The following is a 144,179-nucleotide window of genomic DNA, read 5'->3' on the forward strand; positions in this document are numbered from 1 at the left end:
ACCTTATCGATAATGCAATGAATATAGAATATTACATAAGTATTCCACAAAAACATATAAAAAACCCAATATAAGGACATTTTAACATATACATGGCATGGCAGACTTATGATTTTTATGAAGTAAGCAATATTTAACATTCTAATACAAAACGGAATACCATACTTTAAAAATCCCATGGGAATGCAGATGCTCATTGGGGAATTGAGATTTAATTTTATTACTACATGGTTTAACATCAAGTAATTGGTACAGGTGTACCACTCATCATGAAGATAAGAAATACACATATTGGACTTGAGAAAGATGCTCAGGAGCAAAATTTCCCTACTTCTTCAAATACTCGCACTCTTGAAGCTGAGACTGAGATGTTTATTCTGACATTGCTCGGTAAATAAAACTGCCTGCTCTGGGCAATACTTAAAACTATTGTTACATTACAGAAATTCATTAGATTTGTCAAAGGACCAATGCTTGGAAAATACTACTTGATACTGCTTCCTCTTAGCTTTGAAATAATGAAGAGAGGTGATCAAAAAGACCTTGAGTAAGGCATTTTGCAATTTGTCACGAGCTAAATTTTAATCTTCCATGAACTAAAGTGCATGTAAACTAAAACTCAAGGGTTTTTTTAGTAAAATGATGACTAGCAAAATATGTATCACAATGACCCCGCATTTATGTTTAAATAAATACATAGTATTCATGTAAGAATATTTAAATCAATTAATTCATTCCAACTAATTGGCATCTCTCATTATTCACCACCACTGAAAGATGCGAGAAAAAATGTCACCTATTATCAGGTAAGTATAGAATTAGAGATTGATTGCAAATGGAAACTCGAGGATTTCTTTTCCCATTTTTCCTCAATTAACTAAATTTTTGAAAGAAATCTGTGGTTTCTGCAGCATTCATCTGCAATAGTTGAGACTTTCATGCCTTCCTCCACATTAGGGAGTCTCTTGGTGACAACAGTTTCTTCAGCCATGCTGCTGGCATCTTGATACCACTTCTGGCAGACTGGAAATATTGTTGTCGCCAAGAGAGACTCTGAGGCAGAGGAATGACCGAAAGCCTTAACCAACTAAATATTAATTTATTATTGTAGAGTGCTTAATTTCTCCTAATCAGTCCAAATGAAGAATTATTTAAAAATCAGAATTGAAAATCAATAACCTGAGAGTATTTTTACAGTGATCCTAAATTAGAATCAATGACTTCAACCACTAAAGGTAAGGTATACTTTACACTCATTTACATTTTGCTTATTTCATTGCTGTGTTCCTCATTACTAACTAACACAAATTTGTTGCCCTACCAGATTACCAATTGAAGCTCCATCGGAGTGTCAACATTAATTTACCCTAGAAAGTTTATGTAATTTAATGTGAATTTATTATCTCCTGCCAATCATTTCCCTATGAACCTGAACAGATTTTAAGATTACTGTATAGATAGGCAAAATTTATTAATTTAGCATACCACACATAAAATATCAAACACTTAAAAATCCAATGACATCATTTCAAGGAAAGAGTGCAGATTGGAGCCAAATATGTAAAAAAATATTTAAATAATTCATTTACTGCATAGAGATATAGGAAGTAAATACAACCAACTTAAAATCAATTAGATAAAACATTAATGCCTACCTAAATGTGATGACATAGGAAGCATGCATGCTCAAGCCAAATTTCAGTGAAGCATTTAGCATACAAATTCCCGATGGTCACGGCAGATCTGCACTCCGAATCAGTTCTCAAAATGGAATATTAAATAAAAGTTTGTCCTTTCTCTCTCTTCATGGTATGCCTATATTTCAAAGTAAAGTGGGCATTGCAAACTAGAAATTTTGTGAATTACTGACAATCCACCCAGATTATACTGTTCTTTCTCAAAACATAAACCATTAATAAATAAAGACAAAATATATATGATTACCATATACCTTCCTGATTATTTTAATGAGATTAACAATCAATTTCTAATAAATTAAGTACTCTCACAACATTTTTGCATGAATTAATTTGTCTTCTTTAAAGAATAGGCAATTCAACAGAATAAAGCCAAATGAATCATCAAAGCAATATTTTCACCCTATGAAGAATACCTGTCTCCACACACTTATCCACAGCTATAACTTGTAAAAACTAAAGCCTTCCCAAAACACTTTAATTGCTTTTTTAAAGTTGAAAAATCTTAACCCAGCAGCATGACTTATTCCGCTAAATCATAGATGCCATCAAATGGACACTAATCAATTAAAGACTTTACAACTGCACATGTACAAATTTAAACAGTCCTATCAAAAAATGAGCATTACTTTGTGATCATCTATCAAAGATTGATGTTATATAGATATATTCCATGTGAATCAACCTTCTGATGAGTACCGCCACTTCTGCCACATGCCCCACGGGTCTCAAATATAAATAAAATATCACTATGGCAACTATCTTCCATTTGTTGGCTACCCTATTAAATCCTTTTCATATTGAGAAATAAAATAGTAATGGCACAACACCAAGTAAAAATCAAACAAATTATAGCATATGGAAGGAAAGCGTATGAATAGAATATAGATCAAACTGAGAGAAAAACCATCCATAAACATTGAATTTCATTTAAGTACTTTCAGAATACAGTTGAATGGGATTAAATGGTCCATTGACAAAAAATTGGTGAGAAATTCTATGGAACATTAGGCCAGAGTAAATTGGTTGCAAAATGATACTCCAGTTTTCAATTTTAGTTTGCCCTCTCATTTTTAGTTAATGAAGAGAAAATTGTTACCTAGGCAGGTTAGTGTAAGTTCCCTAGTGACGTAGAACTATTTCACTACTACTGAGTACCTATAAGGTCACTGGGCAGTATAACATTTCCTGTTACAGTATTCACAAAGTTGACAGAAATCTTCTATAAGAAGAATCATCCTCAGAAATCATTTTTAGAGCAACCCGTTTATACCACCCCATAACAAAATAACAGCTCCTGCAGTAGCTAAATAGTCTTACTAGTGAAATTGGCTGTATAGCTTTGTATGCCTCTTAAACTGCTAATAAAACTAACACCATGATACTACGTTGTGGCGTATGATTTTATTTAAATTGTACGAACTAATGTTTTAACCAACGTCAACTTATATCCAACACACAGAAATGAAAACATTTACACAAACAGTGCAGCAAACCTTCCCAAACCATAAACTGAAATTCCCAGAGGAGGCATCAAGAAATAATTTTAGACAAGTCCTAAAAATTCTAATTTTATATTATGCATTACATTCCAATGACACTTAACAGCATCGGTATTTCCTTTGTATACTTTACTCCAATATTTAAAAATAGTGTGTGGAGTAACAATGTGTAAATACTTGTTGATGGCACAAATGGCGAAGAGATGTGTACAAAATAAGAATTTACAGATGAGGAAGTGAAGTCAGCTCCTGTGGATTCCCCCTCTGCTCTACTTAACATCTGACTGCAGCCCCCTTCAATCATTAAAGAATCAATGAGGCTGCCTTCACTTCCTAAGACTTCGTCATCCATAAGGATTTTATTTTATGCCTTTCTCTAAAACTTCTGTACCACCAACACTGATTGTCTGCGGCCATTATGGTGAACTCTTTTCCAAGCCATGAAATTTCACTTTTTCTTTAATTTTTCTTGTCTCAATGACTATTCTAAAACAAAGTGTCTGGCTGTAATGATGAAGTTTTTACTTGTATGTATATCCTTTTTCCTACTATGAGCCCCATCCTTCCACCTTTCCCACTAACAACGTTTGTGCTTCATAAGTTCAAAATCCTTTTCCTTATATTCACACCCAAATACCTGAGTACATGGTTAACATTGGGTGGATTTTCATGTATGGCTGAGTGTCTATTTATATTTACCTCATTGTTGAGTACAGTATTTCAGGTTTGCGATTCCATATTTACTCCTGCCAGCTAACACTTTATTAAAATGGTTTCAGGTAGCACCTTGAAGTTTCTCAAAGCTACAGGTAACTTTAAAACTCTTCGAAAACCATTACAAATGTAATAAGAAGCATCGTTGAGCACACATTCTATGAAAACTAACCTTGATGAGTGCTGGAACATATTTATTGACACCAGAAAGTCCTAACTCCAGCAGGGGTTGACTATAAAAACTTGTAAATTGACTTTGAGGAACTAAATTAGCTCCAAGGAGGAACTAAATGAAAAATATTCAAGACTATGGAACCATAAATTTAAAATGTTTGGGAAATCCTCTCAACTACAATAAATTTTAAATGTCTAAACAATGGTCATAATTAATGCTCATGCATGGAAGAAACACAAGTGGCCACAACATATGGCATTCATGGAAAATATTTATGGAGTACTCGCTCACTCTTCTGATAACTGAATTTTTCCTTTGTCAGAAGTCTCCAGGTAGGTGTCTGCTATAGAACCTATATAACAATTATTAATGATTGAATGCAATTGGTGGACTTTGATTTTCAGACAAATTTAAATCGGGCAGTTCTAAAATGGTTGGGTTCTTCAGTAAAATATTATGTAACCAAGGAATGATCTCATTTGCATACACAGAAACATAATACTTATTTTATGCTACCTCTTGTAATATCCATGCCCAGTTATAAACTTTTTCCAGCCACACTTACTCCAGGGGATGGATCAGAAAAACTATTTCCACAGTATGTATATTGTATATACCTTCTAAATCATAAACTCTTCCAGAAAACAAGATAAATGTCAGCAAAATAGAACAAACTATTTTAAAGCATTAAAAGATGTATTTTCAATTAATATTTGTTTTATTGTGAAAAAATACCAAACAAATATTTTTATTCCGCTCATTTCCCTGCAATAACACTTTGAATCTTTTCAGATCATCTGGTAATTCATTCAACCAATCGCGGGCCTAGTCATGCAGAAATGAAGGAAATGGGTCTTTTGCACACGGACAGACCATGATAAATGATAAAAGTAAATCAGGAAAAATGAATGATTATCATTGATGGTTATTACTTATTCACTTAAGGAGCAAATTAGGATGAGTTTTTGACGATCTATTCTTTTTAAAATTATTAAATTATAAAATACATAATTTATAAAAAGTTTAAAAAAGTGGCCACAAGAAATTTATGGATGACAGAATACAAATGCCCCAGAACTGAAGGAACTGAGCAAATGTGAATTTCAGAAGATAGCTAATGTGGTAGACCCCTCGACTATGCAACATGAAATTTAATTCTCAAAACACTGAGTCACATCACAAGATCATACACTGAAAACAACAGTCATAATGACCAGAGCAAGATAGCATTATCCATACGACAGCCTTTTTTACACTAGCTTACTTGACAGTTTGTCCCTTCAATTTTAAAGTATATTGCATTGATTAACCATCAGGGAATGAGGAAAGTAAGGCAAGTTCTTTTGTTATAAAACAACCATTCACATTATTTCTTGTTAATTAAAAGACATGCATATTCAAGTAAGTCACCTAAAACATTCAGTATAAATACATGTTACAAAGCAGATTTGGATCACAATGCATTGTTTATAGGACTGCAATGCTAGAGGATGAATGCATTTTCATTGTAAATCGAAAGGCAGACTGACAAACTCATTTTGCTAATAGGCTAGAGCAATATTCCCACAGTTGGACTTGTCAGGGCTTATTATGGATGTTAAAATGAGAGTAAATATAAACTATTATCTTATTCTCGACTTGAGCAGAAAATTAAAGACAGGTAGTTGCACTTAAAATATAAAAAATAATTTACTTTTTTTAAAAAGTCTCAGCATGCCGTTTTGAACTACCTCATGCCCAGAGTTACACGAATGTTATCACCTTATAATCATTGAGTTTTAACCCAGCTGTGTGATTTTTTGGGGATCAGATCTTAATGGGAAACCACAGGTGGCATAGGGAAAGGAATTGACCCTTTCCCATAACCCTGTTGCATGAATTTTAAGTACTTTTAAGGCTTAGAATGAGGCGAGCTCAATGGCTGATTAATTGATTAAAAATTTGAGGATGTAAAAAAAGAGAAACATTGCACAGATTTTTGTGGACATATGCTATTCAGCAAAATTTTGAATTCATATTCTACTCTGTAATTTCACTGGATTTTCTCACATCCACAATTTTGTGGGGAGAAAAAAAATTTTTTCGCCTCAGTTTTTCAATTTATAATTTAAAATGTGTGTGGGGGGGGGGCAATTATTTTTAGTTTTAAAAAGGTCTCTGTGAGAAGATACACTTTGGCCAGTGAGCAAATGCTTAGTTCTGCTCAGTGAGAGTTCAATATACTCTTTCTCCAAGAGTCTTTGGAGGTACCAAACTCTTCCTTTACCTCCTTTACACCTCTCCAAATATTCACTTAGGCCTAAGCAGGAGAAGGGATAAATCAAGTGATGTAACGGCATGGAGGGCCAAAACATCAAGGAACTATCAATTTTTTTTCAACATGGAGCCAGTATAACACTTATACCTCCTTTAAAAAATACTCAATTTAACTTAATGCCACAACTTTTGCATCTACGACCTAAGAATATTAGCTCCTGCACCTTATGAAGAATTTAATACCTCTTTACTCATTCCAAATAGACACCTAAATCACAAAATATTTTTGCCAAGACATAGATGAAAATGAGTGTCAAATTAAAATCCTATCAGTAAAATCAATATTTAGTCACCTGTGCACTTGCATGAGATCAATAAGAAAAATATCCACTTGCTGATCTGAGATGATGAATGTTACCAATCATTTTAGTTTTATGATCTATTTAAAGACAACACTTAATTTCCTGACTTGAATTAAGGTACAAAGCAGTTTTGTGTATATATATTATCTAAGGAGCTATTGTTTGATGATTTTTTCCATCTGAATAATTTTAAAAAACTCACAGGACTCCCTCAATATGGTATTGTACAAAGAAGTGTGTCAGAGTTAACCGATAAGATACATTGTGAGAGCTTTACCCTCAGACACCCCACTGCATGCTTCCTAGGCTGATTTGTGAATAGTATTAATCTTAGATATATTTATTGGACAAAGCTGCAGGACCGCATCACTACACTTAAAAAAACATTAAATAAATTCCTCAACATTACGTGCAAACATGCACACATCTTCTGCACCAATGAAAAGACATGAATCAATATGAAACACAATTATTACAAATGTTGCACTGAGCATCAACATACTCACAATACTTTGAGAAAAAAACCACCATTTAATGTGCAAATGAAAACAAGCCAACTCAATTACCAAAAGTTAGCAGCAGCCTTTCACATACCTCAAGCAATATAATATTCCGTATTAAGCAGTAATAATCAAACATACAAGAGTGCTTTGAAGGCAAGTATTAATTCAGCCCATACGTCTTAAGTATTACAGACAAAATCTAACTTCAGAGGTACACATACAGCAAATAAATGTTTTCATTTAGCATTCGGAAACTTTTTACCATTCCAAATTCGAGATAATGGCTGAGATGAAACCTCAGAGCATTTCACTCAATAAATGAATTTAAATGGCAAATGAAGGTTTATCAATAACATCCAATCACAAAATTGCCTACGCATTACAGGTTTGCCCAAAATATTCCCCCAACTACACAAACTGTCACAGTGTAATTGCGATGAAACTTGTATTTCCAATGGGATTTGAAATTCACACTAGAGGGTAAGGGGGCCAGATCCCTTCCCTGTGCCGCCTAGGGTTTCCCAGGAAGATCTGGTACCCACAAAATCACACGGCTAGGGTGAAGCTGAGCTGGTACCCACGAGTGCCTTGCTTACACACACACGCATACATATATACATATTTACACATATATATATATACATACATATATTCATTTAAATGGTCATAGGCATAAGGAAAAGGGTAGGAACACATATAAAGGACAAACACCACAGGAATGGTGGAGATGGTGAAATCAAGCAGATCACAAGTATAGATAAGTTTCCTTGAGTGGGACTTTAACTGATCTCACAACTTTCAGGACCGATGCTCTTAACCTCTTGATTCCACCTTCCCCACCATTCCTCTGATTGCCTTTTATATGTGTTGCGTTCCTATCACTTTTACTTATATTAATTTTCATGCAAATGTATATGTGCTTGCCATTTGGCAGGTTTTCATTTATATATACACATATATATACACATATATATATATACATATATATATACATATACTTATATATATACATATATATATACATATATACATATACTTATATATATACATATATACATATACTTATATATATACATACATATATATATATATATATATATATATATATATATATATATATATACATACATATATATATATACATACATACATATATATATATACATATACATACATATATATATATATACATATATATATACATATACATACATATATATATATATATATACATACATATATATATATATATATATATATATATATATATATATATATATATACATATATATATACATATACATACATACACACACACATATATATATATATACACATACATATATATATATATATACACACACATATATATATACATACACACACACACACACACACACACACACACACACACACACACACACACACACACACACACACATATATATATATATATATATATAATTTGCGTGAAAGTCTAGACTATGGTAGCACTGGCAAACAAAAACAGAAACACACAAAAAGAGAACACAACTGACACATTCCAAATTTTCAGTGGCACTGCCACCTTCTCAAGGGAGAGAACTCCTTTCTCACCTTTGCGAAAGGTTTTTTGTTTGCCAGGGCTATCTTGGTGTACATGTGATACATATATATATATATATATGCATATACACTCCCACATGCCAACAAAGGTTAGTGAAATAAATGTGTGTAGAATTCTAATGAAGATAAATACTACAGAGTGCTTCCACTACATATTGTTATCATAATTATAAAATTAAATTACATTTATGGGCTGCATAAGGCCATATTCCCATAATTATCATCATTTGAAATGAATTTTAAAATTAATTTTTATGACACTAAAAAAATCCAAGCTCTGTGACATTTCCAGACTTTTTCCAGTTTCCCCTGCTGCTGGCCACCCTGTAAGTATAAAGCTGTTATCATCTAACTATCAGCTCTCGTTCATCTCAATGCCTTGTACTTAAGTTAACAAGTAATGAAGAACTTCCAATATTTCCTTGCTCTTTGACGTTTTCCCTGGCACACCATCCGTTTAACTGCATCACCCTAGCCTCAACTTGAATCAGAATCATTCAATCTATACTATTATAGAAAATCAGGCTCAACCACAATGATATGCGATGAATTCATCAGAAAGAACCTGGTGAACCCCCTTTCCTCACACACATTAGCAATTTAGTACGAGGGATCTACAACTCATAAGCAATTTGTCTTTAAAAATGAATGGAATGTCACTTAGGCTTCTGCTGGATGCTATTGTTGGCAAAGACCAATGCCAACACCAGTATCGAATGCAGTGGTTACCGATAAAACTTTTTTTTTCCATCCTGAGGGCCGTGCCACTGAGTCCACCCACACCCAATGTGAGCGAAATTCCATCAAAAAAAGTACTTCAGTGGGACCCAAACCTATGACCTCTGAGTGAGTGATAAGGCAGGAGTACATATTTCCCCAGTAACTACACGGACTGGCATCCAATGACACTCAACTGCTTATTTGTTCAATACCTGAACTTCTACAATGAGTTCCCAAATCCATTCACAATCCCAGAAATTCCTTGATCTAAATGGTAACAGTCAAGGTGATAGCCTTTAGCATCACCTTGCATTACACAGGAATTTCAATCCTCAACTGGATCAAAGGCTGCCTGCTTCTTAAAAGAGAAGGGTTGGGTGCTAATATCAAACTAATGTCAAATCGCCACTAAAAATTAAATTTTCCAGTACTTATTCCCCAAAGATGACTCATATAAGCGTATGATGAACATCAAAACATATTTAATATAATTTTGGCATTTTATCAAAATTCCATGGGAGATTATCATTTCCTGACTGGAGTAAACACTTTTGTGTAGACAGTGAGCATTATACTTATGACAATGTTGCATTAAGTAGCATTTTTGCTATACCATATCTGTATTTTTATGTTGCCATACATTACATTCAGTTTTGAACTTTAGTTCTGAACCATCTTATTTGTTTAAGGACCCTTGCATAAAACACAACACATCTGAAAAACAACTGTGTCAAAATCACACAGTCATTATGATAACATTTTTGTCATCAAATCAGATAGGCATGAATACTTCTACGTCATTCAAGTCTAATTATGCCACTGGTTTCCACTTCAAACAGAGAATTCAATTTAAGACAAAAGGCTGGCCTCTCTATAGTATGGTTTCTTTATGAAACAAAGGAGAGAATATGAAGAATTAAAATGACCGCATAACAATGGAAATTAATTACTTGAATTCAATTAAATAAAGATAACACAAGACTACTTGGAAATCTATCACTAACTTCTGGCAAAATATTTGAGCTCTCATACTGGGTCAAATAAAAGCTTCCATTCTTTATAGCTCTTAATAACAATTAGATTAAAGCAGAACTATTCGACATAGATTCTGGCATAACCTTATGCCTAAATTTAAGTTGCTGGGTTTCTCACACAAATTTTTTCCTAGCTACAAAATTAAATTTCCTTCCAAATTTTCTTAAGTATAAAACTTTGCATGCACTAAAATTCATATAAAATAATGTTTGATTCATCACCATGTACACAAAAATGAAAATAAGTTATTAAATACAATTACACTTACTCTGTACTGATGCGAGCATGGAAGTTATAAGATGCACCATTAATAAAAATACATCAATACACCCCATAGCTAAGTTAATTCAAAAAAGGGCAACAAACAATGCAGGCATGATACCTGAAATTTGCATACACACAACAGTATAAACAGCAGACCATATTTATATACATTATCATTTGATCATTAATTCATCAATTATTTCACTTGACAGCAAAGATATTTTCCATGGCCCTCCTTAAAATGATTCCTTTTTTCCCAATAGAAGCGGTCTCATAATCAATATGATTTAAGGATATTCCTTCTCATACATAAAATCATTCATGTAATCAAAACAATCAAGCATACATTCGATTGAGAAATATTACCTAAACCAATGCAACTTACATAACTTCCTTATTTTACATTCATGTATTCTGAGAAAGCACTGACATTTTAGTCAAATTACAATGATATGTACAATGCATGAAATTTAACTAAATTTTGCCGTGTCACAAGAACTAAAGGAATGGGAGTATCAATACATTCTACTGATCATGAAATAGGTGCATCTTATAATGGAAACTCTCAGTAAATTTAATATTTAATAATGCTTACATTTAATATAAACATATCTCTACTCAGTCTTATTACCCTTTGACAGGTATTACAATTCATAGTAGGTATCAAGTTCTAGCACTTTTTATCCTTCATCTTGAGAACACAGTTTCACATACACAACCACTCGTTAACTCACACAGGATAAAAAAAATATCAAACACACCTCAATTTGCCCAACCTCAGGAGAAGGATCCAAAAATGAATTTCATTCACAACACAACACTGCTCACTGCCTGTAGCCTTGAGTTGGTGTTATTCCTTGGGTTGACAGCATAACCCCAGCTGGAGTAACATAGTCACCAATCATTAGACTGTTGTTCACGGGATAGTGTGAAGTATTGCCCAATACTAGTTGCTGAGTTTGCTGAAAAACATCAAATAATTCAAATAAATTATAATGAACCAAATATCTTAAAACATTGCTCAATGGGCAGGTGCAATGGCTTCAACTAGCAATAACAAGGTTGAGCCACTGGCCAGCAAGTGTATCTTGAGCTGCACTGAAAAGGTATACCAAAAGAAACCATACAATAGCATGTAATATACCCTAAGGTTGTAGACAAACTAAAAACAATTACACAGGAACTAACCCTCCACAATGGTTAAACAATAAATGTACATACAAAACCTGTCCCTAAATTAGTAGGACTGAGTCGATTAAAAAAATGTATTGCCAGAATTGATAAATTCATTCACAAATCTGTGAAACAGCACCCCTATGCATCCATACACCGCTGCCAGCAGGTTTTCCACGCCTTGTAAGCCTTCTGGAAGGCGGCGGCATTGCTTAAAAATGTGGATCCTTGCTCAAATGGTCAAGAAGCCGTGAGGGGTAGATTCAAGGGCAAGTTTCCTTTTGTCCATCTAGGAGCACTCGCGGCACCAATGCCGTGCACACATTTCTCATGCCCACGTTTTCCATCACAGGTCGATGCACATCACTTTTTGGGATGCCAAGCTCATTAGAAACCATGTAAACACTTAATCTGCAATCCCTTAGCAACAAAGCCTTCACTCTTGCAAGATTTTCGTACCTTTTTGAGGTCAAACGACACCTTGAACGTTCGACTTCTTCTCTACCCTCCCGAAACAACTTGTGCCGCTCAAAATCACCCGATCTACCCATAGCATTATCACTATAAGCAGCCAAGAGCATGCCATTAGTCTCTTTCCTGCTTATAACCAGTTTCATGCAAAATTTGATGGCGTAGCGCTGTTCCAATACCCAACTCGTGATGGAGCATAATGAGGTCACGCTATAGAGGTTACCTGGTAAATTACCATTAATAATAAAACCGAACAATGATGAATGTTAATGTATGATAAAAGTGAAAAAGCCGTGAAATACGCAACTAAGGTATCTATAAATATTTGTTTTTCAATAAAAGTTACAGAAGAAAGAATAATATCGCAGAAATATTTTAAGCCAGCAATGAAATGATAAGTTCTCAGACCAACAGAATGATTTGTTGAAACTTCTTCCTCTTGCTCATATCTTTCCTTTGTCCATTACTGGTCTCGTTGCCCTTTATTTCTTTTAGAATAAATTTCCCACAGCGAAACAAAGAACATCTTATCCACATTTTTGGGTGAGTTCACAGAAATTTTGGTATGAGACACTGACCACTGTGGGCTCCAACTATTTATTCATGAATCTAAATCTGATGTTTATCCTCCAATGTACTTTTATTTCCCACCAGGAGGAATGGAATGTTTTCATCATTTCTTACGCCATTTGTTCCCATTATTCTGGAGTCACAAGGCAACCATCACCTTCAGTTACTGAAAAACACAAAGAAACCCTTCTGTACTCCCAAAATGCCAGGACAAATTGATTTAAATCCTTGAAAGGTCACAAAATTTCAAAATGGTGTTCCACTGTCCCGATAGTAAACAATAAGGATAGCCATGGAGATCTAAGTCTTCCAGGATTTAATTCGCTTTGGTCCATATTTCATTTGTCCTCATTAAAACAGTTTCCCTGGCATTGCAGTCAGCGCCTTCTGGTTAGAAGTGAGGTAAACGTGGAGTAAATACCGGAGGACTTAGATCTTCAACATCTGCACACCGCAGAATCCTTCAAAATGAAGTGATAGCCATGGTTTGCTGATATCCCATAGTTGGCACCATGATGACTTAAAGCAACATTAGTGTAATGACTTGATATATCTGCCCATAACTCAGCTATAATATGTCATTATTTATGAAGATTTCCTCTCCAACAAATTTTTAAATCAAATATTCTACTTTGCGTTAGTGTGCAAAAACTTGATAAATTGCATGTAGTTAATTCATTTTTCAGATTTAGTGAGGATGGCGATGATTTGTGGGCAATGAATTTAAAATGCTACGTACATACATTTCCTAAAGACTATAATTGATGTCATCTGTGTTTTTTTATTTGATCAAATATCTTACCCTTCCGTCAATGAGATTTCATTTTTCCTGTATCACAAACTAAAATGTTAATGACATTACTACGACTGAAGCATTAATATTTTTCAAGATATAATTGAATATCTAATGTTTTCATTAATGATATTTTAATTTTTACGGTCACACAGCTTATATCCTTGATGGCTTTCTTATGGACAATACAGGAAACGTTTTGAATTTGCTAAATCTTCTTACTTAATGTCATAAATCATTTTCCATTGCTAGTTATTTATTTGTCAGTTCACTCCAATGACACACCTATTTTGTCTATCAACAAAAGTAATTTCCCAAACCTGCTTGCTATACAGGGTGCATTCTGAAAGTAATCCAATAATTTTTTCAAAGTGATTTATTGAACAGATTTGCACCAACACTTCCAATCTTCAAAGTACTGCCCTTGACCTTCTCCAAATTTTTCCAGTGACTCAGCCATGATCGGTATGTGCCCTGGAAGGCATCTTCGGGGACCTCTTGCAAGGTCTTCGTCACGGCTGATTGGATCTCTTCTATAGACAAAAAACAGGTTCATTTCAGGGTTGCCTTAATCCAAGGGAACATAACGTCTGCTGGGGGGATGTCAGACTATAAGAGGGGTTTGGCCAGCATTGGCACCCAGTGTGTGGCCAGGAACTTGCTGACTCGTAGTGCATTGTTGTGATGGATTTACTAGGTAGCGGAGATGTCTTTTCTCATCCTGATGACCCCTTTTCAAAGTCTTTCCAGCACATCCACGTAGGAGGCAGCATTAACTGCCAGTAATTCAGGAACAAACTCCTTATGGACCACTCCTTTACTGTCGAAAAAGACAATGAGCATTGTTTTCACTCTTGATTTGCTCATTCTTGCCTCACTAGACTTGGGAGGACTGAACGGTGTGCCTCTAAAAGCTTTGGCGTTTTGTTTCTGGGTCATATTAAAAAACCCAGGTTTCATCACCAGTGATGATGTGGTCCAAATAAATAATCAGGTTAATTTTCAATACATTGCAAAAGTTCAATTGAAATTTCTACATGGTTGGTCTTTTGGTCGTCTGATAACACCTTGGGAAAGAGCTTGGTGCATGCTTTCCTCATTTCTATATCTTCAGTAGCAATGCAAAACACAACATTAGACAACAAGTTCAGTTCATTGGCAACCATCTTGATACACAATCGCCAGTCATGCAGTCCAACAATTGTCGAACACAAACCACATTGCTGTCTTTTTTGCTAGTTGACGACCCTGGAGCATCGTAAACCTCTTCCTGGCCCTCCATAAAGGCCTTGTTAGTCTCCTAATAAGTTTTTTACAGTTTAGCACAAAACTTAGTCGCATTAAGTTGCTCAATCGTCTTTTCTATTTTTTCCGTGACAATGTCGGCATGCAGAGGTTCACAATAACTAATGTGCCGCCGCTTCGACAGCTAATGGAGCACTGAGACTGGTTTTGTGGCAATGCTTAGAGCCCTCCCCACCTACTCCAAGTGGTTTGATTCCACTCCGACCAATAGGAATGGCACAGGAAATTATTTCTTCCGGAAAACACCCAGTATTAGGAAATCCGTAGTCAATTAGTATAAGTAAAACTGACCTTTCATTAATCAATACACATATGCACTATTCATAGAATACAGTGCAAATTTCTAAGACAAAAAAGCTGCAGTTCCTCAATTCAATCATTAAACGTACATACACCTACCATATTGCCTTAAATCCCACAATCGCATGCACATGATACAAATATCGGTCTAAGTCAAATGGCGATTTGATAAAATACTTTCAAACATTGATTTCATTGAAGCACTAAATCGCGTTGATAAGTCCTCGACAAAGGAAATTATAATTCTCAACAGAGCCATCATTTTCTCTCTAATGTGTCTATAAAATGCTGTCATATTTTGAAACTACCATTCCAGAGCCAAAATCAGAATGCACTTAGTTTTTTAAAATCAAATTTTAATGTCTATTCAGGCCATCTCACCACGATTCGTGCTGGTTTAACTTCAACTACATTAAATATCTCAGTATTACTTCAAGAGGGACCAATAATACATTGCCTGCATTTCATCAATGGTAAATTGATGGATTATAATATTACTGAGTGGGTAAATTCAGTGACTAAATTTTCATAGAAAATTAAAATTTGGGAGGTGCTATTCCTCCATTCTACACTACAAACAGCTGATGGGATGAGCTTGGTACAGTTTTGATGAAAGTTTTTTATCTACAAATTTTCCTTATATTGCTTTCTAGGATTACCATCGCTAACTTTTAGCTGAGCAGTTAATGCTGGGAATGCATTCAAATGTCGTGTGAAGATTTATATGATTGTGTAAGTATGAAATAACCTATTATCCACTTAAAAAATAATCACGTTGATACTAATCTACCAGTGATATTTTTTAGGAATTCATCTTCCTATCAATGCATACATCCCTGCAGATTGTTGCAGTAGCATCCTCAACAAATTTATTCATCAAAATATTTAATAAATATGAAGTTATAAACGATACAAACTCTTTCATGCACCGTAATATCCTTGTCTGCACATTATGAATTCAGGTGACATAATATGAAACCCAATAGTATTTAAACATTTCATTGGCTCACGAAGCACTTCCCACAAGAACTTCTCATCTTCCATAGATTACTTTAAGTCCAGACTTTTCTACCTTGCGGTTGGCACAGCTATCTAGCTAAGTTACAGACATGCATTTGGATACTCGAGAGGAAAACATTTCATCTATTCTACCGGAAAGAAAAGTTAGAGATTTGGGCCCCAGAAGTTATGTAACATTAGTATTTTTTCTTAAATGTAATTAAAGATGTTTTCTTTGAGAGGGAGAGAACCTATATTAAATGTTAAAATTGGAAGGCAAAAATTAAGAACAGGTGGAGCAGTTCCCTATCTTGGAAGTGTCAACCAAAATAGCCAAATTAGAGGGGACCTTAGGAGAGGAATAGTGTTAGGCAAAGATACTTTCACAAAGATGAGGAGGTGCCTTTTCTTAATTTCCTTACTTTAAAGTCTGTCATCCACACAACTCCCTGTTGATAATGAACTTTGAAGAAGGATATTAACAAGAGGCTCGCCATATCCTTGATATGGAGCGTAGTTTTGCACGGTGAAGAAAACATGGGTCAGTGAAGAAGGCGTTCATTGGAGGCTTTTGAAAGGTGGGTGTGGAAGATGGTTGTATTCCGATTGGTGATGGGATATTGAAGACTGATAGAGGAGAGATGGTTCGGCAAGACAGGTAGGAGCAGAAATAGGATACAGATGTTGCACAGAATGAAGGGAGGAATGTTGAACTGAAGAGTGGTTTACTGTAAGGTCGCATTTTGTGTTGTAATTTTTTCAGAAAGACAAGGGAATCGTGTGGCTGGTGTTTGTCAAAAACCTACCTTAACCGGTAGATTATCAATAGTAATAATTATTTTTGTTCTGATATGAAAATTTCCCTTTTTGAGATACACACGCTGGTCGAAATATGAGGGGTTGGCCAAAAATATCCAAATTATTTTTTTAAAGCTTTGTATTTAATTTTTTTACAAAACAACTTTCTCACTTTCAAACAGACTGTCCATTACACTTCGCACGTAAGCTCAATCTGCGATTCCATTCCTGGAAACATTTTTCCAACTCAATTGTTCGGATACCTGCTCCAATCAACCGCAGCACTATTCCGGTTATTTATGGTTCCCTTTCGCATGTTTAAATAGCATTTTCTCCAGCAACTCTCCGAAATGGTTATTCTGTAATTATAAAGAGGCCCGATGGTTTTTTTTCCAAAGACGTCGACACTTAATCAGTAAAAGCGGCCGGCATCAGCAACGACTGATGCCATCTCTGATACAACGTAAATATTAGGGAAGAGAAAATTTAATGCCTTACGCATGACGTATTAAGTGGAATTTTTCTTCTCTAGCTGATGTGACATCACAGACGCGACGAATTCCCGTTTGCAAGTGCAGGATTAGTAAAGACCTGGAAAATCAAATACGACCCATTGATATTATTTTAGGAAACTTAAAAGTGAACCTCTTTTGAAATTAGATCTGTATTATGCCGTACATATTTGCCAATAGATGAGCAAGAAAATAACTCTCATTTCACATTTGTTTGTACATCAGTAGCACAAATTTTGACAATCGCGGTTATATTAATATCATTTGGAGACTTTTACATCGTTTTGGTTCTATTTTTTAAAAATATTTCAAGTTCGGGAGTTATACTGCGTTAGAATTTAGCTCTTCTATGTAAATTTCCCTTTAGAAGTGCGTGTGTTAGTGGATTTACGTTTAAATTGCATTTTTGAAACTCTCCATGCTAGTTATTCCGTAATTCGTCCGATGCCATTCTTCCAACGGCTTCCGAAAACACTATCGGTACTTATTCCGCAAAAGCGGCCGGCACCAGCATCAGTGACGGCCGATGTCACAGAAATTTTACGGAAGAGCGTAGTTTATAACCTAAAATAAGACGATTCATGTTGATAGAAGGTTAACAAAAGGAAACATTTTCTTTCGACCAATAAAATTGGTTGAAATGATGAATTGAAAAACAGCAGGCGCAAGTTATTTCTGTTCACTGATAAAATAGTTTTAGCTACCTATCCATGGGTTCATTTTATAAGCCGTATGCCTCATCGGTGAATTGTACCTTTACTGTATACTTTTCTTTTACTACACTCTTATCTACATGATATGTATGGTAACTGGACAATAAAAATATTATTTCTGCGGTGTTAACAGTTAACGCCTAGCTTCCTGGCACGGCATAGACCAGCCAATCGCTGATAGCTTTCCTCGGGCATGAAGTTAGGTATGAGCAGAGGTAGCTTTTGCGCAAAATGCCTTTTCGTTACATTTACCAAACAATAATAAAATTCAAAATCCATTCCGCAAAAATATGAAATAATAACATAAAGCCGCTATTTTTAACAAAATCAATACAAACGTCAAATAATACCAAATAATTTTGTTTAATTACGGTTGGCCAAATAAAAATCTTATGCAGTGATTACTTTGCAAGTCGGCATGTGTTCTGGAATTTCTTCATCGGGCGTATTTACGAGTTAGAATGCTGCGGATTAGTGAAATCCACAGTATGCCTCAAAATACTGACCCAGGTACGTATTTATACGTACAGTAACACGATAGTTGTTATTAATGATAATCCAACGGGAGATGTAGTGTTTGAGATGGACACAGCCTAGATAACGGTACAATGTTATGCATTTACTTGCCTCTTCTACCAAAACAACCTGACATCAGACACTACAATAAGACCCTCTTCAATAACGCATACTTCCGCCATTTCGTCCAATATCCCAATACTTTTCTTTCCCTTTCCTCGCTTTCCTAACGTATTCCCCTCTACCACAGTCTTCAATATTAGCATAGAACTCAAAAGCAACAGACCAAATCTTCGTCGAACATTCCGAAATATTTTGATTGATCCTGTAGGCTTCTTTTCAGAATTATCAAAACTCATATGTCACGGTCTGTAGCAAGGGAATAAAACTCAGCCGCATTAACGCCCTGAATTCTCTTCAAATTTCATGTTTACATTGAATTTAAAACGACGATTTTGACAAATGACTATCACAAATCAATGCATTTCTCGGCTTTCAACAATGTTATTAGGTCACTGGCCTCGGCAGTCCTACACTACAACGGAATTCAGAACTCGGCGCCATCGATTGGGAATAACCAGCAAAGATGCATAATGAAATCACTTTAAAACAAGTTTTTAAAGTAATTTCAAAGTCGGTGTGTGACGTCACACACATCAGTCTGATGTAACTTTTCTGCGGTGCCACCGCCTGATGTAAACAGGCGGACGACTTGCGAGTTACGGAATTCCTCCTTTATGGAACTCCTTGAAAAACGCATTTGTTTTGGTGACGTTTCTCGTCACTATGATAGTTCCAACGAAAATTAAAAACATCAAAAGAGCCTAGAAAATGTTTTTAAGTATTGGACATGTTCTTTCGTAATTAAATATATGACAACCGACATTTCGTACATGTATTTGTTGTCGAATTAGCAATTAAGTGTACATATACAGTAATTCAATGGACCAAGACAAATCAACTCATTCCACTACTGCTCGAAAATTTCCAATCACGTTTTAAGAGTAGAACCATAAAAATAATAAACGTTTTTGAAGAAGAAAAATTATTTCTGAACACGGTAAGTGCTGGAGAAAAGTTATAAGAAAAACTAATAAGAGCGTCACGTTGACTCTTGATATGTGAGTGACTCTCCCCATCGCCTTGCCATAGGAAAACTGTTACCATTTGGTTGATTGTTGTGAAATTGTTCTGAAGAATCTGAGCGACCCAAGACGGTACTTCACTTTTTAATTTAAGTTTTGTAACCTAGAAAAGTTTCCAAATAAATACCACAATATTTAGTGAGGCTGAGAGCGGAAATTCATCACACAGTAAGCATTTTCTGAAAATTCCCAAAGAAATGGGAAGGGCTTGATTTTGTCGTAGCGCCCAGTTACCAATGTGCGCAATTCTGTACTATTTTCCCCCGAAAAAGGCACTACAGAATCTCCCAACCGAAGTCTGTGCCTTGTTCCTCCCGAGAAAGTAAAAGTATGAATCTCCTGTAGAATATGAGCCTTCCACCCCAAATCCTTAACTCATGAAGCAACATCTGGGAGAATCGATGACGTCAATCCAGGAGACCGCCCTCGCATTCGGTCGAGAGAAGAAATCGTATATTACGAGAGTGATTTGTTTACTCTTTCGGAAATTACGTGGTCCGTTTTAGCAGCCAATATATGATGAAAAGCAATAATTCGCGATTCAGCGGTGAGGTTTAATTTATATCTCAAATATTTTTTCCTTGAGTGCCAAATTCTAGCTTGCCCGTCACTACATAGCAGTGTTTTGGTTTTGTCCCTATTTCCAGCCTGATAGTAAGGCAAAATAGATTTTACATAACATGTCAATTATAATTAATGTTCCAAATGGATTGTGGTGGATGGATATGATTAATTGTTGCAATTCAACAAAAATAATAATACCTACAGTGCAATAGAGGAAGATTGAAGTCAACGAGCACTTTAAGTGCACTTTTTGGCATATTCCTGTTTCTTTGTCTATTGTGAAATATTTATCTGATTCCTTTGAAAACAATTTTCCAATGTATCATTGAATTTTGAAAATTATTTTTGAGAAATTTCCAGAAGGCACTGTTCCACGGTGTAAACTATGCCCGACACTCTTGTGAGTGAATATTAGTTAACGATCAAGATTTGATATCAGCGATTTACATTTTTCTCGGTAATTATTTTTTTGAGTAATTTGATATTTTCTGCCATTGATTTGTTTTTTGTAAGTGTTCATCTTGTCGGCCATTTCCAAGCTAGTCATTTTTTCTTATAAAGCCATTTGAATTCAACTAGTTTGTAAATGTCTTATGCTCTTCCTGATGTGTAAATATTTTAATATTCCATTTTTTCTAAAAAAAAACATCTCCCTTATCTTTGCCCATTTCCATTATAATTCAATTTAACAGTATGAACATTATATTATAAGAATTATTACATTATGGAACATATGTAGCCAACCCAAAGGAAAATAATATCAGTATATTATCCTTTTATAACTCTTTTTTGACAACATCTATAGTGCAAGCATTGTATTTTGAGTTGATATATATTTTCTTTCAATTTAATATTAATGTGTCCCATGTACAGGATTAAATGGTTTTTTACTTTTTCAATTAAGACGCATTGGCTTAGTTTCTCAATTTGAATATTGTTTAAATGAATGTCATATCGTCATCCAGTAGGTGATAGAAATGTTCACCATTACCCTACCAAAAATTTTGACCTTAACCATGAACAAGTGCCCATGGCCAAGCAGCAAGAAGTGGAAATAGGGGAAGGGTCTGTTGAGTGCTCTTGGCCAAGATCATGCTGCAGAAATTGACTATGAGTAACACAACCAGTATTAAGGCTATATTACAAAAAAGGGGAAAACAATGGCCATAAGACGAATTCCCCTCTCATCCTTCCACTTCTAAAGACTTCAAGCGGTGCTTGATCCCTTTCCTAGGAGTAATCTCCCATAAAATCTCAAATCACCTTACAACTACACTCAAAGCGACCTTTGACACACCTCTGACTCCCTCCAAACTCTTTGCTAATGGCAAGGACAAACAGGATACTTTTAATAAACCAAGCACCTACAAACTTATATGCGATAATTGGAACACATGTCGATCAAACTGGGAGGAATTTCAAAAACCAAGCCCAGGTGTCACAAAAAGCAAACCCCATTCCCGCAAAACACCTTTTAGATTGTAAACATAATAACAATTTCGTCCCGGAAATACTACATATCCTCCCGAAAGGATAGAAAATGGATACTCCGGAGCTAACTGAGATTCAAAGGCAGACCCCAATACAATACTTTGTATGGAGCAATTATATCTCCCTCCTTTCCGAAAAACTGACGTCAGGGGTAAGCAAATCCAATGGTTCAACGTACTCAGTTGCATCTACACCATAACCAGAGCCTATGAAACTTCATAACCCAGACTACCATTTTTTTGGTTTTGTATTCTCTTACCTCGACCACAGATTTTAACTTCCAAAAAATTCTCCAACCCTACACATCCACCCCTCTTCCAGAGGATAAACGAATCCAACCGTTCAAAGTAGCTGTCCACTCCTAGCCCCCCAACCCCAATAAAGCCGGGGCAGACCCAATGCTTAGTCATAACAAAGGCGCCACCACCTTTTCTTTCTTCAACCAAAAAAGCCACGACCACAGACTTTGAAATCTCAGAAAACCCACCCCCCCTTACCTTCAACCTCCCCCTCTCCTCTGTCCGATGGGTATATATTCAACAGCTGTGTGTGTCACTTGTACCTGATGATGGCAAAAGTTGGTGAAACACGCTTACATATATATACACATATGTGTAGATGTATGTATATCATCATCAGTATTTCAATCTTAAGATTGTTTTACTGCAGCTCTCCATTCTTCCCTACTTAGTATTAATTCCCTCACCCTCTGATAGGTTCCCTGTTTTACGTCCTTTTTAATTTGCCCTATGAATGTCTCTTGGCCTTCCTTGCAGGATCTTTCTTTCAATTATGTTTAGACTAATCCATTGTCTCTCAAGGTATGGCCAATCCATCTAGTTCTTCTTTGCCGTAAAGCTCTCCATATGGTCTTTTCCTCTTCCACTCTTCTATAAACTTCATCGTTCCTCGCTTTGTCTGTCCATTTAATCTTCAGTGTTCTCCTCCAGCACCATGTTTCAAATGCTTCTATTCTTCATTGGTACACTTTTCCAATATTCCATGTCTCTAGCCTTTAATCGACCATGAATCTCAGTAGGAGTCACTTTTTCAGCAGTTAAAAATTCGATAACAGCATGCTGTTTATCTTGTGTTGACATAGTACAAGCACATGTCTCCATACTTCCGCTTCTCGAAAAACACTGGATGAATGAATCGACCTCTAACCAGTGCATGCATGCTGAGAGGGAATGTACTTCTACATGCCACCAGGAGTGCTTCTGAAAGTCATTTTGTTTGTAGTATACAAGCCTGTGTGCATTAGTTTTCAGCCTACCCTCATATATATACCTTCTTTAGCATTTTGAATCAACTTCATCTTCTTTTGCAGAATCAATCAACCTGGAATGCAAATTTGATTTGCAGAAAACAAGGCACATTTAGCCTGCTCTTCTAGACTCAACACACCAGTGACGGCTAAGGGAGGGTCTGAATGAACAAGCAAGGGTTTAGTCTTCAAATCACTGCTTGCATTGGTACAAAATAGTCTTTCATTGGTCAGGCAATGCATTCTCCTCAGCTGTTATATAAGTTTGATTCATCTTTTTCCAGAAGAGACTCATTTTGTCACATTGATAAATCTGTGGCACTAAGAATTTACAAGCTTCTCTAAGTCTCTGATGAAGTTCTCGGCTACCTTTGGGCATGAATTTGCTGCTTCACTGTAGCTCACAATGCTGTAGATGTTAGTTCTTCATTTGAACGTCTCTAACCAACCAGAGCTTCACTCAAAGTCTTCTTCTTTGGATGTTGTTGATACTAGCATCTTCTTGGGGAGTTCTGCGAAAATCAAGTTTGCCATCTCACAAATGACTTTCTCATTAATAGTGTCAAATTGCAATTGCTTTTTCTTTATCCACATGAGAAGCAACCTTTCAACATCATTGAGAAACCTTTGCCATTGAGAATATTCTTGTCACTCCATTTGAAGTATCAATCTCTTTAATCTTGTTCTTGTTCTTGAGAATACTGTAAATGGTTGATACAAACCCACTGTATCTGCAGGCTAGATCAGTCATGCTCACATTTCTTTCTCACTTTTCAATGATTTCTCTTTTCATTTCTACAGTTTTTTGCATTATCTTTTAGCTGTCTCCTTGAGGATTATCCTTTAGGGGCATTTTGGCAAGGGTTATTATTATTAAGTAATTTACCGGTTTAGGTAGGTTTTGGATAGACACAACTACCAAATAAATATTTTCTGACTCATAACAAAACACAATCCAGCAACCTACTTAACATAGAGTCCCTCTTTATCTCTGTGTACTTCCTCCCTTCATCCCGTCCAACATGCCTATACTGCTTCTGCCCTGTCCTTGTTTGCCGAATATTCTCCCCTCTATTACAGCCTTCAACAGCCCACTGCCTTCATCCATTTTTCCTGCCTCCTTAGTATTTCTTCTAACAAACCCCTCTCCTCAGCCACCATACCTAGTACTTCCTCATTTGTTTTTCTTTTGGTCCATTTTACCTCCTCCATACCCATATTTCAAAATCCTCCAATCTACGTCTATCCTCCTGCTTCAGGGACCACATTTCCACGACATACATAACTATTCTCCAAATCAAAGTTTACACAAGCCTTTTCTTAACATCCTTCCTTAACGCCTCTGTCATCAACTACCCCATCCTTGGAAAAGCTTTCTTTCCCAAGTGCAATTCTTCTCCTTACGACCCTACTATTTTGACCAAGTTGGCCTAAAACACTTCCAAGATACGTAAACTGTTCTAATGGCTATATTTTTTGCCCTCCTATTTTAATGTTTTGCTTAGCCTTATTCTCTCTGGAAATTTGCATAACCTTTGCTTTATTTATATTGATTTTCATCCCATATCTATCAGACTGAATTTCCAATTTACTCACCAATACTTGCAACCCCTTGGCTGACTGACAAACTAAAGCTTGGTTATCTGCAAACCTCACTGATTTTACAAATTACCCTCTGACTTTCATTCCTATGTCTAGTTCTTCCTATGTCTCTTTATTCATATTCTCCACATATACATTGAACAGCACCGGTGACAATGGACTAACCTGCCTTACACCTCTTCCTAACACTGCCCATCAGGGCTATCTGTCCACCACTCACACCTGAACGGTCTGAGACATGTATTGCTTGCTGATAAGCCTCCTGTCCCACCAAAGTATTCCTATTTCCTTAAGTATACTCATTAGTTTTCCCCAATTCACTCAATCGAATACCTTTTCAAAATCTACGAAACAAGCAAATAGGTCCTGACTGTATTCTATATTCCTCTTGATATGTGATCTCATTACTGCAATGGCATCACACGTGCCTCTCCCTTTCCTGAGCCCAAACTGATCATGCCCCTAGTTATCATTTGCCCTACTCTCTATCCTTATGTTGATGATCCTGAGAACAACTTTAGCTGTGTGGGATATCAATCTTATTGTTCTGTAGTCCTCACATGATGTAACCTTTACCTTTTTTGGACTAAGCACTAACACTGATCTCACTAAGTCTTCCGACCAGATTCCTTTCTCATAGATGCTATGAATCAGTCCATATAGTCTCTTCCTACCACATTTTCGTTAACCTTTTAGTAGTTTTAAGGGTTATTAAACTTTGTAAACAAACCACAAATAGTACATCAAAACACAAGTTTGCTAAAATATGAGAGCAATAGCATCACTAATAGGCTAGTGGAATGAGTTCTCAACCAAGACTGAAGCAGCAATTAATCTGTCTTCCCCCCTCCTTATCCATTATGTGAAATGTCGCTTGATAAGCAAGTCATTTATTGAAAATATTATTTTTCCAGTCATGCCAATTAGTTGCTACGTGAGATGGTTATTAAGATAGGTTCCACAGTACTTCCTTGAGCTCTCATGAACCCTTTTCACCAAATTAAAATGTGGTTTATTGATTACACTTTAGTGTGCATCTGATGTTTTTTGTAGTGGTTTCCATGTGATGACATGGGCTGGTGAAAACGAAGGAGCAGATGAGAAGGCATGTTTTACAATGAGGCTGAAGACTGGGATAAGGTTATTAAATTATCTTACTCAGTAAGTTGGAGTAGTCTGCAACACTTTATCTCTTACGCTAAATTTATGCATAACACCGTAAAAATAAATCACATTAGTCCTTATTTATGACTAATAGGGTAACTTATATTATCTTTAAGATGGAGGTACTTTTCGTATCATTAGTGGCTAAAATGCTTACTTGAGAACAGTCATGTGACTTACTTGATACCTCTGTAACTTCCGCTTATAAATGACTGCCACCCAAATGGTAATTTCTGCCAACCCATTGCTTATCTATACTAGATTTTCAGTGCTATGAAATGATTATGCATGTACTCTTTTTTAGTGTTTATGCTTCATGCTCCACCAAATATTTTCAAAATTTAATTCCCTTAATATTTATTGTTTAAAGAATCTATGAAGCGTAGATAGTGGTAAACGTATCAATCGCTGTGGGCAATCATTAGTCAACAATCATGAAATATCTTTCTTTGCTCAAACACAAGGCAACTGAATGTCTTATGTTAATTCAGAATATGGACAATGAGATACAGGAAGACCAGTTCTTAGCAGCAGCATGAAGAAACAACCACCACTTCAATTGTCAAAATGGCTTCAGTCACTTCAAATAACAAGATATGTAAATTAGTCCCAATACTGCATATACTGTTATGAACTGCCTACTACCAAAACTTTTATTACAGAACAAATTCTACTTTATGAAATAGTGTACATTGAACACCTGAAATAGACAAAATTAGATACTAACCTCTGTGTAATGGACCTCCATGTGTATGTAACTCCCATTAGACTAAGCCTAAGTCCATCCCTAAGTTTAATTACCTCAAATGAAAAAAAAGTATCTGGTGAGGATAAACCATTGCCTGGTGACTGACATGTGAGGAGACAATAGTATTAAATAAATATATACATAAAATATAAAATTAAGTAGGTAAGACTTTATACTTCTCTGAAAGGCTCAGTATAGAGAAAACTTCCTAATGGTCCAGGTCCCAGAGGTAGATTTACCCTACAAATTTTCATGGTCATGCTCCCATTTAATTGATTCCAAGTTTTTTTGACAGTTTATATGATGGAAAAGGTATAATAATAATAAGTGATGAAAAAACAAATGATTTTATTTTACCCCTGTTGCCAGAGCTAAGCGCAAGTCTACTCACTCTAGCTAAGAATGTCTATTTGTTTTATACAATTATAAACTGCACCCGATAATAATGAAGGTGAAAATTATGCATGAGAACATCATGGTATTTTATGCCAAAATTTGAAATGAACAATCTATTATCTCAATGGCATATATTAGCCATAAATAAAATGAGGGATGTGGGAAATAAAACAATAACCTATACTATATTCATTGGCTTTCTTGATGCTAAGTTTGTCAATTAAAAACAAGCCAGGATATGCCCACAGCAAAATGTGTTTTAATTTTAGAGCAATTAAGAGGTGCACACAATAAAAATTGTATAGTCACATGATACTATATATTCCATTCATAATTTTATGAGCACAGAAAAAATTTTAAACGTGGTTCCTGAGTAAACTATTTACTTTGGAGTACATGTAGTCCATACCAGGCTATTATTATTTAAATTTACCATTTCACCTGCAAGGCAGTCAGTTTCTGGTTCCAGTCTTCTGCCAGATAATTATTTTTGTCAACAATAATTTTTTGGCCATCAGGATGTGTTAATGTACAGAGTAAGTAGTTCTTAGTTTGGGTTAGAAAACATGCAGACACATTGCTGTTAGTTTTGTTAGTAGCTTAAATTTAATGTTATTGACAACATTACATACACACTCCATAACACATGCATACAAAAATCTTGTTTAACAACAAAAAAAGAAAAAGTTAAATGATACAATTTTCCTCATCCACTGGATTATCACCTCCTATTGTTGAACATTATCTTAGAGGTGATCACAGATAACATGTATTATCAATTATACTCTTAAAAAGATTTGTTTAAAACAAAGTGGCATCACCACTTAAAAATCCTATAAAAGACATCACAGCACTTACTTTGATCAATGCACAATTAACATGAACACGACATTCACAGGAGAATGTCTTTGACTAAGCACAGTCGTCCTGTGTCTTACATAGGAACTGATTATTGGCAAGAACATTTACAGAAACACTGAAGCACCAGGTTACATCAGTACGAGGGCAGTTCAACAAGTACCCGTGTTTGACGACAAAGGGCGTTCCTGAGGAAAGTTTATGTTATCATCATGTGCTGCCATCTATCAAACAACAGTGAAACAAATTTCAGACTGATTTAAAAGTTAGTTTGGGTTTGGCAGCCATTCCAGCAAGACCTCTTTCGTGATTTTCGCAAAGATGGAAAAAGAGCAGTATCGTTCCGTAATTCGCTTTTTGTTTTTAGATGGGAAGAAATGCAAGGAGAGCAAAGTTGGATGCTGTTTATGGGGACACTTCGCCATCTATGACCACAGTTCGATATTGGTTCAACTAATTTAAACTTGGGCGAACATCTGTTTTTGATGAGGAGTGACCAGGATGCCCGGCAGACGTGGTTACCGAGGAAATCATTCATTAAGTTCACGCCATGATTCTCACTGAGCGACGAACAAATGTGCGCGAAGTAGCAGAGACCGTGGGTGTGTCGACCGGAACGGCAATTAATATTTTACATGATAAGTTGGCGATGAAAAAATTGTCGGCCCGATGGGTGGCGCGATTGCTCACGGTGGACAACAAGCTGATCCGGCTGTCAACTTCATGAACTGCATGAACTACGTTATCAATTGTTGCTGCAACCCCCGTATTCACCCATTCTGGCTCCCTGAGACTTTTTCTCATTCCTTAACAAGAAGAAATGGCTCGTGGGAAAAAAATTTAGCTCAAACGAGGAAGTTATCGCCGAGACAGAGGCGTATTTTGGAGAGTTCGACTCATATTTTTGGGAGGGGTCAAAAAAATGGCCGGAACATTGGATGAAGTGTATCTTTCTAAAAGGGGACTATGTTGAAAAATAAAAAAAAAAGTTGAACATTAAAAATGGCCGATCGTTTTGGCATAAGTGAGAGACATAAGTTTCAACATAACGTCACAAAAAAATCAAAAATCAAATACGCGTTACCGAATTTCAAAATTTGCAATACTTTTTGAACAGACCTCGTATACTGAAACCCTCATTCTTTAACTTCATCTATTAATTCGAGTTCTCTAGCAATGAAAAGGACATTTTTTTGTTGCCAAGTCATTTTGTGAAAGTTGAATACTAGAGAAGTAGTAGTAGTATTAGTTTTTATGGGAGGCGACCAACAGCCAAGGTCATTTGCACTATCAGGGATGAATGGGAAAGGAAAGGCGGAGAGAAAACTGGCATCGGCATTAGCCTACTCTTAGCGAAAAGCGACTAGGGGCCCGCAGTTGAACATCCCATTTGACGGATGGCATACTCACTATAAGTGCTCTCTCCACAAAGCACCTCAAGTAGGGATTGGGATACCAGAAAAATATTTGTTGTCTCAAGGATTAGAACCTGGGCTCCCTCGGTGGGAAGCCTGTACGTTAGCCATCGCAAAATCCTGAACACCAAATAATATTAAATTTACAGGAATATAGAACTGTCATAAGTGAATATTACAACAATTTCCTCAGAAGGCTCAATCAATCACGTAGCCCAGGAAAAAAAATGACTAGACTAACTGGGGTAGAAATTTAAAAAAATTATGGAACAGACCAAAAAAAACAGAAATCTTACATTAAAAATATTAGAGACTATTAAGATTCATTTGTCGTAAAATCCCATAAACTCATCACCACTGTTAATGGACTGAGACCTACAGTATCATTTTCACCTAACAAGATCCAAATATTACTTACACTGCATGTCAGTAAGGACAGTAAGAATGAAACTCAGAAAGCGATGGACATACAGCAGTATAAAAATCTTCTAAGGGAACTTCTACACTGTGAGAATATTTATTCTCCTAAGGCCAAATTGGAGAGCATATTTATCGAAAAATGTATTATTCTGTTGATGAATTTATGGGTGACAAATCCTTTATTTGTACTAAGTGAATTATCTGAGCATGAATGCTCTTGATTTTTATGACTTCGATTCTGTGGACATTCTTTGCGTGCTTCACTTTTCTAATATTTCTGATTAAAAAATGACAATTTTCCAGATTAGAATTCATGAAAAATGCATGGGTCAAAGCTAAAGGTATATTAATCAAAAATATATGATTCTGTTGGTGAATTTATGGGTGACAAGTCCTTGAATCATACTAAGTGAATTATCAGAGTAGGAATGTACTTTGTTTCCTAAAAACTTAATTACATTGCAAATTTTATATGTGCTAAAATTTTTCCAAAATTCTTATGTTTATCAAAAAAATTATCATTTTTAAAGTCATAATTTATGAAAATTTCATAGATCAGCCTAAAGGGTATATTCATCAAAAATATAATATTCTGTTACTGAATTTAGGGGTCGGAAGACTTAAAGTCAAACTATGTGAATTTTTTTTAGCATGAATGTGCTTTTTCACACTTCTACTAATTATCAATTAATGTGAGCTTCATTAAGGCTTCATTTTAGAAGATTTCTGCTTGAAAGATTGCCATAAGCAGCAATCTTTGGCTTTATCACCTTGTTTTGTTTTTTTCAAGTATCTCTTTCAACTTTTTATCGAATCCTTTCACTTAATTCAGTGTTTCTGTGAATAGATACATCAATCAACATGCTCATGCCAACCTCCAGATGAGCATTACATAGTAGATGAGCCTGGGAAATTCCTGGTGATACTCCTGGAATCTTTCCGAGTACTCTCCTGGATGATGTTTTGAAAAATGGTGGCTATTTGACTATTATCTAGCTCATTCAAGGTCATGCCACGTAAGTTCCTTTTACCCCATCGCACAAGATATTCAATATGGACCCAATATGTCCGTTCCTCATTGTTTGAGTAATAAGCAGAACAATTGGGCCTCATGAATACTGCATCTTGAGCTTTACACAAATTACGGGGTAGAGGGGCAGGTCTCTTTGCCCTATTTACCATGCTGGGTTCAGTTGGTAATCTTATCTCTTCCTGCAGGTAATTTTGGTTAAAAAACAAAAGCATGAGAAGGCAACATAAATAAATAAAGAAAACAGAATCAAAACAAAATTAAACAGACACACAAACATGGAAAATTTTATGATTTAAACCCAACTTCATCAATCCAAGCTTTCAACACAATAGAGCATAGCTAATATGTCCTTCAAAGAGTAATAATACTGATGGGACTCTCCACATCCACAAAACCATGGATGATTAATAGATGAAGAGTCAGGGAAGTGGCATGATAGGAAGATGGGGGGATGAGCAAGCGGGATTACTACATTCACATGAGAAATTGTTGTGGTGGCTATTTTATTGTGGCTGGCTCTGAAAGTGGAACTTCATGAAAGTAAATTGGATTTATTCTTTTTCACAATACATTTATTACAATGAGTGTTCTCATCTTTCTATGTCACCTTCCAGTATATGCAATCAAGCGTTTGGGTGATAATTATGTACAGGGAAATAGATGGAGGGAGAAAATTTGGCAATGGAACCTTATCATCTTATCTAAAAGTGGGGACGTCAATCAGTTTAGGGAGATCTCATAAGCATTCTCCATCTCAAGCCTTGCCATTATGGTGGAAGGATCCATTGCTCTGGCATGCTCCATTTGTTTGCTTTTAAAACTCCTTCATGTTTGGCCAATGTACAATTATCACGTGTGATGCACTTCACCCTCAACACTCCACTTTTATTTAACACCCCCATTATATCGTTCCTATTACCTAATATTAGGGTAGCTCAATAAATAACCCGCTAAAATGATTAGGGACAATAATAACCGAAGTAACTTCCTGAAATTTATTTCACTTTTCTTTACACGATTTACCAGGCACATTTAGACACATCCTATCTCTTTATGAGTCCTTGATTTGCTGATATCAAAGAGGTATTTTGTTTGCTGTCTCAGCCAAAGAGTAATCTCGTGGATTATGGCATCATTATTTTCAAAACGTCGGCCACCCAAACTATTTTTCAGGGGTCCGAACGGATGACATTCACAGGGGGCTAAGTCAGGACCGTGGATGTTCCAAGCACTCCCAATGACATAATCGTAACTCGTATCTCATGTGTGTGATGCTTGCTGATGTTTGCGACCTATTTATTGACTTGCCCACATATTTTGGAAAGTGTCATCAGGGTACAAATACTATTTAAAATTCATCATTCGAGATATGGTTAGCACTCAGGTGGGAATCTAATTAATTCCTCTTTCGTCCTAGACATGGCTACTACACCAAGAAACAAAACAAAAATGGTTATATGCTTTGAAATCGTTTCAAATTGTAAAAAAAGACAAGGAAAATATTGTTTTGAATTATTTGAATTAAATCAGCCATTCTGCCCTTCCTAAGTCAACATTGCCCAGACTCTCTCTCACATTAAAGGATCCTACCAGACCTGACTAACTTCCCCCTTTGAGATAAGATAATAAGATCCCCTTCTCAAATTATTCCACTAATATGTACATATATATATGCTAATGCCCTAATGTGCCCGTATACCACACATAAACACATCTTACTTTGCAGCAAGGCACCGGAAATGGTGTACTGGCTTTCAAGGTAGTCCATTTAGAAGAGACCCTTGCTCATTTAGAGGAGTGATAGTGAGCTAAGGGTATTTATCACTTTACGTTGCGCATGTGGAATACCAGTGATTAAGTTCCAGAAGTGACCAATTTAGTGCCATTGTCATAGTCAAGGAATATTGCGTGTAACATAAGTGCTGCAGAGAGTGGTCATATTTCATACTATAGCTTTAATTACCCTCATTACAAAACACATGATTATTTATATTACACAAGTCAAACAAAAGCGTTGGACAGCAAAAGCTATAATGGGTGACATAGGCCACGCAAGACTTGTCCCTCAAGAAACTAATATGGTGAATTAAATGAATGCATGGAACGTGGATGACTAGTATGTATGTGAACCTAAGCTTAAGGGGTGTGCAATAATGTTGAAATAGATGTCAATGTACCTAGAAGTTTACATTAGTGTACATGGAAGTCAGGATAGACTTGTTTTGAATGAGAGATCAAAAATGCAGGTGACATTATACAAATAATTGCCTCCACTGTATTTGCATAAGAGTTGCGTTTGCACTTTGTCATTCACCAGTGGATTGTGAAACAAAATTGGGAGGATGAATTACAGGGAAAATTGAGTGAAGTTTAAAATTAATGTAATTCCAATGAAAGAATACAAGTATGAGTAGATGTCAGTTGCCATTGGAAGGGGTCCCTCAGCAAAAGTAGTGGAGTCAATTGATAACCCCCAAATTATAATGAAAGTGGGTACTTGACCATTTGCATGGAAACAGAGTGATTACAGAAGCATTATTGACTGTGTCGTATGCAAAGAGAAACAGTGTGTTGATGATGAACCAGACGGGAGTGAGAGGTACTAAACGTGGATTAGATCACTATTTGGTAGCTTTAAAATGCACTTTTAAGGATAAAAAGGGGAGCAGGGAAATCTATAGCGAAAGCAACAAAATTTGAGAAACTGCTATGCAAAAATGAGAAATGGATGAGGTAGATGTAATGATTACACATGTAAATGTAGCTATCTTTCTGTATGGTGACAAATCAGTATTTCTGGCCAAAAGCAGAAAAGATCCAGCCAGGGAAAAGAGGCTTGGGTAAGTAAACAAAGAAAATGAAATTCAGAGTAATTAATTCTGAAGTGTAAGTAAACTCTAGACTGTCCATGGGCTAAGGGATGCATGATGATGCACAAACAATCAAAAAATACAGATACCCAAAATACGTGGAAAATGTGGCTGTTACATAAATGGAAACTCCCCTTTTCCATTCTGTGTGATTAATATCAGCTTTTTAGCAAAGGGAACTTTATTTCCATTCTTTAGCAATTTCAATTAGTGTGAAAATACAGAGTTACAAGAACACAGTCCTATCTGATCAAGCGAATATCAGAATGAATTCTCCTCAGAAAGCTAAACCATGAAAAAATAAATGATCGGCAAAGGTCGAATTCTGACAAAGGACCGCTAATGCAGATTGATATTTGTGATTTGATACCAATTAAAATAATATAGTGTAGATAGTTCATGACTTATTTGTTGCTGCATTGTTTTACTATATATATTTGCTTGCCTTATAGGAAAACGTTGAATTCCTAGGGCTAATGAATGCGCGGGAAATGATAATCGGAAAGTACGAATAGTACAAAGATATGTTAATTAAAACATTAAATACTGTCAACAACTTTTTATTTAGTGATAGCAAAAACTTTCAATACAACCCAGGTATTTCAAACTTGTGTATTTTAAATAGTATACCAAATTTTCAAAGCATTTAATTATCTTCACAATTGTAATTTTATTGCAATTCCGAGGTATTGAGAAGAGAGACTAGCACAGATGATCCGCAAAACAGATAATCTACAGTTCGCCATAGACTTGTTTGATTACGAGAAGTAGAAGTGGGGATCGAGATGGTGCAGTTGCTACCGTACTGGCTTCCCACCCAGAGAACCCGGGTTCAAATCCTGGCAGTGTTGAATATTTTTCAGTGGTATCTCAATCCCTACTTGAGGTGCTTTGTGTCCGTCGGATGGGACGTTAAACTGTGGATCCCTAGGTGCCTTTTGCAAAGAGTAGGCTAATGCTGACGCCGGGTTTCTCTCCACCCTTCATCCTTTCCTGTCCATCCCCTATGGCGCAAATGACCTCAGCTGCCGGTTGCCTCCCCTAAATACTACTACTGAAGTGGAAACATTTGGAGTGCAAAACAAAATAATTTAGCACAAGGATGATTCAATATACCCAGGCAGAATTTTAACCAACGAGTGCTCGCAAGACAGCAAAGAAAATTCATGGGAATTCCAGCAGAAAGGCTCATGGTGGTATTTGAAATGTAACAAGAAATAAATGCCATATACATTCATAATCTTCAAACAGGTAAGCCTTTGTAGTGTGCTAGCAATGCATAAGTGACAATTCCTACATAAGATCCCCAAAAACCCACAGAATCGCACCTGTTCTTGGCTTGGCTTTTATTTGTTCCTGTATACAGTGTTCCCACACTTGATGTCACATTCTATTATGGCCACTGTGGAATATTTCTCATTTTTTCAAATTTTTCAAGGCTATAAGAGCTCACTGACATACAAACTGTGCTCTTTGTTTATAGAATGGTGTTCCACCATGTCACACCAAACACAGTCGAATTAACTTTGGTTTACTTTCATGGTCCAGCCTTTTATCAGGGATTTTAATAAAAACTTGCCAAATATTTGGCGATTCACTGATCAAGCATCTATTTTTAAAAAATTGAATTAATTAAAATGGTATTATAAATGGGTAAATCATAAAACAGAGGATCACATTAAATAGGCTCCATTGTATATGCATAGACTAGAGATTATAACATTAATATGGAAAAGTTAAAGGTTAAAATTAAGTAAATTTCATAGCTTTTCAAGAAAAACAGGAAATGAATACCATGATCAAGACTTGATTTGACTGAGTATCAGCAGGCATGTTACTCAAGATCCAGATCAGGCTTTCATTTGGTTAGTTACCTCTGACACTTCATGCAAGAAGCATGTTAGTACATGATTACTACAGAAATCCCCATTATGTTATTAAGGGGTGTTAGTAAATCAATTAGGTATAGATTAAACTGGAGCTGGAGAGCTGCTAAATTAGGCCTCCACTGATTGACATTTCAGTCAGGAAAAATAAAAACACAATATTCAGTCAAAATACCTGAACCACACCACATTCTTAATTCTAGTCCCATTCCTGTAACAACTTAAAGATAAGATGGTGCCCGTCTGACTAACATTTCAATATATTACATTGCTAGGATAGACAGAGACACATTAGAAAATCAAATACAAGTAAAATTAGGTATCAATATTGGTTCAAAAAAATTCTTTTACCTATGTTGGCACTGGCTCATAAAAATCTTTCTATTCACACTATTTGCAACATAATATCTAGAGATTGCAATATTTCTAGAGAAGAACAATTACAGATAAGTTACCAGAAATTGATGCTAAGGTGCCGCAATATAAAAATATAAAACTACCCTTCTAAATCAGGTGTTAGGAATGGTATACAAGAAGCATGGTTAGATCAAGAGACTAGTATGTTTGAACTATGAGAATTGATCAAAAACATTCAAGAAACACCAGGATAGTATAATATTTATAGCTGTCTATCATCTGTCAAGTAGAGTAATTAATTATTCTGCAATAACCTTAAAAAAGGTAAAAAAGAAAGTTAAGGAGTAGTATTCAAGAAAATAAATCAACATAAACATTAAATGCTTTTAATCTTTTGGGGTGGAAAGCAGAAGACGACAAAATATGACACCAATAATGCTGGTCATGAATATGCAGTATGAAACCATGATAAGTTCAAACAATTATGTTAAATTGCTAGAGTCACACCACTAATTTGTATGGCTACGGCAAAAAGTTCACTGCTAGATTAGGGAAGGTCAGTTAAATTGCAGACTAGCAACTTTTAAGGCTAAATAAAATAGGGTCTATCATTAAGGATAAAACTTTAAAAACTAGTTCAGTTTCAGTTCAGTGGACAGTTTAGAACACACATACAGTAAATAACTCCAGAGGGTGGACTAAGAGAAACTTGACTACAAGCCATATCCTCTGGAGTTCATTTCTGGGTGGATGCATTTGCAATGAAAGGTTGTTTTAAAAATGAACTCATCAGTGAAGGCTGAAGATGAAGTTGAGGGAAATTATGAAGGACATTTTGATATAGATAAGTTTGGACGCAGCAAAAAAAACAAAGCTACAAGATGAGGCTTGTGAGATTTAAGCCGGAAAAAAGTCAATGTTAAGAAATCACTTTTTTAATGTATTTGTTCATTTGGGAATGTCATTGTTCTAGTGATTAGATAAAATTCAGATTACTGGAAAACACGGAATTTTAAGCACTGTAGAATTATCCGCAATCAATGCAATTTAGAGGAAAAAAGTCAACAACAAAATGAGACTAAAATGTAACTTTGACAAGACTTTTCAATGCATATTTAGAAGAACAAACCATACGAGGTACCAGATCTGCAAAAAATAATCAATGTGAACAAACATTCTCCACTGAGTCAAAGAGAATGGTAATCTCATAGAACTGAAAATGTTGGATAATATAAAAAAAACATGGTAAACTTAGTCCAGTATGAAAATAGTTAAGACAATAACTAATATGTAATATAAATAACCTGAACATTATAATAAAATTAAGAATACAAAGTAACTTTCCACTGTCCTTTATTAGCGTACAACCGGTTTCAACGCTCAAGCGTCATCATCAGGTACAACCGGTTGTACGCTAATAAAGGACAGTGGAGAGTTACTTTGTATTCTTAATTTTATTAAAAGGAATTTCCACAAGGTTGAGCAGGGAACAATTGAACCTGACCATTATTACTCATTGGAATAGATGATTGCTCCCCTTATATAATGCTACCATGGGATAGTAGCATCAATAGACAAGTTTAGAAGAGACCAAAGGAAGAAGACTCGTAATAAAGACAAGAGATGAATTTTGAAAAATAACTCCAAAGAAGGAAACATGTGAACATGTGGGAAATGGGTGTGGAAAACAAGTGCTAATGCATAAATGTAGAATATGAAACACTAGAAAACATAACTAATGACTATATATGAAATAAAAAAAGATACATGACATATAACCAGGTTAAGTAAAAATATTTATTCCATTCCAAAGAAGAATACAGTCTTACTGAAGAAATCATATGAGAGAAAGCCTTCATACTTCTACTTCAACAAAAAATTATAATTAGGTGAATAAAAAACAATTACCCCTTACAACAGCCACACATAGTGGCTATTGTAGGGGGTAATTCCAGTAAATCCAAACATATCAATCATACTGTAAATAATTCCCTAAGGGCAAAAATATAATATTGAGACTATGCAGGATTACAACATCTCCTATTTAGCAGCAACAAAATGAGTTATCAGAAAAATGTTAACCAAATTTTTCCTAACATTTACTAGAAGACAGTTTAACTTCATAAAATTGCTTATAAATCAAATGGGAGAGCAACATCCTACATAGAATAAATAAATTGAACCAAATAAAATTTACAACCAAACAAACCTGTTTATCATTACCATTCAAAAACATGCTTTAAAATAGAATTTTCCATAACCAACATGCTTTCACAAATTCTAACAAACCAAAAAAATTTTACTTTTAGGATAAGTACATCAAGGGAAACAACACAGCAATGAAATAGAAGCTCTACAAACACTGAGAAAATTATGTAAATAGTTGTCAAATGTACACCAACATAAGAGTCGCAAAATAATGATTTTACTATTTGTAAGCACTGATATGTAATGTGGACGATAGATTTACAGGTAAATTAATAGTTATAAAAATAACATAATGAATAAACAATTAGGATAACATTACTGGTTGTGAGTGACTAACATACAGTCACATTCAAAGGTCTTACGAAATTCAAACATGGAACCACTTTCTCCCTTTCTAGAAATCACAGTTTAAGTTTTGCCTCAATTGAGTGTTTCATGATGACCATGAATTATAAATATGGTCAATCGTCAATTTAAATCAAATTAGAAATAGCTTATAATAATTAGTTTTCATACGTTGGATATGACAAATTCAGGGAATTCAAACTTTTCATTTTCGAAAGCATGGGTGCCATAGTCCAAGGGTAGGGCATTGGACTACTCACCGGAAGGCCTGGTTCGATTCCCAGGCATGCTTCTTTGGGCACCCTTAGCTCCACCCAAGCTGTGTGATTTTTTGGGTACCACATCTCCCAGGGAAACCATAGCTGGCACAGGGAAAGGAGCTAGCCCCTCTACCCTGATGTGCGAATATCACAAGCCATTAGGCTTGGTACTGGTTGAACTCTACCATCACCTAACAAACCGACCTTCAGGTTAGTTTACAGTGTTTTTTATTTGCACATTAAGATTGGCAGTAAATGCATTTTCCCTTTTTGAATACTGTAACTGATAATTCTGCACCTATATCCAGCCAAGCTCATCAGAAAAAAGCATAGCAGCTACAAAAATGTTATTAATTTACATCAAATTTTAAAATATTCCATTAAAATAAAGTTCAGGTTTTGGGGTTCTAAGTCTGAGGCTATTATTAATACTGGCTTCTAGCAGAGGATGAAACCATCTTTCTTCCAGACTAAGAAATGGGTGGCAACTAGGGGTGGTCTAGAAATAGCAGGATTTTTTGCAAATAAGAAGCTTTGCATTTGACATTCCTGTGGCAAAAGACAGCACTTCCTCATTGGGGACACCTATAGGGCTTTCTCTTTTTAAGAACACTTAATGCAGGTCAATGCTCAGGCAGAAGGTTAAATATGCAGGATATTACACATTATTTTCTTTGTTGTGTTCAAACCAATGAGAAGTGTGTCCATTCAGGGGGAGTCAAGGCATTGGAGGAACAAACCGTGCAGGCTCTAAGAAATATTGAATATTTGTTAATTTATAATTATAACATAGCTAACCAAATAAATTTCATCAGGATGATAACATTTATGCAAATGTGCTTTAATGTGGTAGTTATTCGTTAACATGTTTAAACAATCATGCAAAAAGCTCTAAGAGTCATTGCCAAACCACTGCAAAGGGACGGGTGATCATTTCCAGGGTCTAGAATCCGAGTATATGGTCCATCTTAATGAAGGCTACTTGATGTCTTCTACAGGATTTGGATCAGGTAACATTATTACGTTGGTCAGTATACAGTAAACCCTCCATAATATGGCTTGCGAGGTCTGCTTAAAAAGTTCCCCAACTTTTTTGGTCATTTTTTAATCCACTTGGAAGTGCTGTGCCTGCGGAAACTTACCTAATAACCACTTTCAACTACTTTATTGATACCTGTTTTTTCGTTTAGTTATGGCTATTTACGTCAAGGGGTGTTCACGCAGTGAGGCGAAAAATCGGATCTGAAGTAATGAGCTCTTTGAAGGAGGAGCAATTGTTCTGTGAAATTCTGCATGAAACTCGGCAAATACTTCATGGAAACTTTTGAGTTGATTACCAAGGCTTATGGTGAGGAAGCTATGAAATATACTGTGTTATGAGTGGTTTATCCGGTTCAAAAAGGGGCGACAATCAGTGGACGATGATGAGCATTCCAGAAGACCATCAGCATTGACTGACAACCCCCAAATCAAGAAACGCTCTCGTTCGTGCAAATTGACGTTTAACTGTCAGGGAACTTACAGAAGAGTGTGTGTGGCATCTCAATTGGTTCGTGCTATGAAATCCTGACAAAAACATTCAGGATGCATCATGTCACCGATAAATTTGTGCCTTGCATGATGACAGCAGACCAGAAACAACATCATGTTCAAGACTGTCAGGAACTGTTTGATCAGGCTGAAGAGGATTCCAGGGCTGTAACAGATGATGAGTCATGGGGCTATGTATGTGGACCCTAAACAAAAATGCAATCTCCACAATGGATTGGTGAATCATGCCCCCACCCCACAAAACCTCCCGCAAAGTTCACTCAAATGTCAAGGTGATATTGACTTTATTTCAATGCAACTGGGGGTTACACATCATGAATACCTACCTAAATGCAAGACAGTCACCACAAAGTAATACCTGGGGGTTAAGATATGCCTCAGAGAGAGAATCAGGCGAAAATGGCCAGAACTTGGGAGGAGCAGCAAGTGGTTTTTTTCAACACGATAACGTACCGGTTCATTTATCTCTCAGAACTCCTGAGTTTTTAAGCCCAAAACAAGACCACTGAGCTTACTCACCCACCCTACTGGTGTCATGTAACTTTTTCCTATCACCCTAAGTTTAAAACCTCACTAAAAGGAAAAATATTTGCCACCACTCCAGAGATGGAGAAAAATTCAATGGATGAGCTTATAAGCATTCCAGGACTGTTTCAAAAAGTGGAAACACCATTGGGATAAGTGTATACCAAAATACATCTATAACCATATACTAATAGATGGCAACAACCAATGAATATATGAGATCATAATTACCAGTAGCTATATCTACCATAAGTGTACAGAAGATTAGAGCCAGGAGATTGAAATTAATTCCAAACAAGCGAAGGATAAAAAAATATACAATATATACAAGCAAACACAATATGCCGCCTTATTGCTTTCTTCCTATGACTCTTTAAGTCAAAACAAGACACAGGTTTGTGTGCCCTTTTATTTGCTATATAAATAAACTTTCAGCAAATCAAATATAAAAAAATGAGATAAAAAATGAAATGGAATGTTGTTTTGTTTGCTTTGCTTTGCTAGTACCGGTGCTCAGCTGCTCTAGACACCCACCAAGTTCTATAAAAGTGCCGCCTTCGTGGCAATTGTTTCAAACCTGAATTGAGTTAAGCTTTCGTAATCTAGAATTTTCTCAAGAAAATTACCCATGGAGAAGAAAATCGTTCACAGCGATGTTAAAGCAAGAAGTCATCAATTTTGCGAAAGAAAAAGGAAATTGTGAGGCTGCCAGGATTTATCCAATAATAAATCTTTTAAATCAAAGTTACGTTCCAGTTGGGAAAAGTGGATGATGCCTGGTATGAAAGACTACACAGAATCGGGAAGGATTAAAAGAGTGTCTTATGAAGACATAAGCCAGTGGATCCTGGAAAGTTGGCAGAGTGTCCGAGGGACATGCGTAAAGTATGGATTTGAAAAAGCTTTAGGCAATATTTCAATGACAGTGCTAGAAGATGAGGAAGAGTTAACTTCGGAGAGGGAACTCGGTGATTTGCCTGAAGAGATAATAAATGCACTTAATTCATCTAATTGTGATTGACGAATTTCTTGGATTCGAGTGCTCTACCTATCCTATCATATATAATACGACGTACTTCACATACACGTAAAGTACCATGAATTAGAATAAAGAAGTACTACGTATTAAAATAAATTAAGCATAGCAATTGTATGTTTCTACTTTTTCTTAGTAGCAGATCTGTATAAAATAGAATGCAATTAGAAAGGCATGCTTCCAGACTAATTTATTTTTGCAAAACTCTCTTATAAATTAATGGGCACATTGGTTTGTAAACATTTGGATTTTTTTCAATTTTCATTACATACCGCTGGCCATCTGAACATTTTTGTATAGATAACACACACGTTATCGATGAGAAAATACGGTGATTCAGAGGCTGGTTTGGCACCCTCCCATTGCAACCCTGACAAGATTCCTCACTGATCCATTAAAGTGGTTGACACATATATACTCCACTGCACTACAGAGAAAATGGAACACCCAAACAGCTGGTTTATAACAATGTGGCTCGTGTGGTGAAGTGAAGACGGTGAAATTGGCCAATAAGGTGATGGATGGGCACTGGCTTATGGTGTGCATAGCGAATCATCTACATCGATTAGTATCAAAAAGGACAAACAATAAATGTCGAGTACTCAGGGTAATTATTGCAATGATTTAGTGAATAAATTAAGAAAAACATCATTTGGTTGACAAAAAAATTCACTTCTGTCCAGGCAATCCACGAGAGCACATCAGCATGGTTTTGATGGCAAAAATCATGGAATTTAAGTTTGAATGATTACAAAATCTACTGTATTTACAACATATTGGCCCCTAATGACTTTTTTCCAAACTTTAAAAAATGTCTCATTATTAAATGATTCATGCGGGACAAAGAGGTCACTGCCACCATGGATGACTATTTGGAGGACCACCCCAAAATCCTATATTTTGTACAGTTAAAAAAAATTGGAGAAATGCTGGGAAAATTGCATTGAGCTAAGAGGAGATTATGTTGAAAAACAAAAACAATCCATATACTTCACTCTTTCAGACTCCATTACATGGAATTGTTTCATGCCCATATGAAATGAATTTGTCATTTTTGACAGACTTTTTTTTCACCATACAACGTGTTTCTCTGACTTGCAGCATCATCACGTACAAGTTACAAATACAGCTGTTGAATACGCACCTTTGAAGGGGGGAGGTTGTGGCTTTTTTGGTTAAAGTAAGAAGAGGTGGTGCTGCCTTGCTTATGACTAAGCATCGAGTCTGGTTTGGGTTTATGGGAGGGGAGGTGGCTAAAACCTTTGGATTTGTTTACCTCTGAGGAGAGGGGTAGCTGTGTAGGGTTGGAGGATTATTTGGAAATGAAAGTCAGTGGTCGAGGAAAGAGAAAACAAAATGGAAAAACGGCAGTGATCACAGTTATGCCGTTGTTTAGGGTAAGGTCATGGCGTAGATGTGACTGAGTGCATTGAACTGTTGGGTTTGTTTAGCCTTGAGGCCACTTTTTAGGAATGAAGAGGGGAGGGATGGGCGTACAGTTGCTCAATACAAGGTGTTGTATTGGGGTTTGCCAAGTGCCTTCGAATCTTGATTAGCACGAGAGGGCCCATTTTTCATCCTTTAGGGAGGATATGTAGTACTTCTGGGACAAAACTGCTATCATGTTTACAATCTAAGAGGTGTTTTGCACAGAGGAAATTGGGGCTTGACTTTTTGTGACACCTGGCATGTTCTTGGGCTCGCGTTTTGAAATTCCTCTCACTTTGACCAACACAATGTGTGTTGCAATTATCGCAATAAAGTTTTTAGACGCCTGATTTAAAAAGGGTATCCTGTTTGTCTTTGCCATTAGCAAAAAGTTTGGAGAGAGTAAGGGGTGGGAAAAAGACTTAAAAATTAGATGGTTAGTTGAATAGGCAGGGAGGTGTGATGCAATTGATACAAAGTGGTTACGACTGAAAGGAATGGACTGCGGAGGGAGAGGTCAATGTTTATCTCTAGCGTAGGGACCCAGATGCCACTACACTACTTGTATGCAGCAGTTTCTCCTGTCAATTTCCCATATCCCCCAAAGCAGACACAGGGAAGTAGTTCAGATTGATCATTTAACCTGGGAACACCGACTTTGCATTGTCAAGTCATTGTTGATTATGGTAAATTATTCCTCGTAGGAGATGATATACTCAGGGATGATTGCGTACCATATTTTGAGTAACAACGACATGAGAGAGAGGGAATGTCCTGCCTTCAAAACTAGATTAATAGGGCTTCCCAAACTCTCATCATGCCTCAGTTTTTAAAAATCACATGCATAAATAATTTCTGTGTAAATGAAAACCTTCCATTGAAAGTGCTTCGAGTCACTGAACTTTGCATATCCTGCACAGTGCCAGGTAATATCTTGGACAGTATCATTTTTAACACCCCCTACAGCAGGCCAAAATGTCTAATGATAATGAAATGATTTTACGAATGTGTATACAAATATTCGAATACAACCCTAACACACAAGGGCACAAGTGGATATTGATATAATTTCACAAATATATAAGCCTCTCCCATGTAAATCATGAGTGTGTCAGTCACTTGCATAGCTCATAATCGTATAATAATCTACTAGTATCTAGTTATAAGCATCACAATTATTATATACACTGCCATCACGTTATTAAATTTATAAAAATAACAGTGGGATTTTTACCCTGTTTTCACATCATTATAAAACATTAACAATCCCTCTATCCTTGATGCTATTAAATAAAGAGTGATCACACATTTTTTATCCACATAATTAGTTACACAAAATGCAATTTATCTTACAATGTTAACTTAATGTTTAATGCATATGTGGTACCAGGTTTATTGATTTCACTCCAACATATATAATTGTCTGTAAGTGTGTGACACAAATGTATAATACTCACTTTATGTGAACAATAGGTGAAAGAGAAAACTTATTATAAGTTGATACAATGGCTGAAGAAAACTAATGTAACAGCTATGACAAAACTTTTTTAGTCAACAAGATGGTGCATCATGGTGATGAAAGTCTGTGTAGCTCCTGAGTAAAAGCTGTTGAACGACTGGACCAAATGGTCTCATGCGATATTTGTTCGTGTATTTTTCATTTTAAGTACATGATGTGTTTTTACGGACACTTAAGGACAACTGAGACATTTTTTGGAAGTGTTTGAGCTGTCGAATATCTAAGGTCTCCCTGTCCAAAATGGCAGCCGATATTCAAATATTGAAAACTGATTTTGCTGGCTTAAAAGCGACCACAAGACCTGCTGAGGTCCTGGAACCACGGCAGATGCAATTGTCTCACTCGGCTCCATTGGTAAGGAAGGATACCTGCGTTGATGCAGAGGAAAATGCGCCTGGGGATGTTGCCTTATCCGGCCCAAGTTTTAAAAATAAGATACCTCGTGATATTCATAAATCTCAATTGGTTATGTTATCCATACCTTCTAGTTCTGTGTTTTTCTTGAACGGTGAGGGTGCCACGGTAGATGTTTTGAAATCGGCTTTTGGTGACGCAAACAACAACGATAGTTTTATTGATGTAAGCACTCACGGGCAAGGTGCTGTAAAATCATGCACGGTAAGGTTAAAGGATGTTAGTGACTGTTCATTTAAGGGTACATCACAAGAATGTCATATTCACGTGTGGGAAATTCAACCAATGACCACTATGGAGGATGAAATTCTTTCTTTTCTGAGCCGATCCGCGAAAAGCAACCTTGAAGAGGTTTAACTTGAAGCCAAGGGTGAATACGCTTCCTTCCGTGTCTCTGCTGCAGATTTGTGCAGAGAATTGCTTCAGAGTGAATCTTCCTGGCCTGAAAATGTTGCCGTCATGCCATTCTATTACTTCCCTCGAAACCACTCTTCCCCCATGGAAGTCTTAGCGAGGGACAATATCCTACAAGTTGCCGATGAGGCTGCTGACATCACAGACTTAAAAGTCGAACCTATGGTCAACTCACCATCAATTAACTGCTCGTCTACACAAGTAAAGCATATGTTCACCCGAAACCATGGCATGGCCTCCACGTCAAAAGAGGAACTTCACAAAAACATGAATAATCTAGTCTGACCAGGCAGCAGGATATCTGAGAGGATTATACCTCTCAAGATCCTACACATAAATATTCAGTGTGTTAGAAACAAAATTTCTGAATTAAAAATACTGCTAGACAACTATCAACCCGACTTTCTATGTTTATGTGAACATTGGCTGTTGAACCATGAATTGCCATCCTTCAAACTCGCAGGTTACGGTTCTTGATGTGTTCGGCCAATCCAACTGTAAAAATGGTGGTGTCATGTTGCTTTCAAAAGAAATATTTGATTATCCCATATATGTTATTCCCTTTTAACATTTGTTAGATGAGCACAATTTTGAATGATTTGCGATGTCTTTTATTGCTAACTAATTTTCTGTAACCCTTTGTTCTTTAAACAGTGCACCCATGGGAAACTTCCCTTTGTTTTTAGTATCCCAATGGTATGATAATTATTACTGGTGATCTTAACATAGACATGTTGGCGAACACAACTGATAATACTGAATTTCTGAATATACTTCAATCTTATAACTTGTGTGTACATAAGGAACTCACTTACATAACTACAAACTCTTCTACCTCACTTGAAGTTTTCATTTCCAATTTTGATGGTAATGAAGTAACTACTAGGACAATCCCCTCACATCTCTCTGACCATCATCCCATTATTGCTACTTTTCTAATGAATGTAAAACATTCAGGAGAGACATTATTTTTTCTGAAGGTTCGCCCTGTGCCAAGACAGAGCTAACAAAGGCAATTCAATTAAATCAACTGAATCTTTAAGCCTATTATCAAAATGTTAGAGGCTTGCGCAATAAGTTACTTGATTTGAGAGACTCTATTCTAAACTGTGATTTCGATGTAATAGCCCTCACTGAGACTTGGCTTAATCCCAATATTTTAAGTAGTGAACTAAGTCTTGGTGACTTCATCATCTACAGGAGAGATCGAAGTGTTTTTATCAGCTCGAAATGCAGTGGTGGAGGAGTCCTGATTGCAGTGAGATCTAAATACCTGTGCAATTAGGTGGAATGTGACCTTAATCTTCAATCACTTTTTGTTTGAATTTAAACTTCTCAATCAAAAATATTGATTAGCAGAGTTTACTTGCCTCCATACTCCTTAATTGATGCACATCATGCTTATTGTGAGGCAATTGAAAATGTCATCAACTCATAATTATTCTGAGGTTTTAATAATGGGTGATTTCTATATACCTTAAGTCTTTTCCTGGGATTTACTGAACTCTGTAGATCAGTCATCCAGTTCAACCTTCTCTCTGCCTGCTCCTGCGCTGATAGACTGTGTGCTACTTGTAATTTCAACAAGTTAACAACATCCATAATTATAATGGAAAATTATTAGACCTAATTTTCACAAATTCAGACTTTACTTCCATTTCCCAGGATAATAATCCTCTACTAACACGCGACCCCCATCATCCCGCCATAAATGTTCCCCTTCAACTGCTATGTCCGAATCAGGTAATTGATTTTATGTTGTGGAAATATGACTTTAAGAAATGCAATTCTGTGGTCTGAATAACTACTTGTTAAATATCAACTGGTGCTACAAACTCGTCTCTGATCTCAACACAAATGAGGCTTTTAATAACTTTTATGATATTATATACCATGGTATCCAGTTGTTTACTCCAATTAAAACCTATAACACTAGTAGTTTCCCTAGGTGGTTTACCTTTGAACTGAAAAATTTTATTGGTAGGAAGACATTACAGCACAAACTATATAAACAAACTGGATTGCAATCTGATTATGATAAATTTTCACAATTAAGATCAGAATGTGCTAAATTAATAAGGAATTGTTACAACAGACACATAACACTACGCGAGTCAGTTATCCATCAAAATTCAAAACACTTGGAATCAAGTCAGCAGTGTGAGGAAGATGGACAGACTACCCAATGTTATGCTTTTTAATGATCGTTCTGCTAGTTCATATGATGACATAGCACACCGTTTTGCAATGTATCTTTCATCTGTGTATGTAAAACATGCTAGTACTCCACTGCGCAATTTTCATACTCACACCTCAATTTCTATCTCATCTATAACAATCTTAGTAGAAGACATCAAAACCAAACTCTGCCAACTTGACCTCCAAAAAGGCTTTGGTCCTAATGAAATCCCAGCACTACTTCTGAATATGTGTCTCGCGCCATTACTCTATCCTTTGCATATACTGTTCAATAAATCCCTCACTACAGGAATTTTTCATAGCGCACTTAAATCCACATATATAGTACTACTACATAAGCAGGGTTGCAGAAATAATGTATCTAACAATCGTCCGACTGCCAAGCTCTCAATAATAGCAGAAGTCTTAGAATCATTGGTTGTAGATAAGCGCTACACCTATCTTTAATTATATCATTATCCCTGAGCAGCATGATTTTACCAAAGGAAGATCAACTCTAACTAATCTTTTGGTTTTTCAAAAGTATCTAATAGAAGGTATGAAAAAAAACTTACAAACAGATGTCGTATATACTGACTTCAATAAGGCTTTTGATACCGTTAGTCATGAGCTTCTTATTAAAAAGTTGGATGCATTGGGAATGAGCGGTACCTTACTTGACTGGATGGAAAGTTACTTGACCAACAGAGAAAATGTAGTAAAAATTAATGCATCCAAAAGTAAATGTCTCTATCCATCATCAGGTGTTCACCAAAGATCACATCTGGGGCCACTATTATTTAACTGATTTATAAACAATATTATAATCGCATTCGACCCAATTCCTTTTCTTTGGTATGCTGATGACTTATATTTTTTTAACACTACAATCAACTGATGATCACCTTTATCTGCAAAACTGCCTTTAAAGGCTTCAAAACTGGTGTGAGCATAACTATTTAACTTTCAATTTAAAAAATGCTTTTCTGTAACATTCAGCCAGAAAAGGATTCTACAGCATCATGAATATAAACTAAGCAACTATCCTATGGCCCAATTAACAAATATAAAAGACCTTGGAGTTATATTTGACTCACAGTTAACATTCAATCAACATCATAACTATTTTCAATCTAAAGCATACAAATCGCTTGGATTGAAAGCATACGAATCTTCCGATACTGTAAAAACTTTAAACATGTAGAGCCTTATAAAGTTCTGTTCTTCTCATTAGTTAGGTCACTCTGTGAATACTGCTCTACTGTTTGGTCACCTTACCACAAACTCCATATTCATACAATCGAATGTGTTCAAAAGAAATTTGTGAGCAAAATTGCATTCAAATTCAACCTTTACAAAGATCTTTATAGTTACCATGAAATGTTATCTCTACTAAATCTTCCATCCTTGCATAAACGTAGAAAATTTAATAACACAACTTTTCTTTATAAATTACTGCAAAACAAGATTGATTCCTTAGAACTCCTAAGGGCAATAACTTTCCGAGTACCTTCACATAACACAAGGTATGAAGCACTCTTTGAAATTAGACATCAGGCATAAAACTACACCAACCACTCGCCTATAAACCAGATTATGAGAGATGCCAACAGTTGTGATTATATTGACAAACTTTCTATCTCACCAGGATCCCTTAAAAAAATGCAATTAAAAATATCGGAAGAATTTTAGAATGCTAATGCTATGTGAATATCTGTAAAAGTCAATATCAACTTTATGTTATTTTTACCCAATTGTATTTGTTTTTTTTCCCTTTTATAAAGGTGGAACCAATATATGTTTTTTGCCTTTCTTTATGCAAAGGGTTATTCCAGTTAAATAAATAAATAAAATACTTTCTAATATTCCACACAAAACTAGTCATCCATTGTGCTTTTGATGAGGGCTCTTTAATAATACCACCCTTGAGACGCATAATCCACACACAGGCTACTCACATTTGAAAAAAAATGCTTAGCTAATTCATGCACAACTATTTTGTAATATTCTGCACTTTTTGATTTACTGCCAGTGGTTTTCTGGAACAAAACCCTCCACGATGATAACGCATTTTCATTGATATACCATATACATGCATTAATAAAGTAAACTACACATAATGCACAACAATAAACACTAATCAATCTAATAATATATTTCTGAAAAACTAATACAAATATGGAATTATTGAAGTAATCCAACACAGTAGTACAAGACAGTAATATTCTACAAGCAGGACTTCCAATTATTTTAGTTTTACAATAATTTGCTTGACAGCAGCCCATATTTCCCTTGCGTCTGGCTTGATAAAAAATCTTATGTTGAGCGTAAGTATTCTCCAATTCAAAATGAGAGAACTCTGGACTGGACTGGAGGAAGAATGCTATGCTCCTCACTTTTGTCTATCAGCTAAATGTAAATTGGAATCTGATGTATTCATGCATGCACTTAACAAATAACACAAAATCATAGCCATGAATTTTATAGCCATCGCTTTAAACAAAAGAAACTCATGCAAAGATACAACAACAAAGTCACATGCATATTTAGCCAACTTTAGGTGTTCATAAATAGAAAACTGTTTTGTTCGGAAAAACAAAAATTTTGCGTTAAGCAAATCTAACTATTCAAATGTGACTTTATAATGATTATTTCAAGAAATATCTACTCATTTGTAAGGTTGATATCACAGTCCTTGAGTAATTAATGTAAAAAGTTAGAACATTAACTTTTTCCAATTATTGGAGCAATAGTTTCATAAGAGCTTTCAAGGAACTTCAACAGTTTTCCAAATATAGCACTCACTCAATGAGGCTAGGATAATGGTATTATTTGAGCTAGTACCAAGGAAGTAATTCATGACAGCAGGCCTTGATCACTCTTTCAGACATAGTCAAATTCTCCCAGTCTCCTAGCTACCCTGAAAGGGTTCCATCCATTTCGGCCAGATCCCAAAAGGTAAAAAACAGCAGAAGTAATATGAAGCCTTACATGAAATGTCCATTTTCATTATTAAAATAAATGTAGATTATTAAATTGAGAGCTGTGATACAGATCTTGTGAACCCATAGATATCATTATAAGTAATTGATATAAATGCACAATTTAATGAATGGAATAAGTATATATTTCATTTGTTTCTCGTGAAATTTCCTGCCTATTTGAATAAAGTTTTTCATTTATGATTGTTGAAAGTTGGCCAAACACTCATTTTTTTCTTGTCTTTCAGCTTCTTCCATGTGGTTTCCTCTAGCTAAAAATCAATAAACTAAAGTATTGCCAAGTGATTGCAATTAATGATTTTGAACCATGTATTTAGCTCTTTCTGGCAATATACAACTGGTACACATATGCTACATCATTGTACTGCATTTTATATAACACTGTGAAGATTTAAGTAACGTAGACTAGCATAATCATGAACTTTCAAAGACATTCAAACAGATGTTTATCAATAAATTAATAGATCTTAATGAGAGAAAGATACAGATGAGGATACCTAGAAAATCCATACATAATCTAGCATATATCAAAAAGAGATCACTACTTACTGATGAGGTGAATAGGGTGGGGGAAATGCCTCCACCAATGAGCTGAGTAGCTTGCGTCGATGTTGCTGTGCGTTGACCAACACGCTGCCGCCCCGTACTGGAAATTGATCCTGGGTGTATGTTTGGTTGACTACCTAGGAGATCCAAAGTAGACATTTTTCATAAGAAATTGTGCAATTTGTTTCCGACAGTAGTTATTTGTCACAGTGAGTTTTCAAAAGACCTAAACATGCCCAAAGAGTGCAATCTTCTCTAGGGTTGGCCCCAAAAATGAATGATTTTTTTCCCAGCAACGTGGATGGCTGGAGTGGAGTGATTTTTATTATGAGAGGTGGAGGGAGGCATCAGGAAAGCACGGCGACCAGTATCACTTGTCTGTGGGTCATTATGAGGACGGTTCAATAAGTACCCATGTTTGACGACAAAGGGCATTCCTGAGGGAAGTTTACGTTATCATCGTGCGCTGCCATCTATCAAACAACGGTGAAACAAATTTCAGACTGATTTAAAAGTTAGTTTGGGTTTGGCAGCCATTCCAGCAAGACATCTTTCGTAGTAGTAGTTTTGAGGGGAGGCGACCGACAGCTAAGGTCATTTGCGCCATAGGGGAAGGACAGGAAAGGATGAAGGGTGGAGATAAACCCGGCGTCGGCATTAGCCTACTCTTTACGAAAGGCGCCAAGGGGTCCGCGGCTTAACGTCCCATCCGACGGACGGCGTACTCACTCAAAGTGCCCTCCACAAAGCACCTCAAGTAGGGATCGAGATACCTCTGAAAAATATTCAACACCGCCGGGATTTGAACCCGCGCCCTCAGGGTGGGAAGCCAGTACGTTAGCCCCCGCACCATCTCGATCCCCGACATCTTTCGTGATTTTCGCAAAGATGGAAAAAGAGCAGCATCGTTCCGTAATTCGCTTTTTGTTTTTAGATGGGAAGAAATGCGAGGAGATAAAAGCAAAGTTGGATGCTGTTTATGGGGACACTTCGCCATCTATGACCACAGTTAGATATTGGTTCAACTAATTTAAACTTGGGCGAACATCTGTTTTTGATGAGGAGTGACCAGGATGCCCGGCAGACGTGGTTACCGAGGAAATCATTCAATAAGTCCACGCCATGATTCTCACTGAGCGACGAACAAAAGTGCGCAAAGTAGCAGAGACCGTGGGTGTGTCGACCGGAACGGCAATTAATATTTTACATGATAAATTGCCGATGAAAAAATTGTCGGCCCAATGGGTGGCGCGATTGCTCACGGTGGACAACAAGCTGATCCGGCTGTCAACTTCATGAACTGCATGAACTACGTTATCAATTGCTGCTGCACCCCCCGTATTCACCCGATCTGGCTCCCTGAGACTTTTTCTCATTCCTTAACAAGAAGAAATGGCTCGTGGGAAAAAAAGTTAGCTCAAACGAGGAAGTTATCGCCGAGACAGAGGCGTATTTTGGAGAGTTCGACTCATCCTATTTTTGGGAGGGGCCAAAAAAATGGCCGGAACGTTGGGAGAAGTGTATCTTTCTAAAAGGGGACTATGTTGAAAAATAAAAAAAAAAGTTTTCTTCATTTCCAACACGGGTACTTATTGAACCACCCTCGTATATTGTGTGCATTGCGGCTAGAATGGACACCTGTATGAGGGTGAGGTCTCAACTTTGCAATGCCACATTCCATGGAGTAAAGATTTGCGATTAAATATTGTGATAAGCTCAGAAAATCAGGTTCAGAGACCATGACCATGGTTAATAATGCTTATGGAAATGAAGCAATGTTTCAAGGAATGGTTTTTCACTTGCACAAGAGGTTCCCGGAGGGCTGAGAGGAGGTTGACGACAAGGAACGCCCTTGATAACCATCAACAACACTGCGATAAAAATATAAAAAAAGTGAGAGACATGCTCAATTCCAATCAACGCCTAAGTTCCCGAATGTTAGCAGAGGAATAGGTCATACAGACCGGGTAGTGTCCAATCATCTCTTCCTTCACCTACTGTAATGTTCCAATCCATCATTATCAAATGCTTCCTTTCAAGAATACCCACAATTATTTACTCTAATTGATTGTATTACCCGTCGACTTCTTCCTCCGTATTATTGCATAGTGTCACACATACCTGAGTAATGACCAAGTTTGTTATTTAAGCTTTTGCTTCTACTAATAATATTCTATCAGTCGCTTGCTCTATGTTTACTACGTTTCTTCCGATCCATTTATTCATTTGTATAATTGCCACCCCTCACTGGCTCTCTTACCCTCTATCATATATTACTCTATAACTATAACTACAGTAATCCCCCTATCTTTCTATCTCACAACCCTAAAACATCTATATTTCCTCTTTCCACCTCCCCGTTTATATTTTCTGATTTTCCTGTACTCAACAATGTCCTCATTTTCCATATCTCTATTCTAACTGGTTCAGCCTTCTTTTGTATCTTCTATGCCACTGCTGTCAATATTGCTTTATGAGGATCTCATGGGGTTATGACTGCAGAAGCCTTACCTCTTCTGATGCCAGGCATGACAACAACAGATTGAGCCGAGTCACATAGTTTCCAGGACTCATTCTAATAGTCCATATATCATCGGTCCATGGAAGGAACGACAATGAATATTTTATGTGAGAATGATGATCACTCTCCAATTGATAAGTTGGTGGTGATGATACTTATCCATGGTGGTTATACTAATCTCAACAGTTCAAGTAATGACAATTTATGTAGAGCGCTGATTTATGACCTATGTGAACATAAAATGGCAGTTGCGTTTTTGGCTTCAAAATTTGATGCTGGCTACTGTGAATTTGATGGAAGTTATTGCTGGAAAATGATTCATTAAAGAAGTATGCAGCTAATTTTAAATACAGGTCTTGAACCAGCCTTAACTATAGCATTGAAATTAAGGGTTTACCTGAGAAGGAAATTAGGACACAAATGCCTCAGTGTTAAAAATTGGGGATCATGCACTAGTTGACATAATGCAAGATGACACTGATTTTACGTATAGATCAAAGGAATTAGTAGATTGTGATCCTGATGTAAGCTTTAAATTTCTCCAAAAATACCACATGGATGAATATCTCCAAGCCTCCAGGAAACATAATCAATGCAAGTCTGTCACTCAGGGCACCATGAAACATGGATGACATTTGTGGGGATCAGGATGAGGCGGTGGCAAACGTACGTGCTTCCCACCCTGAGGGCCCAGGTTAGAATTCCGGCAGCGGCAGATATTTTTCTGTGGTAACCTGGTTCCTACTTAAGGTGCTTTGTGGAGGGCACTTTGAGTGAGTATGCTGTCCATCGGATGGGACGTTAAGCTGCGGACCCCTTGGCGCCTTTCGTTAAGAGTAGGCTAATGCTGATACTGGGTTTCTCTCCACCCTTCATCCTTTCCTGTCCACCCCTGATGGCACAAATGACCTCAGCTGTCAGTCGCCTTCCCTAAGAACTACTAACTAATATGATATTGGTTTTCTGAAATTAATAAACACATTTACGTCGATGAGCACCTTCCGTAGTTTAGGACATTTTTATTTAGATATCCCCAGCAGGTCAAAAGATGACAACAGCTTCAAATTTATGTGGTCAAGAATCAAGGTTGTATTTATGGAATGTGATGAAAATTCTCTACATTAATTGTAAAAACTTAAATCAGATGTGAATTCAAAGACATTGTAGGAGATGCTATGACAGTAACTCAAGTGGATCATTCACTTTGACATACCTACATTTCTTTGAATTTGTCAAGGGTTACAAATTTTGGCTTTAACCTCTTGGACTGTGGCAGAATGAAAATGACTCCAGATACTTGTGAAAATGCATGTACGGTATTTCAACATAATATCTTGTTCCATTAAAGCTACAAAAATTTCAATTTATTAGGAGGCCTCCATGGCTTCATTGGCTTAAGCACTTGGCTGGACATCAAAGGCTCTAGGTTCAAATCTCAGAAAAGGGAATGCTTTTAATACATAGAAAGTTGAGCAGAGTTTATCAGATATTTCTCATACATGGTAGGTACAACTTATCTGCTTTCATTTTTAATCTGTGGTGTATTCAAAAATTACATTCAGTTAATGCTACCAAAATATCAAGATTTTTCAGCATTCTCAATGCTGACTGTGATTATGTGATTGAGAAAAACAAATTTGCACATTTCCACAGATTTATTAGTAACACACAATTCGTTTCAGTTCATTGAACCATCTTCAGGTACAAACCTCAAAATTAAGTTTACCATGGAAATCGAATCTGGGAAAGAGCTCAACTTTCTTGACCTTTCCATTTCTATCATAGATGATAAACATAGTTTTGGCACTTATAGGAAACTATGTTAAATTGATGTAAATCATCCCAGCCGATTCCTGTCACCTTAAGAACCAGAAACTGTCCGTGTTCCATTCAATGATACACCGACTTGTTAATTTACCCTTAACTATAAAAAGCTTCAACCATGAACTGGAGACCATAAAATCAAAAGCAGTATACAATGGCTATAGTATTAACACTGACGCCAATCTCTTAAAAAAATTAACATAACAAGCTACTTCACCATTAAGCTCCCTTACCTTGACAAAAGAGAAGCCGAAAAAAAGGTGTCGCCTATTGTTTGCAGGCAATCTTTCTAATAAGACTACCCAAAAATGTAATAAAAGAAAGCTTATTACTTCATTTCACAATCCGCAAACATGGGGAAAAATTCTTTGCCGCAACAAAGACAAACTATAATCCCTCCAACAATCTGTCATTTACAAAGTGAAGTGAGATTCCTGTGACCTGTGATACATAGACCAGAATGGAAGAAGTTTCAAGACTAGACCAAAATAAAATGAAAGATGCTGGAGGAATAATCACGCCTAGCTAACCATCTACAACAATCATCCTACTCATGTAAATTTATTCCCAAGATTCTACACCACGAAAACAAAGGCAAAAGCTTCGGCTCAGGCTTCGCTTAATACAAGGGCAAAAGACTTGATATTTTAGAGCAACTTGAAATTTTAAAATTAAATATGAATGTTCTTTTACAAGACAATAATTTTATAAACTTCTCTCATCAGGATACCATTTCCACAGCAAAAAATGGGAACTCCCTCTCTCCAACTGACTTCACCCTTCATGTGTTTCTCATCCAACCACCCACTACCCTCCACTCTCAGTGCGTATCAAACAACCATTCCCTGATAATGTCCTCTTATAACCACTTTTGCAGTATTAGTTTTAGGGGAGGCGACCGACAACTGAGGTCATATGCGCCATCAGGGGTGGCCAGGAAAGGATGAAGGGTGGAGACAAACCCAGCCTTGGCATTAGTCTACTATTAACGAAAGGTGCCAAGGAGTCCACGGCTTAACGTCTTATAACGGCAGACTAACTCCAAGTGCCCTCCACAAAGCAACTCAAGCAGGGATCGGGACACCACTGAAAAATATGTTGCCGCCTGGATTTGAACCTGGGCCCTCAGGGTGGGAAGCTAGTACATTAGCCAACACACCATCTCCATTCCTTATAATCACTGATACCCCATCCCTCAACCTGCCTCTATCCCTTCCATATCCCCTTCCTGATAAACCCTTCCTTAATCTGCCCTTGTTCCTACTGCCAGGATACCAGCTACGTGTCACCATCCTCTCAATAATGACCACAAGTGCTTATTTTACCCTCCCTCTTTCTACTTCTCCATTTCTTTAGATTCTCTGTTTCTTTGGGTTTTCCACATTTCCCCTCTATGTCCCCACCTACCTTAATTCTCAATCTTTTCTCACCCCCCCACACCTCAAACAGAAAAAATATAATGTAACAGAATCTGAATCTTGACCAGTACCTGAAGATGGTTCAATGAACTGAAACACGCTGTAAGTTACAAATAAAAAAGTGCAAATTTGTTTTTCTCATAATGACAAACTTCCACTACATCTTGCCTGAATCATTTGAATGTGTTGATTGTGATATTGAGTGTCTGATGAAAACTAGGCTTCACAATTCTAAACATGATAGTGAACAGTACTGCAATATTTTTCTGCTGTTTATACAGAAGGTCGGCATTTGTTTGTCAGTAATAATAGTGGTGACTTCATCATTTTAATATCAGAAAGAGTATAAGAACTTGAGACTAACAATCAAAATATTTTATTTAAATACACCCTGCAATTTACCGACAGGGTGGTTGGCAGGGGGTGAATATCCACCAGAATAATTTTACCCCAACATGACCTGTGGTCGAACAATGTTATTATGATCCCCTATCATTCATGGAAAAAATGACATGCTAAATCTATCAGTTCTTATACATCTCTCTAATTTTATTGACATGATCTCTCCTACCGTGGTACGTTGGGGTAATAATACATTTTCAACATCACATCTAAAGAGACCTCCTACAAATTTATGCAAGTTTATCATAACAACGCTTCACAAATGTAGCTCCTCTATGCTGCATGCGATCCAAATCAGCAATTGATCCAACTTCGTGAGGATCCCATATTCTTGCAGCATATTCTAATTAAGGCCTAACCAACAAGAAATAACATTTCTCTCTGAACTTTTCATCACATTTACTAACTACTCTTCTAATAAATATTAATTTTTTGTTAGCTTGTCCACATATTCCCCATATATGTTTCACCCAGGAGAGATCGTGAGTATAGAGAGAGAGAATATATGGATGAAAACATCAAAAAAGGGGAAGAAGTAGCAATCTTCAATTAGGCTCCTTCCCACCTCATTAATGACCTGAGATATTTACTAAAAACTCCTATAGTATAATTTACAATAACTATGCTATAATATTAGGGGATTTTCAACATTCCTAACTTCATCTTCAATGCAAGAGATTAATATGTTCAGCTACCAAATTTTAGCAACTCCAAGATGTTGGATGTCATTTTATCAAGTATATCTCGTAACCTACTTGCAACTGAAAAAATTCACCTACTGATGGCAGTTAATCCTTACCATTCCATGTTGACTTAAGTGATGTGGGATAGTTGTAAAATTGCTACAAATGTGCCTCCTACTGACTAAAAACTACAGTTATCAACCCAAAGGTTGGTTTGATAGATTAGTGTTGAGCTTAGTAACTGAAATGGCATGGAAAATTTTCACATCATGATATTCCTTTCCTCGTCTCCTATTAATGATTGGAGCTATTTAATTCTAGGCAGGGTAATTTCCAAGGTCTGTATTTAGAACTTTGTAAGCGTAACTTATCATTGATTTTGACTAAGAAGGGTTCCATTGAGGCAGTTTCAATTTTTCCAATTTTTCTTTCACTAAAGTAACCCACAGAGTATTGCATCTGTATTTCATTATTATATTCAATGTCTTTGTTCCAAAAAGAGATACATTTTTGTCGATCAACTAACCCAATTAATTACTATAACCTACCTAATATAAATGTTACTGTTATAGCTAAAGAAAATTTATCATTTCAGGAGTAACTTGTGGATTTTTTACATGATGCCTAGCTTCAAAATTAAACTTTGTATTCATACATATATTTTTATAGGTGAAATTACAAATTATTATTTTGAAGTTATTCATTACAAATAAAGATGAAATAATCTTTACAATTAAGAAATTTAGGGCCAAGAAGACAGTTGGGACTAAATAATATTCCACCTCATATTGTAAAGTCATATCGTGACAAATTACTTGATTGACTGCACTTCAACTTAACCTTTCAGTTGAAACTTTAACATTTCCTCATGAATGAAAGAACTCAGAACCCAGTCCAATATTTAAATGTGGTGATAAAACTAATGAAAACTTAAAAATTCAAGACCCATATAAGTTTTGAGTGTTTTTCAAGCCCTTTGAATTAACCCTGCATAAAAGAATTATTCAAATGTTAATACCTTCTTATTTGATTGCCAGTATGGTTTCCACAATGGTGGATCAACTACTACCAATCTTTTAAATGTTAAGTTTCACCACATGGGGTCCGAAATAATAAGCCTAAAAGCAAAATTTACTGGTTTAAAGTAGGGGACTACATTGGTGTAAAGTGCGTGCTACTGAGTCAATTCGTAAGCTTTAAGAAAGAGTGTAACCACTGACACATTGAGGATATGTTCAACCACCTCTTGGAGATCATTTAAAATTAAATTTACAACAGACAACAGGGACCCTAGATGGTACAACGCAAGGATGATGCCTCTAGCAACATAAGAATTGAGATCACTTACTTTATTATCACGAGATAAGATATCTATGGTGACTGCTAAGAGGGAATTTCGGAAAGCATTAAGCGAATTCAACCGGAAAAGATTAGCAAAAAATTTGAAAGAGAATCCATAAGCATTTTGGTCATACGTCAGAGAAGTTCCGGGAAAGAAGCCAACTGTTAATTAACTCAAAAATGATAAAGGCAAAAGAGTAACCAGCAGTTGGGAAAAGGCTATCTTACTAATTTGCCTCTATCAAAGCATTTTCACCGATGTCTCACCAAATGCCTCTGATAGCTTACCAAATCTGGTCAACCAATTCCCAAAATTGAAACCTCATATAATGAATTAGAATGTTTGCTTAAAATTATTAAGCCTAAGAAGTCCACTGGGCCCATTGTCACACCTATTCATATATTGAAGGACCCAGCTTCAGAAATCTGCCGTATCTAAAAATCATATTTAAGAAGTCGCTGGTTGATCACAAGGTTCCCAGAGATTGGAAAACAGCTAACGTAATATCAATATAACTAGAGACAAAGAGGAACTGAGTAATTACAGGCCTATTCCTCTCACAACCATTTTGTGCATGGTTATGGAACATTTAATTGCTACTTTGATCGTGAGACATCTTGATAATCTCGAGTCATTAATGGAAAATCAGCACGGCTTCCAAAAGGGTAGATCCTCCGAGACAACTGGCACTTTTAGTTCATGATATTCTTATTTTGGGATATTCCAGTGGAGGCAATTTTTCTAGAAGAAAGCCTTCGACCAAGTACCTCATAATAAACTAGAAGTATATGGTATAGATAAAAAGATCGTGTGGTTGAATCACAGACTTTTTAAATGGTCAGCTTCAAAGAGTAGTCATAGATTGAGTTCAAATGCAGAAGAAGTCACTTCAGGTGTTCCCCATGGAATTGTAATTGGACCACTTTTATTCCTACTTTACATCAATGATATTCACCATGCAGTCACTAGTAAGATATGCTTATTAGCCGATGATGCAGTGGTTTACCGTGCTATCCGTGACCCTGGGACAGCAGCTTTATCAGATGACCTGAACATTATACAACACTGGTGAGACACTCGGCAATTAGAATTAAACTTTAAAAGGTGCGTAATGATGAATTTTTGGAAAAAGAGCAATTCCCTCCTGAACACTTACTGCACAGGGAGTGCCAAAATGGAATGTGTACGCTGAACTGAAGAATTAAATACCTCCCCAAGGGTTCTTATACTGGTTGGTCTTAAATATTTCATGACATTAATGTTAAGTGTGTTCTTCATTCTCCCTATTGTCCATATCTACATCCATGCAACTTTAATCTGTTCCATTACATTAATAAACATTAAAGTGGAAAGCATTTTTCATCATCAGCAGCAGCAGTGATGATGGCTCCTGAGGTAATTTTGCCTACGTCACGAAGTGTCCACCAAATGTCTTTAAGCATATGTTTGAGGAAGGAGAAAAAGATTGGATGTGTGCATTATATCCAATGGGGACTGCTTTGAGAAGGGCCATCAAAATTTGGAGGATTTGAAGGATCAATTTTTATCAGCAGGTATGCTGATAAAAAAAGATGATTCTTTTTCTAACAACCCTTGTACATGCTCACACTGACAATTTTTTCAGGCAGACTTTATTTCTTGAAAAGTAAGTCTCAATCGAGAAACTGATTTTGTAAATGTAGCAGAATATGCCAAACGATATCATCTAGTTTTACAGAAAATGCCCAACTAGTGGGGCTTGGTTTTCCCATACTAATAATGGAACAGTTTCCACAATATAAACTGTATTGCTGTTGACTAGTTTCATTACACTATAGTATTATCTGGGCTGTGAAAATAGTTCACAGACTTAAATTCTATCCTGTCGAAATGCAAAATTTTGATTCTTCCATGTACACTGCCATGGAATTCCACTAATATCAGCCTCAACTATCTCTCAAACAGTTTGCAAATGACAACTCTTTAAGGTTCCTTCTCAGAACCACAGGCGGCATTCTCAGAATAATATGTAATACACTCTACAATATTATGGTCTTGCAGGGAGGTTAAACTTTACTCTTCTCGAGGTCTGAACCTCAAGTCCTTATTACTACTAGATCCTACCTACTAGTTACACTATTACTCGGCGAAAAAGTTCTACTATTTGGCCATTATGACTGAATTTCATCATATCACACCAGAAGCTATGTCATTTGTGCATTATCCTGTTGAACAAGAGTCCTTGTAAGAGCCATTGTGGAATGGATGGTACGAGCTCCATAAACATCTTCAGAATTTCAATTGCAAAGCCTTAGTCATAATTACAGGGGAAATTACAGGAGACCCAGAATGTCCTCTAAGTAGCAAGCTGACTCGTATGCCAATATTGAGGCCATTTGCCATCCCAAAACACAGTCAAAAGAAGTATCATTCACAATTATGGCTTTACGGGCTTGCAACCACGAAATTTCACTACCCATCCATTTACAGTAGACCTATCAACAGCATCGTCACCATAAACAGCCTTTGAACAACGATGAATCTCTGTAGGAGTCACTTATTCAGCAGTTAAAAATTCCCCAACAGCACACTGTTTAACTTGCGTTGACATAGCACTAGAATACAACTCAATACTTCTGCTTTTTGAAAATACACAGGATGAATGAAACAACCTTAAACCTGTGCATGCATTTTGAGGGGGAATGTTACTTCCACACGCCACCATGATTCTGAAAGTCATTTTGTTTGTGGTCAACAAGCATGTGTGCATTAGTTTTCAGCCTGCCCTCATACAAATGACAACCACTTTGCTGCTTTTTTACAAAAGTAAAAAGATTCATTTAATAATAAATACAGACATTTTAATTGTAGGCATTTTTAATTGTTGAAAATTGCCTGATGATTCATTCCAGTTATACAATTCATACTATTGCATCATTTGCATTTTGTATGCAATATTGTGCATCTCTTCCATGCTAGCTAGTAAACAATGGAAACTGAATTAAAAAATGTGACAAAATCATCAAACTAGCAGGAGAGTCATTTGCTACCTCTAAGAGTGGGCATGAGCAAATCACTACGCAGTGCAATTAATTTGTCCGTCCGCATATATTGAAGTCCTAAATAGATGCCCAAAATTAACCAATCTCCTCCTTGCATTGACAATTGTTTCAATTAAAAGAAACACCTAACAAATGAGCTAACTGCAATGACTAAATATAAATAACACACCATAAATAATAGAAAACCTGAAATCAAGTGAGATACTTGATTACTTTTCATGATAAATTCTGAATATTTTAGCTCCGAGTACTCACAGAGTACTGAATAGAGTTCTGGTAATTTTTGGATGGGCGGAAAAAAGCTGAGTGGTGAAAATGTATAAAAGTATTGACCTATAGTCAATATTACAGCCTTAGTATGGTCATAGCCACAATGTTTAATAGCATTCATATAACATTCAAACCAAAAAATTAACTAATTTAAGGTAGTAGTTCTACTAAAACCATATAATCATCAAGGATAGTTTTAATTAGAGAGAGTTTCATTCTTTACATTTATGGCCCTAAGTAAAAGCTGTCAGCAATCCAAAAAAAATTAATTTCTGAATCTGAATGGCTAAATTTCATCCACAAATACATATACACACTGAACCCTTGCATAGTGTCAGGCCATATGACATGGTTTAGCCAAGTTACGGTTTATTTTTGCTTACTAAGTTTCATAACATGCCTGAGGGCCCTTTTCAGTGGGACATGTCTTTAAGCAATGGGCCAGAAACAACATTTAAAATTTTGCATCTTAGTTATGAACCACATTGCACCTTTTCAATTAACCAAGTCTTTGAACTCAAAGTATGATGTAAGAAAACTATCAAATAAGCTATTTTGTAAAATAGGGACACCGTATACAGATTTTTCTAACCATTGCCAATTTGGGTGGGTTGATGAAGAAATTACTATATTTCCAAGTCCATAAGATGCACTTTTTTGCTCCAAAATGAGTGCTGAAACCAGCCTTCATCTCATAGGGTACCTTTGAGCTACACAACTAGATTGGCAAGAAAAAATACAACGCATTTTTTCCCCAAGTTTAAGCTTATCAGGCATTGACAATTGTTGCCTTTATTACATATTTCAATAAGATAACTATTTTGAGTAGGTAATAAGTATTAGAATTTTAATTTTTTAAGTACTTCCTAAAAATTTCCAAATAAAAGCTCTTGGATGTCATCAATCGGCAAATACACTTTATCTCCAAACCAATTCGAGAGTAAAAATACCCAATTTTCATGTACTGATAAATGTCTAAAGTTTGAGGAACAGGTTAAGAACTGAATATTAAATCACAACAAGAAAAGGGATTACTGTTTCAACAAAAATGAGTTCAATTGAAGTGAGAAAATTAGCAATGATTAGTTCAATTGTCGATTTTTCTGGGACAATGTTATTGTGTGAGTGATTCGTGAAGACAAATGGTGTGTTCCAGTACTACAATATCACAAAAACTGCCACTTAAACACAAAGAATAGGTTATATGGCACAAACTAATTACTTCACACCAACAGAGAGAATGAAACTAATCAATTTCTAGTGTAAGTGAATGGTTGAAAAAGTCCAGGCAGAGTTAAAATGGGGGTAAAAAAACTACCATAATATCTTTTTGATACTGTGGAATCAGCAGTTCACAAGATGGAACTGAATATGACACTGCGTACGAAGAAAGTCAAATAACTATGGAAATGATTTAGCAGACGCAATGATGAATTTCCGATAATCTAGAACTCTTGATAAAGCTGCTAGTTTTTTAAAGTAATAATTTCATTTTTTTTGTATCAAGTGTTGACATTAAAATACTTTGTTCCTTCCCTGTTTGATCCAAATATTTTTCACAAATTTAATATTTAATTAAATATAACGAAGCATCGTATTTGCAGGTGTATCTAGTAGGCCGGGATATATGCAGTAACTCTTTCCCTCATTACTACAGGGCGATGTTATTTACTATGTGTTAACTGGATAATTTATCATTTCAACCTTGGTATAGTCTGGGAAACCCTTTTCCCCCCTGCAAATATTTAATAGCCTCAACAGAGACAGGCTACAGTCGAAAAAAATTTACCCTTCTTCTGAATTTTGAGGAAGAACCCGAAGGGGGGCTATGGTAGCATGTAACCAGAAGCTAGTATATATTGGTATCGTTTAACAGTCTTTCATCCATAATATGCATTCTGTGTCAGAGCATTAGCTACTGCTCTAACATTTCTTACCTCTCCTGCTTTCAATAATCTTTAAGAATCATTCACAATGGAATGACAATGTGTAGACATGCCTTTCGGAAAAGAAAAATTGAAGCCATGAAATTGAAATCTTGGACAACTTTGAAACCGGGCAAAAAATTCATGATTCTATAACAAGAATATGCGGCTAATGAATCTACAATTCAAAACACATGATATATGTGGACAGAATAAGAACTGTTGTTAGCGGAACTTCTCCTGGTGTGAAAGTTAAAAGTATGTTCCAATGAAATGTTCATTTGAGTTAGGTAGAATAACTACTGTACACTGTCAAAAATAGAAAAGAATGTGTCACTGAGATAAGCCATCATATGTGACAATGCATTAAGCTTATTAAAAATGTGAATGAAAAAACATCTACAGCCATCAACAGAGGTCTCTTCCCTGGAAGTTCTTGTTGATACAAGAAGTTTAAAATATAGTATAATTGCCATAAAGTAAATTTATTGCCGGAAATAGGTTCTGCTGGCCAACAATTTTGTGCAAATCTCATTCCACAAATTTAATTCATTTATTCTAAACAAAGCTTGAGAGGCATTGGCAAAGTTGAATGACACACAGATGCCAGAGTGCATTTATAGCAACACTCACTGAACTTGGTAGCTTGCATGGACTCATGCACTGTTCTTAAAAATTCATCGCACTCATATTTTTAATTAATATTTTATTTTTGTTGTAATTGTTATTTAAATATATAAAACACCAATGGGTGATTCAAGAATCCAGAATTATCCATTTCATTTGCCATTCAAATAAATATGACTTCTCAGTTTGACCGTTTCACATAACATCACCATCGCGCTACAATTCAAAAGAGTGCAATACTTCCCTCCAATTTTTACAATTAATATAAATTAACTCCAATCATATTTCAAAGGCATCACTCATTTTCCATACAAAATATTTTATAGCCACCCATAAACATTTTGTACACCTGCTACACCAGAGGAATGCTAGACAGTTCAATTTCAATGGATTTAACCAACCAAAAATATTAGTTTCAACTATTTGGGTTTTTTTAAACATCATCCATAGAAAGACTAATTTCAAATTAGAAGTTATTAGGTAAACTGCAGATACTTACCTAGTCCTATTAGATTTGCAGCAGTTTGGCTGGCATCTATGGACACTTCCCCCAGTCCATTGACGGATATCCCGTTCACCATATTCACTGCTGTTGGAAACAAAAATAAACTCATCACAAACAATTTTCTCGCATGAGCAAGGGCATTCAGATTCCATATCATAGTGTTTATCTCTTTAATTTCTGATTCTCTCCTTGGTATTGTAGTTGCATTACTGAAGAATAGTGCATTCCCCTCTTTATAATGTCTTTGCATTATGATTAATAAGCATTTTCTCTGTGAAGAAGCTCTTGGCTTATTTTATGATACTATACACATGAAATTGGAAATTTTTGTAACTTCTGGAATTTAAGTGCTACCATTGGTAGCTATTAGCACAGCATCATCATCACACAGAGCTACCAAAAACAATTTCAATGTCAAAGTGTGTGATACATCTGCTTTCTCCAGCGATAAACATAAGTATCAGATCATCCTATGGAGCATACAAGAAAACGTTCGTTCCTCCTTCATCCTACCTGACTATGACCACTCATAAACTTTCAGTAGCAAAGCATCATCATAAAATTAGAACTGAAAAGCATTTTTGCTAATTCATTAGTGAGCACAATATGTAACTTAATAGATGAGACTTGTATGCAATGCCTATTCTTAAATTTATGGGAAGATAAAATTATTGCTAAGAGAGAAAAGCCTCCATTCAAAAGTGGTGTTATCTTGCAAGAAAAAAACCAAGCACTCATTAAATAAGGGTGACCTGATGGAAACTTCTACATATCAATGCTTTCAGTACTCATAATTGACAATAAGAGAAGTGATAATGCCAAAATTTATAATAATGTACATATACAATCCCTTTTGTTATGAGTGCAACCCATGCCACATATTTCTGAACCTGTCCTGTTTTTGAGACTCTTTATTCCATTCAGATCCACAAAAAGCATGGTACAAGTCAAAGACTCAAAGATGAATGACTTCTGGGAATTATCATAGTTGGAGCAGTGTGTAAGCCCTATCATTCTACACTTTTGCCAACATTTCTTCTCTTCATACTGATTGAATTGAATTTCACGCGGTGTGATTTTAACAGAAAGCTTTAGGGAGAGGGAGTGTTACCTTAACATGCTTGAATCCATATACAAAGCACCTCAGCCTTGCAGTTTGAAAATGAATTGAAATTGAGACTGTTTAATAAGCATGAACAAAACCACAGGACTGAGCAATTTCATATTGTTTTAAAGAATCCATTGCTAAGTACAACTGTTAAGGTCTCTGAATATAGTAAATGTAAATTACACAAAGGCATCTCTGCAATTTTGATAGTTCTGAGCGACAATGCCATACCACTATCACATCATTTAGATCATTAGAATGAAATGCCAAAAATAAGTCCATTGAACAAGAGAATTATGTACGTAGGAGTCTTTTCCATACACACATAATTTTTTAAATCATGACACTTGAGATATACTGCAACAGGAGTATTCAATTTCCAAGTGAATTAAAAATTCCTATTCTAAAACTTTCAAAAGGGAAAATGCATGCAATCATAATGCGAGTAAAATTAAAGCAACAGTATTGAGCATCACTGGGTTACATTGCTTCATGTTAAACAGCACTCGCCTAGTTTTCCAGAAATTTTAAGTTTTACATAAATCAGGTTCCCACAGAATTTCACCAGAAACAACAAGACCTAATGACGTTGTGCCATAACAAAACCCAGATTGTAGAAAGTTGAAAATGTGCAGGAAACCAAGTGAATATATTTCTGATTCAGAATACCAAGCATTCAACTGAAATGCAGAGAGCTTCTTTAAGAAGCAAATTTATGTGAATGCCCTGCAGTTTTCAAATTAACATGAAGTAATTGCTTGAACATTTTGACAGTGGTTATATTATTTACAATGAAATGAATAAGAAATTAACTACCATCTACAAGTAGGTAACATGAGCAGAATTGCCACCATCCATTTGTCTATGCATTGTAACCCTGACAACAACTTAATTCAACAAGCTAGTTTCCACCCTGGAAACTGATTTCACATAATTCAGCATGATGTTAAAAAGATCGCTTGAAGTAAAACCAAATATAACATGGTGGTAGTTAGAAATGACTAGTTGGAATATTATCTTGGGATGTGCAATACCAACCTTGTCTGGCCCCTTGAGCATCAAGGTGACTCCAATAGTTTTCACTAGGAGAAGTAGTGTTCTGTCCAGGTGGTGCCTGGGGAGCCTGTCCTGTGTACCGGAAGTAGGGGTTCTTTAAATCGAGGGTGTTAGACGATCTTGTTCCAGTACCTTCCACACAAAGTTCAATCGTGACATCATAACTTTGTCTGCAAAATAAAAGATAAGCCCTTTCCAGTTAAAGCAGCTCATATCCTTCCAGAGTTAAGACAGTCTATGAAATGGGAACTTAATTTTATAATGACCTAATTTTATATAAAGTAATTATATAGCATTATGTAGAGCAGCATTTATACACAGATCACATCATTCACTCAGACTATTAATGAAGTGCTGCAACTCTTTCATGTTGTCATAGCAATAAAACGCACGAGCAATTTAAAAAAAATTATCTTCAAACTGAAATATTCAGTGGGTTGAAGAACAGAACATATAGAACTGCCTGCACCCCGAACACCAATTCTTTGGCTATTTCACCTTTTTCTACTTGAATAATAAATTTGAACTCTTGTTTTATTGATAAGACCACTTGTTTTCTTTCGGTACAGATTTTCCACTGCCACAATACTTAACAGGTAAATTTTGTTTGGCACCCCCGCACTTAAGTGATGAGGTCTACATAAGAGGAACAAGTATGCAACCGGCCCTCTCCTCTACCCCACGCTCTTACCACCAACATCTTACTCCACTTCCCTTCACTATCAAAGCCATCAACCTTGGCTCTCATCCATCAGACGATAATCACTTCTTAATAGAAGGCTCTCTTTTTCCCGGACTCATAAGGTGAGCACTGGGAATGCTCTCTGGAAATCCCACTGCCCTTAATTCCTCCTCAATCAATCATACAATTATAAAATTTCAACCACCTTCTAAAAACACCCCAACTCCACTTCCATCCTACCACCTCTTTGAAATACCCATCCTCTTTATGAACAAAATACTGAAAAAAACTGTTCCGCGATCCGTTAATTTACTCACTAACCTCGGTTGCAGCAAGTTTCCCTCCACTAGTTAAAATTAAAAAAAAAAGGATCATAATTACAATGGAAGACAAAGGCTCCACTGCCATTTTACCATAGAAAGTTTTTTCTTTATCTAATTCTTTCTCTTGTAAATATTTTTGAAGCACTGGACCAAATTAATGATCCATCCTGCCATACTCTCCTTCCACATAACCAAAATCAACAATTCCTAACAGATACTAGTGGGGATGTTGGAAGTACATGATAGGAAATGGGATGAGGGACAACATTCTTAATAAATGAAAATAACAAAGGAGAGGGTGGTCATAGGACTTCACAAACAGAAAAAAAACCCACGAAAAGAAAAGTGGTGCAGACCATGAAGTAAGGAAAAGATTGAAAGATTATTACGTCCTTGCATGCAGTAAAGATCCTGATGAGGATATCAAATGGAAGACTCGTGAGGAAATCAAATAAAAAAAAGCAGAACAGTTCGGGTTTAGAAGCACTGAGATAAGAGATGCACTAGGCGTAATCATGAGTAGTGTTTGGCATTATTTTCTCTGATGCTTGTTCTACAAATGAATAACACCCAGCTAGTACAGGGCATACATGTATACCTTTCCCCATTTCAGTTGAGGTCCCACATAGTCCTCATTATTTCATATGAACCCTCACTTGCATATTTTATACACCGTGACTCTAAAGAAATTCACATGCTATAGGTTATCTGAAGCGCCGCTGCTTTAATTAATAGCAATAGATACTTAATGAAGATAAAATCCAAGAAATGTTTGACTACCTACAGTTGGGGAATCGTGTCATTACTGTAACATTTAACTGTATGTGTTCAGCCACACTAAAAACGTGGGTGAGAGATAATCCTTTAATCAACAAAAAGAAATAATTCACTACTAAGAACAAAAACAGCCATACTTCATCATATTATTCACCAAGGAAGAAAAATATCATTTAAAAATAGGTTCTTTCAGTTCACATGTTTCTAAGACCTTCTCCATAATTTATCCATATTAGCTACTTATTGACCGATTAACCTCCAGATGAAACTTCTAAACATAGAGCATGAAAGGCGAAAGGCCAACATCTGAATTAGGTTTCAATCAATCAATACTTGAAAAATTACAGAAGAGCCATTTGATAAAGATAGTAAACGAATTTTGACAAGAATACGTGATTGGGCTCACCTTTTGTTGGCCAAGAGAAGAACTCGACCTGTCAATAGTTGTCCCTGTTTCACGAAAATTGGTGTCTCCAGGAGACAGCGCACCTGATACCAATGTGTTAGACTCTCTGTTGGCGCGGTTGACAGCCATATTGTTTGAGATGAACCAATGAAGGCGACATCAAACCAGAACGCAAGCCCATGGACGGTACCAGAATCCAGTAAATGAAACTCCAAGGGAATTTCTGAAACACACACATCCTTAAAAAAACCACACCAAACAAATGCCAAATTATACATTTTATACACCCAGATATTTTATATTTACCTATTTTATGTAAGTCTGTTTCATTTGCAACCTGGAAATCAACTGAATGTCGCAAAGATTTAGCCATACATATCCTTATATCAAAAGTATCCACTATCGGTTGCCTAAAGTACTCTTTCATTGCAGCTTGCCTCAGACTACTCAAGTCCACTCCATGAAAGCATTGTTGGTACCTGATGGAGACAAAGGGAATCAGCCACGGCCATTTTCAAAAATATATCATTCAAGGTAACCTTCACTTAGACTCACCAAAAATTAGCTTTATTGAACTGTTCCATATATAGAGTGTCATCAGAAAATGGGGCAATGTGTAAATCTCCACGGCTTGGGAACATTCGACCTGAAACAAAGTATATTAGTAAATGAAAACCTGTAATTTCAATTACATTTTTTACTAATGAAGCACTCAAAGAATTTTTTAAGTCCATGACATGATAAAAAAACATGGCTGTGACAAAAAATATTTAATTTACAATTATCTAAAAAGACCCGTGAAACAACAAAATCAGAAGCAACAATTAAAACCAAAAAGTCGTTAATTAATCCAATAAAAGTAAATTCATGGAAACTTGAAAGGATAAAATAAAATTTTCCAAATTTTTATTCCCACATTCGTAACAAAAGAACATTAAAAACAAACACTCACCATTAGGAAGTAACCACTTCTTGGCATGCAGATAAGTTTCCAACATCCTCTCGTTATACAACATATATCCCATTGGCTCTGATATGATAACATTCACTGATTCTGGTATCTCTATCTCCTCTATTTTTCCAGCTATTACTACTATCTTGCCCTTAAGATTATTATCATTTATTAGAGCCTAAAAAGAGAATAATTTTCACTTTAAAGACTCAGGTAAACAAAAATTGCAGGCGTTACCAAATTATATAGTACAAAATAATATATTAATTATTATCGATACTCTACCGGTTATGGTAGATTTTGAATGGACACAGACTACACAATGAAACAAAATAATTCCCTTGTCTCTCCCAAAATTCACAAACGTCAACACTACATTTAGCCCCTCTTCAATTCAGCACACTTACTCTACTCATCCTGTTCACATCCAAACCCTATTCTTGTCCATTCCTTGTTCGTCTAACATTCTCCCCTATATCAGTCTCCAGCATCCCACTGCCAATCAATATGCTTTGCATCTATTTTTCCTGTCAGCTGATTTCTCCAATCAATACACTCTTCCTCCTCCACTTCCCTAGCACATCCTTGTTCGTTTTCCTACCTGCCCACTTTGCCTTCTCCATCCCTCTCCACACCTACTTTTCAAAAGCCTAAACTCTACGTCTATCATCTCGTTCCAGAGAACATGTTTCCACACTGTACAAAATTATGCTCCACATCAAAATTTCTTCCATTCTTTAACATCCTTATTCAACGTCCCAATCAACAACTCCCTCCTCCTTGTGAAAGCCCCTTTGCCTAGTGGAATTCTTCTCCTTATGTCCTTACTACTTTGAACATTTTGGTCAAAAACACTTCCGAGATACGTAAACTGTTCCACCCGCTCCAGTTTTTGCCCTCCTATTCTAATGTTGAGCTTACCCTTCCTCTTTCTAGAAAACCTCATAACTTTATTTTATCTACATTTATTCTAATCCCATATCAATCAGAATTAATTTCAAATCCACTCAGCTATGCTTGTAACCCCTTGACTGACTGACAAACTAGAGCTAACAGCTAATCAAACTGATTTTATGAATTCCCCTCCTCCAACTTTCATTCCTACCTCCAGTTCTTCCCATGCCTCTTTTATTTCCTCCATATATACGTTGAACAGCACAGGTGATAAAGGACAACCTTGCCTGACTCCTCTTCCTTAAGACTGCCCATCCGGACTCTCTGTTCCCAACTAACACTGGAACACTTATGTCAAGTGTTCTACACTTTCGGTAGTAATAACAACCATTCCATGCAGCAACATTGAATGCAACATTTGAAAGAAAAGATATCCTTCGTAAAAGGGAAGTTTCGCTTAGCAGTTGCATGTTCAAAGCCGATGTGCTTCTCTTTGGCTGTATCTCCAAAAACATAAGTTACCTCCGAGTTTCAGATTAACATATGAGTCATTAGTTGATTAATATTTCTACAGATTTGCAAATGCTACTTTCATCTTACAGAAAGCTACAAAACACAAAATGGTACATCAATGAAAATCAATTTAACAAGAGCTCATATTTAAACTGTTTAGTAATAACTAGTCATACAGTTCATGGTCTATATGAAATTTTTAGTCTTGTTCAACCCAGTCGTAGATTTTCAAATGAATATCACCATCAAAAGTACATGTGGCCCTAGCAAATACTGGGAAATATCTCACTGGGTCTCCAGATCTCTTGTATGGCTCAAAAGTGTCAATTACTTCACAAAAACTATATGAAGACTTATCAGAGTTGAAATGTAAGACCAGATACTTTTACAACTAATCCACCCTTAATATATGACCTTTTCAATGTGCTACTAAAGAAGAATAATGAAAATATTATACATGCAATTTATATTCATGAATCTTTCTGGTTAGATTATAGAAAAAATATCGAAAGCAATCTACTGCAAAATGAAGAATTTTTTTGCATTTACAAGAATCAATTCTCAATGGTTTAGATTTATGCTTGAGTGCCAATTGATCCTGTAGCCTTATTAGTAATGGGTCATAAATTGTCATAGGACTATTGGCTTTAAAACAATGAGTTTGCAGCAGAATTTTTAGAAATGAGACAAAATATCTTCACAAAATGTTTTACCTCAGCATGCTGTGCCATTGTGCTAGCTTCAACAGCGTACACTTTTCTTGCTCCGGCTTGAATGGCAAAAAAGGATAAAATTCCTGATCCAGCTCCAACATCAAGGACTACTTTATCTTTGAAATCAGCCAAGTTCGCCAAAATAGCCCTCTGGTAAGTGCTGGTCCTAATATAGTCCTGCATCATATTTTGCTGCTGTGATAAGTAGCCATAAAACTGAAAGAAAAGGAACATTTTGAGTCATGTAAGCTTTTATATCGGAATGAATGACTTTATAAACATGCACATTATGAAACGATAAGAAAATTGAATCACCATCAAACTGTAAAAGCAAGTTAGAGTGCCAACCACCAAAATTGCATGATCCATGGGAACATCTGCTGTATCTACAAATATATTGCTATCCACCGGAATCTTATCAATGGCTGAATTAATTCAATCCATGGAACTATTATGCTACACAGATATATTTAAAAACATCAACATCTTCAGTAACTGTTTCTTCTCACTATCTGTACATAAAAAAATTAAGAAGCACTAAAAGGGGTATTTTGACTGTGACATAAGGCAAGAAAAATTAAAGTATGTGAAAAGTGATATCATTGATAAACTTAAGAGTTTCATTCTTGTGGGCGTAATTTTGGGGAAACATTATTTATTTCTTTATCATATAAATTGTTGAACAATAAATAAAGCATGAAACTCCAACCAGTACTGTTTCCGGGTTGGCAACAAATACTGCATGATAAATAACTTAATAATAAGTATATCTAAGATTAATGGATCATGCCTGCAAAGAGAAATTATGACTTTTATTAAGAAGTTATACAGAGAACAGGTTACTGGCATACATTTACACAGAAATACATTCAACTTTGCCGTTGTCACATTATTAAAGAGCTTTGAAATTGGCTGCACGCATTCAAAACCACCACCTCTGATCCCGATACTGGTTTCATTTCTGAGCGGTAACTAAGAAGGAAAACTTCATTTTTTATATATCTTCAATTATCTCTCCAAACCCAAACCTGATCAAGTACTTGCATAAATGCATTTAACTTCAGCTATTTTAATAAAATAAAAACCCCTATAGCCATAATGAGTAAGCAACACCCACCCCCCAATGAAAACAAAATTTGTTGTGATGGTTTGTAGGAAAAGAAATACCACAACAGAGACCAACCACAAGTGTTGCTTTCTTAATACGGCTAGAGAGTTTTTATTCTATTTTATTAATTTACGAGACTGTAGAGCTTGATTTCTTTTATTTTCAGCTATTTTGTTTTATCCAGAACATAAGAAGCCAAATAGGCTCCTAACACAGTAATACCAAAACCAAAACATTTGATCACTGACCACAGCATGCAGCACATTTATTCCTACCCTGGAATGAATTCCTCACTATACACTAGTTATTGTCACTATTTCCATTATTATTAGTGGGTTATTATATTTTTCACAACTGTGCCAAGTCAAACAATGCCAGCTCACATGTTTTGTTAATAGCCTTGTAGCTTGATTGAGACCCGTGAGGCCTTGATATTGATAAGCGAGAGAATATTAGAGAGTAGAATCCTTTTGGTGCCCACATGATCCAGGCTGTGGACTATCCATCAGCAATCTTTCGTGTTATGTATCAGTGGTAGCGGTGGAATGGCCGGTAACGCGATGGGTTGCTTAAGTGTCAATGAGAAGAGGCACACAATCTGGGTACAAAATGAGGCAAAGTTGCTGGCATTGCATTTATATTTCTCAATGGGAATGCTACATAATATTATTCTATGCACTGCTCTGTCGCCAAAATGCATGGTCCCCCCTCACAAACAACTGCCACCTTAAAATAGGGGACCACAGAGGGGAAAACAGAGACTATTAAGTATGGGAATTGCACTTCTCACGTGTTGTAGTCACGAGAGGAAGACATAACTTTCCCTCATCTTTATGATTCATACTGCTAGATCAAGCAGTGTGAATCAATTAGTTAACTAATTATTTCTAAACTTCTTGGGTTCACTTGCGATAGTTACAGCATCACCAGTGGAATGGAAAAAAAATCTATGAAAGACTAGATCTATGGAAATCTGGACACTGTGCTGCAGTGATTCAAACAAAAGCAAGCTGAAGGACACCTGTTTCAGGTCTTTTTCTTCATGATTTTTTCGGGGATGAGGGAGACTTTCACAGTGGATAATGGTCTAAAAAACAAAACAAAAGCAATATGGAATCAGTGAATTGACAGTAGTGGGAAAAGTCTTAACTGCCGATGTTGAATTTGCTGATATATTTCATGCAGAGTTTCAAGTGCTAACCTTTTGCACTCGGTTGTCGAGTGTGACTCGACACGGTTAGCAACGGCGGCAGCTCGTATGTCAAGCCACACTCGACACGGAGTTTCACCACGAGGGGAATTGGGATTTTTTTCTATTTTTCCAATAACTTTTCTTGTAATCATCTACATGAAAGGAAAAGGAATGTTAAAGCTTAATTAATAGCATGGCTTGTTTTATAAATGAATGGTATCGACCCATGATGTTGTCGTCGACATAAATGCAGTCTCCCAAAGGATGCCACCACCTACGCAGATGTTTTTTGCAATCTATTTTAAGTTCTTTTTCATTTGTATTGTTTGCTTTTCATTACTTGGAAGTCAGCTAAATGTAAAGCTATGTCTTTTAGAGATTATCGGTGTCTGAAAAAAGATCGCCAGAATGTAAAGTTACCTCAGTCAGCTAATCCTTAGTTCATTGCTTTCTAGTTTGGACTCTCTATTTTCCTTTTCTTCCTAGTGTCCGCTGTCTCATCAAACATTCTGCCTGCTCTTTTTCTATCTATTGCATAGTCAGGAATCTTGAGTAGGAGGGTCCAAGATATGATCTATTATATTCATAGTAAAATACGAACCTTAGGCCTTTTCCTAGAGTCTACCTTTTTTGAGGTTGCATCATCATTGTTTGAGGAGTGTCCAAGACATGAGTCATTGATTCATAGTAACTCAAACCCTGACACTTTTCCTTTGTCGTGCTTTTTTGAGGTTGCATCATCCTCCTGTGGTAAATAAACCTTCCTTATCTTAGTCTCCGAGGTTTACTTACGTTTCTAGAAGCATAACGCAGGTGTTTTCCCTAATGACAGACGGTTCTCTTACAACAGATGCTTTCCCTTTAGTTGGACGAATGCTTTGCCAGCTAGTAGTTGCTCATTCTGAACGACTTTCCCCTCCTCACGATGGATAAGTATTCCAAAGAATTAGAAAGCAGCTACGAAGAATTTTACATCGAAACTGACGAATTTATTAACAAATATAATAGTGACAAAAGTGAGTTGTGAAATGAAAGGTTAAGAAACTAGTACACGATCTCGTTGGAGAATTCTGAGATGGTACACAAACTTCCAGGGTTAGATTACCATCCACAAGCATAGAGCAACATTTAGATGAAAAACTCCATATAATCACACCTCACCCTAACAAAAAACATAAAGATTGCGCGGTTTGCTCTGACCGAAAAATTAAAGGAGGAAGAAGAGAGACGACATATATCTGTGAGACGTGTGAATGTAAACCAGGTCTTCATGTTGGTGAATGCTTCCAAAAATATCATACCATGAAAAATTATAGAGTTTAAATTATGGTTTATCAATAAATTTATCAATAATTATGGCAAAAAATCCAAATAAATAAGTTTGTATGAAAAGAAACTCCAGTTTTTCATTCTAGTACCACGCTTAGTAAATTTGGGTTATTTAAAAAATTGAATCCCGAGTAGACTAAGGCAATCGAGAAAAAATCACCCAAGTGCAAAGGGTTAAGAAAAGAAAAAAATCTGCAGAGGGACTTTTCAAAGTTAATAAAACTGGCATAAAATAATAGAGCCCATCCAAAAATTTGCTTAATGCTAAGTGACGGTTCTAGAAAGTGGTAATGCATCAGGAGATAAAAGAATGAAACTTCAGGTGATAGGAAGGGCAAATAAGTTTCTTCCAAGTATAACAAACTAACAACCATGGAGCACAAGGAAGTTCTTGGGTGAATCATGTAAGCTTTTTAGACTGCTTCAAGACAAAAATTATTCCCAAATATCCGGGAAAAAAAATTTCCTAAAAAACCAATCTTTCAATAGATAATGCTCCCTGTTACCCCAAAAAGGCTGTCCTTGTCTCAGATAATGGAGAAATATTTATTACGTGCATGCCACCAAACGCAACTAATATTGCGAGGGATGATCGCAACTATGAAAGAACACAAAGTGAAAACTACTCGAGGTGCTTGTTGCAAGTGATGGCAATATTTCAGCTTTTTGTAAAGGAACGCCCCTCATAAATGCTGCATTGAATGTTACAAAGGCAAGGGAAATCTTGTAACTTCACCATTTTCATAGCTGAGTAGGTGGTAGAAAAAGAAATTTTATGCAGGTGATGGGAACTCAAATGAAGATAAGCCGCTTTATTTTAGTGTCTAGCATTGTCATCAGGAAATGATTTATTCATATCACTGACATGTCTTGGTTTGAGCCAGTTTCCTTAGAAATTGAATGTTGATAATTATTACATTGAATGCATACACACTATATAGTTGTGATGTAAAGCAGTTGCTTAGAGTATATTTCATACCGAGGAAAATCTTGATACTTTCTCTAAGTGCACGTCTAGAATTCCGTTTTGATTTAAGTCAGTTCCCCTATTAGTGCACACAATTTTTCAATTACAAATTCTTAATGTCTTATAAAATATCAATGTCTAATATTATTTATTTCATGCAAGTTAACAGCCCCAGCTGGGAAGGCAGTAGTAGACAATTAGAACTACATTGACACTCACATGAAAATCGTAGGTCAATCTTCTCCAACATTTTTGTCCAGGCAAGTTACCCTATCAATTTCTCCAACACTTCAAAAATATGAAATACCAATTTTACAAAAATATAATGCATTTCAATGTTTTCTATTGCACATATCATCAATCCCAATGGCTGATGCTTCAACAAATCCATTCTGATGTTTTCATTCATTCTTTAGCTCCACCTACTTCCTAGTTCCATTACTCTAATCCAAACTAGCTTTTATTTTCTTCCTGCTACTACACTTCTCTCCCCTCTACTAGTGCCTTGAGCATCCTATTGCATCTCAATATATCCTGCATCCACTTTCACAACCTATTTCAATTTCTCCCAACAGCTATCTTCTCCCCTTACCATGCAGAGAACTTCATTGCTTGTTATTCTTTCAGTCCATTATATTCTCTCCATTCTTCTCCACATCCATATATTTAAGTGTTTCTAATCTATGCTTATCATTTTACCGCAATGACCCGGTCCTTTCTCTATGTCTCTACTTAAGATGCCGGGCATCAGCTACCACCCATTTGTAAGCACTTAATTGGTTAAAACAATGCTCTTCTTACTCTACCCACCTTCTTCCAGAACACTTACTAAATGGTTAATGTGCTGGGGAGTGAGACAGGGATGTCCATTATTACCTGTTCTTTAGAATATACATGCAGAGGAAATGATTCGCGAGGCATGGGAAGGGCTGCAAGCTGGAGTTAAAGTAGGAGTCGAAGAATCACGTTTGTAGATGATCTGGTGTCATTTAGCCAGTCAGGATAAGGGTTACAGTCATTACTTATTCAAAGCGTAGAGACAGTTAGATCGGTATGGGATTAGAATTAATTCAAAGCGATGAAAATAATGAGTTCCTCAAAAAGTGTGAAGGCTAAAATAAACATAAGATTTGGGGTACATAGTAAAATTGGCAACAGGAGGGGGGTTCGAAAAGTCCATGAAAAATGATAAGTACATTCAACTCTTAATTATCCATGCTAATGGATGCATGAAGATAAGCAGATAATCGAAAAATATGGCTAACCAAAAAAACATGGAAATTTGGTCATTATACTGTCACCATCCATCAAAATATGAATGATTTTATCAATGATCTTTGGAGTATTCAAGAGGGTCTCCAGAAAGTTGAATCACTTATTATACGAATACTCATTTGGCTGATCAGAAAATATTGAAACCATTAATTTACCATTCTAATCAAAGATACAGATTCACCATAATGATCATCAAGTTTCAAGATCAAAGTAAAATTTTTATTTTCCAGCAGGTCAAGGTTTCAGCTACCAATTTTTGGATGGCTACCTCCATTGTGTCCACTTGTCACTGATCAACATCTGAGGATCACAACAGAATTAGCCATCAAAGGATCAGGAGCTGAAACCCAGACCAAGTGGAAAACCCATGAAGACTTCGCCACAATGGTTAACAGGGAAAATATGAAATCTTAAAACATGAAATATCTCTCATTCAAATTTCAGAAATCTTACGTGATTCAGAGGAAGACTAAACACAGAGTGATAGACCTATCTGGCTGCAACTTAGTGTGTATTCCTTCAAGAGATACTACTAACTTTGACACCCCAGTGGCTTAAGGCTTCACACACACTTTTCTAAATAAGATCATACCATGGAATTTCCCTTAAATAATTTAAGGCATCTTTTACAAAGGTGATGCAGTTGGTGATATTACAAACCGTATACCACTCATGGAGTTCACTTGTCTGCGGTATGATACTGTTTGAAATGAGCCTCACTGCCTGGAGCTGTTACAAAAGGCATAGTGACTCTGCCGGCCAGTATTATCCGGCCGGAAGTGAGCCTTACCGTCCAAAGCAATTACAAACAAGTATCAGACGGAGTGATCCCATTGTAATGGGTTGCAGTTACCAGCCCAGCCAGGTATCCTTCCTTTATAACTCCTGGTATTTTTTCAATAAGGCAGCGGTTTGTTTTGTTTACACGGGTGACCTTCACTTGGCGTATCAATGATTAAATTTGAGCATAGGATTGAATTAAACGCTATTATTTTGCATTAAAAATAACCAGAACAGATAAGAAAAAAAAACAGGCGAAGCAAAATAATTAATATTGGTTATTCAAAGAAGTATCTCGAAAGAACTATACTCAACCTCTCTACTTTATCAATGCAATGTAATTATTAATTTTGTTTAGTGAAACCTATGTTATATATTTAGTTAATTTCAACACTAAGCTCTTAAATTTTTTATTGTTAACACTTCACTTTCATTCGCACTCACCCTTTGAGCTAAATTGGAAAAGTAATGCATAAAACAAAACATTAATTTTTAGAATAAATCCATGAGGACATACTTATGAATGCGGGGTGTATGTAACCACTTCAACATAAGTTATGATGAACTTGTGGAAGATTGTATTCCTGCATATGATTTGTTCGGTAATTATTCGTGTGTACACAATCGTGAACAGCCAAATCTCTTCGTTTATTATTTTTGCATTCTTTGCTAATTATCCAGACTTATTACCCTTTCATGTTTATGCTACTATAAATAGATATAATCCTTTTTTCCATATTAAATGAGATAACGAAGAATTTGTGAGCTACTTACGTGCCCCAATTTGTGATTTCTTAGGTAATTTCTCTTAGATACACCATTGTGTATTGCCAAATCTATTGCTTTAACATTCCTTGCAGCCATAAAATATTTTAATTTAATTGCGAAGACATTCAAGAAAATGCTGAAATAGTATCTTGTTGAAAATGAAGATGTTTTCATTTGTTGCACTGTCATGGAAAATTAATGCAGGTGCCTATCAAGGCCAATGTGATTACTGATGCATTGATATTAATGTACATAGGTACCTACTTCATGTAAAATAGAGCCAAGGGCAATACCCTTGTCTGGATTTTTCAGTATAATACAGTAAGAGGTTTTTCTGCATAAAATACCGAGAATTGAAGTACATCGAACATTGTTTTGATAAGCTTTACTGCAGGAAAAATGAAGATTCCTATAAGGTATATAAATTAAATAATTTGGTAAGGGTAAATGTTATGTAGATTATTTTCTTTCAGTTGAGTTTGACAGACTGATTTGGGAAATAATTAGGCAAACAGCCTCAAATAAAATAAAATGTCAATTCACACAAAACGATGATGTTAGATGAGCTGAAGACTGATATGAATATGATTCAAGAACATGTCATAGCTTCACATGTAACATGACTTCGAAATTGAGTATTGCTACATAAACCAGTTTAAAACATTAAAGATGGATTAAAGTCAGAGCTAACAAGAATATTTATTATTATATATTAACTGTGATATTACAAAATATTTCAACAATTTTGATGGTGATAGAATTATTGTAATTATACTCAAATATATTTCATGCAATGCCAAATCATCTGCGTGAATAAAGACCAATGGTGAGATTAATAAAAAAGTACATCCTTCAAAGGTAAGGCTTGATAATTACAAAATATTTATGTATTTAACCTAAATGATCATAGCATATTAGACTATAATGTGAAAACATTGCACACATCAAGAGCCACTATCTGTATTCAATTGTTCCCAGATCAACTTTAAAGAAGTTCATGTTCATTAAATGAAGGACACAATGTATATTTACACTGTTCTTTATTTACCTGATGATACCGCCTAAGCATTGAAACTAGTTGTACGTAAATAAAGAACAGTGGAAATATACCCATTGTGCTCCACATTTAATAGCAACTATCTGGCTCACTAGGACTTCTAACTTGTGAAAACCATGAAGGCAAGGTTACATTGCACAAGCTCATGATTTCACACCAACAGAAAGAAAGTAATGACCATCGACTTCTAGTGTAAATGATTGGTTGAAAAAGTCCAGGCAGAGTTAAAACTTAGATAAAAAACTACCATAATGTCTTTTTGATACCGTGAAATTAGTAATGCGCTAGATGGAAGTGAAGATGACGTGTATGGGAGAAGTGAAAATAACTGCAGAAATGATTTAGCAGCAGTGATGGCAATTTTCTGATTTCCTAAGATGAATAAACATTGATATAGCTCCCATTTCTTTAATGCAACAGTTTTATTTTTTTGCTTTTAGTGTTAACATTTTCACATTTTGATCCTTTCCTGCCTGATCCAAATATTATTGTAAATTCTAACCTCAGAAATCAAAGTGCATCTTATTCAGTGCCTGTTCATCTTATGGGCCTGGATGTACTCTATGCTGATTCCCAAGAATGAGAATGAAAAGAACTTTTTTAACTAGAAATTTAAGTATCCGCAAAAAATATTTTTGTCTGAACTTCAAAGTGACTTTTAAATATTTGGATTTTACTTATTTTTCTGTCCTAAGACAAATTAGATGGTGGAATTGGGTTGGCTTCATGCATCTAAAGCTTCCGCCAACGAAGGTATGGTGGAACAAGATCACTTTGAGGGCCAAAAACACGAAGTCAGAAATGACTGCATGCAAATTCTTCCTCAGCATGACTGGGTGTTTGACTTGACAAAGCCTAGGTACAAATTCAAACCTGGAGTCAAAAGGATAAGGTTTTTACTCCTCCACATGCCAGCGGTGGATTCAACTCCAGACTAGGAGAAGTGGACAGTGACTACCTTTATACCACTGGAAAAACTGAGACCACAACTGACTAAGGGATGATCCAATACCATTCCCAACAGTTTCAATTCACTGAATTTGGACAGCATAAAAACATATGTTTGTAAATCCATGCACACACTCTATGCTTTGCTAGATGTTAACCCCAAAGATGGTTAGAGATGGGCTATAAATCATTCCATTGATGGGGGTGTCGAATATCGAGAAGAGACCATTCTACCCTGCCCCGGGCGCCAACAGTGAAATCAGGAAATCTCTTAGGTGCAGAAATACGGACATTTTACATCCTGCTGGGGACCCAATAGTGAAATAGAATTGGAAATTCAGGGAAGAAACTGACAGTTTAAGTCATTAGTGCCATCAGGGATAGGGGTACTTAATTTGAAAGAGGCAAGATTTTCAGGGATTGGGGAAAGGGAAACATAACATCAGTATTGGCCTGCTCTAATTGGGAGGTGCCCAGGGTCTCACAATTCAACGTCCAATCTGATGGATGGCAAACTCCACATCAAGTACCCTCCTCTCAATGCGCAAGTAGGGATGGGGGTCTCTCTAATATTCATCTACAACTGGAATTTGAACTCGGGCCATTGGGGTCGGTCACATGCACTCTCAAGTATAATCCCTCCATGAAATATGTGATCTGTGCAACAAATGCGCAAACTGGTGCAATCTGGTGGCGATGCCGCGGACGCACGCCGCCCACCAGCGGTGCTAGTTGCCTGAGACCCAATGAGCCGCCTGTGCTAAGTGGATCGCCGAGCATATGGTGCCAGTTATTTTAGCTTCTGTTGTCCTTGTTTTTACTGCTTGTGGAAAATGGAAATTGACAAAATCAAGGAGCAACAAATCAACATTAAGTTTTTTGGTGAAGTGCGGTAAAAGTTATCAAAATTTACTGAAATTTTGACAGCTGTTTACGGTGATAATTCTCAGAAGAAAATATCCATTTTCAAGTGGATTAAGCATTTTAAAGGTGGCTGACAAGCACCACGGATAATGCAAAGCCGGGACGACCTTCAACCACCTGTGTTGACGACAACAATGATCGTGAGGGGTCCCTTGTCCTTACCAATCGCTGAAAAACTGTCCGAATGAATGTCTGATGAACTGAATTTAGGAAAATCAACAGGGCACACTATATTAACCGAACATAATGGATGGACCCTTCACGATGACAAAGCATCAGCACATTCAGCGTTGATTGTTTGCTGGTTTCAGACAAAAAATGGGATCATCATCCTTGATCATCCCCATTCACTAGATCTTGCCCCGTGCGAATTTTTCCCTTTCCCAAAATGCAAAAGTGTGACATCCCTTGGTGCAGAGAGAAGCCCTGATTGGGTTTGAGTGCTTTGGACTAGGATCAATTTTCTATAGTATATCCCAGCTAGAGAGTGCGTGATTGATCTGGATTCTTTTATTTTATTATGTGTGATTGGCGGGCCACTGGCATAGAGATAATTCTCTCGTAGAGAATTCTCGCCCCTGACTGGTGAGCGCTTGATAAGGTTGAGGATCAATGCTATCTAGTACACCTTAGCCAGAGCTTTTTTTGGTTTAACCAACTTCTGTTTTGAAGCCCCCTATGTCATTTCATTTTATTTTTTTGAGTCATTTATTTACTTACTTTCTCTTTCCTCTCTAAATTCCCTTACCCATCCTTTGCCCATTTACAAGAGCATGGCTGTGGCTGACTTCCCATATACTCGTATGGCCGTAGTTACTGTTCGCTTCATATATTATACATGGTGTCTAATGAAACATGTGAAACTTGGATTCAGCATTTCTTTACTCTTTCCATATTCAAAACTATATTACATACATTCATAATACAATTTTGACAAATCTGCAAGGATACGACTTCTAAATTCAATGTTCCCCCCAAAACACGCCTTGATACATATTTAATGCATGTATTCCCCTAGTAAAACAACTATGAAGACAACCAGGGAATATGGAGGCAACATTCACAAGATAAACTTGTCCATTTTGCATAATGGTGGAATGTGAATTACCTCCATGTAGAATATCTATACACAACCTATTCATTTTTAGACACTGCCAAATGGACTGGTTATGTATGGACTTCAAACTACTTTCCAAACAACCAACCACCATATAATTTAACATTGAAATTACATTTACTTAACAACGTGCATCCTGGTTATCTACTGTTCATAGCAACATGTTTAACCAGTGCATTTCAATTGCTAAGTTTAATTATTAGTTCCAGAGAGAAGTGAAGAAAAATTTACAGCGTGCTGTCAGAGCAGTTTCAATGTATATATATACCATCATATTTTCAATTAAAAATACTGGAATCTCATAGCAAAAATTAGAGTTCGCAAATTAAAACGCATGTAGCTCTTTCAATTACATTTTCAGCATTGTGAACTTAAAACTTTTTAGGCAGGAAATGGTAAATTTTATGATGGATCGTCATCCTATGTTTAGTACATATATTTACAGGGACACACTGCAGATAAATGTAAGGGCAAGACAAAAGATAAGAACTGATAAAATGAACAACTAAGAGTCTGGTGCTCCTTAGTCAGTATTCATAATGAAAACAAATGGCATAGGCACCAAATACATAAACATATAAATAAATAAATATATGTGAATATATATATATATATATATTATATATATATATGTTTATATATATATATATGTTTATATATATATGTTTATATATATATATATGTTTATATAAGTATATATATGTATGTGTATAAATATATATATATATATATTTATATATATATATATATATAACCATAAAAACCATAAACACAGTAATCAACCCGAAGGTCAGTTTAGTAGGTGATGGTAGAGTTCACCCAGTACTAAGCCCTATACGGGGTGTGAAATTCACACATCAGGGTAGGGGGGGCCAGTTCCTTTCCCTGTATACATATATATGTGTATATATGTGTATATATATATATGCTTATATATATAGATGCCCCCCCTAAAAGTGATGAAATATGATAGCACATTAGACACCAACTAATGGTAATAATGAAACAGGATGGTACACTTTGGCAAAAGCAGAAGATCTAATGCAGCCGCGGCAAGTACATTTAAAGTAAAAATATTAATACCCAATGAAGATAAAAACACAATTTTCAACCTGCTTTCACATCTTTTGCGAGTGGTGGTTTTAATTTCAGGCTAAGGTTAAGCGCTCTTTAAAGTTCAAGAGTCTAATTCCCTTTTGAATGGGTCAGTAGTGCAAAAAGGGGCATAGAGAGGAATTATTCCCTCCATCACTGAATATTTATAAAAAATGATTGATGGCTTAAAATATTGACCGTCAATTAAGGCACTGGATGCCAGCAGGCCACTGTCCACACTATTTTCATTGGTGGCTGGATGACCCTTATTTTATAGTTAATGTAAATTCACATTTAAGCAAACTTTTTTTGCTCAAATAAAGTAAATCCTATCAGAAGGAGCAATTTTTAAGTCACATACCTGAAAGTACTGCATGGCTGAAGAATCATCTGTTCGCTCCGTGAATACAGAAACACCCTTTCCAGACTTGACTTTCACGATGTGAGTATGAAAGTTTCGCGCATCTGAAAAAAAGAGAAATACTTAGCATAAAACACACATTTCATTCGAATGCCAAATTTATCTAAACCATAAGTTTTTAGGACAAAATGCAGCCAAAGGTCCAGAAGCTAGAATAATCTTTATATGAACCACAAGAATAAATGCATTCAATCACTGTCCCACCACATAAATTTTGTTCCGTGAAAAATTTACAACTTAAGGGTAGATTGCCTACACAATAGGAAACAGCTCATGAAATATAACTGGCATTCAACATTAAGTAAGATAAATACTCCACTGCAGTGAGTTAATGACCAAAGGTAAAAGTGGTGATCATTTGCTTTCCAGTGAACTCCAGTCATTCCAAAAGTGAAATGAAAGAATTATACAGATTCAGGCAACTGGAAAAGGTTCTCAGGATAGTAATAAAAAAGGAATGGACCATTAAAATGGATGAATGAAACACACAGGTTAGAAATGGCAATGGTAGGAATACCATAATTCAGTTTTCTTGGGAAAGGATCCAAACATTAAATTAAAATACAGCAGGAAAAGTGGATGAAAGTATCAAGAAGCAATTCTGTGCTAAAAGCAGCAACATAGGGTGGAATGCAGGGTAAGTGAAGTATGGAGAGGCACGTTGAATGGAATGAAGAAAGACAAAGTATGTAGAAATCAAAATGGTTTGTTGTAATATGCTGTTTTAGATTGATGACCTTAGAAGTCCAGTACTTCTTAGTGCTTGGAACCATTAAAAACCTATCCATAGCAGTTGACCTAGTTGAGCAAATTGCCAAACTAACTTAAGGAATATTCAGGAAAAGATTCACAATCCCACTCATCTGGGTAAAACTTATTGGGCAACTTGGATGCTCCATCATCCATGTCATTGGCTAGGAAAATTAAGATTACGAAAGACCAAGGCAAATGCAACCTGTGTGGATGAACCCAATTCATTAATACATTTCCTATTAGAAAATAGAATTTTTTTTAACAAAAAGAAAGTTGGAAAGAGTTTCTATTTGAATGATCCATCAAGCACTAAAAAGCTCCTCGTAGAAACACAGTGAAGGTTGCAGAAATCACAACTATGTCAGTAGATTACATAGGCGGATTAGATACATAGAACATTAGATATATGGATTAAAGAACACCTAGTTGATAAAACTAAAAAAAACTGAAATGTTTTTTCAAAGCAATAATTTCAGAATCATTCCATATTACTTAATTATTATAAGCAGATGACTTTCAAATTGAAAAGATGAAATTGCTCAGTTTAAATACGATAGCCCTGGTAACTCCCGATATACAGTAATGCAGGGAACTCAAGCAATGGAAAAATACTAGCACAGGCATTATGCTAATAGTACTTGACAACATTAATTTTTCCTTCATTTGATTACTGTATGATAGACAATTTGCATAATGGTGTGGCAAGCACTGCCATAAATGTTGATTTCGTACTTTTGGAATTTTGTATGGGCATCGAAATTCCCTATGGGGAATGCAAAAACATTCCTGAATTCAGTGTTATAAATTACAAAATGGTATTACTTGTAAAACCTTAAGTTTTAGGTCCAATATGGCTATGGAAATGAATAAAATATTGAGAAATTGCAATGGAGATATTAGAAATAGTTTTCCTGGGCCACACATTCTCCCTGGTGAAAAATTAAAATTGTAGACCTTCACAGCATTTTACATGAATATGTAAGTCTATATGAAATTTTGGAAGGATTATCAAACAAGTTAACATAGAAAGACACAAATATTGACTTATTTATGTATCAGTTATGACAGATATTTGGGAACATCGATTCAAGTCAAATATTACAATCAGCCTAATTTATGAATTGCAATTAATTCAGAGAATAAAGCAGGATATACTGTCAAACATTCCATCGCGCATGGATTAAACATGATTTAATGAGATAATTTCACTGGTCCATTGAAGATCAAAACTACATCCACCTAATTCATACACAATACATTGAGATGCTTCATTATTGGGGTTTTTGGCATACATACACAGTTATATTATTATTAGCTTCGTAAATAAATTCTTATGGTAATTAAGCAGCCATTAACTGTGTGTATTAATAAAAAGAATACCTTTTAATTAAATACAAATTTGATATAAGAATAATTATACTACTTAAACAAGAAAAACTAAATTTGGGCAAGAGCTCTAACTGAACAAGATTGGTAGAGAAAACAGGTTGAATCAGATCTTTGTTTTTCCATTAATTCCAATACGATTTTCACCTAAAAGGAACGTGGTCATGCAGTGCTTTCTACTAGAAACCCACACAACTACTCTTGTACTGTCAAGTAACCTCTCTACAATGCCGCGAGTTGGTTAAATATTTATTACTAATCAAAATGGTGCTTATTTGACCAAGTCTAGATTTTATCATGATTTTCAACTGTTGGAATAAATTAAATTCTTCAAAAATGTGTATTTTCATAAAAACAATACTAGTTTATTTTTCCCAGCATGTCTTAGTATTATTATCTAATTTCAAAAAGGATTGTAAGCCGTTATAAGAATTTGAATAACTTATGTTTAGAGAGAGAAAGAAGATCATTTTTATGATGCACAGGACAGGTAGTCATACAACATTTTACCAACAAGGTTTCAATCAACGGAAAAGTGCGACAGCCTCTCCGATTCTAGTACTAGTTTGAAAAACCATTTTCCCCAATTTGTAGATAGGCTTAGTTACATTAAAAAATGCACTACACCTATATATTTACACAAACACAATTTTAAAACTACAAAACAATAGTAATTCGTTCATTTGCGATCGATTGAATGGTTCCATTCATTCGAGCGGCAAAGAACACCATGTTCCCGATAATATTACTGACCGATTTTACAAATATATAACGTCATTCGTATTCTGCATGAAAAATTCCAAAGCTAAATCATGAAATATACATACACCAATGAAAATAGTTACATTTACAAATGAAGGAATTTCATGTTCGTCTAGACAGCATTTCGGCGGCATATGAAGCATGGAGGAAAAGGACAAGAATATAATTACGAGTAACAAGAAACTCCACGTTTGATTGGGCAATGAATGTAGCCCCGGCAAACTTACCAACATCACTGGAAAATTTTAAAAGGATGCACTCCAAATCGAGGTTAAATAAATAACCTGAGGCGCCTACTTTGGAACAGTCAGTCCCAGAACTTACTGGGATCTCCAAAAGGTCTTGACCAGTCCCGTAATTATCTGCAATGTTTAAAAGTAATGCTATAATTGGTAGGGAAAAGCAAAGGCACGCCGCTTTATGTTGTGAATCTGCTATTAGCCACTAACACATCAAAAATAAATATCAATAAAATTTACACGTCAGACTTTCACAGGCAAAGTAAATTAGAAAATAAAAATTCAAATAATGCTTTATGTACTTTAACACAGTTCAGTTATTTTAATATTATACTCCCAAAACACAAAAAGATGGTACACCCCCATGCAAACAAACAACTACCGGAATATTCCACGAGTACACTGGTGTGTTAGATTCGTATGCATAAAAACCTAGACTTACTGAACTGCTAACGACTTAAAACCAGCCATTGTATTTCAAATTATAAATTCAACTTTGAAGATAATTAATGTTGTAAACAAGGATATAAGAAAACGAGCATCTGACCACAAGTCATGCCTGCATTTTTATATCACTGAGCAATCACAGTATCAAAAAAATTACCTTTCTTCACTTTGATAATTAGTCCTTGCGGATCATATTCTACCACTATACTAACAGAAAACTCATACTTAGGTTCTATCGAAAATTCAGTGCTAAGGCATGACACCCCTACTCTGCGATAAACCCTCGCCATTTTGCAGACACTATGACAGGGCGCGCTGCTATGCAAACCACAATTTTCGATTCTGCAAACGAGATCTTGCGAGAGTAGCGAAAAAATTGAAGATCGGCAGGCGGGTAATGTGTGATGTTTACATGAATTGCTAGGTTTTTTAACATGCTATTCATTTAATTTAAAACATTATTCACGTACAGCAGTAGCGTCAATTTACAGTGACAAGTTTAAAAAAAGCATTAAAGAGGACAAAATACAAGAACAGCGTAACAAACAACGTGAACCGAGCATGGACAGGGGAAATATTTAATTTGTTGTTAGGTGGGATAAAGCTTGGGTGGTGAAATTGTTATATGAGGAAAAAAGGATTGACAGTGTGGAGTGAATTTAGAACAAAGAGAGGCGAAATAAAGGTGAGCGCTTAGTGAGAGATACCCTAGGAATAGGAAGAGCCTTTTACAATTACGCAAGTTAATATTCAGTGCCTCAGGAGCAAAGTAAACCTGCTGGAAGTGGCTCTAAACGAGCGTAAACCAGACATTTCGTGTATTACTGAGCATAGGTCGTAATATGAAGAACTAATGGTTATCTAACTCTCAAAATACTCCATAGTGTCCTCATTCTACATATACGAACTACGTATAAAAATGGAGGTGTGACCATATTCGTGCATAGTAGAATATAGGGTACTGTAAATCAATTGACGTGCTTGTGATGGAAGAAAAAAATTTTGAATGTGCATTGTGCCTCCATGAAACTCCAGTTGGATTACTCGTGGAATCATCTCCATCAATCGATCACCAACTGGGGATTTTCATGCATTTATTAAAAAATTGGACCAACTCTTTTGCTCCTTATATGCCAACAACCAGATACTCTTGTTGAACGACGATTTCAACTGTAATCTCTTAGTTGACTGACCTCACAGATCCGAATTACTGAATATGTCCAAAGGTTACGGCATGGAATGTTCTAATAAATCCTACCAGAGTCACTCCCACATACGCCACCCTAATTGATTATGCTGTGACCAACGTCAACCAAGAAAAGTAGTAACAACTGTCTGTGACCTAGGTACCTGTATATGCGACCGTAGTAGGGTGAAAATAAATATTGATATTAACCTACCAATGGAGAGCCTAAATGATAAAAATTACCTTAGGTGTATTTTACTCATTGAGGTATTCATATTCTGCTGCTTCTACGGTCCCGAAACTGGGACTATATCTATGACCCTAAGTAGGTAGATGAAGGTTTCATTTCTTTCAATTTTCATACACCATTTTGAATTGTGTTTTCCAATAGTATATCAGAAAATATGTCATAGAGCAAAATATAAGCAATTGCTAACTGATGAGATCCGTTACTACTCAACTAATCTTTAAAAACATGCTATCTCCTGTATAAGTTCTATCATGAGCAAAGGTTACTCAATTAGGGATTTCAAAAGTGCTGTCATAAGCTGATTTCTTCCACTAAAAGAACATAATGATAATAAGTTAATTAATTCCAATAATAAATCCAAAACTACATGGGAAATAATTAATGATTATAGAGGTAAGACAAATCCACAACTCACTCTCCCAAAACTTCATAACCCAGAAAATAACACTGCCATATGCTACTCATCTCTAGCTAATAAATTTATGAAACACTATGTATCAGCTCTGAGGTCAGGGACTACAGTTTAGGCACGAGGAATGACCGTGGGGAGAAAGCAGTTGAGTTCTGCAGGAGACAGGGTTTAGTCATCACCAACACTTGGTTTAGACACCACAAAAGGCGCAGGTATACATGGAAAATGCCAGGTGACTCAGAAAGGTAGCAGTTAGATTATATTCTGGTTAGACAAAAGTTTAGGAACAGCGTGGTAACTTCACACAGCTTTCCAGGAGGAGATGTGGACTAGGACCACAATTTAGTTGTCATGAAATGTAGCGTCCGTTTCAAAAAGATAAGGCAGGACTGCAGGTTAGAAAATGGAATGTTGAAGCATTAAATGTATTGACCAGGAAGGAATACCAGCAGGCTGTAGAGAAAATCATGGAGGATGGTAAAGAGCTGAGTACTATCGAAGAAAAATGGGAATATATCAAGAAAGGGTTATCGAAAGCCGCAAAAGACACTATTTGAACCGTTAAAGATGGATGAGAGGAGAAAATGGAATAATGTAAATTCAGAGTTAGGCAAAATGAAGTACAAAGAATTAAACAATAAATTGAGGTGGGCAACAAATGAAGCAAAAGAAGCATGGTGGAAGACGCAGTGCAAGGATATGGGAAGTTTGCAGAGGAAGGGTGACATTGGTGCGCTCTACAGCAAGGTTAAATCACTATCGGGAAGTAAGATGGGAAGATCTATGCTAGCAGTTAGAGATAAGGCGCGTAAGATAAAAGTTGACACAGAAAAGATCCATGAGAGATGGAAGGCATATGTAAAAGTAAGTAAACTGTATAGTAAAGAACTTACACCAACAAAGTTAGACATAGAAAAGGAACATGACGTTGAGGAAGATAGCTTAGGTCCAGGCATACTAGACGATGAGATAGAAAGGGCATTAAGGGAGATGAAACTAAATAAGGCCGTGGGGGTGGATAACATTCCTGCGGAACTATTGAAATGTTTAGGAAAATAAAGGAGGAAGAGGCTCTATGGGCTGATTTGTAGTATCTATGAGCAAGGAATCTGGCCGGAAGACTTTGTGAGATCAGTGTTAATCCTATTCCAAAAAAGATAAAGGCTACATCATGTGAGGACGATAATTTTGATATTCCATGCAGCTTAAGTTGTTCTCAGGATTATCAACGAAAGGATAGAGAATAGGGCAAATGATTATTTAGGGGATGATCAGTATGGGTTTACGAACGGGAGAGATCTGTAATAGAGAGGAATATAGAATACAAACAGGATGTATTTACCTGTTTCGTAGATTTCAAAAAAGCGATAATTCTTGATAGAGTGAATCGGGAGAAACTAATGAGTATATTGCAGAAAATAGGAATAGATTGGAAGGACAGGAGGCTAATCCGCAACCTGTACATGTCTCAGACTGCTCAGGTGCGAGTGGAGAACGGGAATTCCGGATGGGCAGTGTAAGGAAGATGTGTTAGGCAGGGTTGCCCATTATCACCGTTGCTGTTCAACCTGTATGTAGAGGAAATGGTTAGAGAGGCATGGGAAGAACTGGAGGTAGGAATGAAAGTCGAAGGAGAATTCGTGAAATCAGGTTTGCTGATGACCAAGCTTTAGTTTGTCAGTCAGCCAAGGGGTTGCAAGCATTGCTGAGTGAATTGGAAATTCAGTGTGACAGGTATGCGATGAGAATCAATATTAATAAAACAGGGGTTATGCGTTTTTCCAGAAAGAAAAAGGCTAAGCTAAACATAACAATAGGAGGGCAAAAACTAGGGCAACTAGAACAGTTTACGTATTTCGGTAGTGTTTTGGACCAACAAGGTCAAAGTAGTAGGGATGTAAGGAGAAGAATTGCACTAGGCAAAGAGGCTTTAACAAGGAGGGAGTTTTGAAATGTAATGAAATAATTGACTTTGTAATTCCACACACTTTATTTAAAAACACACGACCCAGGTTTCGACGTTGAACGTCATCATCAGGTGGTCCTCATAGAAGCACGCTGGCTATATATACCTTCTGATCATAGGAGGGGGGGGTTGGTCAGAGAGGGAGGTCGGAGGGGTAAAAAAGGTTACAATGTAGCTGGGAAGAAAAGAGAATTACATTTTTGATTTAGAAGAGTGGTAGGTCTAGGAGTGGGGAGTGGGAGGGATACAAAATTTCGTTGGCAAGATCATCTTTCCAACGGACACATTTCAAAATTTCTAACTGCTCCAAAGCATCGAGCCTTTGACCTTTTTCTTCAAAATGAATAATTTTTGTCACAAAGTCACTTTTGTGATCACTTTCGATGAGGTGTTTTGCAAAGAGGGTCTTTGTCTTACAAAGTCAATTATTTCATTACATTTCAATATGTTATGCAAATTCCACAAAGTTACGCCTGAGACAACAAATTTTTCAAAGGAGGGAGTTGATGACAGGGATGTAGGGTTAGGGTTGAAATACTTGTGAGAGCTTTGATATGGAGCATAGTCATGTACGGTGTGGAAACGTCGTCCCTGAAGCAGGAAGACAGACGTAGATTGGAGGCTTTTGAAATGTGGGTATGGAGAAGAATGGAGATGGCGAAATGGACATAGAAGAAAACAAATGAGGAGGTACTTCGTATGGTGGGCAAAGAGAGAGGTGTGTAGGGAGAAATCCTATGGAGAAAGGGAAAATGGATGAGGGGCTTGTTGATTAGTAATGGGATGTTGAAGACTGTAATAGAGGAGAGAATGTTAGGCAAACGAGCAAAGGGCAGGAATAGGAGAGGGATGTTGGACGGGATGAAGGGAGGAAGGAAGTACTCAGAGATGAAGAGGGACCTGTTGTAGACAAGATTGCTGAATTGTGTTTTTGTTAGGAGTCACAAATTATTTATTTGGTAGTTATGTCCATCCAAAAATCTACCTTAACCGGTAGATTACCTAATAATAATATATAATAATGTATCAGCTCCTTACCCAACTACTTCTCAAGCTAATGTGCTGTTTGCAAATGCATCATCCTCAATGTTTGCCAAGCCCTGTTCTGAAACCAATCTAAAACAATTTTCTCCGCACTTGGAATTGAATCCAGTACTGACCCTGGATGAATTTGCTGGTAAAGTTGTTCATCATTATTTTGAAGCCATAAAAGCACCTTTTTTATTTTTAATTAATGAATCATTGATGCAAGAGATTTTCCCATCCCAATTAAAAGAATCAAAAGCAGTGCCCATGTATTAAAACCGTAGCTGTGTTAATGATTTAAACAACTACAGACCAATAGCCATCCAAAATACAGTACTAAATTGTTTGAAAAATTCCTGTTTATGCAAATAGCATCTTATCTCGAAAAAACTTCTGACTGTCCAATTCTCAGCATGGATTTATATCCGAAAGGTGTAACACAACTGCCTTATGTCAGGCATTTGACAGAATACTTAATTCATTAGATGGCTAAACGCATAACTCTTTGAATGTCTTTTGGCTTGTCAAAGGCTTATGATAATGTAAACCACAATAGACTACTAAATAAACTTAAAAGAATGGGAATTAGAGGAATTCCTCTAAATTGGATGATGTCCTATATTCACAATCACACTCAGAAAGTAGTGTTGTTAGTAGATGGGTTAAAATATTCATCTGAAGTATACCAAGTTTACAGAGGCGTTCCACAAGGTTCAACCTTTGGGCCACTCTGATATATACCAATGAGCGACATAACCTGTACGATAAGTACAGGTTAGGTACAATAAGTACCTAACTGCTTACAGAATTATGAAGGAACAATACCAGTATTGTGTGCGGACGACACTAATGTAATAATATCAATACAAACATATCCCAGCCTTGTGGAAAAATCAGTTTGTCACACTCCCAATAAACAAGTGGTGAACCTTGTAGACTTAAATGTAAATGAAACTAAAATGGTATACTTTACACGCTACAAGAATGTGACAGATAATCTGCTCGTAAAAATTGATGACTAATCAATTGAGCATGTGAAAAAATGTTAATTTCTTGGTATTTCTCCTTGTGCAAATATATCTTGAGATATGTATGTAAAAGCTCTTCAACATAAACTTAGTTCACTTGCTATTTATTAATACACCTGTCTGAGATGAAAAGTAAAACTGTACTTCTCAATTTATACAATGGGGAAATATATTCAAAATAAACTATAGTATAATACTATGGGGATCAGCTGTTATTTCTCTAACCATCTTAAAAATGCAAAAGAAAGCTATTAGGATAATAACCAGGAAACCTCACGATGCTCCATTAAGCCCTATTTTCCATTAATTAAATTTGCTACCACTCCCATGCATCTACACTGTTTTTAACTCTGTATATAAAAAATGACTTTGGCAACTATTCTCTAAACTCTGCCTCTCATCATCATTACACCCGAGGAAGGCACAAAATCCATTATGGGAATACAAGAACTGAAACATTGAAATTAGAACCCAACAAAATGGGCATCAGATTGTATAACAAACTACCTAAAAGTATAAAAGATACTAAGGGAACTACTGCATTCAGGCATAAATTAAAAAGATATCTACAACATAATATGTTCTACTTAGTTAACAAATATATCTAAACAATATTCCTGACCAGTAAGTTCATACTCTTACTTTATAGCAATGGTCATAGTCTAGTTCATATTAATGATCAATGATTTTTCTAAATTGATATTTTATGTGCACGTTACAGTCAATGTTTAAGGGTTTTGTGCCAAATATTATGTAACTGAGAGGACCTTTTTCTTTTTTTATTAATGAAGCCAGGGTCTTTGCTCCTTTTTGATGTGCCTTATATCATGTAGATACACCACCCACCTTGTATTTTTGTATTGTGATTTCTGGGCAATTAAAAAGTAATTTATTATACTGGAGTAGGGAGTGGACTGAGTAGGTATCCTAAAGTTAAAGAGAGAGCAGTTCAGGGCAATCAATAGTCGAGTTTAGGGTGTTTTGGAGGAGTTTTAAATCAGCTTTAAGAATGCAGTTTTGGGGGCTAGAAATGGATGAAGAATACAGAACAGCATTTGAGTACGTTGTGGAAATGTGGGACTCTGTGTTTGACTATTGTAGCGAAGAATTGAGAGATACAATTGAGGTATTTCATATTAGTCGGGGCTGAGATGGACCAAATTGGGGAGCAATATGATACTATTGGAAGGACAATTGTTGAGAAGTACAAATGGAGTGCTATTGGATTTCTTTGAAGCAGTAAAGAAGGCTTAATAGGGGCATTGCTTTATTTTTTACAGTCTGAATGAGGTCGGAATAATTTAGTTTATGCTCAGTTAAAACGTCTATGTCTTCATGGTTGTAACTCTGTTTATGGGAGTTGAGTTAATGGTGTACTTGAATTTCAGGTGTTCTTTACAGAGCAAGAGTCAAAATGTTGCATTTTCCAGAGTTTAAGTTATGCTTGCAGGTATCACACTGCAGGAAACTTTGATTTAAGGCAAGTAAAAGGGGATTGCAGTCAGAAGTATCATTAATTTGCTTGTAAATTTTGCAATCCTCAGCATAGAGAAGAGTATGAAATTGTGAGGAAAGGAGGTGGGAAGGGAGATCATTAATGAATAAATTGAAAATATATGGCCAAAGGACACTGCTCTGGGGAACTCCAGATGTCAAAGGAGACCAAGAGGAAGAAGCATCCAAGAATATTACACATTGGGTTCTGTAGGTGAGAACGCTAGAAAGAAGGCTGAGGAACATATCATGTATGCCAAACTGTTGGCTGAGTTTATGAAGGAGGAGTTGATGATGGAGGATGTTCAAAGCCTTGGAGAAGTAGATGGCATCAAGTTGACTTGATTTGTCTATTGCCATGATGGCGTGCTGCTGAAAGACAGCAAGATTTGGCAAGCATGATCTTCCTGGGAGGAGACTAAGTTGCTGGGAAGATAAAAAGGGTTGAAATAATAAATCCTCTTGAGAATAATACGCTCACAAGCCATTAACAAAGAAGCCCAACAGAGATGCACCACTGCAATTTTCTTGAAATTTAAATCTCGTATTGATAATTTTGCATGCTAATATGTCCAGTCCATGCTATTTGCTGTATTTGATGTAATAAAATTAAGCACCATTTATTTTTACTGGTCACTCGGGCAAGAAACCTCTGCAGCTCTAAAACTAAGGTAAAAAAGCAGCTGCCTCGACTACTTTTGGTTTGGTTACTCATCAGGAATTAGTGTCTGATTACAGTAGCATTTATAATTGATCATATCAGGAAAGTTCTCATTGCCATTGGATCGCAAATTCCTCTGCCACACCAAGACTACCCTCATAAATGTAAAACATATTGTATGTATATCACTGCACCACTGAAATTAATTCTATTGATTTAGTGAGCGATTTACAGCCATATAGATGGTAAAGTCGTCTTTATTTGGATTACATCCTCTACTTTTTGTCTTTCATCTTAGATACTCCCTTTGTCAATACTTTCATAGACATAATCATCATCACACTATCTCTTGGTATGCTATTCCAATCATTTCTATATTTCCCTTTGAATTTTCTTGAACGAATGAACAATCATATTAAGACACTTGCATTTTTCTCCATCCTGTATATTTTCTCCGTACTCAAGTAATTTGGTGTGAATCTTTTCCACAGGAACCCGATATCCAAGTCATAACATAGTGAACTGATTATTTTTAACTAACATTTTCTTTACCATTTTCCATTATTCCTGAAGTACCAGTTCTTCCCTTTAATTAATACTTATATAGCATATTCTTCTAGTGTATCTAGTAGTACATTTGCCCATTTTCATTTGGTATACCATCAAATTATGTGGGTTCTTCACCTTGCTTCTAATTCATGACCTCCGAATCTGACATTTTAGTGAATTATTTCTTAGTATTGGAAATCTACCAGTTAAGGTAGGCTTTGGCAAGACACAAGCTAACAAATGGTACAGCAACAATTCCTTCATCTCTCTTAACAAAATACAACCTAACATGCAGCATTACGATAAGTCCTTCATTTGTGCCTACTTCCTTCCTCCCTTAATTCCATCCAATATCCCTATTCTATTCCTACCCCCTCCTTATTTGCATAGCATTCTATCATAGTCTTCAAATCCCACTGCCAAATATGCTTTGCATCCATTTTTCCTGTCTCCTTATGATTTCTCCCAGCAATCCCCTCTCCTCCCCCACCATGCCAGGTTCTTCCTCATTTGTTTTCCTTTCGGTCCACTTGACCTCCATCCTTCTCCACACCCACATTTCAAAAGCCTCTAAGCCATGCCTATCATTCTACTTCAGTGACCATGTTTCAGTGTTATATTTAACCGCGCTCCTATCAAAGTTTTGATGAGCTATTTCTTAACACCCTTATTCAATGCCCCTGTCATCAACTCTCTCCTCCTTGTGAAAGCTGCTTTACCAAATTCAATTTTTCATCTTTGGCCCCTGCTACTTTGACCATTTGATTCCAGAACACTTCCAAGATAAGTAAACTATTCCACCTGCTTAAGCATATTAACTCCTATTTTGATATGTAACTTAAGTCTTTCTTCTCGAAAACTGCATAATCTTTGTTTGCATTTATTCTCATCCCATATCTAATGCACTGGCTTTCCAAAGCAGTCAGCAATTCTTGCAACCCCATGGCTGAATGGCAAACTAACACTTGATCATGAGTAAGCCTAACTGATTTAATAAAGTTCCCACAGATACATTTCTATCATCAGTTCTTCCCATGCCCCTTTAATCATTTCCTCTACATGTATATTGAATAGCTCCGGTGATAATGGACAACCTTGCCTTATTTCTCTTCCTAACATTTCCCATCCAGACTCTCCATCTGCCACTTGTACCTGAGCAATCTGAGACATGTACAGTTTGGGAGTAAGTCTCCTATCCCTATAATCTACTCCTATTCTCTGCATAGCATGTATTAGTTTTCCCAATCCACTCTAACAAATGCCTTTTCAAAATCTACAAAACAGACAAATACATGTTGTTTCTAATTTATGTTCCTCTCTATTAGTGACCTCATTACTGGTATGGCACCACACCTCCCGCTTCCCTTCCTGAACCTAAATTGGTCATTCCCCAAGTAATCATTTGCCCTGCTCTACATCCTCTTATTGATGATCCTGAGAACCTTTTCATCTGCCAGTGAAATTAAGCTTATTGTTCTGTATTCCTTACAAATTGCTGCCTATCCCTTTTTTAGGATAGGAACTAGCGTTGATCTCACAGTCTTCCAGTTAAATGCCTTCCTCATAAATGCTATGAATTAGTTGAAATTCTTCTTCTCACATTTTTCTAAACCCTTCAGCAGTTCCACCAGAACTTAGTTTTCCCCACAGCCTTACCTGATTTCAATTCCCTTAATACCCTTTCTATCTCCCCATCAAATATGCTTGAACTTACTTCTATGTCTAATACTTTTACGATACAGTTCATACATACATGGGAAGGCCCAGAAGTACCTGACCTGACCAAGAGATGGCGGTAGTGTTTGAAAAATTTCTCTGTAAAAAATATGCAATCTATAGAGCATATTATTCAAGTTTGAAGATGCTATGTTGTTTAGTATTTGTTTGACAGCCATCAATAGCAAATGTTTTCTGTGAATTTGTGAAAATGGAAAAAAGTGGTCATCGTTAAGTGGTACAATACTTTTATTAAAAGGCCTCAGCCCAACCAATATAAATGCTGAACAAGATTCTACTCTGGGTGAGCCTGTTCCTTCATTTAAAACAGTAAAATATTGGGTAACAGAGTTTAAACGAGGCTGAGCTGTCAAGACGAGCATCACACTGGTTGACCAAATGCAGTGACGACTCTAGAAATGGTGAAGAAAATCCACAAAGTGATCGTCGACTGATAGTTCGCAAGCTAGCAGACATAGCAGGCATTTCAAAAAGTGCGGTACATCGTATGGCTACTGAAAATTTGGACATGAGAAAGCTGTGTGCAAGATGTGTGCCGCGTTTGCTCACACTCGAGCAAAACCAATGTTGTGAAGATGTTTCAATTGAGTGATTAGCAAAGTTTAACAGCAACTCAGCAGAATTTTTGCCCTGTTTCATAACCATGGATGAAACATGTGTCCATTAATTTACACCGAGACAAAAGAACAATCAAAACAATGGATTCAAAAGGGAGAACCGCCTCCAAAGAAGGCGAAGACCGTTTCACCCACAGTCAAGGTCATGGCATCAGTTTTTTGGGATGTACGTGGGATAATTTTCATTGACTATCTTGAAAAAGGAAACACTTTCAACAGCGAGTATTAAACAAACTTGTGGCAATGTTTGAGCAAAGAAATCAAGCAAAAGCAGCTGCATTTGGCTAAGAAGAAAGTTTTGTTTCATCTAGACAATGCACCAGCTCACAAATTTGTTATTTCAATGGTCAAAGTTCATGTATTTAAGTTTCAATAGCTACCTCATGCACCCTATTTGCCAGATTTAGCCCCCTCGGATTATTTTCTGTTCCCAAACTTGAAAAAATGGCACAGTGGTCAAAGATTTTCCGACCGTGAAGAATTTTCGGTATTTAATCGCTATTTTGAGGAGCAATACAGGAGGAGCATACAATACTTATAATAAAAATGATATAAAACTTATTGAACATCCCTGGGAAAAGTGAATAGAGCTGAAAGCAGATTATGTTGAAAAATAAATACATGTTTTTCCAAACTTTTTATGTTTTCTTTGTGGGGTCAGGTACTAATGGGATTACCCTCGTATATTACTTCCCCCTTTCTTGAATCCTATCTGGTTCAATTAATATTTGTGCTGACTTTCCTTTGATTGTTTGCACAGATTTTACCTTCTTACTCCCTGGTAAAATGATCTATCAGGGAGTAAGAACCATTTATCTTTCTATTCAGTGCACTCAAATTACCTTTGTGTACATTTCATTCTCATGCACTTCAGTTTCTACCACTCTTCTTTTGCTCTATTTGTTACCTGCATCAGTTCATTATTTAACTCTTTATATTTCTTTTTACCAAACTCAGTATTGACATTCTTCCGTTTCCTTCTCTAATCTATCTTTCAAATTATCTTGTCTATAATCCACGGTTTCCTTGTCCATTTCCTATTCACTGTTTATATATATGTCATTTGTTACTTTCAAAATCCATATTTTTATTTCTTCCCATTTTTCTTTTATAGTGCCCAGCTCCCCGTCCTCACTCTTAATTTTCTCTCTGGCCTGCTGAGACTCCTTTCTCATTGTTCTTGTGAATTCCTGTTAATGCTTCCAAATTTCATTCCCTGTACAGAAATCCCTATTTTACCTTTATGAATTCAATGCTACACTTTATTACTACTAAATTATGGTCTGAGTGTGCATCTGCTCCCAGGAAACTGCAAATAAATGATGATGCTTGTAAATATATGCCTAACCAAAATATGATCTAACTTATATCTTCCTGAATCTCCAGACATTTATCACATATACCTGCACCTTTACTGGTGACTAAGCCATGTATTTGTTATGATTAACCCCTGTCTCCTGCAGAACTATTGCTTTCTCCCCGTTGTTATTCCTTGTTCCTAAACTGTAGTCTCCCTACCTCACTACCAACTCTTCCTTGGCATTTAGTTATGTTCCATTCCCTCATTACAATTTTTACCCTCGAGGAACACCAGAAATTGCATTGCCTAACTGGCCCTATACTCTATTGACTTCTTCCCTTTGATTGCTATGTGGCATGTATTCCTGAACCATGACCAAATTTGTCAGTTCTGATTTTACCTCTACTAGTTATATTTTATCCATTGCTTGGTCTGTCTCAACCGTGCTTCTTCCTACCTTTTCATTCAATATTTTGCGACCCCTCGCTGGCTCTCTTCCCCTTCACTCTATATTGCTCTATAACTCTCACCAAAGTAATCCTGCTATCATTCAATCTCACTTTGCACGCCCCTAAAATATCTATATTTCCTTACTCCGTCTCTTGCCTTATAATCTCAAATTTTCTTTCCCTCAAAATTGTTCTAACATACCAAGTCCTTATTCTACCTAATTTGGTCCTCTTCTATGTTAATATTGTCCCTTTCGTTTTTTGAGGATTTTGTGAGATGACGACAGTGGAAGCCTAGCCTCTTCCACTGCCAGGCATGGCACACAGCCCCATAGTTGCCAGGGCTCATTTTCTCTTTAGTGCTCATCAATCGATTCTGAAGATAAGTAATTGAGGTGGTTTCCCTATGTCTTCCTTATTAGGATGTTTAACGTGACTCAATCATTCAATGGCCACCCCACTGGGGTAAGATGCCATTCGAGCTGCCTCACTAAGGAACAGACGCTATGCAAACTACCTTTCATCTTTATGAGAAAACAATTTTACCTTTCGTCTGACTCCCATCCCTTGATCTATCTGTCATGGGTTACCCTATTAGAAGCAAATATCTTTGTTCCTGCCAGCACAGCTGTTGGTCTTCAGAATGCACAAGCCCTTCCCTCATGTCAAGGTTGTAGTCCATGGGGAGGTATTTTAGTTAATATTAAAGGAATAAACTTATAATGATATTTAACTTTAACTATGGTTTGAAAGATATTGAATTTTGAAATATTTTCATGGAAATAAATTACTCCATCCTTTATACACTGAGCCAAAGCTAAATAATATTATTGCCAAACTTCATAACAAATGTGCTTGTCCAGATAAAATTCCAGGGAAAGCTCTACTTTGTTTTGGTCTTATTAAGGTACTCCTATGATATCTCATTAATTGATAATTCTCACAAAGTTTATTCCTCTCCTGCTTAAAAATATCTAAAATTATTCGAGTTTACAAACCTGGCAGTTCTGATGACTTCAGGAACTACAGGTTTATAGGCATTGGAAATACTTTTTCAAAATATTTTGAAATAATGATGAAAACCCAAATAATGCTGTACCTTGTGAAGTTCCAATGTTTTCTGTTGCATAACATTGGTTTAGGAATGGGAATTTCACCTTTACTGCAATGTATGAAGCACTATACATAATTTGAAATCCTTTGTGATGACAAACAGGAGACATTATCTCTTTTTTGACTTTTACTATTATTATTAAGTAATCTACCAGTTAAGGTAGGTTTTGGATGGATACTTTTGTAACTCCTTAAAAACACAATCCAATAACTTACGCCACATCAAATCATTTTTCATCTCTGTGTACTTCCTTCCTTCCTTCATCCCATCCAACATTCCTATCCTTTTACTGCCCATTCCTGGCTTCCCTAATAATCTTCTCTCTACCACAGTCTTCCACATCCCACTGCTGGTGACTATACCCTTCATCCATTTTTCATGCCTCCTTACTATTTCTCCCAACAAACCCTTCTCCTTATTCACCATACCCAGCACTTCCTCATTTGTTTTCCATTCTGTCCATTTCACCTTCTCCATCCTTCTCCATACCGACATTTCAAAAGCCTCCAATCTATGTCTATCATTCCACTTCAATGACCATGTTTCCGTGCCAGATATAACTACGCTCCATATCAAAATTTTAATGAGCCTTTTCTTGATATCATTACGCAGCATCCCAGTCATCAATTCCTTCCTCCTTATGAAAGCCTCTTTGTGGAACGCAATTCTTCTCCTTATGTCGTTACTTCTTTGAGCATTTTGGTCCAAAACACTTCCGAGATACATCAACTGTTCCACCTGCTCAACTTTTTGCCCTCCCATTTGAATGTTTAATTTTGCCTTTATCTTTCAGGAAAAACGTATAACCTTTGTTTTATTTATGTTGATTCTCATCCCATATCTATCGCACTGAATTTCTAATTCACTCAGCAATGCTTGCAACCCATTAGCTGATTGACCAACTAGATTTTGGTCATCAGCAAACCTAAATGAGTTTATAAATTCCCCACTGACTGTCATTCATTCTTCTATGTGAGGTGAGGTGATTCATTTTTCGAGAGGTGATGACAGCGAAAGCATTGCCTCTCCCGCTGCCTGCCGTGACACACGGCCGATTGGACTGAGTCCCATGGTTACCTTGATTAATATTCTCAGTACTATCCATAATAAATTACTTTGGGATAATAATTGAGGTGGTTTCCCCTTGCCTTCTTCAGCAGTGTTTTGAATGTGACGCCATCACTCAATGGCCCCCCTTACTGGGATCAGATGCCTTTGCAGCCGCCTCACTGAGGAACAGGAGCTGCATGGACTACCTTTTGTCTGGCTCCTAACCTACGACCTATCTGTCATGGATGACCCTAGTAGGAGCAATTACCTTTGATCCCACTAGCACAGCTCTAGGGGTCATGGGAATGCACAAGCCCTTGCACCACGTCAAGGTTGTAGTCCATGGGAGGGTTTTTTTTGGCTTATCAAAAGTATGTTATCACGTTATTCATGCCCGGCTCCCGACAAAAATGGAACAAATTGGAATTAGAGGAGTTCCTGTAGAATGGTTCCAATCTTATCTAGCAAAGCAAGTAGTTGTCCTTATTATGTTTGGGATCGAATATACATCCAACATTTGATATTCATCTGTAGTTGTAAACATTCACAAAAAGGTAAAATGATGCATTTCCCATAAAAAGGTTGATAAAAGTTCACTAGTGAATGCAAGTGATAAATCTGTATTGTATTCTGAATGCCTGGTAAGAATGAATAATGTTAATAAATGCAGTATGGGCTTCCACTGTACTTCAACAAATACTGCCCAGAAAATTCCATTTGATATCCACAATTTTGGATTTACACCATTATTTTTGGAACATATCTTTGGTATCGACAGAATCAAGTATCACCTTGATTTCATATTTCTATAAAAACTGGACAAGCTTATGTTAAATGCGTTTGTTTATAAATGCCATCTCATGTTTATTATGATAAATATTTATTTAAAGAAGAAATAAATCTGAGCATCAAAACTGTCACCTTTTCAAGTTCTTCAATTGATTTAATTTCCAATACACATTAGAGTATTATTATTATTATTATTACCTTTTATTTGCCCAGAGATCACAATACAAAAATACCAGGTGGGTGAAGTATGTACATGATATAAGGCACGTCAATGAGGAGCAAAGACACAGGCTCAGTTAAGATACATAAAAGAATAGATGCTCATAGTTACATAAGTGTTTGGTACAAACCCATGAACATCGGCTGTAACATGCACATACAATATCAAATTCAGAAAAATCATTGATCACAAACATGAATCAGACCATTACCATTGCTAGAAACTAAAAGTATGAACTTACTGGTCGGGAATATTGTTGAGATATTCATCAACCGAGTAAAACATATTGCGTTGTAGATATCTTTTTAGTTTATGCCTGAATACGGCAGTTCCCTGTGTATCCTTGATACTTTTGGGTAGTTTGTTAAATAATCTGATGCCCATTTCATTGGGTCCTAATTTCAATGCTTTAGTTCTTATATTCCCATAATGGAAGTCATTCCTGCCTCTGGTGTAATGATGATGATAGGCAGAGTTAAGAGAATAGTTGCCGATGTTATTTTTTATATATAGAATTAAAAACATAATGTAGATGCATGGGAGTGGTAGCAAATTTAATTCATGGAAAATAGGCCTTGATGGAGCATTGTAAGGTTTCCTGGCGATGATTCTAATAGCTTTCTTTTGCATTTTAAAGATGGTTTGAGAAATAGCAGCTGATCCCCATAATATTATACTGTAGGTTATATTTGAGTAAATTTCCCCATAGTACAAATTGAGTAGTACAGTTTTACTTGTAGTTTCATACAGGTGTCTTAATAAGTAGCAAGTTGAACTGAGCTTGTGTTGGAGGGCTTTTACATGAGTATCCCAAGAAATATTTGCACATAGAGAAATACCTAGAAATTTGCATTCTGTCACACGCTCAATTGATAGGTCATTGATTTTTACCAGCAGATCATCTGATATGTTCTTATTGTGTGTAAAGTTTACTATTTTACTTTTATTTACATTTAAGTCTAGAAGGTTGTCTGTACACCACTTGTTTATAGCAAGTGTGACAGACTTAGCTTTTTCCACAAGGCTGGGATATGTTTGTGTTGATATTATTATATTAGTGTCGTCAGCGTACAACACTGGTATTATTCCATCATTATTTGGTAAGCAGTTAGGTAGGTCATTGATGTAAATCAGAAAGAGGAGTGGCCCAAGGGTTGAGCCTTGTGAGTAGTTAATGGTTGGGCAACACTAAATCTGATTCTCTTCCTACACATTTAGCATTTTATATACTCCTATAAAATGCGTCATCTATGAACATCTCAATTATGTTACGCTCGTAGGAGTATATATTATTGTTCTAGCCTACAAATGGCTACCATCATCTTATATTGGTAGGAGCTATCAGTCTTGTTCAAGGTGCTTAAATGTATACTGTAATTGCAAATACATTTTGTTCTCTGAAAGTATCCCAGAAATATAAACTTTGCAATTCTTTAAAAAACACATTAGTTCCTTTATTAATTTTCAACCTGTTATTATGATTGCTAAAAAAAAGCAGTAACTGCAATAATTAACCCAAAATTTGGTTGGGTAGATGGATATTGTATAGGGTACAATCCGTGTTGTATGCAGATGATCCTAATGTTTTAATATTTGCATCTTCAGTTGACAGCCTAAAGTTAAGGTCATATATGTTGCACTTCTTCGCAAATGGTATAATCTGAAATCCCCCTTCTCAGTGTAGAGAAATCAAAATTTGTATATTCGATCACCAAAAATTTATCTCAAACAGCCATCAAGGTTAATATTGATGGTAAACGTATCCTTCAAAATTTTAGTAGTTGTTTCGTGGGTGTTATTTAAAAAAAATAGTGCAGTAAGATGAGTTAAGTGTGCTATCTGATTAGGTCTATTGAGTATACTGTCAATGAGCATGTTCAACTATCAATCTATTATGGTGAGTTTTATATTCAAGTTATTTCCAGTATTCTCCTCTGGTGCTCCGAGCCCAATGCTAATGTAATATTTGAGATACCAGAGACTAATATGACTTATGTGTAATGATACTTTCAATACTCCATATCACCCTCTCTTTTAAATGTTGTATTTTACCCTTTCCATAAGCGTTCATGTATGCTGTAATAATCTATATTAAACACAATCTATCTATTCAACCAAAGACATTTATCATTGTAACAGCACAAGAAACTCTACTGGCGTTCATCAAGCATATGTAAGAATGACAAATTTTGCTCATTGACCTCATCATTTGGGGTCTTTTTATTTTTAACAGACTTCCTCCGGAGTCAAAGGAAGTAAAGTCCATGGAAAATATGTGTATTTAAATGTACAATCCAGGCTGGTTTACAGAGAAACATGTCCCCCTCAGGGGATGGATTTATTTATCCATGACTTTTTATTGCATTGCAGTTGTATTTAGGGGAGGTGACGGACAGCTGAGGTAATTTGCACCATTAGGGATGGACGGGAAAGGACAAAGGGTGGGGAGAAACCTGATGTTGGCATTAGCTCTTAGTTCTTGACTAAAGGAACCAAGGGGTCCGCAGCTTAACATCCCATCTCACGGACGGTGTACTCACTCAAAGTGCCCTCTATAAAGCACTTCAAGCAGGGATCAAGATATCACTGAAAAATATTCAATGCACCCAGGATTCCAATGCAGGCCCTTTGGGTGGGAAGCCAGTACAATAGCCAGCGCACCATCTTGATCCCCTTTATATTACATTTTATCTTTTAATTTGACATTCTTTATTCATACTATCAAATTGCTGTAAAATATATGTTATTATTGAAGTAGAGCCCACCTATTAATAAGCTATTGCCACTTCACAGGATGTGAAATACAGCAGGGAATGGGGGGCCCAGTTCCATTCCCTTTGTCACCTGTGGTTTCCCAGTAAAATCTGATTTCAAAGAAAATAAAACAGCCTGGGTGTGCGTCCAAAATGTATCACTGGGAATTGAGCCTGGTCTCTCTGGCCAATAGCTGAATGTGCTACTCAGTTGGCTATGGTGTCCCTGTATATACAATGTTGAAAGATATGGTGGGTTGCATTGAATAAACATGGTTTTGTTTCACATATTAAAGAAAATTGTGCTTTCTCAAATATTTTGCTGAAAAATAAATATAAATCCCCTATACCTCCAATCTACTCCTATTTTCTGTATTATATTCATTCGATTTTTCCAATTCACTCCATCAAACACCATCTTGAAATCTTTATAACAAAAAAATAGATGCTGATTATTTTAAAAATATACTTAATTATTGACTACATTCCTGCTCATGCATTTTGCATGACATTTCTTTATCTACAACATAATATGTTCTACCTGGTTGACGAATATCTCAACAATAGTCCTGACCAGTGAGTTCATACTCTTACTTTATAGCAATGGTCATAGTCTAGTTCATATTAATGATCAATGGTTTTTCTAAATTGATATTTCATGTGCACGTTACAGTCAATGTTTATGGGTTTGTGCAAATATTATGTAACTGAGAGGACCTTTTTGTTTTTTTATTAATGGAGCCAGGGTCTTTGCTCCTTTTTGATGTGCCTTATATCATGTAGATACACCACCCACCTGGTATTTTTGTATTGTGATCTCTGGGCAAATAAAAAGTAATAATGATAATAATAATGACCCTTGGCTGACTGGCTAACTAAAGCTTGATCTATGCAAGTCTAACTCATTTTATGAATTCCCCACTCATTTCCATTTCAACCCCCAGTTCTTCCAATGCCTCTTTCATCATTTCCTCCACATATACATTGAAAAGTATAAGTGATAATGGACATCCCTGTCTAATTCCTCTTCTTAACACTGCCGATCTGGTTTCTCCATCTACCACTTGCACCTGATTAATCTGTGACATGTACAAGATGTGGATAAGTCTCTTATCCTATGTGTATACACCTATTTTCTGCAATATATTAATCGATTCTACCTAGTTCACTGCATCAAATACCTTTTTGAAATCTATGAAACAGGCAAATACATCCTGATTGTATGCTATGCTCCTCTCTATTAACGAACTTATCACCAGTATGGTATCACAAGTGCCTCTCCCCCTCCTGAACTCGAATTGATCATTCCCAAAGTAATCATTTTCTTGGCTCTCCATTCTGTTATTGATGATCTTGAGAACCAATTCAGCTGCCTGTGAAATTGAGCTTATTATTCTGTAGTCCTCACTTATTAATGCCTATTCATTTTTTGGATTACCAACTAGTAGTCATCACACAAAGTCTTCCAGCCAAAGTCCTCCCTCATGAATGCTATTAATTAGTCCATGTCAACTCTTCCTCCAACCTTCTCCTAAATTTTGAAGTAGTTCCACGGCAATGTTGTTTTGTTCTTATATAATTTCAATTCCCTTAATGCCCTTTCTATGCTAATTCTTCTATTTTAATCTTGCCATTGGGAAAGCCTTAACCTAAGCTATCCTCATTAAGTCGTATTCTCTTTCTATGCCTAACCTTTCTGGCCTACTGTCTTTATTTTATAGTTCCTTTATATATATTCCTTACATTTATCTTGGATCTTCCCCAGTTGAAATAATATTTTCCTTAACTAATTTTTGTCATTTGCTATAATTTTACCCCTTTTTAAATTTTATTTCCTACTATGCTTTCTCCTTCCTGTACAGTTCACCAATTTTCCCCCTTTCTCTGTGAACTTTTCATATCCTTACACTGTGCATTTCACTGCACATCTTTCATCCAGTTATTTTGTGCCTCAGTTTACAATAGTTCTCTTTATACTTCCCTCTACCTCTGTTTTTTTATTTTTCATTTCCTTCTCTCATCTATCTTATCTAATCATCATCTCATCCATGGTGTTCTTGTCTTATTACTGTTCCTACAGTTTCTATTTGGCTTTTGACATCCCTGTTATTCACATTTTTCCGTTATAGTACCCAGCCCTCTTTCCTTGCTCATAATTTTTACTATGTGCAGCTGGTACTCCTTCCTTGCAGATCTGGTTAATGCTTCTTGGCTCCATATCTTAAACCGCCTTCCCTAGTTCATCATTTTGAATCAAATGCCACACTTCATAATTACTGAATTGTGATTTGAGTTCGCCTCTGCTCGGGGAAAACTGCAAATTGATGACACTGTTCCTATATGTGCCTAAAATCATGTAGTCTAACTGGTACCCTCCTGAAACCCCCAGCATTTTCCATGTGTACCTAAATGTATATCATTTTTGGTATCTTAACCAAATATTGGTGATGACTAATATCTGTCTCAAGCAGAATTCTATTGCTTTCTCCCTGCTGTCATTTCTTGTACCTAAACCATAATCCCCAGCCTCATCATCATCTCTTCCTTTGCCTACCATTCATTTTTGATAACTATTCTGCCAAGGTAGACAAAGACATATGCTTTTCCATTTTATTAGTTTACCCTCACTATTCAAATAATCTTCCAAATCTCTTTCTGAAACACCACTTACCATCTGCATTTTACAGGAAGTCACCGTTACTTCCAATCTTTTGTTGCCCATCTAAAGTTAATTCAGTCTTCCTGTAGATGTGTAGCTTGCAGCTGTACTGCATTGTCGGTGTATGGGTAGTTCTGCATCTCCAATCCTTTCCCTAATCTATCCATGCAGTCATCTTCCACACACTTATTCTTAAAAACATCATTGGACGAAAAAACCAGCAAAAAAGTGATATTATGCATCTTTGTTTTATAGCATGCTTTATGTTTCATCCAAGGTCCCATTTACTGCAAGAGCACAGAGAAAATAAATGCTTGTAATCATAAAATGACTTCCGCCAATCCTTTTCATACTAGCATGTAATTGCTCGATTAAAAGTGTCAGTGTTGATATGTCACTGAACAAAAATGTATTGGAAAATATTTTGTGATCAAAAGAATTTCAGGTGCTATCTTGTGAAATTTGGATCATACCAAACGAAGGATAGCATTTTATTGGAGATGTGTATTTACTTAAATTTTGGGAATATACTGAAGCAATTTCTGGCTTCACAATAAATATTTATCAGTCAATTTTATCTTAGCCATAACTTTGTAATTAAGGAGTTTTTGATACGTTGCCATGAAATATAAAAACGCCTAATAAAGCTATATCCCCAAGCACTCAAAATATTATCTATCACTGTTCTAACAACCCGTACGTGGGTGGATTTCGTAATGACTTGTCATAACCAGAATTGTTTTTATTTGAATGGTTCTATTTAAATTTGTTATACTGTGATAACTATACTTTATATGAGTAAAATTTTAAGTTTGAAGTCGGTGATATTCTGGAATTAACGAATCTAAAAATCGTTTTTAATTTCACAAAATGCCGCGCTTTCCAGTTTGAATATAAAAATGATTAATATATTCTTGTTTTTAACAATACGAAACATTATATTCTCCTGAGGTCTAATGGAATTGCGTTTTAAATAGATTTCCCCAATGCCATTCGTTGTTTACCATACCATCGCAATTTCGCTAAAAATTTATCGAGATGTCATCAAAGAAGATTTATTTATTGGTAACAAATTTTTCTGTATAAGTGTGCGTGTTAAAAGTGGAATGTTGATCCATAAATAAAGTATTCTCTTCTGCTAGTATTGACTATTTTGCAAGGAACGGGAAATGTGAGTTTGCACTACTGAGCTCTTAATTTCAAATTTTAAAAATTGAAATATATAATAATATAACAAAGACTAGACGTGATTATAAATGTTCACCATTTTTAAATTGGCGGCAAAAGAAAAGAATTGCCCTCTCGTTTCTAATAAAATAACTAAAAGTGAATGTTTTGAACTGCCATCTGGTCGATTAGAGTGGTAATGTGTGTGGGGTATATTCTACTTAAATCGGCGAATAATGTTTCCCTCAATTGAAAATTTTTACACGAATGAAACCCATTGCCAATGATGGATGCCAATGGCAACGGAAGGCGTGGGTTTCCAAAGTTGAAAGATATTCTAAAGAGACAAATGCAGGACTCGGATGTGAGTTCCCATTTTTAACTAACTTGCGAAATTATGCCCCCTTGATTTCCTATGTTGTATCATTTGCGTTTACGTTTGGTGAAAGTGAAATCAAATTTTCATGTTGTAGTTACTTCGTAACTGATGAATATGGGATTTTGTATAAATAAGATTTTTGTTGATTTCCTGATATAGGGAGGCGCGGAATGCCAAGACCTTGATTTTATGTACGATGACGCGGACTGTCATGCCAATGAGATAGCAGAGTTATACAGCTACACCGAACAGCCTGAATTCCAGCTAAACGTGAAGGTTTGTAGGGTGGTTAACGCTTGCCTGAAGCAGCGATAGTGGTCACAATTTTTCCTATATTCACTTTTCGTAGGCGTTCGAAGACTTAATGCAAGACTATAAACTCAATCCTTGCTGGCAATCCCTGAGTGAAGCTGAAAGAAAGTCCGTCGTCATGAAGCTGCTGGACCATTTAGAATTCCTTGACAAAAGCATGAGGATGAAAGCTGCGAGGTGCCTGCTTTATTTGGCCCAAGTTAGTTTCATTAGTTTCTCCACCCTGTAGTAGTAGTAGCAGATCTCTCTACCACGGGGGAATTTTTTTTAGAAATTACATCCTTATAATTTATTTTATCCATAAAGTAATTTTCATTCTCCAACGGAGTATCAACATTTGATTAATGTTCCATTCAATATTTTGGAGGCTGATACCTGTTGTTTACCTTTTGCTATAGGGCTGCTGGGCAGAAGTTCAGAGCGATGAAGAGCAGCAGCAGTGGGCGTTTGAAAACGTTCTTTTGCTGTACAAGAGTGGAGTTTTTTCCTCTTTTGTGGAACTTCTAAACATCGAAACAGAGTGAGTGTAGAAATGCTGGTCATCATACATTTGTGTTGCCCTTTGTGATGTGTTCCACCTCCACAAATTAGCATTTATTTAAGATCTTTACAATGTTTAAATTGAACTTTGTGAAATGTATGCAACGTTCAAATATTTTAGGGTAACATTTTCTTGGAAGTTGGAGGACTTTTCAATGATCGACAATTAAAACCTTTATGTTATACTGTGTATGGTCAATGTTCAATGAATTTTAATCTTAATTCTCTAAACATTTATATTTCAGTAAGGCAGGATGTTATGCCCCCCTATATTTCTGGTGATTGTTGTCACAATAATATAAACAGTTCTCTGAAAAAATTGTTATTAAATGTTCAATGTAATGTTTTATATGATCCATTGGAATGTTTTTCCTGAATGAAAATTTGCTAATATACGAGGTTAAAATTTTAAGCAAAAAGTATGTGCAAAATTATTACTTGTGATTTAATTCAAGTAATTATTGCATTTGTTCCTAACATTTCTCCTCCATTGACTCGAAGATTCCTCTAGGGTGAAATAGTACTAATGGGGCCTGTTTGTTTAGATGATTGGAAGGTTACAATGTTTTGAACTCATTATGTTCCTTCAGTCTTTCCGGCCTGTGCTCATACCCACTTGCCCAAGAACACCCTGGTATAAAGATATCATGCATAGGTCTTTTCTTCATCAAACAAAGATAATGCTCTGATGTGGTGTCCCAGAAATTATCATGAATTCTTCTACATTAGACACTTTATACGAGGGTCATCCGGAAAGTAGTACCCGTTCGTGAAATAAAAAGACAAAAGTAAATATTAACAAACATAAAAAATTTTATTTGAAAGAGGATACTTTAAACTACTTCTCAACATAATCTCCAAGCAAATTAAGGCATTTGTCATAACGTGTGACAAGTTTCTGTATTCCTGCTGCATAGTCCTTCGCCGCCAGCTCATTGAGATACGCGAGGGACCCATCTTGCACAAATTTTTGCATAATGCAGATGGTGTTTAACAATTTCATGAACAATTGTTCGAGAAACATTGGGAAAATGCTCACAGATGTCATCAATTGTGACGCGCCGATCGTTCCTCACGAATTCGTCAACTGAGCTCACCAGTTGGTCTGTAATGACAGACGGTCTCCCCGAACGCTCATCGTCGTGTGTGTTCCCCCTCCCCATGTTGAAGTTGCGACACCACCGCCGAACAGACGACTCGTCCATTACATTGTCTCCATACACCTCCTTTAATTGGCGATGAATATCACATGGGCGAATGTTTCTTGCATTGAGGAATTTAATCACTGCCCTCACTTCACAACTGGCGGCGTTCTCAATTTTTTTAAACATTGTAAACAATCACAGAAACAACACAGGCAATGCTAGCGTCACGCAACTTGGCTCAGAGAAGGCAGACAAGCCACTGAAGCTATCTGACCTCGTCCAGCGGCTACTCGCGTCGTCAGCACTTCATGCGGCACGAACGGGTACTACTTTCCGGATGACCCTCGTATTTAAGATCAATATGAAAAAATGATGAATTCTTACCTTTGTGTTTTCTTTATCATTTGAAATTTTTACCCTCAGGAATATAAATATCCATGAATGCTGTGATCATTAAAGGCCAATAGTGGATGCTTATATGTCATGATAAAAACATTTTTTCAAACCCCAAATCCTGTAGTTTTCTCATTGCCAACCAAACCGTTGTGAGCCTGGGCATTGTCCTGGTGAAAGATAATTTTTTTCATCCATGAGCCAGGCCTCTTCTCCCAAATTTTTGCATCCAGCTGGTCAAGAAGTTAAGAGTAATATTCGTTTGTAATTGTTCTGCCTTTTTCATGTTAATCAATTAACAGGATTCCTTTCGCATCCCAAAACACACTGGCCATAACCTTTCCGGCAGATGCGATCGACCTCGCTTTCTTTGGCACTGAACCACCGGATTCCATCCCCTGGTCCAACTGCTCTTTCGTTTCTGGCCTGTAGTGGTGAACCCATGTCTCATCCATGCTGACAAATCGCAGCACAAAATCGGTCCGTTCACTCTTGAATTGGTCCGAACATTGGCGTGACAATCATTTGCGTATTTGGTTTTGAATCAGTATTCAGCAAATGCGGCTTCTACCTCTTGCAGAGCTTTTGCATCCCTAATTCTTTGTGCAAGATGTTTCGCACCCTTTCTTCCAATATTCGCACAGCTTTTGCTATCTCACTGACCTTCACTCGCCTATCTTCCAACACGATATCTTGCACCTTTTCGATGGTTTCCGGTGTGGTTGAGGTTTTGGGCCATCCTTCACGGCCGAAATCTATCCAAAACGAATAATTTTATGCCTGCACGAAATGCAAGTTTTTCCATTTTAACTAAAAACACAAAAGATGTTTACTGCAACAATGTGGGTAAACAAACTACTTGAGAGAACAAGTTGAAACTTGTCCCATGAACAAATGACACATGCGCCCAGGCAGGAATCCTAAAGTTTAAATTAAAAAGGCACTGATTGGAGTGCCATCTCTGTGTCAGGTTGAGAACTATTACCCTTACCCTTTTACAAGTCAAGATTTTCAGGCTGGTGAAATTATCTCTACTCATCTGATTTCATCCCTCAGTGCCGCTGGAAAATTTTTGCACCAGGTCCTGTGCTTCAGACTCAAGCACTACATACTTAAAATCACTTCAACACCATGTGGCCCTTACAAGGAAAATTATATCTAATAACAGTTTTGAAATTATTGACTAACTTAAAAAAATATCCATGAGCTCCTGTTTGTACATGGCGATAGCTGCCCTTGCTCAGTTTTTATAATTATTATTTAATTTGAATTTATGCATCATATTATTAATCATATGGGTTAATTACAAAAATCCAGTTGATGTTGTATTGTTGTACAGAAAGTAACCATAGACCTTTTTTTAACAAAATGGAAATTTTCTGAATATTCAAATATGAGGGTATGTTCTGTTTGGTAAAAAATTGATCAAGTTTTTATATGTCTTATATTCGTAAAGGGTTAGCCATTTATTTGCACTAGTTTTAATACTATGGACCATTTGTTCCAGAAATAACACTGCTGCAACTACAGCTCTTCGTAAATTGGCAGTAAGTCTAGCAGATTCCACTGATCTACGGGTGATCTTGAGCGTTCTCTATGTAATGGTTGAAGTTATTAGAGTGATGCCAGAGGATGGCTCTGAAGACATTAAAAACCTCAAAGAAAGTTTTAAAGCTGAACTAGGTAATTTTGTGTGCTGTATAATATGTGTGGAAAAATATTGGTCCAATTCTGAGACGTATTTTTTCTTTCAGGATGTCACAATGGGGATGAAGTATTAGCGGTTAAGCTCTTGGGCATGGTTACACGTTTTTGCAGTGGCTCAGCTCCTCATTTCCCAATGAAGAAGGTGCTTTTATTGCTATGGAAAGTCATACTTGTGTCACTTGGGGGAATGGATGTCCTACGCAATGTGAAAAGTAAGTTAATTTCATTTCTTTTTGGGAAAGTTAGAAGTATATCAGCTAGGTATACTTCTGAATTCCTTCTAAAAGAGGTGTTGGAATGGTCGTGACATAATTAGATGTAGTTGTGACAGATATCCAGCATGATGATCAAGATGTAATTTTTTTATCTGCGTGTTGCCTTTAGGGGAAGATTTTTCATTTTCTTCTTGATTTTTTTCTTTCATTTTTAGTATTTTAATTTTATATTACATGGGAAAAAACATTGGTTCATATCCTGATTGTGCATGTCACATTTTCAAATATTTCCTATCCCAGGGAAAAATATGTTGTCATGGAAATGAGCTATTTAAAAGAAAGAATCACCCCAACATTCATTTCCTTAAATTTTGCACACTGCCCAAGTTCAGCCAAAGTTCATTGACATATCAAATGAAATGAATGGTCTCTTACCCATTCAACCAAATTCCACAAAAGCTGCTTGCATGGTAAAATGTACTGGGATGATGTTAATATATTTCAGTTATCACTAAGTAAGATTCCTCATTTTTTTGCATTTGCAGAATAAATATGAAACTATACCAAGACAAAAAACTAATTATTTAGAACTTATTGAATATCTATAAATTACCATGATAGAGAATGTGAGGGGGAACTAGGAATGCTGGCAGGTAGTGTGCATGCTGTCAGTTACCTGCATCAGTAGGCCATGCTGCTATGCTTCAGCCTCCCACTCCCGCAAAACACAATCATAAGATTTCAATGCTAGGTTCAATCCTTCCATGACTGTGTCTTACAAAGTTCAGATGATGACTGTGTGGGGTACTCATGTTACCCCTGCTAATTTTGATGGAAAGAGGTCCTGTTAAAATCTTATATATCCAGTTTTTTGTCTTTATTTTCACCACACTTGATCATTGGCAACTGCCCTCCTTTGCAGGTTCTGTCAACCTTCTACCATTGTTGTTCATTACAATGTTATTCCAAATACTTTGCATTGGGTTCCAGTGCATATTGTGTCATCATTAGCTTTATTCTCACCTACGGGTACAGTATAGGTCAGCTGGGTATTTTTATTACCTTCCCCATTGCCTCTCAAGACTAAGAAAAGCTTAATTTCTCCACTGCTGCTAATCCAAATGGGTAATTACTTTAATAAACTCCTGCTCTACTCTCCGTTTGTAGGTGATTATTCTTGTAATCATTTTTTAATGAATCAGTAGTCAGAGGAAGTGTTTAAAAGCTTTTTCCCTTTGTCCTTCACGGTATAAGTGTGATTATGATTTTCTCTGTCAGCATTTTTGTACGAGGGTATCATTGATTATGCATCTCAATAAAATGATAGCTCATGGTCCGTACACAATCACCCACTATACCAAGTTCTCGTTTTTATCAATTGTGATTTAATAATCATCTATCAGGGCATTCTAATGAACTTATGGATATTTTACCCATCAATGTAGACATTTTACATCATGGTTATAAGAATATCAACTGGGAAACTATTAATAATAATTCAGCATAAAGTTTTATTACTTTGTGGGATTTTCATAGCATGCAATGCCATGTTATAATAATATGCTTACACATTTTTTGTTGGTCAGTCTTAGTGATGACTACCATAGTTCAATATAATGAAAATGACAAGTCATTGAAAAAAGGGAACACATTAAATACTGGGATGGGTTTTTATGTAATCTATTAATGCAAACATTAAAAATTATATTTTTGGTCTTTTTTAGCATTAATTTTTAACTAGTAAATACTCTTTATTGAAATTTGTTATGAGATGACAGATGTCATATTTTTAATCATATTTCTGATGCAAAATTACTTAGAGTCCATGTTTGTGAATATGGAATTTATAAAAATAGATGTGGCAACCTTTTATTGTTATGCTGACAAATGATAGAACTAACAATCTGATGTGGGCAAATGAAAACACCCGTAAAACTTCAATTGCTCATATCCTGTCCATCACCTAAAATTTTCATCAAGAATATATTTAGCATAATCATCATGTCCTTCTTGACACCAATTTATTTTGGGTGGAAATGTATGACAGAAGGGTTAGTGGCAGAATATTTTTCATTTCGCAATAATCTCTGCAGTCAATCCTTTTTGATGACATATTGTCCGGTGAGTGTTATGCAAGTTAGGAATTTTCAGAACAGTTTTGTTCTCCTCAATGGAAACAATTTGGAATGGTGTTATGTATTTAAAGACACCCTTTGGATTAGGGTCAGACTTTGGCAATCAAACAATGCCTTTTTCTTCATCTAAGCTAGGGCCATGAGAACATTTGCGTGGGAATCATGTCTTGTGATGATCAAAAATATATGCTCCAAAATAATGATCCAATTTTATGATCTGTGGTGAACTTTTCACTTTTCTTCAGCTCAAACCATCATTTTTGGCTTTGTTACTTATGCCTCTCTCCATATTTTACAGTCCCTTTGATTTATTGCTTTATACTAGTGTTTCTGTTATTTCATGACGTGGTTAATAGGTTCAGCGAATGCATTCATCATACCGATGAAATTGGTAGAGTTAGATTGGGGGAGTGAGCTCCAACATATTAGTAGATGTTAATATTTGATTTAAACTGATTGGTCAGTCATCCATAAAATATAAAGTTAACTGCATCTGTGATTTGCAAAATTTCTTCTATATTTTTATTGAGTGAAAAACATGGAACACTGGCAGCTTAAGAAAATGGAGATGGCAGTATGTTGGTTTCAGTTGATGCCAAAAATCTGATTTCAGGTGATTATAGAGAACAAGCAGGACTGAGTCAAATGAAGGAAGACACAATGGAAGTAGCTAGAACTATGAGGGCTTCTTCTCCACCTGCCAGTGCTGCTGATCTCCTTGAAGCACAGAACCAAAAGAGGAACAGCAGGCCATTTCGGAGGGTTTGTATTTAGTTTGGTCTCATAAACAGTGAAGACAAGTGCTATTCAAGGAATTATGTCATTGATAAAGGCTATTATTAACAGGTCTCTGGTAAAGCGGTGGTAGTTTTCATTTTGCTAGCTATAGACCAAGAATTAGGATTGATTTTCTGGGTCCGTAGACTTAAAAATGGCTGGAAACTAAGCTTCTTTGTAGTTCATTGATTAATCCCTGTAGAGGATTATGTCGTGAATTAACTTCTAAATATTTACAAAGGGGCTTTGGTAGTCCAGGGGTAGAGTGTTGGACTACTGACTGGAGTGTCCGGGTTCGATTCCTGGGCAAGCTTCTCTGGGTATCCTCAGCTCCATGCAAGGTTTATGAATATTCAGGGACCAGATCTTCCCAGGAAACCATAGCTGGCCCAGGGAAAGGAACTGGTCCCCCTACTCTGATGTGTGAATTTTACATTCTGTCTGGCTTAGTATTGGGTGAACTCTACCTTCACCTACCAAACCAACCTTTGGGTTGATTACTGTGTTTATGGGTTATATATGCAAAATGTCTGAAAGAAAATTATGGTTTTGGTGCTGGAATTTGGAGATGATGTATCATTTGAGCCTCCGCAGTTTTGTGCTATTGTAAATTCCTTTTATCAGTATAAAATTTTAGATATATTGTTCTTCAGTCTGGCAGGAGAAACCCTGGTTATTCTGTCTGGGTATTCAGAGTGATGGAAGTAAATTAATTTCTTATGGATACACCTTAAGCTAATGCTCATTTCAATATCTAATAATGTTCTAGACTATACTGTACTTCCTGCCCCATGAGGCACTTTGTTTTACTCCAAAATGAGCTCTCAATTCAGCCTGCATCTTATGGGCTGGGGGTACATGTGTATAACTTTGACCCCTAAGTGCAAGCTGATTTGCCAGAAAAAGGCTTTCTATTAAGTATTTTTCCCTGCATCAGGCTTGGAAGATGATTGACTTTATTACAAATTTCAATAATATTACTGTTTTGAATCAGTAGTCAGCAACATAGTTTTAATATTTCGTGAGAACTATTTCCTAAATGAAGTCTAAACTAATCATCATTGTTTACTGTAGAACATTTAGTTTCAACTCCCATATGCAAATATGCATTGGGCTAATAGCGATGTGACCCATCTGCTAATGCATACATACATATATATTCGATCTGTTCCGATAAACTCGGATTCTATAGGCATTCCACCTATATAGGATGAAGATTTTGTAAATGGATTGAAAAGATTGCTTGTAATACTAATTTCGGTAATATTAATATAAAAACAGAAAATAAGCATTGCATAAAAAGTTAAATTGATAATAACCTCATGGGAACTAAAGATAGGAAATTGTCATACAGTATTGTTTATAAACTTGAATCATGAATTACGCTACAGAACATGGAAGAAAGGCAACTGGGGGATTGGGATGTTGCAGTGGCTAATGCACAGGCTTCCCATCTAGAGGGCCCTGGTTCAAATCCTGTAGACAACCAATGTTTTTCAGTGGTATTCTGATCCCTACTTGAGGTGCTTTGTGGAGAGTACTTTGAGTGAGTACGACATCTGTTGAATGGGACGTTAAACTGTGGACCCATCGGCACCTTTCGTCGAGAGTAGACTAATGCCGATGCCGTGCTTCTCGCCAGCCTTCCTCCTTTCCCATCCATCCTTAATGTTGGAAATAACCTTAGCTGTCGGTCACCCTAAAAACTACTACTAGCTGTTAATGTTTAGATTGAATTATTCAATTTATTTTGTAGTAAACGTTAAGATAAAAATACTTCCATCTTTTCTGTCTGATTGAAGTATTCTTTGTGAATTCTAACCTGAAAAATTCACACTGCGTCTTATGGGCTGGGAAATATGGCGACTTGAGTTTTTTATTTTCAGCATATGCCAGAGGATGTGGTATTTTCAGAAAATATCATATTATGTCAACCAGTGTTTGTCCAACCATTCTGGGAGAAAGCAGACTTTCAGTGTTCACTGAACATGATGTGTTCCATGCCAAAAGAATTAAATTATGTGCAAGGTTTGGAAAGGATAAATTGAGCTTCTTATGGCCTCTTTTGTTGACCGACTATGTTAAGTAATATTTCCCTAAGCCATTAATGATTTTTTACACCACTGTAAAATTAAAAAAGGAGGGAAATATTGAGAAAGGTGTGGTGATTTATGGGGAAAGTTAATTCCTTGCCAGTGATCAGACACACATTCAAAATACTAAGACATTCACATTTACACGGGGGTGTTTCCCAAATAGGCTTACAAGGAAATTAATCCTTTGGCCAGGGATCGTATTTGGGAACTTGGAAATAGACATGTAGTCACACTGGTTAACCCAAAGTGGTTTTCAGGGGACTTTTTCCCTCGCCAGGGACTGGCTCTGGACAACCTTAACCACTTACGTGTTAACTAGGAAGAGACCCAATAGGCTTATGAAGAAATTAATCCAGATGCCAGGAACCTAATCTGGGGGAATGATACATCTACCCACTCACTCACATTGGTATTACAGAAAAGCAATACAAACACTCAGGAGTATGCAGTGGGCAAACCACTGGATGGCCTGATGGTGTTGTCAAAACAGAAAATGGTCGGAAGTTAAGCCCTTCAGTCAAAAAAAAGACACCCAACGAAAGTGAAGGACGAAGGCAAAATATCACGTAAAAATAAGGAATCACAATGGTGTGAAAAGGGGATATGCATCTTTAAACCCCATGGTGGTACTCTTCAATGCTCTGAAGGAGAAAAACCACTGTGGCACTAAGTTGAAGAGAATCGAATTGAGGAAACCCGGGGTATATATATAGGTGAGGGTAGGAGGGAGGGGAGGAAAAGAGAAGGGGACCCTTCACTTTTCAATGAATGACTGTTGGAGAGAAGAGGCAAAGGGTCATTCTGGGATGATAGGGGAGAGGAAGATGGGTGGGGTGAAAGTGAATGGCGACTACATGAACGTTGCGAAATGTAGGATAGTGTTTAAAATATTTGGTTAAGGTGATGCTAAAGAGAGATGGGTGCTGAATTGCTATTTATGAGATGGTTTTTGTATTTATTTAACTACTTATGGCTTAAGGAAGTATTACCTAATCCAGTCGGCGTACAAAGTTTTTGAAACAAAATTATACATATTTTGTTTGGGATCTTGAATCATCTTCATCTTTTCCTCTATCGTGAAATGAAGCAGCCAGGAATGCACTCAATTTTTCAAAACAAAAAATAATTGAAATAATTACTTTATTATTTTATGAATTCCCTATTCTTTTTTAACTAAAAAGCTGTTTAAGAAGCCAAAGCCTTTCAGGGCTGCCTCAGCACAAGGGAACAAAAGCAAGTCCGCTGGCATGACATCAGGACTATGGTGGGGGGGGCATTGTTGGCACCTGGTGTTTGGCCAGGAGCTCGTAACATGTTATGGCAAACACTTTCGGCCCGAGCTTAGCGCACACTTTCCTAATTGCTAAATCTTCAGTAACAATGCAAAACACACAAGTAGGAGACAAGTTCAGTTCATTGGTGACCTTCTTGATACTCAATTGACGGTCAGAGTCCAACAATTGTGGAACACGAGCCACATTGTTGTTGGTTTTGCTGGTTGACAGCCTCCCTGAGTGTTGTTTGCCGTGAACCTCTTCCCGGCCCTTCTCAAAGGCCTTTAACCACCTCGAAACTAGTGAGTAGGCCAGAGCGGAGTCCCCGTAAGTCTCACAAATCATATTGTTAGTCTCCTCTAGAGATTTTTTCAGTTTAGCACAAAACTTAATTGCATAATGTTGCTCGATCATCGATTCCATTTTTTTCGTGACTCAGTCAGGGCACAGAGGTTTACAATACTGATGCCCTGCCATTTCTACAGCTTGGAGAGCACTGAGACCAGTTTCGTGGTAAAAGTTAGCGCTGCCCTCACCTCCTCCGAGTGGTTTGATCCCACTCCGATGAGTGGTGTGGGAAATTCAATTGCATTACTTTTGGAACGTACAATTTAGCACTCCATTGAAGGCCCATGAAGTTTCTGAATAGTAAAGAAGCTGGGGTTTAAGTTTCAAACGGCCACCTGCATTGGCACGAAATAGTAGCATGATACGACCTTTCATTGGCTTCTGGTTGGGAAATGCATTGTCCTGTGTGACCCTGACCTTGGCATTTTCTTAACCAGTTCGGTGAATATTACTTTCACCTTCTCAAAAATGATATTCTTGTTAATAGTGTTGTCTTGCAATTACTTTTCATTTATCCATATGAGAAGCAGCCTTTCAATGTTTTTGGTAATATGTAACTATCATGTAGATATTCTTGTCACTTGTCTTGAATCATCAATCTCTTCAAGCTTGTTCTTGTTCTGGAGTATACGATACACACCTTTTTATCGCTTTTCAATGATTTAAACTTTTCATTTCTACTGTTATGTTATTCTTTTATGGCTGTCTTTTTGCTGCTTTTTTTCAGAGACATTTGTAAAACTATACACAAAATATTATCAAACTTTGCACCCGAAAAATCATATACGTCTGAACACTAGTTAGGAAAAATGTGATCACTGGCAACCCTGAGGTGCTATCGGGATGAGTGCTGATGGAAGGAGCAAACGTCCATCATTCCTGGGATTCCTTTCCCCTTGTCACTCGTCATGCTAATTAATTGTTATCTGAGGTGCTTGTTGAGCAAGGTTCCATTGTATTTGAAGTATGATAAATGCATTAAATACAACTAATATTTAAATCTGATAGAACTAAAGTAGTGAAATAAACTCCCTCGCCATGTCATTTATTTAATAATTCAGCATTACATTTCAGAAATTACTCCACTTGGCTTGACTATTGCCTAGAATTAATTCGTTACTTAATATTGCAGAGTTTGATGAAGCAGAGTTCACTTGATGAGCCTATGGGAGTTGATTTGGAGGCAAATGACCAGTCAGATGATGAGTTGAGGGAAATCGAAGAGCGTAGAGCACTTGAAGAAGCAGGGGAGCTTCCACAGCCACCCAGTCCTCGGCCATTAACCCCTGTCATATCAAGGATGAAAGGTAAGAGTAGTACTAGAAACAGTTTTTATAGACGTCAGACATAGCCTCCTGAGGCCAGGAGGATCACTGCACAAGTGACGGCACTTATTTTTCTTCCAGCAAAAAGTAGGAACTGCTTATGCTCTACTGGAAATTTAAAATTGCAGTCAAAGTGCTTCAGCTGATATTTTTAATCTTATCCAGGGTGGAGCGAGTAATTTGTTTGCAATCATATGTGCAGCAACAACCATGATCAAGAATGGACACATTTGGAAAAATGGTTGGCATTTGTGGAGCATTGTTATTTGTCTTTATTTTTCATGAAAATGGTTGACTAACATAAGTTATGGTCAAGGAGCCATACTGCTTCTGGGAATTACCATTGCATAGGTGTGTTTATGGAAAACTATTTTGCCCCCAGTCTTGGAAGCGTCTTCAGGTTGAAGTGATCTTCGTTGTGATTTGGCATACACATTTGAATAATTTATGGTCAAGCAAAGGGAGTCCTCCTATTTCACGTTTCATCAACCTTTGTTCTACTCTGGGAGGGAAAAAGGTGCACTCAATAGGTATAATGTGACAAACATTTTGGGGCATTGGCCTTGAATGCTTGAATAAATCACTTATTTAATTCACGAAATAAGTTGAAGTACTAATTCTCTGTATAGTCATTTTATGTGCATTGTTCAGTAAGTCCTTTGGAAAATAGACACGCATTATTGTGAATAGATTTTTTATTTATTTTCGAAATAATCTCCATGTAACTTAATACTTTTTCCCAGGATTTCTTTGCCATTTTTAAACTGCTCAAAAACATAATTTTGGAAAGTCCTCAAAATGGGCATCTATGGCCTTGTTGGACATGAATCACTTTCCGCTGATCCATTTCTTCGGGTATAAAAAGTCACATGGGGCCAAATCTGGTGAATATGGTGGTTGTAGTGATTTTGGAGAACTTAAATTACACAAATTTTGCCGTAGAAACTTTACAAGTTTGTACTCGTTAATTGCCTTGATGGAAGAGGATTGTTTCTTTGCCAAATGAGGGTTTTTTCTTGATTTCTTTGCTCAATCAGTGCAATAACGATGCATGATACTCTCCATTTATAGCTTGCCCTTAATCAATGCAGCTGATTCCGCACGTATCCCGAAAAGCTGTAACCTTCACGTTTTTGGTTGATTTACTGTCTTCGCCTTCTTCCGAGCCAGATCATCTCTAGAAACTCACTATTTCGACTGTTCTTTTGAGAGGTTAGTGATGTATCCATGTTTGATCCACATGTAATGATGCAGAAAGTCATCAGGATTGCAATGGGGAAGTACCTAACAAACCTCCGAATTGGCCACAAAGTTGCATTTATTCTGCATTGAGAGCAAATCCATCGTGCCGAGATTTTTGTGATCTGCCTGGGGCCTCAACTATTTTGCGAACTTTGATTTGCTGATCACTGAAAACCATATGGATTTTGTCTAATCATTTGTAGGAAGTCACTTCTGCTAAACATTCCAAATGATGTTCATCCTTTTTTTGGATGCATGGAAAAAATTAAACTCAATTACTCAATTGTGAACAGTCCGAAACACAGGAGTAGGTGTGCTGTGAACTTTATCTAACTCTGCTGTTATCTCTTTTGTTGTTTTGACTTTTAAATAGAATAATCACAGCACTAATATTTTTTTCAGTTTGCTCAATAAACAAAGTTTTTTAGCTTCATTCAGCTATGAAAATGAAACCACTTGATGGATATAACTGACACTTAAACAGCTGCCTAGTGAGAGATGAGGCTTACTGAAAGCAAACATTTTCTCATTCAATGAGTGGCATCTCTTGGATTTTCTAAGGAATTATTGGACAGCCGATGTAATTATATTACCCATTTGCCTCAGAAACAATCAAGAAGTTATGAGTAGCAGATTGACTCAGACAAATATATTGATTTATCATTTTGTAACTTAATATTTCACATGTGGAACTTCTCTTCAAGGTAATCCTAAGAATGTTCAATCTGTTATCACTATGCTAGGCACTAGAAAGTGTGATTATTTATTTAACAATTAAAAATTTGTTCAGCCCCTGTGATGTAGTTCTCGACTCTCATGGCTCGTCAGTAGGTTTGATGATATGCCTGTTGAAGATAGAAATGCTACAAATTACTGTATAAAAGAATTTCTTCCACATTTTCATAATCCCTTACGCAGTTTCACAGGAATATTGTCTACCCCCATGACCTCATTAGATTTCATCTCCCTTGATGCCCTTTCAATCTCACCATCAAGTAAGCCTGGACCTAAACCATCCTCATCTGCAGTATACTCTCATTCTATGTCTAAGCTGTTTATATGATATAGTTCCTCTTCATATTTTTGCCATCTTTCCCGAGTCTGACCTGGTTCAAATAATATTTTTCTCATGTTATCTTTCAAGTTTTTTATGAAGGTGTTATCTATTTAAGGACTTCCATGGGCTCCTAAAGTGAGGCAAAAAGATCTCGATCAATTCCTAGAGAGCACTAGACAGAAATTTGTTGGATTTCCACTACTCGGTGACCGGGACTCACTTGCAGGTCTTCCTCAACCAATTCATGAAGGAGTGAAAGTTCTAAAACAGGTATTTAAGATGTTCTGAGGATATCTGATTTTGTGGATATATATATATATATATATATATAGATGTGGGTCGCGGTAGTCCAGGGGGTAGAGCATTGGCCTGCTGACCGGAGGGACCCGGGTTCGATTCCCGGGCTAGGCACTCTGGGCACCTGCAGCTCCACCCAAGCTATGAGAATTTTCCGGTACCAGGTCTTCCTGGGAAACCATAACCAGCACAGGGAAAGGAAGTGGCCCCCATACCCTGGTGTGTGAATTTCACACGCCGTATAGGGCTTAGTACTGGGTGAACTAACTCTACCATCACATACTAAACCGACCTTAAGGTTGATTACTGTGTTTATGGTTTACATATATAGATATATGTGTATTTATATATATGTATATATATATATATATATATATGTGTATTTATATATATGTATATATATATATATATATATATATATATATATATATATATATATATATATATATATGTATATATATATGTATATATATATATATGTATATATATGTGTATATATTTATATGTATATATATGTATATGTATGTATATGTATATACATGTATATATATGTAGATATATATACACACACGTGTATGTATACATATATGTGTGTATGTAAGTATGTATATATATATATATGTATATGTATATATATATATATATATATATATATATATATATATATATATATATATATATATATATATATATATATATATATATATACATATATATATATATATATGTATATGTATATATATATATATACTACCTTGATCAAAAAGTTCCCGGAATAACCACCGTGTGGCGCTCCCATCGTTCCGATTTGAGTTCTGTTTTTTTTGTTAAATTGGTACATCTGTTGTTGATATTCCCTTTAAATCTTAGTGTCATAACTTGACATTTGCAAAAGTTACGTAGCCAAGAGTACATCTATCTCTGTGTGTGTTGGCGATTTTTTACAATTTCAGAAATGGATTTAAATTTGCAACAACGAACTTGTATTAAATTTTGCGTAAAAAACGGATTTAGTGGCGCACGGACGTTGGAAATGTTGGAAAAGTGTTTCGGCAACGATTCTCTAAAAAAAACGGTCGTTTACCAGTGGCACGAGCGGTTCAGAAGTGGTCGTGAGTCAATCGAAGATGATGAACGCAGTGGCAGACCATCGACATCGAAAGTCGGTGAAAAAATTGTTAAAGTAAAAGAAATGTTGGTCAATAACCGCAAATTAACCATCAGAGAAATAGCGGAGGACTTGAACATTGCCTATGGATCCGCCCAAGACATTGTGGTTAATGATTTGGGTTTCCGTCGTGTAGCAGCAAAGTTGGTTCCAAAAGACCTCAATTTCATGCAAAAAAGAGACCGTGTTGACGTCGCAAAAGACATGATTTGCGAGGCTGAATCCGATCCCACATTCATCAAAAGGATCATTACTGGAGACGAGACGTGGGTTTATGAGTACGACACGCAATCCAGACATCAGGCAAGTGAATGGCGTTCACCAAATGAGCCGAGACCAAAAAAACCACGTCGTTTTCAGTCAAAAAAGAAGGCAATGCTGACGGTTTTCATGGATTACAACGGTGTAGTGCATCATGAATTTTTGCCAGAAGGCCAGACAGTAAACAAAGAGTATTATTTGGGCGTTATGAGACGTTTGCGTGAAGCAATTCGCCGAAAGAGACCAGAAATGTGGGCAGAAAAGTCGTGGATTTTGCACCATGATAACGCACCGTCGCACAGTGCTATCATTATTCGTAATTTTTTGACGAAAAATGCAACAAATACCATCCAACAGCCACCGAATTCACCTGATTTGGCTCCCTGTGACTTCTTTCTGTTCAATCGAGTTAAAAAACCATTACGGGGAACGCGTTTTAGCAGCCGAGAGGAAGTAATGGAAAAATCGCAGGAAGCACTGATGGACATACCGAAAACCGACCGTAACTTTTGCAAATGTCAAGTTATGACACTAAGATTTAAAGGGAATATCAACAACAGATGTACCAATTTAACAAAAAAAACAGAGCTCAAATCGGAACGATGGGAGCGCCACACGGTGGTTATTCCGGGAACTTTTTGATCAAGGTAGTATGTGTGTATATGTATATATATATATATATATATATATATATATATATATATATATAATATACACATATATATACACTACCTATAACTAACATGACCAGCCTATATATGTGCATAAAATTCCATATATATGCATAAAATTTCATAGTGGCTGAACATGTTAGTTCTTGCAATACTTTGTGAATAGTTTTACCTGTACAAAATACTGTTGCCATCTCAATAATGTATATTTCAAGGCATTTCTCATAGTTGAAGCATTTTTGTTTCAATTAAAAATGTAGGTAGAAAGAAGTAGCATTAAAGCCTTACCCATGCTAGTGTTAGGTACCAAGAAGGCATCACTATTTCTGATGCAAAAATTAGGAGTCCTTAACCGTACTTGCCAGGTTTCAATTCCATATAATAGTCAATGTTAGCTCCTTAGTCTAAGAATGGGTCTTGATGCATTCAAATTTAAGTTGTATCCTTATTTTGATGAACCACAAAGTAATCATAGTTGTAAAGAGTGCAAAGTTTCATTTTTTTTGTGGGAATTAAAACATTTCAAAAATGTATTTATATGGTTGAAGTGAGAACATCCATAGTTAACAAATTGGATATTTAGTCTGCAATGAAATACAATGTATGAGTAATACAACTTTATGCATATCTTTGGCAGCACATGTACACATCTTTGGCTGAAGTTCAAGTGCAAAGAGAAGAGGAGCTAGCAAGAAATCCTGTTTCTAATCCTGAAATTGATGTTCCTATGACGCCAGTTGAAATTCTCTATCAGGTTCGTAACTACTTTATTCAAAATAAAAATAGTAAAACTTTTTTGTTTCCAAGTTGTACTGAATTGTAACAATCGTAATTTTTTCAGGCAATGGTTCCCAACTTATCACAGTACATGATTGCCCTTCTCAAAATCTTACTTGCTGCAGCACCAACCTCTAAAGCTAAAACAGATTCAATCAATATAATGGCAGATGTTCTTCCGGAAGAAATGCCGTTAGTAAACTTAATTATTAGCCTACAGATGCAGAATTTAATACTAAATTTGGTATGGTTAATCCAGGTTTCTTTTCATAATGGGAGTTATTTTCTCATTGCAGGATGACTGTCCTTCAGTCAATGGAACTTGGCATAGATGTAAATCGCCACAAGGAAATAATAGTGAAAGCAGTCTCTGGAATATTACTGCTACTTTTGAAGCATTTTAAGTTGAATCACATTTATCAATTTGAATTTATGTCTCAGCATTTAGTATTTGCTAACTGCATCCCCTTGGTTCTAAAATTCTTTAACCAAAATATCACAGCATATGTTGGTGCAAAGAATGTGTAAGTATGTCTTTTATAAAATTTTTTCTATTATTTGGAAGTATGCCCTTCTTTTTAAACCCTGCCGACCCCAGTGGCGATGGGGTAACGTCCTTACCTGCCATTCTAGGGGTTGTGGGCTCGATTCCCATCTGGTTGAGTTTTCCTCCACTTAGGGCTTTGGTGTTTGTAAATGTGACCATTGATAAAAAATTGCCAAAATATGCTGTTTTCAGACTAATGTAAATAAATAAAAATACTCGTTCCTGGGGTACATACAGCCCTTTCGGAGTTGTTCTTAGTAATGAAGTCTTTGAGGCTCAGAAAAGGTGGCGCAATGAGACGTCATACCCCCAGTCAGCACTATGGGGTAAAAAAGATATCCTTTCCTCCAATAATAGATTATTTAAAAAAATTATAGATACCTATGTACTGTGAGATAAATTTATCAAAATATGTTTTATAAAAGTATTAGCTATGGTCCCACGACGTCATGACTCAATTGTTATGCGAAGGAAAATTTTCATCTTTAAATGTTGTGGGCACCAATTTTTTAGAGGATAATATTCCTTTTTTTGTTGTTATGGCAGTGTTTTCCATACTACTACATACGAGCTCACATATCATTGTGACTAATATTGAATTGCAGACTAGTTAACCATGAGTTAGATTTTGCTCACAGCTAGAGTTGTCCTCAGAATCATCAACTGAAGTTAGGGAGTAGGGCAGATGATTACTTAGGCGACAATCAGTTCGGAATTAGGAAGGGAACAGGAATGTGCGATGCCATTGCAATAATGAGATCACTAATTGAGAGGAATATAGAATAAAATCAGGACGTATTTGCCTGTTTCGTAGATTTTGAAAAGGCGTTTGATAGGGTGAATTGGGAAAAACTAATGAGTAAATAATGATTGCTCCGGTGCGAGGGGGGAACGGAGAGTCTGAATGGGCAGTTTTAGGAAGAGGTGTAAGGCAGGGTTGCCCATTATCACCGATGCTGTTCAAAGTATATGTCGAGGAAATGATTTAAGTGGCATGGGAAGAAAGGAGAGAGGAATGACAGCGGGAAATTTGTAAAATCAGTTAGGTTTTCCTGATGATCAAGCTCCAGTTTGTTAGTCAGCCAGGGGGTTGCAAGCTTTGCTGAGTGAATTGGAAACTCAATGCGATAGAGGTGGGATGAGACTCAACATAAATAAAACAAAGGCTATGTATTTTTCCTGAAAGATAAAGGTAATGTTACACATTGAAATGAGGGCAAAAACTAGGGCAGGTGGATCAGTTCATGCATCTTGGAAGTGTTTGAGACCAAAATGGTCAAATAAGTAAGGACATAAGGAGAAGGATTGCATTCCATGAAGAAGCTTTGTCAATGAGGAAGGAATTGACGAATAGGATGTTGTGTAATGATATTAAGAAAAGGCTCATTATACGAGGGTCATCCGGAAAGTAGTACCCGTTCGTGAAATAAAGACACAAAAGTAAATATTAACAAACATAAAAAATTTTATTTGAAAGAGGATACTTTAAACTACTTCTCAACATAATCTCCAAGCAAATTAAGGCATTTGTCATAACGTGTGACAAGTTTCTGTATTCCTGCTGCATAGTCCTTCGCCGCCAGCTCATTGAGATACAGGGTCACTCCTTCTTTAAGTTCTTCATCGCTGTCAAATCTTTTTCCTGCCAAAAAGTCTTTAAGCTTTGTAAAGAGATGAAAATCTGAAGGGGCCAAGTCCGGGCTATACGGTGGATGGTCGAAAGTTTCCCATTTGAATTGCTGCAAAAGTTTTTGTGTTATCCCAGCTGCATGAGGCCTGGCATTGTCATGAACGAGAATGACACCAGTAGACAATAGACCTCGCCGCCGATTTTGTATTGCCCGCCGTAATTTCTTTAATGTTTCACAATACGCATTGGCATTAATAGTGTCTCCACGGGCCATAAAATCAATAAGCAATACACCTCGTCGATCCCAGAAAATGGTTGCCATGAGTTTCCTGGTGGACAGAACTGTCTTGAATTTTTTTGGTTTGTTTGGTGAATGAGCATGATGCCACTCCATTGACTGTCGTTTACTCTCAGGTGATGCATAACAAACCCATGTTTCGTCACCAGTAATTATGCGAGTCAAGAAAGAGTCTCCTTCATCAGAATAACGTCCCAAAAACGTCAGTGCTGCAGCCATACGCTTGGTTTTGTGCTCATCTGTAAGCTTGCGAGGGACCCATCTTGCACAAATTTTTGCATAATGCAGATGGTGTTTAACAATTTCATGAACAATTGTTCGAGAAACATTGGGAAAATGCTCACAGATGTCATCAATTGTGACGCGCCGATCGTTCCTCACGAATTCGTCAACTGAGCTCACCAGTTGGTCTGTAATGACAGACGGTCTCCCCGAACGCTCATCGTCGTGTGTGTTCCCCCTCCCCATGTTGAAGTTGCGACGCCACCGCCGAACAGACGACTCGTCCATTACATTGTCTCCATACACCTCCTTTAATTGGCGATGAATATCACATGGGCGAACGTTTCTTGCATTGAGGAATTTAATCACTGCCCTCACTTCACAACTGGCGGCGTTCTCAATTTTTTTAAACATTGTAAACAATCACAGAAACAACACAGGCAATGCTAGCGTCACGCAACTTGGCTCAGAGAAGGCAGACAAGCCACTGAAGCTATCTGACCTCGTCCAGCGGCTACTCGCGTCGTCAGCACTTCATGCGGCACGAACGGGTACTACTTTCCGGATGACCCTCGTAATTTTGATATGGAGCGTAGTTATGTACGGTGCGGAAACATGGTCATTGAAGTGGAATGTTTGGCATAGATTGGAGGCTTTTGAAATGTGGGTATGGAGAAGGATGGAGAAGTTGAAATGGACAGAAAGGGAAACTAATGAGGAAGCGCTGGGTATGGTGGGAAAGGAGAAGGGGTTTTTGGAAGAAATAATGAGGAGACAGGAAAAATGGATGAAGGGCATATTCACCGGCTGTAGAGACGGTGATGGAGAGGAGAATGTTAGGGAGGTGAGGAAGGGGCAGGAATAGTATGGGGATGTTGGACGGGATGAATGTAGGAAGTATATGGAATTGAAGAGGGGCTTGTTTTTAGAGTAGGATTTTGGGTTGCATTTTGTAAGGAGAGACTAGATTTTTATTTATTTGGTAGTTGTGTCCATCCTAAACAGGCTTTAACCAGTAGATTACGTATAATAATAATAGCATTATAAATTGAAGTTAGAATTATTCCCTTGGAAGCAGAATCAACTCACATGGTTGGCATTTTAGTCCCTTAATTCTTGCCAAAAACCTTTTTGCTTTGTGATTCTCATCCAATGTTCTATCATAATCATGTGATGGTTTCTATTAATTTATAACTATGCCTAAGAAGTAGGGTGGATTCCCTTTGTATTTAAAAAATCCAGAGATGTTCAATTCATGTATATACTAGATCCAAGAACTATGGAGTTGTTCAGAGAAACATTGACTCTATGAGTAAATGGCTTGAAGTTAATTTGGTGTTCATGAAGAATTAGAAAATGGCATTTGTTTAACTTCATCCCCACCAAAGAAAAATTTTAGCCTCTCCACTTTTGAGGGTAAATTTGTCCTCTCGTAAGTGGTCTACTGTGATGAAATTTGTTGGGATTCATGAGAGACTATCCCGGGAAACTCATGTTGATAAATCAAGCTCTAAAGTTGTCATAGCATGTTACCTCCTTAGAAAAATATTGACCCTGGTTGACTAGGGTACAGCTCTCTCAGTTTATCATATGAAGGCACTCACTTCATTACATGCACCTCTTTATGCTGCAAAATGTTCAGTGAGAATGCTAGGTCAAGTTACAAGGGTATATAGTTGTAGACGTGACTTATAAAAATTTAAAATTTCAACTGCACCTACGTGTATATACATGTATTCCATTATTATGCCGTAACACATAGCCATGTTCAATTTGATAATCAATGCTGATATACATAGGCACAGCACAAGAGGTTGTTATGAATGAAGGATTACTGCCTATAACTCGAAAATGTTTGCTGAGAACCCTTGTTATGCCACCTTGGAATTCCTAAATTTATATAGAAAACTAAGTGAAATAGATGTTTTTTCATTTAAGTCTAAACATTACTTGTTCCTGTGAGGGCATCAATGCTAATGCAGTGGATGAATTCATGTATCTCTCTGTCGATAAATAATTTAATTCTGATATACCCTGTTACTGCTCCAGTTTACTGTTTTTTATTTGTGGCTGGACATTGGAATTCAAATTCTAATTACGATGGGGGATCAGGTTGGTGTGGTGGCTAAGGTACTGGCTGGCCACCCAGAGCACATGGGTGTGAATCCTGGAGACAGCAGATATTTGTCAGTGGTATCCCAATTCCTACTTGAGGTGCTTTGTGGAGAGCACTTTGAGTGAGTACGCTGTCCGTCAGATGGGACGTTAAAACGTGGACCCCTTGGCACCTTTCGTTAAGAGTACCCACCCATCCACCTTTCCTATCCTTCGCTAAGGGCGGAAATGAATTTATCTCTCAGTCACTTCCCCTAAATCTACTACTACTCTAATCACAATGAATTGCTTTTTCTGCAATATTTGCAATCAGTGTGACATGTTCAATGCATGCCACAAACATTCATGTATTATCTCAATTGATGAAACTGTATTTCTTTAACAGCTCTAAGGGTATTTCAGACGTGTTTTTCCCATGTAAGTGTGACACTTAGTCTTTTCTGCTTGTGCCTACTAACTTTCTGTCTTTCGTTGTGAGATTAATTGGATTTCTTTTTCCGACACTGCATAATTACGTATTTATTTCTTAAGTGGTAACCTCAATCACTGCTTATTTCTAGAAGACACAGAAGGGGACCAAACTATGAGAAAAAGTTTGTTAGGTGTTGAGAGTTAGGAAATTAGAAAATATAAAGCAGGAGGTAGAGGGAGGGATTGTAGATATTTTAGGGCTGTGTGAGATGAAATAATGGAAGGATAGTGGGGATTGTTGGAGTGATAGTTATAGAGTAATACGCAGTGGAGGGGAAGAGAGCCAGTGAGGGCTGGCAATAATATTTACCAAAGAGTTAGGGAAGTATTGTAAATGTAGAGCAGGCAAATGATAGAATATTGTTAATAGAAATAAAATCTGAACCAATGGACTTGGTCTTTGTTCAGTTCTATAATGCATAAAGAGCTAAAACTGTAAAATAAACCGAGCCGTGAAACTTAAACAGATATGAGGCATGGTGGAAGAAGCAGTGTGTGAGGATATGGAGAGTGTACAAATGAAGGGAGGAAAGGGTGTACTGTACAGAAAGATGGAAGAACTATCAGGAATTAAAAAAGAGAAATTCTGGGCACACAATTAAGATATAACTGGAAAATTATTTATTGATTAAGGAAAGACACAAGAATGAAGGAAAGAATTTATGAATAAACTCTATGGTAAAGACATTTTGCCAATAGGTTTAGGCATACTTGTAGCAAGTGAATATAATGTAGATGAGGATAGCTTAGGTCCAGGCATGCTTGATGGCAAGGTAGAAAGGTAGTAGGGGAATTGGAATCAAATAAGGCTGTGGGGAGGGATTACATCCTTGGGGATATGCTTAAGGGATTAGGAGGTTATGGAGGGAAGAGTGTGTATGGACTGTGTGCACTTTGTATCATTTATGAGGGAGGAATGAGGGCAGACGTGGGTTCCATAAAGCCCATTTCAAAATTGTGATTTTTCTCACAAAAAACAGTTTAAAATATGTTCTTCAACCTCCCTATAGTACAGACCTATTGCCGTTTGAGCATTTCCGAAATGTGAGGAACACCTTTGTGTGAGAATTTTTTATATTCTCAGAAGCAGACAGGCGAACTGAACAAGTTTCCACTTGCAATGGCTGCTGCAATACTGGAGTCAAGTCAATGAAACTTGTGCCGCTTATAAATTGAGCTATTGAAATATAGTTTTTTTGCAATAATTATGTGAATTAAAATTTTTATCATCACACTTTATTGAGCATTCCTAATGGGAAGACCCTCCAAATCAATGTTCTGGATCATTGATCTTGATAATTTTAATTTCAACTTTTTTGAATGTTTTTGATTGTGATATCCCGGGGGTCCATTCCTCAAACATGCAAGTCAACTTCTTAGTCCTCATGCTAGGCTTGTAAGGAACCTCGTAATTTTGAGAGACCCGCTCATACAAATATTGTGTATTTATTTTATTGAATGTAATGTATGTCTGAAGCTGAAGTGTTGCTGGACATAGTAATGTATTTTCAATGTGAAGAGTTAATCGATTGCCTCCTGGTCTAAAGAGACCAGGAGGCAATTAATGCTTTCATTAATTCCATTTCTGTACATCTGTGACATGGGATATATTGAGTTTAATATTTGGTGTTTCCTTGGTTTCCTAGTTAATATATAAGATTTTTAGGCTTACAAGATGAAGTGAAGTTTGGGTAGCTACTTGGATTTTGTTAAGGACTTCTGGGATTACGATATGATGTGAATGTAATACATGACTTCAGTCATAAAAGCACTTAAAAATATTGATTTGACGTTTATCCATGTTTTCCTGGTATTTATTAGCATTTAAATCTATTTTCAATTTTTTAAAACTATAGAATTCCCATTTTGGATTTTCCATCATGCATCATTGGGGATCAACCCGAGTTAACAACAGATAGCCTTGAAATTGGTGATTATCAACGTTTCTGTTGGCGAAATATGTTCTCTTGTATCAATTTACTTCGTATTTTAAACAAATTGACAAAATGGAAACATTCTCGAATAATGGTAAGCATAACTTATTTAAATTTCTATTCTTTTAATTTTTCTGAAGCCTGGTCTTAAATAAGTCTGTCATAAATGTAAAGCTTTTATTGATACTCTTTCAAGTGAAAGTTAACACTGATTGAAAAAAGGTGTGACCCATTGTATCAACAATTTTGTTACATTGAATGTTAAGTGAATGTTTTAAGCATCAGGTGAAGTGTTTGTAGGGTTTAAGCTTCTTTAAACATTTATCCTATGGGCTTTATTTTCTTTTCATTGATTTGATTGTGACTAATCAAGCTGAGTGGGTCGTGCAATAAGTCCTTGGAAAAAAAAAGAAAATTTATTTTGGGTTGATTTTTTGTTTTTCAATTTAATCTCCTTTTAGCTCAATGAACTTTTTCCAGCATTCCTCCAACTTTTTTAAAGCCATTTAGAAATATTTTGGATGATTGGCGATGATATTCTTGTTTGATGTGATTTATTTTCTGCTGAGCCATATTTTTGAGTTTGCAAATAAATGAGAAAGTCAGTGGGGGCCAAATATGGGGAACAGTGAATTTTGTACTAATTCAAAATACCTTGTGATATGCTTGTGGCCTCAACTATTTTGCAGACTTTGAATTGTCGATCACTCGAAACCATATCATACATTTTGTCAGTCATTTCAGAGGAAGTCCTTCCACTGGATGTCCGGAATGATGATCATCCTTCGTGGGTGTACAAAAATGTACAAGTAGGATCGATAAATCACTTTATCCCCGAGAATGGACATTACTCTTTTAGTGGACCCTGTATTTCAACCAATCACAGTAATCATATTGTCTGTATGCTGTGAGAGCACAAAGCTGACTTCAGCATGGGAGGATTTTAGTATTTTTCATATCCTTTGTCGGTCATCCATTCAGCAGATATTTTTATTAATCCTCGAGATAGAGCTGTGATAGAGTTCTAGCTCCCTCTGATCAAGGATATTGCTGCTTTCATAATTTCTATTTTTAGTATTCTCTGATGGGACTACATTTTCATTGATTTCAGTCTTTCTATGTCTATTGACTTCACCACCCATGTCTTGGATCTATTGAGAATTATATTTCACCATATGTCATGATAAAGTCCAAGAAACTGTGGGAGAATATGCAACAGTGACTTTTAACGGAGTCATCTGCTAAGTGTGCATTACAATGCAGCAATTAAAGAGTGTAAAAATTAATTGCCTTGACTGGCATCCTGATCATAAGTTCAACCTGATAATTATTTCTGTGTTATCACAGTGATCTTCAGCGTATTTTAAATTTAATATTTTGCCATGGAGAGAAGGGAAATATTGGTGAAAGCACAGGTCTAAAATAACTCCTTTGTTTATTGTTGAATCTTCACTACCAAAGCTTGTTATACTACTGACTGTTTAATCCTGAATCTAAATTTTCGGGTGACTGAAACATCAATATGTAAACAGAAATGACAGAGAGAATGTTCCCTTTGACTTAATACTAGGATGTAGTTTGAATATTGTCCAGACAGAGTCATCCTGTCACCTAGAGCACTCAATTATAGCGAGGCTTTAAAACATTTGATCTCTGCAATATTAAGTGGTACTCTTTATCAATTGGGCAAAATTTGGTAGACAACACAGTTATTATATTAAATTCCCTTCTCTTCCACGCACTAGACTCCCATGCTCTGCTCCAAAGTAATAGTGTCACCAATCTTCCAACACTCATGGCTCTCGTGGAAATTAAGTTAAAAATAATCTAAAGAAATATTACTCAGGCAATGTTTCAGCATAATCTAAGTGTGGCTTTTTTCACTGACATGATGATCATGTGTGTTTCTGCCCCTAGGGAGGCACCATGCTCCTCTCTCTCCTTTACCTTTTTTCCTGTGCTTTTTTATGGCTTTTTTTAACCTTGATGTCATCCAACATTTTCAATCTCCATCTTCCATCTCTCTTCTCCCCTTTCCCCGTTCCTTCAAGTGCTTTTTCTAATATTCCGTCTCCTCTTGTTTCATGTCCCATCCAGTTTCCTTTTCTCCTCTGGATCGCAGTGAGGAGAGTTTGCCTCTCTAATCTTTTCCGGCATCGCCTCATCCTTCAACGTGTCCACCCCTCATCTTCTCTTCAACGTCCTCCAAGTCCAAATCTCAAGTGCCTCAATTCTACCCTTCTCTCTTTTACCCGAGGTCCACGTGTGACACCATGTACATCAGCACACTCCACTTGTAGCACTTCACTATTTTCTTCCTTAGCTTAGCCGTGGCTCTCAATCTAATTTCTACATCACTCTTCAAGATTTTAGTTACCATACTTCATTGATATCCTTACTTTTCGACTTGCTCAATCATTGTTTTTTTATTGCTACATTCATACTATCACTGTCATTGATCCTCTTCACTTTTGTCATACTAACATTAATTTTCATACCTGAGTATTCCATTCCATTTTCTAGTGTTGAAAAACTTTTTTGCAATGCCTGCATATCATCTGCCAGCGATACCATGTCATCTGCAAATCTTATGCTGCTTACCCTTTGACCCCCAATACTTATCACATTTTATCCTGTTAGGGTGCTGATAATCATTTCCTCTGCAAAGCAGCCTGCAAATAACCACACGATTAAGATTTAGGGCTTTCTTGGCGTATCCGCTTAATGAAGTTTTCTGGGGTCTTCCACTGGGTCAGGTATTCCATGTTGGCCAACATTTTGAAGCACGACTCGAGTATTGTCCTCAGAGCAGATGAGTGACTCTGCTCGAGATGAGCGTGGGAAGGTCGGCCAACATGGTATCCCTGATCCGGTGGAAGGCATGAGAAAACTTCATTAACCATTTTAATGAGTTTATTCTCCACTTAGAGTAAATGCAGAGACTGTCGCTGCATTCATAATGTATACCCATTGCGCCGAGATTTTTTTCACACAAGTTTTTGTGCAAATTTGAAAACACTGTATCTTGTGATATACCTGTAGCGTAAACTATTTTGCGAACTTTGATTCGTTGATCACTCCAAACCACACTGTGGACATTTTCAATCATTTCGGAGGAAGTCACTTCCACTGAACGTCCTGAATGATGTTCATCTTTTGTGGATGGGAGGATACATTTTAACTCGTGTACCCAATTTTTAACAGTCACAATCACGGGAGCAGATGTGCCATGAACTTCATCCAGCTCGACTTTAATCTCTACTTTTAAGTAGAAGTGTTTAATCTGAAATTGAATCTCATTGTTTCCCTATTTTCTAAATAAACAATACTTTGTTATTTCAATCAATTATGGAAATGAAACCACCGGATGGATGTAGCTGAAATTTTAACAGCTGTCTAGTGAAAGAGGAGGCTTACCGCTAAAAGCAAAACTTTTCTAATGCTATGAGTGCCATCTCTTGGGTTTTCTAAGGAATTATTGGGCAACCCACTTGCCTAACGCTGACATGCGCACTATCCTCTTGCACATTCCACTTCTTCCACATTTGGACTGTTCTGCATCTTTGTTCTAATACCTTGTAGATAATTCTAACGAATGCAGAAATTCACTATGATTGCAGCTGCCAGAGTCACAAGTGCCCTTCTAAGCAACTCAAATGTCCACCTCAAAATGCTCAAATATAAGTAGCATTGCATTTATCAATTTAATTACCTTGTTCTTTAGTGTTATGGCCACTAGTAGTGGTCTGCCCGATCGTTGTGGTGATGATGAATGGAGGTAGGCGAAAATAGTCTCTCAACACTGCCACTCCTACTTGAAAAAAAATCTTTTGTGGTAACTACCCCTTAGTTGTTGGACCCTACCTGTGCGGTGCAAAAACTGTAATTGAATTCAAAGTAATGCACACGTCACATGACAAAATTGTGATCTTACTTTTAATAACATGGGAAAAACAAATTCTCTTTTGACACTATTTACATATTTCTGCCCCATTGCACTTTGAATATCTATGTAAAATTATCTGTTCAAATAGTGTGGAGATATATTTGTATGTTTCTTCTTGTTAACCATTGTATTAAATTGGTTGAATATATGTGTGTGACTTTATCCTCTTTGATATATCTTTGAATGGTCTTCAAACAATATATATATTTGTGTTGTAATTTTGTCTCTGGGACTAGTGGCTCACAAAAATAAATGAAATAATAATAATAATAATTGTGAAATCCTGATCTCTAGAAAATGTATCTTTCTTAAATGCCATTATGAAACACTCCATTGTCCTTCAGTATAGGTGTCGTTTTGTTCCAGACAGTATTGAAGTATGCTTCCAACTCCATAGATTCAATGAAAGTTTAAATATCAGAATTTGCAGAAAAGAATCAGTCTTGTAGATGGGAGCATTTCAGCTATGCACTTCATTGCATCTAGGAGATAACTGCTGTGCAAGTCAGATGGCCGAGGTCAAACTTGTGCTAATAGCAGATTTAGATGTTTCTTTGAGTTGAGGACTCTCTTTCATTCACTGTTTGTGTTCACTCCGAAATGATTCACTGTGATTAATCCTGTTAATATATTGGTATGTTCATAAAAATTCCTTCTATGTTTATATCTGTCATTGTTGTATTCTTTTTAGATGCTGGTTGTTTTCAAGTCTGCACCTATATTGAAAAGGACTTTGAAAGTCAGGCATGCCATGATGCAGTTGTACGTGTTGAAATTACTCAAAATGCAAACTAAGTATTTAGGTAGGCAATGGAGGAAGTCAAATATGAAAACAATGAGTGCAATTTATCAGAAAGTTCGTCACAGACTGAATGATGATTGGGCATTTGGAAATGGTGAGGCACTTGACTTTTAATTTCTGTGTGTAGCAATGTGAGGTAGCTTGTGAGATTAATATGAATTAATAAGTTCTGAGTTATATACATTTCTTAACTTGAGTGTATTTTATCTTGCAGATCTGGATGCTCGACCATGGGATTTTCAAGCTGAAGAATGTGCTTTGAGGGCATGCGTTGACAGGTTCAATAACAGAAGATATTATGTAGATTCTAAGGTAACACAAGAGAAAAACTTGAAAACTATGTGAATATAACGAATTTTTATTTTTTTCCCATAATATTTAGATCTGAGCAAAATACGTTGACCATTTTATTTTAATTACTTAGTATGTGCTGTAATATTTTTTTACTAAATACTTAATTTTTTAAAGAAATTAACTTTAAAATAATCTGGAGCCAATTGCAATAAAAGCATCCATAGTTGTGAAACCAGTGTAGATCATTAATGTATAATGTATATGGCAAGTGGCAAAAGCAGTGCAATTTATTGATATTAAAGGACTGTCCATGTACAAAAATTAGTTAAGAAATAGTCTTCTCATTATGTGGGCACTTCAGGCCGAGTAGAATTATTCTCAACCAACCATTGTTAAATATAAAGCTCCAATGGAAAACCTACTTGATCATGTGCTGATGAATTTTGCTGAATTGTTGGATTGATCACACTATTTTTTTGCGCATCTTTTGCCCGGCCAAGAGTCACTTACTTACATTGATTCATAAATGAATACTTCTCTATTCTTGCAAACTAAGCAGACCAATAATAGCATGATATAAAATGATAAATATATGATGATAGATATATATATATATATATATATATATATATATATATATATATATATATATATATATATATATATATATATATATATATATATATATATATATATATACATATATATATATATATATAAATATTAAGGTGATATAAATATATGTGTTAGAGAAGAGGTTTATGACAATGGTATTATTATCATAATAGATAAATATTTTTCATTCTATTATCTTCACAATCAGTTATAAGAGTCAGATTTATTCTTCTGAAATGATAGCATAATTTTGAAATATTGGAAATTCTATTTTAGAATTATGAGATACTGAAACTATTCTTCCGTCAAAGAAAGTCTTCCATTATTGATGGTAATATCAGCTTCTTCAAATAGTTGTGCAGAAAACATTGAACATAGGTGACGTATCGAAGGATTCCTTTCTAATAACACTATGTGTAAGTGACATCTTAGAGTGGTGACAAATGACTGTATTGTCAAAAAGGGAGTGAAATATTCTCACATAGATCAATGTGATATTTCTGACAATTTTTGCACCATATTTTCCATTGGAAAACATGACCAGTAGCAGTGCATTTGTCATAGAATGTTATTACTTAATACTC

General features: G+C 36.3%; 2 protein-coding genes across 4 annotated transcripts in view; one reads left to right on the forward strand and one right to left on the reverse strand.

Moving 5' to 3' along the window:
• Positions 1 to 8,612: 8,612 nt before the first annotated feature.
• Positions 8,613 to 90,465, reverse strand: Art4 (arginine methyltransferase 4). The gene is made up of 12 exons (XM_071597239.1): positions 90,333 to 90,465; positions 89,717 to 89,851; positions 86,529 to 86,632; positions 73,608 to 73,823; positions 71,488 to 71,665; positions 71,091 to 71,181; positions 70,842 to 71,014; positions 70,536 to 70,758; positions 68,330 to 68,517; positions 66,178 to 66,267; positions 51,629 to 51,762; positions 8,613 to 11,795 (listed from the first exon to the last, which is right to left on the reverse strand). Exons 1-12 carry the CDS (start codon positions 90,463 to 90,465, stop codon positions 11,658 to 11,660), a joined length of 1,803 nt encoding a protein of 600 aa, XP_071453340.1. The 3' UTR covers positions 8,613 to 11,657.
• A 22,326-nt stretch (positions 90,466 to 112,791) lies between these two features.
• The window catches only part of LOC139698328 (striatin-interacting protein 1 homolog), a 40,773-nt gene continuing 9,385 nt past the window's right edge, over positions 112,792 to 144,179 (forward strand). For all 3 annotated transcript variants that reach the window (XM_071597231.1, XM_071597230.1, XM_071597232.1), the window contains exons 1-15: positions 112,792 to 112,966; positions 113,141 to 113,257; positions 113,331 to 113,492; positions 113,692 to 113,813; positions 116,879 to 117,054; positions 117,126 to 117,290; positions 120,042 to 120,190; positions 125,056 to 125,230; positions 127,663 to 127,817; positions 130,582 to 130,698; positions 130,786 to 130,913; positions 131,018 to 131,245; positions 137,861 to 138,032; positions 142,576 to 142,780; positions 142,901 to 142,998. In XM_071597231.1, the coding sequence (XP_071453332.1) occupies positions 112,886 to 112,966; positions 113,141 to 113,257; positions 113,331 to 113,492; positions 113,692 to 113,813; positions 116,879 to 117,054; positions 117,126 to 117,290; positions 120,042 to 120,190; positions 125,056 to 125,230; positions 127,663 to 127,817; positions 130,582 to 130,698; positions 130,786 to 130,913; positions 131,018 to 131,245; positions 137,861 to 138,032; positions 142,576 to 142,780; positions 142,901 to 142,998 (2,250 nt within the window). In that variant the 5' untranslated portion in view covers positions 112,792 to 112,885. The remainder of the gene's footprint in view (positions 112,967 to 113,140; positions 113,258 to 113,330; positions 113,493 to 113,691; positions 113,814 to 116,878; positions 117,055 to 117,125; positions 117,291 to 120,041; positions 120,191 to 125,055; positions 125,231 to 127,662; positions 127,818 to 130,581; positions 130,699 to 130,785; positions 130,914 to 131,017; positions 131,246 to 137,860; positions 138,033 to 142,575; positions 142,781 to 142,900; positions 142,999 to 144,179) is intronic.

Source organism: Hetaerina americana, unplaced genomic scaffold, assembly GCF_022747635.1.
Source record: "Hetaerina americana unplaced genomic scaffold, ioHetAmer1.1.p SCAF_82, whole genome shotgun sequence".
NCBI lineage: Eukaryota > Metazoa > Arthropoda > Insecta > Odonata > Calopterygidae > Hetaerina > Hetaerina americana.

Bases quoted from the DNA above. Each gene is read 5' to 3' on its own strand.
- Art4 (XM_071597239.1), bottom strand. From the start codon at position 90,465: ATGGCGAGGGTTTATCGCAGAGTAGGGGTGTCATGCCTTAGCACTGAA. The intron at 89,852-90,332 runs GTAATTTTTTTG...TAAACATTGCAG, and splicing joins AATTATCAAAGTGAAGAAAG to ATAATTACGGGACTGGTCAA. The intron at 11,796-51,628 runs GTAAGTAGTGAT...GATGTTTTTCAG, and splicing joins CCACCCTATTCACCTCATCA to CAAACTCAGCAACTAGTATT.